The following is a 144,179-nucleotide window of genomic DNA, read 5'->3' as shown; positions in this document are numbered from 1 at the left end:
TGACTCACTTCCAGTTCCATGGTTTCATCTGCTGCCAAATCCACTCCCAGATATCTAAAGCACTTCACTTCCTCCAGTTTTTCTGCTTTCAAACTTACCTCCCAATTGACTTGTCCCTCAACCCTACTGTACCTAATAACCTTGCTCTTATTCACATTCACTCTCAGCTTTCTTCTTTCACACACTTTACCAAACTCAGTCACCAGCTTCTACAGTTTCTCACCCGAATCAGCCACCAGCGCTGTATCATCAGTGAACAACAACTGGCTCACTTCCCAAGCTCTCTCATCCACAACAGACTGCATACTTGCCTCTCTTTCCAAAACTCTTGCATTCACCTCCCTAACAACCCCATCCATAAACAAATTAAACAACCATGGAGACATCATGCACCCTGCCGCAAACCGACAATCACTGAGAAATGATCACTTTCTTCTCTTCCTATTCGTACACATGCCTTACATCCTCGATAAAACCTTTTCACTGCTTCTAACAACTTGCCTCCCACACCATATATTCTTAATACCTTCCACAGAGCATCTCTATCAACTCTATCATATGCCTTCTCCAGATCCATAAATGCTACATACAAATCCATTTGCTTTTCTAAGTATTTCTCACATACATTCTTCAAAGCAAACACCTGATCCACACATCCTCTACCACTTCTGAAACCACACTGCTTTTCCCCAATCTGATGCTCTGTACATGCCTTCACCCTTTCAATCAATACCCTCCCATATAATTTCCCAGGAATACTCAACAAACTTATACTTCTGTAATTTGAGCACTCACCTTTATCCCCTTTGCCTTTGTACAATGGCACTATGCAAGCATTCCACCAATCCTCAGACACCTTACCATGAGTCATACATACATTGAATAACCTTACCAACCAGTCAACAACAGTCACCCCCTTTCTTAATGAATTACACTGCAGTACCATCCAAACCCGCTGCCTTGCCGGCTTTCATCTCCCACAAAGCTTTTACTACCTCTTCCCTGTTTACCAAATCATTCTCCCTAACCCTCTCTGTTCGCACACCACCTCGACCAAAACACCCTATATCTGCCACTCTATCCTCAGACACATTCAACAAACCTTCAAATACTTACTCCATCTCCTCACGTCACCACTACTTGTTATCACCTCCCCATTTGCCCCTTCACTGATGTTCCCATTTATTCCCTTGTCTTATGCACTTTATTTACCTCCTTCCAAAACATCTTTTTATTCTCCCTAAAATTTAATAATATTCTCTCACCCTAACTCTCATTAGCCCTCTTTTTCACCTCTTGCACCTTTCTCTTGACCTCCTGCCTCTTTCTTTTATATATCTCCCAGTCATTTGCATTATTTCCCTGCAAAAATCGTCCAAATGCCTCTATCTTCTCTTTCACTAATAATCTTACTTCTTTATCCCACCACTCACTACCCTTTCTAATCTGCCCACCTCCCACACTTCTCATGCCACAAGCATCTATATATGTATATATGGATAGATAGATGTACATATGTATGATGCATGGGCATTTTCAGATTCTGTCTGCATGCAAGTATGCCATGAGTGAAAAGTCACTTTTAACAAGTTGTGTCATTGTCATTGTACAAAAAGGAATGAAGTCTCATTGAGAAACTTTTCACCCAAAAGGTGTCCATCATTTCCCTACTATTCATTGTAGCGCAGCCTTGATATTATAGAAACTCTAAAAAGTTATCCTGGTGTCATTTAGTCAAAATTGATTAATGATGTGAAAAGTGCATTTTTGTAGTGTATGTTTTATTTTTCATATAGAAATAGAAACATTTTTGCTTTGATTTTGTACCCTTTCTAATATTATTTGCATCTTAGATTGTTTTACTTTATTTGCACTTAATTAACATAGCTAACAATCTTTGTCTTTTAATTCTTTTCTTTTGATTTTTATTAGTTGTTTGGTGGTCGGCTATTTGGGATAGCAGGTCAGGTCGTCATGATCTGCTCTGTAGTGATGTCCACTTTCGGATCAGCCAATGGGTCCTGCTTTACAGCTGGAAGGTTTGTTTCCTAGTTTTCAATTCTCCTCTATGCCAGTGGGGAAATGCTATTGACAAATCTCTTCTTCTGGAAGTAGTTCACTTCCTGTTAATGAAGCTTTATGAATGACTGATGCCTACCATCTTGATTACAGGTGGAAGGTCATATATTGATAACACTTCTGAGACGTGATTAATCCTTTTTGTTTTGTATACTGTAGTTTTACTGTGAGTAATTGTTATGGAAAGCAGGAGGACATCTTATGATTATAGGTATGATCCTGTCAGTGCCTAGGGCAGCCAGTGGTTCCTTCTTCTTATATTTGAGGTTGTTTATTCAACTGAAAATTGATTGAGGCACCATACAAATACAGTAGCATGTGGAATGAAAAGATTATCTTTCTTTTGAGGATTTTTCAGTGTTTGTGGTTTGTATTGGTTGTAGAGATTTTTGCTGGAGAAATGTGGATCTCTCAGTTTTCATACCCAACATTTTTCTTTAGGTTTACATTGGTGTGGTCAATTTTTTCACGAAGAAATATGGATACTAAGCTACCAAGGTTTTGTACTGAATTTAATTATTCAGTGAGTAATATCATTACTTCAGAATTATATCATGTATTGTTTCCCTTCCATTACTTGGTAGTTGTCTCATACATTTTGGATAGAGATATCAACACACACCTTCACAGTACCTCAGGTTACAAAGCTGAAATCTGGAAGTAACTGTCTACCCTCCCTACAAGTTGGGACAGCTATGCCTACCACTGGTGGGTAGATGTGCCACTGACATATACTTTTTGGTCTTGGGGGACACAACCTGGACCCCCCAACCTCAGCCCCCTACTTTCCTACTCTACAGAGAGGGACAGATAACAACCAGAGGGTACTCATAATATCTGATTTTGTACTAAGATAACTTTGGTGACATTGAAAGATATGTTGATAGATAGATCACCCACCTAACTATCTTATCTTGGTAGATAGATACACAGTGACGCATATGTGCTATGTTTATTATGATAAAATGAATCATGATTTGTTATGCAGAAAAGTTTACTTTTACAAGTGTAATGTAAACATTTGTATAAATTGTTGTGTATTGTATTTTACAGTTTTTCAGTCACTGGGATTTATTGATCGCAATATCCAGATGTACTGAAAATTGTCAGAGCAATACATGTGACAAGCTGAGCTGGAAACTTACAGTGATATATGAGGCAGTACCATAGTACACTTAGAGCCAACATTAGATAGTACATAAGACTTGTTACATTCAGGGTTTAGTACACTCAGAGCTATCACTGGGTGTTACTGTACTTAAGAATACCGATTAGTGCTAACATTGAATGATACATTAGTATACTGTTTTGTCCGTTCATAACAATGACTTGAATGATGTTTGTTACAGTAGCCTAATGCAGTCAGAGCTAACATATAGTGATACATGGGACAGTAGCCTGGCCCATGTAGAGCCAACATGTGGGTGATACATGCAGACAATAGCCTGGATGGTCTAAGTCAATATCTAGGTGATACATGAGACAGTAGATGAGATGCTTAGAACACCCAGAGTTTAATAATTTGATACATGAGACAGTAGCTTGGATTAGAGAATAACCAAGTTCATATTAATCTAGAATGCTCAGAACTAACACTTAGATGATGCTGGAGACACTCAGAGGTAACATATAGATGATACATGAGACAGTAGCCTAGAATAGATAGCAACCTTATTCATATTAACCTAGGATGCTCAGAGCTAACATTTAGATGGTGCTCAAGACAGTAACATAGGATACTCAGAGGTAACGTTTGGGTGATACATGGGATGCTAACTCAGCATAGTCAGAGCTATCATATGGTGGATACATGAGATTGTGATACAGTACTTTATTGATTGAAACATCCAGTCACAAGCACTAGTATAATAATATACATCATGTGGATGTACTTTAAGTGAGAGTTTGTGATATTTGAGTGTGTCATCAGCTCTGTGTCTGTGTTTGTCATATTTTGTGAGTTAATTCCATAATTGAAATGATATGGTAATTTATCCTGACATCTTAGTTAAGTAGGTTGGGTTTTTACTTTTTTATTGTTTTTGTTGACTAGATTAACATTGACACTGTCCAGCCAGTAAAAGTGTAAACTTCATAGTCTGATAGGAATTACTGGTATAGTCACTGGATGAGTTATGAATGAAAGCACTGATCCATTGATATGAATTACTGTGTAGCATGGGTATTTGGATCATATTTTGGAATTAGCATCTGGATGGTATTTTGATTTGGTAGATGAAGGTGTACAGTTGACTAAAGCAAGTCCAATTAATATAAATGTAACATGAAACCAGGTTATAATTCAACCTGGGTTCTAGCTATATAAGGTTTGGTCTAATCCCATTGTCTGGTTCATATTGGTGGAATCAAAAACTAGTCTCATTATCAAATATGTAGTTTGAATCTTGTGTCTTGATATAGGTGGAGTCAGTTAATGGTATTTCTTTTTGAGACTTTTATTAACAAGTCACTTAGGTGATGAATTTAACAATTTTTGGTTGAGTGAATCTTAACAGGGAAAGAGTAGCTTTTTTGTTCTTCTATTCTTTCATTAACTGTTCTGTGATTTTTGTTTACATAACTTTTATTTGATTTCTCTTTCCACAGTCACAGCTTCTCTTTGCACCCATGTTTTACGGCAGCTGTGGTGCATTCCCCTGCTTGCTTGTTCTGTAGTAAACTGTAATTCCCAGCTTTCTTTCTCTGTGGTAACCATGGTATATTCCTAAACTTGCTTGTTCTATGTCAACCATATTATATTTTCCAGTTTGTTTGTTTTATGGCAGCCACAGTATCCTCTAATTTGCCTGTTCTGTGGCACCCCCTCATTATGTAATAATTTGTGAAGCTATGACCCTCTAAAAGAGATTATAGACATTAGTGATGAACACCCCTGTTTATTTGTGATGAAAATACTTCCCAAAATACCACATATCCCACTGTGTATGCCTGACAGGACATCTGGGGTACCTTACACCCAGCAGTGGAACAGTGTAAGCTAAGGGGCATGTAGCACGTAAAGAATTTCTCACGAGGTTGAGATGTATATTGTTGTATTTAGAAAATTATGGTCTAGTTAATTATGATAACAATATTTTGGAGGAAATTTTGAAGAACATTTGAGACTATCCCACATTGGATACTGGAACTGCTGCAGTGAAAGGGTAAAGAACAGTGTGATATGTTAAGTGTTGCATATCTGAATTCTCGGGATTCCCTTGGCAGCCAGTCATTCTTCATCCATAACTTAATATTACTTATCTTAGAAAATTGTAGAAGTGCAGAGAGAGCCATCCTTGTCCCAGCATCTTACTCCTTACCCTGCAAGTACTCGTTTGTCACTTTTATTTATATGTGAAGGTTTCGTAAGTTACTAGTGATAGATTTTCTTACTGCATATTGAAAAGTTCACAATGTTATTATTTATGTTGCAGAGGTAAAAATTGCAGAATGTGATATGAATTACCTGTTTTTTCTCCTTTGCAAACTGTCTGGTAAGCATATGAGATTTTTGTGAATATTCTATAGGAAAATTAGGGCTAGGACCTTCCAAACCTCTGTGTTTACTTACCCTTCACTATCTGCTCAACCACAGGTATGGCAACTTACTCATTTTGGGTTCACGTCAGCCAGTCAAGTGTTTAAGACAATTGACATCATTTACCGAATCCTTCCAGCAGCCCAACATCTCAGAATTGTTTAGGATCATGTGCTGACATGATGAATGCAACTAGACCATTCTTTTCCATCCCATGAATCAGTATCCCTTTTCTTTCTTTTTATCATGATTATTAAGCTCATTAAGTGGTTGGTTTACTTTGTGTACTTTGATCACTGTTTTAGAAAATAGTAATGTATGCAGAGGTTCCTTGCCAACTGTGGGGTTTATGTTCTTGGAAGACCCCATATTTGGTAGAAATGCAGTTGGTAAGATGTTAGCCATATGGGAAATAAGGGGTTGGAGAGTGACCCTTAAGAAACATATCTTAAGTCCTGTTATGAACACTATTGATTGTCTGTACAGAAGTTATAAAGAATGATGAACAAAATTGCATAGCAAAGAAAATATGATATAATGCTGTATGGAGCAATGGTAGTACTTGACCTCTCTACTCCTACATAGCAGCCAGCTAGCTGTGTTACACAAAAGGCTGTCTATTATTTCTATGTGATTCACACTATTGACTCACTAATGCTTAAATACCTCTAAACAGACTGTGCACTGTAACCATGTCCATGGCGATTAAATGAGGCCACTTTTTTTCTGTAAAGACATCTTTTTCCTTGCTGTACTTTTGTTAGAACAACTCACATCACTAGCTTTATGCTCAGAGGCTGTATCTGAGGGCATAAAGAAACAAATAGGTTAAAGTTATCATAAGTTTGTGATGCATTGAGATCACTTATGGTGTTTCTTTATTTCATAGTAAGATAGAACACCTCAGCCAGAGCACAGGTGACAATGCTTGGGTGATAAGGTTACCTCACTTGCACATCACTGTGTGCATCTTCATGCCTCCATTTTGCTGGATCCCACAAGGCTTGGCTAGAAGTAATCCCTGCCAATGCAGTGCTCATGTAGGAGAAAATACTGCTGATTCTCTTATCTCCATGACTTGGTCAGGAATGTAGTGTCCATTATTTTGAGTATGGATTCTCAAAACCATGGCTAGAAATGCAACACACTCATAGCATTCTCTGGACATAGACACACACACATCAAAATACTTTATTACCTGTTTTCCCTGCTGGTAGATGCACCGTGGAACCTCAATCAAAAGAGCCCTTTTAGCAAAGAATATCTATATATGGATTATGAAATTTATATTATTGGTTCAACTCGGGATTTATGCTACAGCACATGGTTTCAAAAAGATAGCCTCTACCATATGCCTCCTCAGAAATCTTTCATTGAAGGAAATCAAGAAATGATTTTTGTCTCTACCTATGACCTTCATTACATATTATCTTAATTTACACATCTACCCTGTGTGGCTCTGTGGACTCCTCTTTCAGGAGAAACAAATTCCATTGGGCCTCGGAACCACCATTGAAGATATTCTTTTAGTTCAATCTGATCTGGAAAGTTTACTCAAAACTCTCCTCCTTCATGTAGATATGATATCAGGATTACAGGACAGACTTGAGTGGAAAAGAAAGTAGTTTTTAGAAATTGAAATATCTTTTTTCTAGACACTGTTTCTAATATTCCTTTTCTTATTTTGTTACCATTTTATATCTTCCCAAACCATTTTTAGTCAAACTTTTCTGTGTACCAAGTGTGACCACTCTTAGGGTGACACCCTTGATCCATGAATTCTGAGCTTTTGGACAGTCAGAAGGATTGCCAATGATATCATCTCCACTGTGGTCTCTGATTTGCTGATTGCAAGCTAAAAACATATGAGCTGCCACTACCATAGTTGAGTGGATGGCAAAGATGGAAAAGGCCAGCCCTTTTCACTGGGAACATTGAAGGTTGGGAATATCATAGGGAATCTCTCATGTTCTTGGGACACTGCCCTGAAGAGAAAAGGTTTTTCAGTTTCAAACCAACATATCAGAAAATTATTACACTCTACATTTGTTCCATGGCAGTCAGTTAATCAAACACAGGAACATAATATTTTGAATTTAAAACAAATTAGGTTTGAACCTAGTGTTATTTAATCAAATCTTATTCATTACCACAGGTTCACTCTTGCTGTATCATGTCTCCTTTATTGGCATGAATTAGGTCTTCATCATGTCATATCATCTCATTCTTTGGCACTTTTGTCATGTTGTCAGGAGTTTTACCTCAAGTAAACGATGGTCAGTAATTGTGGTAGTCTTTCCAACTTTCTTGGCTGTTCCTCCCTTGAAGATGACCATCAGTAATTTCGAATTTATATGTGTATGTACATGAATCATGAAATATTTTGTATTTTATTCCCTTTTATTAAACACAGAAACCTTTCATTGGTATTTTTTTATTATTATAGTTTGCTTCATTTTTGTCTCTGCTTTTTTTACCCTGTGAAATGACTGAATAAGCTTTTCTTGTATACGGGTTTTCAATTATTGCTCAAGTGATGAGCCACCACAACTGCTGCATACCATGTACTGTTCACTGCATTACCACTATTCATTTTGATGCTTTTGTTTAATCTTCTGTGGGATGTTTGCCAGTCAGATGCTAAGACTCTTTCACTGTCTGGATATAAACATAATACTGTTTCTCATTTTGCCTTTGGGACTCACTCATTAGATTGGTGATTTACCTGGCACACTTAGGTCTTGGCTATTAGTCAGTGTGTATAATTGTTTTATTAAGATATGCTACTAAGCTCTATACCTGTCAAAGCTGAAACATTTCTGCATTTCTTTCAATGTCTTCAATTAACCTTCTTGTGCTAGACATTCGGCAATCGGGTGCTAGGATGGGCAGCATTCCTCATGCCTCTAGCTGTCACGCTGTCTACCTTCGGCGCTGCAAATGGAACAGCTTTTACATCTGGCAGGTATGCGTGTGGTGATGATGACAACCCCATCTTGATTATGCGTTTTTTTTTTATGTATAATGGTAGATCATACTTGATGTAATAACAAAGTGCCATTCGTTTCATCAGAAGTATATGTCAACATTGAAGTAGCTTCAATGAAGAGAAACTATGCATGCAGGAGCAATAGTAGTTGTTCAGTATAATACACAAGTGATTTTGTGTTTATGAAATGTGAGAATTCATTAAATCAAGCCAAAAATGTAGTAGTAAAGGAAGAAATGTAAATTCATTGCCCAAAGCATTAGCGTGTTATTACCAGAGTTCATTGTCTTAACAATTGGGATTATCAGGAATAGGTTCAGTATCTTCAAAGTTAAAACATTATTGCAAAAGTAGAGGTTATTGTCCTAATACATGGAAGAATTTTCTTAGATATACTTCTGCTGACTTTGGAAAATGGAAGTGTACACTGCTGCTGAATGTGGACAGTGGAAGTGTACACCATAATGTACTACTTCTAATGCTCACTGCAGTATTCTGCTGCACTGTCAGACTGTAGAAAGAGAAAGAATATGGAGGGATATACTGCTTCTGACAGTCTTTATAAGGAGTGCTGTTGAGATTCACTGGTTGAAGTTACTTCTGATTGACCTGTACTAGAATGTGTGAGAGGAAAAACCTTTGTTAACTACCTGAACACAGATAAGCAGGAGAGGAGACATATGTAGGTTTTTGATAGTACTGGGTATTGAAAGTAGCACTTGAGTGAATGGTGCTTGGTGGAAGAAGGTGCCACATGGAGAGTGGCTAATGTTAGTTGGTAAATTGCCGTTTTCAGAGTGGCTGATGTCTGGTGGGAGTGAATGCTACTCGAAGGGTAGTTAAAGTTGAGCAAGGTGTTTGAAATCGATTTGGAGCATGATAGTGAAACAAATCTTAGTTCGAGAAGAGCAATATTTTGATACATTTTGTATTTTCTCATTTGCTGATGTAGAATAGTTTAAGAAAATTGAAAAACATTAGATTTATATTTTTCACAATTACAATAGTAAAGTAATGATAAAATTTATGATTCATATGAGATGGAAAGATGAATTAATGGTTAGGGAAACCTACCTATGCCTCTGCTGCTTTTAGTGTGGGTAACATATTAAGTAATAATACAGATTAGTGTGATGGTGTTGTCCGCAGCATGAGTGTTTGTGCTAGAATAGTCATATAGACCCTAGTAGTTCATCACTTGATGGAGATGTCCAAAGCATGTGTCGGAGCTAGGTTTGTTGTGTTGATCCAAGTAGTTCATCATATGCACCATTTATAACATTTGCTCTGCATTTTTCTGTTATGTTTTAATATTCTTCAGCTTCTACTGTGTCTTTGCTTAGCTTTCTAAAATCAAACTGCTTATTGTGTTTCTAAGTTGCTCATTATCATGAGCATGTCATAGAATTAGTTTCATGCAGTAGCAGTCCTGTAAGTACCTATAACTGTTTTCATTTTTGTGTAAATGATGCTCCAATAAAATGATATTTGTGAAATATCCTATTTTCATGGTTTAGAATATAGAATAAGAGAGTATTTTCTTGAGTTCTTTCAATACTGCCAATTTTAAGTAGATATGTTTCACCATGACATTTATTTAATGCCATGACAGCATAATAAGGCAGTTATAGAGGTGCTGTTGAATTGATAACATCTTCCCTAATTATGTTGGTCACCTGTACACCAGTTCTTCAAGATGTGATGTTTTGTTTGGTGATACTTCAGACTTGCAACACTTTATAATCATGGTAAATTGTATCACCTTATGACACTGCTTCAACTTGACATATTAAAGAAAATGAAAATTTTCTTCCTCTGTGCTTTTAATGTCTTATTTATTCTGTAATGATTAAACATATCATATTTTGAGGTATTTTTGTACTTATGCATTTTTTGATAGTGTCACAGCAAAATTCCATTTTATTTGTTCACTGCCACCCCACTTTTTACTGCATCCACAGTGAGTGAGCATTTCAGTGTGTTTGAAAGGACTTTTAAAGATACTCATGGGAGTACATGAAGTAAAGCTGTCATTCTTGAGATTGAATTAGAGGTGCTTAGAAGACCAGAAATTTATGATTATAGCCATGTCTTCAAGTCTGGCTCGTGTTGTTATAATGAATTAGATGATCTGCTTTTGATAAATTATATGTCAGGATATTTTAACTTATGTATTTATAATGCACACTTCACTGATATCACTGTAAGAACTATTCATTTCATATTCCACATCTGACAAAATGTGTATGTATCCTACTTGCTAGCAGACAGCTTTTCCTAGTGTTCTCTATAGGGTTTGAAGATTTTTTTTCTGTGGTTTCAAGGAGAGTTATATTAAGAAAGGGATGTGCCACACTGCTAACATTGGACGGCTTTTTCAAAATGCCAAAGACAATTTTTCCTCCATTTGAAACAATTGCTGGATCAAATGAATCTGGGGGAAACAGAGACAAGCCTAGGACTCTCCTTTTTTCTCCCAGTGGTCCTTATTCCATTCTCATTCCACTCATCTTTACCTCTAATTCTCATGCTCTCATCACCATGTTTTATGCTAAGTCTATTAAGTGTCATCTGCATTACCTATAATGCAGCAACAGTTACTGAATCAGGTTATCCTGGGGGTGATGTAGGTAACCCTAGTACCACTTCCACTCCCTTCCAGTAACTCTTAGTCCACTTCATCCCACACCAGCATCATCTGAAGTCCTCGTCACCTTATTTCAGTACAGTACCTTTTTCAGTAGGTTTTCTTACATTATAGCAGAATGTGGTTCTTTGTGTGAGTCATAAGATAATTTTTTTCTAGTACAGTATAGTGCATTCATAAGGGTTAGATCAGGAAATTGTTTGGTCAGGAGTGTAAGCCCATTCATAACATGAGTTTCAGTGGTTTGATTTGTGAAGCATTTGACTTGACAGGTTTTCCAGAAACATAACCCAATTGTAAGTTGAGGCTGAGACCTTTGTGTAGTGATGAATAAGATGTATTTGATATAGAATATTTCACTGAATGACAGAATAGGAATTTTTCATGAAGATATTCAATATAACTCATTGTGGTTATTGGAGTAAAAGTGGTGTGATAACCCCCACTACCTTCCTCATCCTTCCATTAAACCTATCTTCTTAGCCAATCACCATGTGCACTTGCTTGAGTAATTTCCAATAAATGATAGCATAGGTAGAGGGAGGAACTATCAGATTTGACTATCCATACATCAGTCTTTGTCACAAAAGGGATTCCCTGATTAACACTTAATCATATCACAATGTAGCTTACAAGTAATTAATGCTTAATCATATCTCAGTGCAGTTTACGTGTATCAGCCAAGGACAGTGGAAAGGAATGATCAGACTCCAGTGTGGCTTACAGGATATTAGCTGTGGGACACTTGAATTCTAGTCTGGCTTTTTTGGCATCAGCCAGGGACATTGGGGAGCTGTCATATTCCATCATGGCTCACATACATCAGCTAAGAACACTGCAGAGGAGTAGTTAGATCCCAGCATGGCAAACATATATCAGCCAAGGTTGTTGTGTTGAGATATGCCAGGGTGTGGCTTCCACCTTTACATCGTGTTCACTTGCAGTCTTTTGCATGAATGGGTTAAATCTCACTTTCGCTTTTCAGAAATACATCTGTTGAAGGAGTCATATTGCTTGCCTTGGTACTATATTGAGTTATCCTCGGTGCTAGACATGCTGTTATCCAACTGCTGTGTTGAGGTGTATATTATGATATTGTGATACTATGTTGAGATATAGTATTATCTGTGAATAGTTTGTCAACCCTAGGGTTTTGTTGAGGTGCTGTTTCTCACACTCACAAAAGTTGTGGCCTTCAGCCAACAATGTTCAGAAATGTAAAATTATTAATGGAATGTGACTCAAATTTTGCTGTGTTGAGGTGCGTTAAGTGATCCTGATTAGGATTTAGCTCTGACCCTGTATTGTCTTAATGAAATAGGGCATGGCTTTAAGAATGATGTTTTGTTAATCAGGTTGTGACTTTCCCACTAGGACTCTGTTGAGATAGTGTTACTTCTTGGTGTTGTGTTAAGGTATAGTGTTTAGTAGGATGTGGCTATCATCTTTTTGCCTCATATCAAGAGTTTCATATACTTATAAGCTGTTTTTGAGAACCAGTTGCCCTATATCTGTAACAGCTTCCCTTCCTCAGGTACATGTAATATGAAACTTTAGACAGAGTAGTACTGTATGGTATGAGGTTAGTTAAAGTGCTAATATGTACTACTTTATTCATTGTTAACCCAAAAATAAAAAAGATAAAACAAAATATGCCATATACTGAGAGAAAAACTTTTCCAAAGTTGAGTGTTGGTTCCTTGCTGCACTTAATGGACCCGCAGTACACATTGCATGAAATCACTAAATGCACTAAAATAGAATCTCATGAACTTTCTGCATGCATCCATTTCCCCAAGGCTTGGATGTGAAGTATATAGCTGGGTGTTGCTTTCCAGTTTCTTTGTGGAGGCCAGCCACTTGAGAATTGACCATTGTGATACCTCTTTCTTCATTTTAACTGCTAAGCTTTGGAATTCTCTTCCTCCTTTTGTCTTTCCATCTTCTCAAAATCTCTCCACCTTTAAGACTCAGATTTACAAACACCTTTAGGTGAATGTTTACATTACATTGGTAACTCTCTCTCTCTCTCTCTCTCTCTCTCTCTCTCTCTCTCTCTCTCTCTCTCTCTCTCTCTCTCTCTCTCTCTCTCTCTCTCTCTCTCTCTCTCTCTCTCTCTCTCTCTCTCTCTCTCTCTCTCTCTCTCTCTCTCTCTCTCTCTCTCTCTCTCTCTCTCTCTCTCTCTCTCTCTCTCTCTCTCTCTCTCTCTCTCTCTCTCTCTCTCTCTCTCTCTCTCTCTCTCTCTCTCTCTCTCTCTCTCTCTCTCTCTCTCTCTCTCTCTCTCTCTCTCTCTCTCTCTCTCTCTCTCTCTCTCTCTCTCTCTCTCTCTCTCTCTCTCTCTCTCTCTCTCTCTCTCTCCTCTCTCTCTCTCTCTCTCTCTCTCTCTCTCTCTCTCTCTCTCTCTCTCTCTCTCTCTCTCTCTCTCTCTCTCTCTCTCTCTCTCTCTCTCTCTCTCTCTCTCTCTCTCTCTCTCTCTCTCTCTCTCTCTCTCTCTCTCTCTCTCTCTCTCTCTCTCTCTCTCTCTCTCTCTCTCTCTCTCTCTCTCTCTCTCTCTCTCTCTCTCTCTCTCTCTCTCTCTCTCTCTCTCTCTCTCTCTCTCTCTCTCTCTCTCTCTCTCTCTCTCTCTCTCTCTCTCTCTCTCTCTCTCTCTCTCTCTCTCTCTCTCTCTCTCTCTCTCTCTCTCTCTCTCTCCTGCATGAGTCAGGTAGTGTCAAGAACAGATGACAGAGCCTTAGAGGGAAAATTCCTAGCATGGCTCCTTGTTCTGTTCCTCTTTTTGGAAAATGATACAATAGAGGGTGTGTTGAAATTAATTGGAGAGAATGAGTGAGGAGAGCTTAACAAAGAATCCGGATATATATACATGTCAGAGGTGGAGGGGGCAAGGAAAAGTGAGAGACCAAATTGGAGTTGAAAGGATGAAGTAGAAAAGATTTTGAGCAATTGTAGCTTGAACATGCAGGACAGTGAGGAGGCATGCAAAAGATAGAGTGAATAGGAACGATGTGGTATACTGGGGTCAATGTGTTGTTAGTGGATTGAACCAGGGCATGTGAAATATCTGGGGTAAACAATGGAAAGGTTTGTGGGGCCTGGATGTGGATAGGGAGTTGTGGTTTCAGAGCATTACACATAATAGCTAGAAACTGAGTGTGAACAAATGTGGCTATCTTTTGTCTGTTTTCTGGCACTACCTTGCTGATGCAGGAGGTAGCAATGCTGTTTCCTGTGGGGTGGGGTGGCACCAGAAATGGATGAAGGCGAGCACATATGAATATGTACATGTGTTTATATGTATATGTATGTGCATGTATATGGTGAAAGCCTTGTGTAAGATGAGATGTGGTAAGATGGCTGGAGTGGATGGTATTGCTGTTGAATTTATTAAGAATGGGGGTGATTGTTTTTATTGATTGGGTTGATAAGGATTTTCATTGTATGTATGGATCATGGTGAAGGGCCTGAGGATTGGTAAAATTGGTAAAAATTGGTAAAATGCTTCTCTAGTTCCACTGTATAGAGGTAAGGGGGATAAATGTGAGTATTCAAGCTACAGAGTTATAAGTATGTTGAGTACACCTCATAACTTGTATGTGAGACTATTGATTGAGAGGTGAAGGTGAGTACAGAGCATCAGACTCGGGGGTAACAGTTTGTTTTCAGAAGTAGTGGAGGATGTGTGGATCAGGTGTTTCCTTTATAGAAAGTGTGTAGGAAATATTTAGAAAACCAGATGGATTTGTATGCCGCGTTTATTGATCTGGAGAAGGCATATGTGGCAGGGGTGTGTGATGTCACCATGGTTGTTAAGTTTGTTTGTGGATTGGGTGGCGAGGGAGGTAAATGTGATTGAGTTTGGAAGAGTGTGTAAAAGGAGGAAGTTGAGAGTAAACATGAATTAAATTTAGCAAGGTTATTAGGTTCAGCAGGGATTGAGGGACAGGTTATTTAGGGTGTGAGCTTGACTGGAGAAAATTGAAGGAAGTGAAGTGTTTTAGATGTCTAGGAGTGGACATGGCAACAAATGGAACCATGGAAGCGGAAGTGAGTCTTAGGGAAGGGAACGAAGGTTCTGGGAGCACTGAAGAATGTGTGGAAAGAGAGAATGTTATCTGGGAGGGCAAGAATGAGCATGTTTGAAGGAATATTAGTCCCAACAATATTGTATCAGTGCAATGCATGAGTTATTGATAAGGTTGTGGGTGTGGAGGGTGGATGTGTTGGAAACTAAATGTCTGAGGAGAATATGTTTTGTGAAGTGGTTATTGATTAAGTAATGAAAGGTAAGAGATATGTGTGGTAATAAAAAAAAGTGTGTTTGAGAGAGTACAAGGTGTGCTGAAATGGTGTAGTCATTTGGAGAGAATGAATGAGGAAAGGTTGACGAAGAGCATATATGTGTTAGAAGTGGAGGGAACAAGGAGAACAGGGGACCAAATTGAAGATGGAAGGATGGAGTGAAAAATATTTGAGCACTCAAGGCCTGTGAAAGGCGTGTACAGGATAGATTGAATTGGAACGTTGCGGTATACTGGGGTGATGTATAGTCAACTGACTGAACCAGGTCATGTGAAGCATCCGGGGGTAAACCATTGAAAGGTCTGTGGGGCCTAGACTTGAATAGAGAGCTGTGGTTTCAGTGCTTTGCACATGAAAGGAAGAGGATGAATTTGAGCAGATGAGGCCTATTTTCATCTATTCCTAGCACCACCTTGCTAATACAGGAAACAGAAGGAGTCATGCGGGGAGTGCTCATTCTCCTCGAAGGCTCAGATTGGGGTGTCTAAATGTGTGTGGATGTAACCAAGATGAGAAAAAAGGAGAGATAGGTAGTATGTTTGAGGAAAGGAACTTGGATGTTTTGGCTCTGAGTGAACTGAAACTCAAGGATAAAGGGGAAGAGTGGTTTGGGAATGTCTTGGGAGTAAAATCAGGGGTTGGTGAGAGGACAAGAGCAAAGGAAGGAGTGGCACTACTCCTGAAGCAGGAGTTATGGGAGTATGTGATAGAGTGTAAGAAAGTAAACTTTAGATTGATATGGGTGAAACTGAAAGTAGATGGAGAAAGATGGGTGATTATTGGTGCCTATACAACTGGTCATGAGAGGAAAGATCATGAGAGACAAGTGTTTTAGGAGCAGCTGAGTGAGTGTGTCAGCAGCTTTGATGCATGAGATTGGGTTATAGTGATGGGTGATTTGAATGCAAAGGTGAGTAATGTGGCAGTTGAGGGTATAACTGATGTGCATAGGTTGTTCAGTGTTGTAAAGGGAAATGGTGAAGAGCTTGTAGATTTTGTGTACTGAAAAAAGACTGGTGATTGGGAATACCTGGTTTAAAAAGAGAGATATACATAAGTATACTTATGTAAGTAGGAGAGATGGCCAGAGAGCCTTATTGGATTATGTGTTCATTAATAGGTGTGTGAAAGAGAGATTTATGGATGTTAATGTGCTGAGAGGGGCAACTGGAAGGATGTCTGATCATTATCTTGTGGAGGTGAAGGTGAAGATATGTAGAGATTTTCAGAAAAATAGAGAGAATGTTGGAGTGAAGAGAGTGGTGAGAGTAAGTGAGCTTGGGAAGGAGATTTGTGTGAGGAAGTACCAGGAGAGATTGAGTGCAGGATGAAAAAGATGAGAGCAAAGGACGTAAGGGGAGTGGGGGAGGAATGGGATGTATTTAGGGAACTAGTGATGGCTTGTGCAAAAGATGCCTGTGGCATGAGAAAGGTGGGATGTGGGCAGATTAGAAAGGGTAGTGAGTGGTGGGATGAAGAAGTAAGATTAATAGCGAAAGAGAAGAGAGAGGCATTTGTATGATTTTTGCAGGGGAAATAGTGCAAATGATTGGGAGATGTATAAAAGAAAGAGGCAAGAGCTCAAGAGAAAGGTGCAAGAGGTGAAAAGGAGGGCAAATGAGAGTTGCGGTGAGAGAGTATCATCAAATTTTAGGGAGAATATAAAGATGTTTTTGAAGGAGGTAAATAAAGTGCATAAGACAAGAGAACAAATGGGAACATCAGTGAAGGGGGCAAATGGGAGGTAATAACAAGTAGTAGTGAAGTGAGAGGGAGGTGGAGTGAGTATTTTGGAGGTTTGTTGAATGTTTTTGATGATAAAGTGGGAGATATATTGTGTTTTGGTTGAGGTGGTGTGCAAAGTGAGAGGGTCAGGGAGAATGATTTGGTAAACAGAGAAGAGGAAGTGAAAGCTTTGTGGGAGATGAAAGCTGGCAAGGTGATGGGTTTGGATGGTATTGCTAAGGAATTTATTAAAGAAGGGGATGACTGTGCTGTTGCCTGGTTGATGAGGATATTCACTATATGTATGGCTCATGGTGAAGTGCCTCAGGATTGGCAGAATGCATGCATAGTGCCATTGTGCAGAGGCAAAGGGGATAAAGGTGATTGTTCAAATTACAGAAGTACAAGTTTGTTGAGTATTCCTGGGCAATTACATGGAAGGGTATTGATTGAGAGGGTCAAGGCATGTACAGAGCATCAAATTAGGGAAGAGCACTCTGGTTTCAGAAGTGTTAGAGGATGTGTGGATCAGGTGTTTGCTTTGAAGAATGTATGTGAGAAATACTTAGGAAAGCAGATGGATTTGTTTGTAGCATTTATGGATCTGGAAAGGCATATGATAGGGTTGATAGAGATGCTTTGTGGAAGGTCTTAACAGTATAGGGTGTAGAATTTAAGCAGCTAGAAGTGATGAAAAGCTCTTATTGGGAATGTAAGGCATGTGTGCAAGTAGGAAGAGAGGAAAGTGATTGGTTCCCAGTGATTGTCAGTTTGTGGCAGGGGTGTGAGATGTCTCCGTGGTTGTTTAATTTGTTTATGGATGGGGTGATTAGGGAGGTGAATGCAAGAGTTTTGGAGAGAGGGGCAAGTATGCAGTCTGTTGAGGATGACAGGGCTTAGGAAGTGAGTCAGTTGTTGTTCGCTGATGACACAGCGCTGGGTGAGAAACTGCAGAAGTTGGTGACTGAGTTTTGTAAAGTTTGTGAAAGAAGAAAGTTGAGTGCAAATTTGAAGAAGAGCAAGGATATTAGGTTCAGCAGGTTTGAGGGACAAGTAAATTGGGAGGTAAGTTTGAATGGAGAAAAACTGGGGAAGTGAAGTGTTTTAGATATCTGGGAGTGGATTTGGCAGCGGATGGAACCATGGAAGTGGAAGTGAGTCAGAGGGTGTGTGTGTGTGTGTGTGTGTGTGTGTGTGTGTGTGTGTGTGTGTGTGTGTGTGTGTGTGTGTGGGGGGGGGGGGGGGGGGGTTCTGGGATCGTTGGAAAATGTGTGGAGGGCGAGAACGTTATCTCGGAAGGCAAAAATGGGTATGTTTGAAGGAATAGTGGTTCCAACAATGTTATATGGTTGTGAGGCATGGGTGATAGATAGGGTTGTGGGGAGGAGGGTGGATGTGTTGGAAATGAGAAGTTTGAGGACAATACGTGGTGTGAAGTGGTTTCATCGAGTAAGTAATGAAAAGGTAAGGGAGATGTGTGGTAATAAAATGAGTGTGGTTGAGAGATCAGAAGAGGGTGTATTGAAATGGTTTTATCACATGGAGAGAATGAGAGAGGAAAGATTGACAAAGAGGATATATGTGTTAGGGGTGGAGGGAACGAAGAGAAGTGGGAGACCAAATTGGAGGTGGAAGGATGGAGTGAAAAAGATTCTAAATGATCAGGGCCTGAACATGCAGGAGGGTGGAAGGCATGCAAGGAATAGAGTGAATTGGAATGATGCGGTATACCAGGGTCGACGTGCTGTCAGTGGATTGAACCAGAGCATGTGAAGCTTCTGGGGTAAAACATGGAAAATTCTGTGGGGCCTGGATGTGGAAAGGGAGCACATATACATACCTATACATCTCAACGTATACATATATATACACACAGACATATACATATATACACATGTACATAATTCATAATGTCTGCCTTTATTCATTCCCATTGCCACCCTGCCACACACGAAATAACAACCCCCTCCCCCCTCATGTGCGCGAGGGAGCGCTAGGAAGACAACAAAGGCCCCATTCGTTCACACTCAGTCTCTAGCTGTCATGTAATAATGCACCAAAACCACAGCTCCCTTTCCACATCCAGGTCCCACAGAACTTTCCATGGTTTACCCCAGACACTTCACATGCCCTGGTTCAATGCATTGACAGCACGTCAATGGATATGAGTGGATGGGCCATTTTCATGTTTCCTGGTGCTACCTTGCTGACATGGGTGAAAGCGATCAAGTATAATAACAAAATACTATAAGATATAAATAGATTTAGGGGAGAAAGAATACTGCCCACATATTCGTTGCTGTCGAAGAAGGTGACTAAAAGGGGTGCAGCAGGGGGCTGGAAATCCTTCCCTCCAGTTTTGCTTTAACAAAAGAAGGACAGAGAAGGGGGCCAAAAGAGGATATTTTCCTCTAAGGCTCAGCCATTTGTTTTTGATGCTATCCCAATAATGCAGGAAATAGTGAATATGTATGAAAAAAATATATTCATAATTTTTTCTCTCTCCCTTACGGACCATGGATTTCAACCTCTTGGAAATATTATTCATGGATGAGTTAATCCACAATTACAGCCTTAAAAGTTTGTCTCAAAAATTTGACAAATAATTGGGAATATATTATACATATACTTTTTCCACAAGGTTTAAGACAGAGCAAAGAGTTATATAGATGAAATTATACTGTATTACTTGCAGGAAATAACTTAGGTTGAATGTTTGTAGTTTCTCATGATTAATATTGATATGTTGATACACTTGCAAAAAAGGTGAAAATTCCTTTATGTACTCAAAAGACTTGGAATTTGAATAGATTACTTGTATGAGAGTAAGCCAAGCATAAATAGAAAATAAGGTCAAGAAGAAAATTTAGGTGTGCTATTCAGGCAATATAACACAATGTCAGCTAACATCTTTTGATTTTGTTTTCATTGCACTCTCCCCCATAACCAGTGATTAATGTTGATAGAACATTTATAAGTGTCTTTCTGTAGGTTGTGCTTTGTGGCAGCCCGAGAGGGTCACATGGTTGATGTTCTGTCCTATGTACATGCCAAGAAACTCACTCCTTCACCAGCTCTCCTGTTTAATGTAAGTATTGCTGACACACTTATGTAAGAATGGAGTTATATTGAACCTCTTAACAATGAAATAACTATATGAATCATGAAGTTCCTTGATAATGAAAAGGTCATATACTATACATTCTAAAAATCACTTTTGTCTTTAGATACAAGTGAGGATTCTGGATCTGATAGCATCAGTCCACTGTTCTTGAATCCAGTTTTGCTTAAAAACCAGTACAGGTACACCACCGATTTTCCGGCACCCATGGTTCCAAAGTGTTGCCGGATGAGCCATTTTGCCAGACTAACCATGGTCATGAAATGATAATTCATCAACACACCTCTAACCCACTAATTATACATCTCCCATATGTCTAAAGTATACCATGGACTGCTAGAAATTTAAATTAAATAAATATTAAATGTTTGAGCACCCTAAGATGGTAAGTCTGTCCTTAGATTGTTTGAATCCTGTGGGGCCTTCTTCGTCTTTGTTGTTATTGTTTTCGTAGGTGTGCATCACCAGAATGATGCAGTTTCGTCTGCATTATATTCCTGCTCAGGACTGAGGTGCATGTCAGCTACAAGTTGTACAACTTTGTCCACATACTCGGCTGCTCCTTTGTGGTTTGCAGACTGCTTTTCTCCACACACTTTAGTCAAAGAAATTCCATGACTCTTCTTGAATCTTTGAAGCCATCCTTCACTATAGTCATGCTCATGTTGTAATTTAAGTTCTTTATGGAACAACTTAACCTGGTCCATTATCATGCTACCTGAGAGTCCACTCCATCACTCCGACGCTGTCGAAACCATTCCATCATCACTCGATCGTGCTTAGTACTCTTACCCTCTTTCATAGTTTTTCTAATTGTCATTTGCTTCTTGGAATCGCTGGCTTCATAGAATTTCAATATTTTATCCCTTTGCTTCTTTGTATCATAAACAGTTGATGAACCAATACTGTAGATTTCACACAGCTTATGCACCGAAACATCACGGTCCATTTTTCTCAACAGTTCTACTTGGATCAATATGGACTGCTGTTTATGCTTGACACCACAACTGACACTCTCATATGTCTTAGAAGTCATAGCTAGGGTTAAATTTAAGCAAAATAAGCTAAGAATCTCACAGAATTGCGGTATCACCACCAACAAGTGCAGTGTGAAGAATGTGAATAAGCGTGCCGTACACACAACATAATCTGTGGCCACCCAGTAAACTACTCCAGTGGCCATGGTAATTTCAAGTTCCCTCACATAATTTTTTCTGGACTAAGGAGGTGCTGAACCATCAGTTGCCGGAAATTTGGTGGCGTACCTGTGCATCATCTTGGAAATGTGCGTTAGTCCATTTTATTCTTAAGGATTACCATTCCATCCCTTCTAATGATAATTTTACTGGTTTAACTTCTTGTATCTCCAGAGTGTGTGAATCTCTCAGTCCTTATATCATTAAGCATCTTGAATGATTAAGCATCTTGAATGTTACAGTCATTTCTTTGGTCACCAGTATGGTTTTTGCATGGTGGAATTCACTGGTGATATTCTTTCATATGTTAGTAATTTATGGCTATTCTCATGAGAGATTTTAGTGAATCCTATGTTTTAGCCCTTGATGTCTCTAAAACATTTGATAGAGAGTAGCAAAGGAGTCTAATCTCCAGGTTCCTCTCTTCTGACTTTCTTCTTTAACTCTTATCTAATACCCATCTTTTGCTCTAACCAGTCCTTTATTTCTGTTGTTTGAAATTTTCTTTTCTCTCCTGCTCAGCATGGGTATGCCACATGATCTTGGTCTGGCTCCTGCTCTTTTCTTTTTATCAACACTTCTCTTTCATTAAGAAATAATTTCATTTTATCAGAAATTGATGACTCAGCCCACATTTCTTTGTTTATTTTAAATCCCATTCTCTGACTCTTGATACGTTTTCACTTCTTGTCACTGCTCTTGTAAGTACAGATTTGGAGTTAATTTCCAGGTTGAGGAGATGTAATTTTAGTTGGGAAGATATAATTTTAGTTAAGTTGGATACCTATAAAACCTAGTTTCTATTTTTCTTACGGAAATTCCTTACAAATGTCCCGTTTTATTTAATGTCTCTGTGATTTAACTGCTAAACACAATTACCATGCTTGGTATTTCTGTGACATTGTTTCCTAGAAATTCCACATTGCACAAACAGCTGAGTCTGCTTCTAAAACATTGGGAGTTTTTCCTGAAGATTCCATTATCCTCAAGTGCTACTCTTGTTATAATAAGGAATGATTCACCCTTGTATAGAACACTCCTGTTATGACAAGGGTAGCTCCAAGTATGACAGAATTTAGTGGATCAGGTTTTTGTGGTGAAAATTACTCTGGAAAAGTATCTAGCTAAATCTGAGAAGCTGTATACAACTTTTATGGATCTGGAGAAAGCATTTGACATAGTTGAGTGGAATGCTTTATGGGATGTGTTAAGGATATATGGGGCAAGGGGACAACTGTTGGATAGATTAGAGCCTTCTATAGAGGAGCATATGTGCAAGAGTGGATGGAGAGGAAAATGAAAGTTTCAAAACATATGTGGGAGAGAGGCACGGCTGTGTGACATCACCATGATTTCTTGATGTATATGCATATGGAATGAGAACAGAGATGAAAGAAAAACTAGGGAAAGAGGGTGCAGAGATGTGGTATGGCAGTGAGGTATGGTGGCACTTGACATGCCTGTTTGCAAATGATACAATGTTTGCTGAGAGTGAGGAGGGGTTGCAGAAGGTTTTAAGTGTTTTTTGTGCAAGCATAGGCGATTGAAGGTAAATGCAAGTAAAAGTAAGGTTATAGTGTTTGGAAGGAGACAAGTAAAAGTACAGATTTTGCAAAGCCTTATAGAGTGAGATAAGAAAGTATACTAAATTGACACAATAGGGGGGGGGTGATTAAGATGGGTATAGATGAGAGAATTTAAATATTTTGGAGCTGTCTAAGGTAAGTTTGATGATATGGAAGGAAAGATAAGGGAGAGAACAGTACAAGGTAGAAGTTTCACTAGGTCCCGTAATAGAATAATGAAGGGTACAAGTGTAAGTTTGGAAGTGAAGGAAGGATTAAATGACAGCATAGTTCTCTCAACTCTGCCCTATGCAGCTGAAACATGGACATGAAATGAGACACAGAAGTTAAGAATCCAGGCTGTGGAAATGAGCTTTTTGAGAGGAGCTTGTGATATGACTAGATGGAATGAAGAAAGAAATGAGGGGGGTGTATGATAGATTTGGTAAGGAAGGAAATGCACAGGGAATGAATTGTGGAGAGGTAAAGTGGGTGAAACAATGCTTTGCAGTGGCTTGGGCATGTGGAAAGAATACAAGAAGGGGAGTTTACAAAGAGAGTGTTTGATTGTATGATGAAAGGGATTGGTGTGATAGGAAGATCACCTATGACATGGGGAAATAGTGGAAGAGGTAGAAAGAAGACAAGAAGGGGAGTTTACAAGGAGAGTATTTGATTGTATGATGAAAGGGATTGGTGTGATAGGAAGATCACCTATGACATGGGGAAATAGTGGAAGAGTACTGGAGGGAAAGAATTGGTGGAAGAATGCATGTAATAATGTGCTCATGGGACAGAGACAGGGGTAAGTGAATGCTCTTTTGCCAAGGCCACCCCCATTATGAGAGTTCCTGGAGGGAATGGGCGACAGAAGTTTAGTCTAAGGCAATCTAACCTCAAAACTTATATCGCTTTTGATATACTTTTGAAATTAATTTCTGCTCCCTAGAGCCGGCCTCTTTCCTTCCGATATTTGCTTTCCTTCAATGTTCTTACTGCTTTTTTTTATATCTGATCTGTGTTTAAGTATTTGATAATGTAGAATAAGTACTCTGTTCAAGCTTTCTTGTTGTTCTTAGTTCATATTTTAATACTTGCTTATTACATGTATGCTTATTGCACAGACCATCCCTACATGAACAGTACTGCTGTCTTTCTGACTGTACATCCTGTAGGTATGCATAAGATTATGTTCCTGAGGGGTTTCGTGTAGTTAATTCTCCTGTGATTCTCTTCCTGACATCTCCAAATACTTAGTTGTCATTTATTTATTTCATGTATGATTTGTTGGGAGCAGCCAGTTCCTTTTACCTGTTAAAGTAATATCATGGACAAAACTTAAGACTGTCAGCAGGAAGAAGTTATTGATTTCTTTCTCCAGAGGGATGCAAGAAGTATTGCTTTCTTTCCCTTGAGGGATTGCATTAATTCTTTTAGGTCACTGAATGCATTTTTTCACTGTAATCCTGTTTTACTCTTATATTTCCCTAAGACTTATGTAACCATCTTCATTCAGATAAATTTTTTTCTTTTCATGAATGTGATGTAAAGTAGTGCCATTGTTAGACTGTAAGAGAAACTTGGTAGATTTTATGAGCATTAGTGCTGACCCATAATATTTCAAGTACAGATATGTCATATCTAGCACTTCAAGATATACTTAAGCCATCACTTTTACATGGCAGGATGCACCATTTTTGTTGTGTCATACCAGTTACTCCCAATAATGATAATAAATCTTTTATATTCACAGGCAACCATTGCTCTGCTGATGGTTATCCCATCAGATATTGGTTCCTTAATTGATTTCTTCAGCTTCACAGCATGGATCTTCTATGGAGGTGCTATGGCAGCTCTGCTTGTCATGCGCCACACCATGAAAGAAGCCCCTCGTCCTTACAAGGTATGATAATTTTTATCACTTCGTAAACTGTATATTGTGTGGAAATAGAGAGTTTGCATGTTGACAAAAGATTGGAGATTCCTCTAGTAGGACAGTTGATATGATAGATGTGTACATGTAAATGTCTGAAATTGGCCACTCTTAATTTCCTTTACAAACAGTGCATTAATGGAACTTTACACTTATGATGGGCCATCTTTTAAACTTTCTCAACTATCATACAACTTTTGAATGTCTTTTTATTGTCCGCATTCAGTTCCATTGCATACTTCATTTCTTTCATCTATCACTCTGTTACTATAGAATTACCTCATTTTTTCTGCCTTGTCTCTGCTTATTTTCCTGTTATAAACTCTCACTCATCTTTCTTAGTCAATTTCAAAAAATCGTTTCAAGTAGAATTTGTAATCCTGTCTCCCCTTCCTATCGTGAGCAAATTAACAGAGGCTAACCCCTCTCTGTAAATCAGCTCAACCTTTTCAGGCAGTCATTTTTGTTGTTCATTGGATTTTCATTATCAACTCTTATTCAGTTTCTATTATGATTATTTTGTTTTTTATTAACCAGCTTTATTTGATGATTCTGTAATTTGCTTTTCCCTTTTATTTAAGATTATTTAGCTTATGTTTTTATTTTTTTATGTTATGCAAGTTCTATCCTGATTATCTCATTTTTGTTTGACCAGTTTTATGAATTGACTTTTTTTTAATCACTCTGTGGTTTATTCAGAAGATTCTTTGGTTTATTTTTCACTTTTTGGCGGCTCCTTATTCAGCACTTGTTGCTTCACCTGTGACTTGAATGTTGTGTAAGCTATATTTTCTTTTTAATCTATTGAACCAACCATGACTTCTGTGAAGTTCTCGGTGGAATCCTTGCCCGCTCGTTCCTTCAAAGTCTCAAAAAGACTTAGAGCCTTTGCCTGAGCTTCATTTCACTCTGAGCCAGAACATTCAGGTTCCTTTCCTCAAACTTACTACCTCTCTTCTTTTTTCTCATCTTGCTTACATTCACACACATTTAGACACCCCATTCTGAACCTTCGAGGAAGATGAGCACTCCCTGCTTGACTCCTTCTTCTGTTTCCCCTTTTAGAAAGTTAAGATACAAGGAGGGCAGGGTTTCTAGCCCCCCGGTCCTGTCCCCTTTAGTCACCTTCTATGACACGTGAGGAACGCGTACAAAGTATTCTTTCTCCCCTATCCCCTATCCCCATTTGGACGATTTTTGCAGGGAAATAATGCAAATGACTGGGAGATGTAGAAAAGGAAGACGCAAGAGGTCAAGAGAAAGGTGCAAGAGATGAAAAAGAGGGCAAATGAGAGTTGGGGTGAGAGAATATCATTAAATTTTAGGGAGAATAAAAAGATGTTTTGGAAGGAGGTAAATAAAGTGCATAAGACGGGGGAACAAATGGGAACATCAGTGAAGGGGGCTAATGGGGAGGTGATAACAAGTAGTGGTGATGTGAGAATGGAGTGAGTATTTTGAAGGTTTGTTGCATGTGTTTGATGACAGAGTGGCAGATATAGGGTGTTTTGGTCGAGGTGGTGTGCAAAGTGAGAGGGTTAGGGAGAATGATTTGGTAAACAGAGGAGAGGTAGTAAAAGCTTTGCGGAAGATGAAAGCTGGCAAGGCAGTGGGTTTGGATGGTATTGCAGTGGAATTTATTAAAAAAGGGATGACTGTGTTGTTGACTGGTTGGTAAGGTTATTCAATGTATGTATGACTCATGGCGAGGTGCCTGAGGATTGGCGGAATGCTTGCATAGTGCCATTGTACAAAGGCAAAGGGGATAAAGGTGAGTGCTCAAATTACAGAGGTATAAGTTTGTTGAGTATTCCTGGTAAATTATATGGGAGGGTATTGATTGAGAGGGTGAAGGCATGTACAGAGCATCAGATTGGGGAAGAGCAGTGTGGTTTCAGAAGTGGTAGAGGATGTGTGGATCAGGTGTTTGCTTTGAAGAATGTATGTGAGAAATACTTAGAAAAGCAAATGGATTTGTATGTAGCATGTATGGATCTGGAGAAGGCATATGATAGAGTTGATATAGATGCTCTGTGGAAGGTATTAAGACTATATGGTGTGGGAGGCAAGTTGTTAGAAGCAGTGAAAAGTTTTTATCGAGGATGTAAGGCATGTGTATGAGAAGGAAGAGAGGAAAGTGATTGGTTCTCAGTGAATGTCGGTTTGCGGTAAGGGTGCATGATGTCTCCATGGTTGTTTGATTTATTTATGGATGGGGTTGTAAGGGAGGTGAATGCAAGAGTTTTGGAAAGAGGGGCAAGTATGCAGTCTGTTGTGGATGAGAGAGCTTAGGAAGTGAGTCGGTTGTTGTTCGCTGATAATACAGCACTGGTGGCTGATTCGGGTGAGAAAATGCAGAAGCTGGTGACTGAGTTTGGTAAAGTGTGCGAAAGAAGAAAGCTGATTGTAAATGTAGATAAGAGCAAGGTTATTAGGTATAGTAGGGTTGAGGGACAAGTCAATTGGGAGGTAAGTTTGAATGGAGAAAAGCTGGTGGAAGTGAAGTGTTTTAGATATCTGGGAGTGGATTTGGCAGCTGTTGGAACCATGGAAGTGGAAGTGAGTCATAGGGTGGGGGAGGTGGTGAAAGTTCTTGGAGCATTGAAAAATGCGTGGAAGGCGAGAACGTTATCTCAGAAAGCAAAAATGGGTATGTTTGAAGGCATAGTGGTTCCAACAATGTTATATGGTTGCAAGGCATGGGCTATAGATAGAGTGGTGCAGAGGAGGGTGGATGTGCTGGAAATGAGATGTTTGAGGACAATATGTGGTGTGAGATGGTTTGATCAAGTAAGTAATGAAAGGGTAAGAGAGATGTGTGGTAATAAAAAGAGTGTGGTTGAGAGAGCAGAAGAGGGTGTTTTGAAATGGTTTGGTCACATGGAGAGAATGAGTGAGGAAAGATTGACCAAGAGGTGGTGGGAAAGAGGAGAAGTGGAAGACCAAATTGGAGGTGGAAAGATGGATTGAAAAAGATTTTGAGTGATCGGGGCCTGAACATGCAGGAGGGTGAAAGACGTGCAAGGAATAGTGTGAATTAGAACGATGTGGTATACTGGGGTCAACGTGCTGTCAATGGATTGAACCAGGGCATGTGAAGCATCATGGGTAAACAATGGAAAGTTTTGTGGGGCCTGGATATGGAAAGGGTGATGTGGTTTCGGTGCATTATACATGACAGCTAGAGACTGAGTGTGAACGAATGTGGCCTTTGTTTTCTTTTCCTAGTGCTACCTCGCACACATAAGGGGGAGGGGGTTGTCATTTCATGTGTGGTGGGGAGGTGACAGGAATGAATATGGGCAGACAGTATGAATTATGTACATGTGTATACATGTATATGTCTGTGTGTGTATAAATATGTATACATTGAGATGTATAGGTATGTATATGTGTGTGTGTGTGGACGTGTGTGTATATACATGTGTATGTGGGTGGGTTTGGCCATTCTTTTGTCTGTTTCTTTGCGCTGCCTCGCTAATGCGGGAGACAGCAACAAAGTTTAATGATAATGATAATAATGATGATATTTAGAAATTAATTCATATATTTTATCTTCAACAGGTACCCATTTTCATCCCAATAGTGGTCTTAATCATCTCAGTGTACCTCGTGGTTGGACCTATAATTGATTCTCCACAGATTGAATACCTTTATGCTTCCCTTTTCATCATCGCAGGACTAATCTTCTACTTCCCCTTCGTCTACATGAAGAAGAGTCTCCCTGGCATGGGTAATTATTCGCATTTGAAATTATTGTAACCTCTTTTGGATAGGGGTGGGAGCAGGGTCAGGAAAACGAGTAAAGGAGGGAGTGCTCATCCATCTCAAAGGCCGAGGCCAGGGTGTCTGAATGTGTCTGGATGTAACCAAGATGAAAAGAGTGGAGATATAGGTAGTATGTTTGAAGAAAGAAGCCTGCATGTTCTGCCTCTGAGTGAAACAAAGCTCAGGGTTAAAGGGGAAGAATGTTTTGGGAGTAAAGTCAGATGTTTGTGAGAGGACAAGAGCTAAGAAAGCAAGTAGTATTATTCCTGGAGCAGGAGTTGTGGGAGTTTGTGAAAGAGTACAACGAAGTAGATTTTAGACTGACATGTAAAAGTGAAAGTGGATAGCATGAGATGGGTGATTATTAGTGCTTAAGCATCTGGCTGTGAAGAAAGATCATTAGAGGCAAGTAGTTTGGGAGCATCTGAGTGAGTGTGTCAGCAGTGTGTGTCCGCAGATTCGATATGAGAAACTGGGTATTAGTGATGGGTGATTTGAATGCAAGGTAAGCAATGTGGCAGTTGAGGGAGGAATTAATTGGAAATGTCCTAGGAGTAAAGTCAGGGATTGATGAGAGGACAAGAGCTAAGGAAGCAGTAGCACTGCTCATGAAGCAGTTGTGGAAGTGTGTGAAAGTGTATGTAATAAAGTAAGTTCTAGATTGATGTGAGTAAAAATTAAAGTGGATGGCAAGAGATAGCTTATTACTCATGCTTATGTATCTGTCCATGAGAAGAGATATCTTGAGAGGCAAGTGTTTTTGGAGCAGCTGAATTAGTGTGTCCACAGTTTTGATGTAAGAGACCAGTTACAGATAGTCTCCGACTTACGATGGTTTGACTTATGACTTTTTGACTTTATGATGGTGTGATATTGAAATGAAATTGGAAGAAAACGTACCTAGAATTTTGAATTTTGATCTTTCCCAGCTTGCTGCTTAGCTGCAGCAAGCTGCAGCTTCCAGTCAGCCATGTGATCATGAGTGTAAACAACCATATTAAGCGTATTTTTGACTTATGTTCTACTCACGATGGGTTTACTGGAACATAACCTATCGTAAATTGGGGACCAGCTGTATCAGAGATGAGTTATTTGAAAGCAAAGGTCAGTAATGTGGCAATTGAGGTTACAGTTAGGGGGTATATGGTCAGTATTATGAATGAAATTAGTGAACGGCTTGTGGAGTTGTGTGCTGAAAAAGAACTGGTCATTAGGAATACGTGGTTTAACAAGAGGGATATGCACATATGTGAGTAGGAGAAATGAACAATGGGCATTATTGGATTACATATCAATTGATAGGCATGTAAAAGAGAAGCTTTTGAATGTAAATGTGCTGAGAGGGGCAGGTGGTGTGATGTTTGATCACTGTCTTGTGAAGGTGAGGGTGAAGATTTGTAAAGGTTTTCTGAAAAGAGGAAACAATGTTGGTGAAAAGAGAAGGGTAAGAGGAAGTGGGCTAGAAAAAGAGACTTCTGTTTAGAAGTATCTGGAGAGATTGAGCAAAGAATGTCAAAAGGTAAGAGTAGATAATGCAAGGGGGATGGGTGAGGAATGGGAGATATTCAGAGTAGAAGTGCTGGCATGTGCAAGAGATGCATGTGCCATGCGAAAGGTGGGAGACGGACAATATTAGAAAGGGTGATGAGTAGTGGGTTGAAGAAATAAAGTTGCTAGTGAAACAGAAAAAAGAGGCATGAGGGTGGTACTTACAGTTAAGGAGTGCAAGTGATTGGAAGATGAAAAGAGAAAGCAGCAAAGGTTGAATAAGAGGGCAAATGAGAGTTGGAGTGAGCAAGTATAAGTAAACTTTAGGGAGAATGAGGAAATGTTTTGGAAGGTTAATGCTGTGCAAAAAACTAGAGAATAGATAACATTGATGAAGGGGCCAACAGTGGAAGTGGTAACATGAAATGATGAAGTGAGGAGGAGGTACAGTGAGTATTTTGAAGGACCATTGAATATGTTTGATGATAGGGTTGCAGATATAGGATGTTTGGTTCAAGGTGGTATGTAAAGTGAGAGAGTCATGGAGAGTGGTTTGGTGAAGAGAGATGAAAGCTCCATATATGAAATATGGTAAGGCAGCTGGAGTGGATGGTATGAAAACTGAATTTGTTAAGAAAAGGGGGTTACTGCATTGTTGATTGATTGGTAATGATTTTCATTGTATGTATGGATCATGATTAGGTGCCTGAGGATAGGTGGAATGCATGTATAGTGCCATTATATAAAGGAAAGGGGGGGATAAAGGAAAAACGGGGAGACCACAGTGGAGATGGAATGATGAAATGGAAGAGATTTTGAGCGATTGAGGCATGAATATGCAGTAGGGTGTAAGGCATGCACATTATTGGGTGAATTGGAATGATGTTAAGATGCACTGTCACTGGACTGAACCATGGCACATGAAGCATCTGGTGTGGAAAGGTTTGTGGGGCCTGTGGTTGTGGATAAGGAGCTGCAGTTTTGGTCCATTAAACATAGCAGCTAGAGAAGTGATGTGAGCGGATGTGGTCTTTCTTCATTTGTCCCTGGCATTATCTCTAACATGGGATTGTTATCAAGTATGGAAAAATACAGAAGTGAGGGATCTCCAGCCCCCTTGCTCCCACCCCTCTTAATCAGCTTCTATGACATGCAGGAGGTACAAGGGTAGTATTCTTCCTTGTCCCAGGGATAAGAAAGATTATAATATATGAAATATTTGTCTCTGCAGGTCATGTGACGACTTTCTTCCAGCTGCTTCTCCAAGTCGTACCCACTGATGTTATGCCAGACGCTTAGAAGACGAAATCTATTGGTCACCTTATCATTCCATAAACCAATCATTACCAGCAACAACAGTAACATATATGACAAACTTGTTCTTGTAAACATCTCCAATGTGTGCACTGATGAGTACTTTTGATTATGGTTTGTTATTTACTGTTTGACATATGAGCCGATGGATTTACTTTACTACTCCAGTAGCTTCTACACCCATTAAAAATATTTTATCTTATCCCATTTAATTGTGAAAGTTTCATTGTTTTTAGCATGTTTTTAATTTCTTAAGCATATTATTTTGTATTGTCAAATATTGTCACATTACTATGCTTTTCTAATTACTTATCAGTAATGAGTTTCTAAGCCACCTCATACATGGTGCATTTAGTCACATTGTGAACTTCATGATTAATTTTCCTCACTGATTTTTTTTACTGTGGAAAAATAATATTGATAATAATACTTTTACATGAAGATAGGTCTATATTCTGCTATCATATAGGCTTACTGGATCATTAGGATAGCTTTACAGTTATTCAAATATTATAAGAATTGGTTGAATAGAAATAGGGATTTTCAGCATTGGAAAAAGTTAAGAAATCTCTATTTTTTCATTATTAGTAAATGGCCTAGAATTATAATTAAAAGATGAATTATGTGTATAAACTTGTATGTTACAATAAACATAAACAGCAGAAGCATAGTAGCTACTAAACTCTTTAACAGCATTGTAAAAGAATTAATTCAAATTTTTGCTCCCTCACAGGTTTACAAATGATTTGTTTACCTTCCATGATGCAGTAGTATTATATAATGAGTGTATAATGGCTGATTATTTTGGACATATTTGTGTATGACTAAATCAGTTGTCAGCAGTTGATTATTGTTTTGGAAAGAAAAAGGGGTATGTCTTATGTACAAAATGCATTATAGTGTTTTTATTTAATAATTAGTTCATATCATTTTTGATAGCCTTTTTATTAGCCTTTTGATCATGTATTAGTTTCAAATTGCACTTCTGGGTGAATATGTATATTTTCATGACAATTTTTTCTTTACCCCAGATTTCATAGATATGTGTTAAGTATTCTTTCATATATACAAAGTTGATGCCCTAAGTGATCTAGAATGACCAGTCCATTGTATGTTGTGGTGTGGGCATGTCGACTAAATTGTTATACTTGAATTAGATTTAATCCAAAAAGAAATAAGATGTTAACAAAACACATCTGTGCTCTTACTACTTATTCTTGTCTTTAAAATCTGCTTTGAGGAATTGCTACCAAACACATCAGTATTAATTAATCTTTGTTTTTAGAGTATCTTAAGAAATCAGTACTTCCAGAATAGTTTAGTGGACGTATCAAGATGTTAGCCCCTTTTCCAAGATGAAAGCTCAGGGACCAAAATGTCGATCTGCACATGCCACAAACTGAAAGTCTAAGTCTGTGATGAATGTTTGTTCACATACTGATATGTTCACACATGAGCTGTATTTTTGCAAACTCTTCTTGTCATTTAACCCTTGTGAAGTCCAAATCATAATTTCTGTTATAGTTAGATTATAGTGAAATGGGATGTGACTTAATGCTTTGGTCCCCAAATGGTTTAAAGCTAAGAAGTGTTATGTTTGTCACATACCTGGAATAATATATATATATATATATATATATATATATATATATATATATATATATATATATATATATTTTTTTTTTTTTTTTTTTTTTTTTTTTTTTTTGCCGCTGTCTGGGGATAGGGGAGAAAGAATACTTCCCACGTATTCCCTGCATGTTGTAGAAGGCGACTAAAAGGGAAGGGAGCGGGGGGCTGGAAATCCTCCCCTCTCATTTTTTTCTTAATTTTCCAAAAGAAGGAACAGAGAAGGGGGCCAAGTGAAGATATTCCCTCAAAGGCCCAGTCCTCTGTTCTTAACGCTACCTCGCTGATGCGGGAAATGGCGAAGGAATATACCACCAACATACACCATGTATCCCAGCCTCTTCAATGCCAAGGGGAGAATAAAAAGATGATATATAGCTCTTGCATCTTCATTCTTATACAACTAACAGTGGATTGCAGATGAGTCAGGGGCCATGGGTTACAGCAGGAATGTATGGGTTGCTAATGGTTGCCGGTTTGTGGGGTGTGGCACTTGGTGCATCATTTGAAATACATATTTAATCCTTACAACCTAATATTTATTCATACAAAATGTAGATGTCTGATATTGAATCCCCAGATTGATGAAATGCACTCTTACTCCCACTTTGAATGTTTTAATGTGCCTGATATACCTACTCAGTTTCTTGTTTGTGGGCAGTAATTATGTTACAGTTCATTAAAAAGGTACTGAGCTTTTATTAAAATAGACATTTTCTGTATTGGTTCATTTCTTTTATAGGCGTTACCATAATTTTAACTATTGACATTAGATTAATCATCATGGTATCATTCAATAGGAGGAAGATTCAGAATGTATCATCATGCTTGGAATGTGGGAATTGGCATGAATACTGTCAGTATAAAGAAAAATATTCTCTGGAAACTTTTCACACATTTTTATTCATGTTTATTTGAAAAGCCATAATAAATTATTTTTGCTATGCAAATGAAATTTTGTCTGATTTTCATTATAGCCTTATGGTTTCAAATTCAAGATTGCAATCATAGTACATAAATAGTGTAGCTGCACCTTTATTCTGAAATGGCAATGATATGAGGATTTCTCTGCATAGTATGGCTGATACCATGCTGTATCAGGTAAATAAGTCTGTCATGTTTTAGATGATCTGTGTATGATTGATCAGAAGAGGACCTTTTTAAGTATTTGTTATGTTTGAATTGACTGGAATTATACCATCATACTATCAGGTAAGGTAAGGTCTATGGGACCTGGATGTGGTTAGGGAGCTGTGATTTCAGTGCATTACACATGACAACTTGAAAATGTATGTGAGCTGATGTGGCCTTTCTTTGTAAGTTACTGGCACTACCTTGCTGATGAGGGAAAAGGCGATCAAGTATGAAAGAATAACGTTTCAAAGAATTATTTCTTTATAGTTGAGCTTTGGTGCTATTTCAGTATTAAGAAGAGAACTTTAAGAAAGAACATTCTATGGAAAAATTCCATAGATGGTTCCAATTTTGAAGTCAGTTCAGTTATGCAATCTATATGGCAGAGTATTACTGAAGTTTCTTCACAATATTCTGTTACTTTCTTTCATGTTAGCTGACAGCATACATGCTGGATTTATTTGCTCTATGATTTGATTATATAAGTCTAAGACCCTTTCATGAGGCTCCTACAACTTTTAAGGTGTTCAACGTCGAGTTGCTGGTAAGTGATGGACTTTTTTGGAGTGAGAAGTTCTTCAATGATATTGTACTCCTTTTGTCCACCAAAGGTGACTTTTCCTTGCCATGACTACTTGCAGATGGAATCTGGTACAAGCCTTTCCAGAGTAACTTACAAAGGCTTCACCACTAAAATCTTTAAACTCTGCAGTGGAGTTCCACAAAGAGCAGTCCTCTCTTCATTTCCTAAATACAGGTTGAGCATCCCAAATCCAAAAATCCATAATGCTCTAAAATACAAAACTTTTTTTGAGCAGTGACATGATGTTTCAAGTGGAAAATTCCACACCTGAACATTAATATCTCATTGTATTAATGGTATTTCATATTTCTTTACTGTCAAGTACTTATGTATGAATAAATGTAAGAAAATGACTGCTTATCAGTAGCATATAGATTCAGTGTTAGGAATGAAGGTGATGCCAAACAATCACAGACAGGTCACATGGGCGGCTGATGTTATGACACCTAAGCTTTCTGATAGTTCAGTGTTACACAAACTTTGTTTCATGCCAAAATTATTGAAAATATTGTATAAATTACCTTCATGCTATGTGTATAAAGTATATTTGAAATTTAAATGGATTTTGTGTTTAGACTTGGATCCCATCCCCAAGATATCTCATGTATATGCAAATATTCCAAAATCCAAAAAAATCCAAATAACAAAACACTTCTGGTCCCAAGCATTTCAGATAAGGGATGCTTGACCAGTACATCACATTTCATCATTTCGAGACTACATTGTGAAGGCCCTGTCATATGCAGATGATCTTAGAGTCACATTACTGCACCCTGACACTATACAAGCAGCAAAAAATAAGCAACACTACATCATACAAATGGAGCATTGGCTTACCCAGAACAGAATATCTACATCACACAAGAAGTCATCAGTCACCCTTTTTTTCCCCAGGTATAGTGATTAATTAGAATCGTCTGCCATTTCATTAACAAAGGTCATTTATTATTAGCTGCAGCAACCCCTGACAAAAATTAATCTATCCAGCACCCTCCTGTCACCTTGAATCGCTCCCATTCAACAATAATCCAACTATTCTGGGTATCATATAACACATATGACAATCACTCCCTGCATCACAAAAAAGCAATCATCAAACTAAATGCTCTCAGAGCACTTAACAGATTTAGATAAAAAGAAAATCTCTTCGCATTCTGTATAAGCATTTCATCTCCTCCACCCTAAACTATGCCTTGTCTACCTGGCCATCCACCCTGTTAATAATAAATACAACCAAACTTCAAGCTACACAAGACAGAGCACTCAGAACAATCACTAGCTGTCTAGAAGACAGAGCAGCCAGAACAATCACTAGTGGCCTAGAAGACAGCACTCAGAACAATCACTAGCTGCCTAGAAGACAGAGCACTCAGAACAATTACTAGCTGCCTAATGACCACAAGGACTCAATACCCACAAAATGAAACTAGGAATCTCCCAGTATCATCCTACCTCAACATGCTTGTATCTAAGTACTTTGCAATAGCACTAGACCAAGCTTTTCCAAACCACTCCATAACCAATAACCAATCCCCAAGTACCAGATATGAAGACCTACCCTCTGCCTCACATTTCAAAATCTTGTATTCACAGATTTCCCCTCCACCTACAAATCCAAAAAAGAAAACATGTATGTGCTGAAATAACTTGAAAAGCACAACACAACTGTCTTCCTAGACCAGTCATAAACACCACCTTGTAAGATACACACCCATCCCTGGACATGTACTTATTATTATTACTCTTCCAATGCTCCAATACTACAAACACCACTTCAGCATATTACAAGACCCTTCATGACCATGGTGCAAATACCACAGTGAAGAAACAGAACACTTACTAATCAACTGCTCTCCGCTATCCCTGCATAGGCACTCACAACATCACACTGTGACATTGATTCCCATCTGGTAGATGTGGCCTGCTTCCTGAGTGCTGCAGAAGCCCCAGAGAAGGGACTTCCAGGGCAGGAAAGTAAGGTAAAGTATACATACATACATATCTCCCTAGCAACAAATCTTTTCTTGCATCAAACACTGTTTTATTACCAGCTCTTATAATAAATTTTACGCAGTTTGGATGGTACTAGCTGTGTTATTCTGGTACATTTTGAAATGCTGGTATAATTTGAAGTGCTGTTGTCCACCCTTCATTATGTTTGTAGCATTTGATCACACCTAATATAACACTTAGGTATACAGATTTTCTTGTTTTTTTAGCCTCATGCATTAATTTATCACTATTGGATCACAAGCCATTCATGCTCATAAAATTCAGGAGTTGCCTGTGCAAGTGAAATGTTTAGAGCATCTTATTACGACTATATCAAGGACTGAGCTAAACAGAATTTGAGACACAACCATGCATTGACATTTAAATGGCACATTTTTTGAAAAGTGTATCTAACTCTATTTACCACTTAAAGAGGGAAGTTTTGTTGACAGAATGTGTTTTATGTAAGCAATCCCTCTATTATAAAAGTCCACATCAAGGCTGGACCTTAATTGAAATATGGAAAGGCTAACACAAGGAAAAAAAGAAGAGACAAATATTTATGAATTTTGGAAGGAGTGAAAAACCTGTCTTTTAAAAAGAGCCAGGTCATACTTATTGGGAAAGATGTGAGACACTTGAGAATTCCAAAGCACTGAGGTGTATGGAAAGAAACTGTTACTGGAACAACTCGCACTTGAGTTGCCAATGGCCACACAGTAATCTTATGACTCAGTAGCTTGATGAGTACTGCTTGGTCTACCTAGTAGTGGGGGCACAAAAGTAGCCAGCTCTCAGGAGCAATAACCAAAGTAATGCCTATAGAGAAGGGAAAGTGAACCATCATTTTTGCATAGGGTAAGTGGTCAAGGCTTGATGTTAGCTCGGGAAAGTAAGTCAGACTGCTTTCAACTCAACTCTCAAGTCAGGCTGCAAACCTAAAACCACCCTAGATGTAAGAGTAGCACTCCTATACAAGGATAGATTGATCCATTGTATGAATATAGCAACTGTTTTGAAGAAAAGTAAATTTGACATCTGAACAGGACCCCTAGGTTCTTAGAGGCAGATTAAGTTATTTCCATAATGTAGGTCTTCCAAGATAGAGTAGATGTTACCATAACAGCAAGTATGTTCATTGACTCAAGAGGTGGAATTACAGAACTGTTGAAGGAGAGAGGAAAGTGGTGAGAATTTTGGATAGAGAGAAGGACAGAAAATGGGTCTTGGAGGTAGTAAGCTTAGATTTCATCTACTCCACTGAGATATCCTGTTCAAGTCAGAGTTTATTGGGAAAGCTGTGTCAAGATGAGATGTAGACTGAGAGAGAGAAGAGGGAGCAAAATTGAAGGATGTGGATATATGCACTGTTAAGTCATCAGTGTATGAGTGCATTTGGTTATTTGTAAAAGAAAGAAAATTGTTGATAAAAAAGCAAAAAGAGTAGGAATCAAAACGGAAGTTTGAGGGACACAAATGTTGATAAAAAAAGGGGAGAGGCTGATCCATCAACAATCACAGAGATAGATTAGCCAGAGAGAAGGCTAGATATGAGGGAGGGAAGCCAAAAGATGGGAGTTTAGAAATGAGACCCTGATGCCACACCTTGACACCATGTGGGTGTATCAAGAGCAACCACATAGGATTCTCCAAAGTCTTTCAGGGATGATGACCAGACATTAGTAAGATAGGAAAGAATATCACCAGTGGATTTCCACTTACAGATGCCATACTGGTGATCAGAGAGAAGACTGTGATATTCAAGATATTTGAGGATATGGAAGTTGAGGGATCCAAAGATTTATGAACTGTAGATGTCAAAGCAACAGAACAATAGTTAGAGGGATTAGAAAGGTCACCCTTCTTAGGGATGGGATGTACCAACGCATGCTTCCAAGAAGAAGGAAAAGTTCTGGTTTTTAAACAGAAATGAAACAGACAAGAAAGCACAGGTGCAAGTTTAGAGACACTCTCTTTCAGTACATGGGGATGAATACCATCAAGGCCATAAGCCCTGCCTGTATCCAGAGAGAGAAGCACTTCTCAGACACTTCAATAGGAGATTAAGGGAAGGGGCATAGGATTAGTGAGAGGGACACAGGGGGAGGGAATGTTAGAGTCATCCAAGATAGAATCAGAGGAAGAATGAGAACCAAAGAGAGTTGCTTTGTCTATAGGAAAGACAGCTAAAGTACCATCAGAACAAAAAAGTGAAGGAAAGGTTGAGCAACAAAACTTTTTAATGATGCTTCTAGCTAAAGACCAGAAAAAACATATTATTGGATGAAGAGAAGTAATTGCATTTTCTTTGAATAAAGGAACATTTTGCCTCATAGACAACGTACTTGCAATGATTATGAAGTAATAAATACTGAATGGGAGTAAGGCATAGGAGAGTTTTTCCAAGCCCAATATGCCTGATCCCTTGCCTGAATGGCCTCAGAACAGGAGCAGTTGAACCAAGGATTGGAAGAAGAAATTTTCTTGAAAGAAGTGGGAGTAAATGCTTTCATTCGTAATCTCTGCTAAATTTTTGATGACAGAAGCATCTCCACATAAGATTCAGTATTTTACCTAAGGTATGGTCAGATGAGCCAATTAGGGGTGAGACTCTGTAGCTACAGCACAAAGGATTAAAGGTAAAATTCAGATCTAGAATATTAGGAGAAGAGTCACAGTGGTCAGAAATATGGGTGGAGAGAGTGATGATTTGATCTAGATCACTGAGAATGGAGAATATCAGAAAAATTCAACCAATCTCTATGGTGAAAGTTAGAGTCCTTTTTGGTAGAGGATCTAAGATTGCTCGTGAGAGGATAGTACGGATTCATGGCAGAAGTTTTGACTGTTAGGGAAAGATACAGATTTTGTAGAATTAGGAAAACAGTAGGCAAAGCAAAAGAAAGCTTGGAAGTTGGATGACAAACCTTGAATTAGATAACTTCAAAGTTTGTAGACTCATGGTCCCCAAGGAATGCAACAGGTGTGTTGATTTTGAAATATGCACAGACATCACTTTGAACCAGACGAAGAATGGCCCAACCACACATAGAGACACATATATAAACGCCTATACATGTGCATATACATACATATACTTGTCAACATGTTTGAGGACAATGTGTGGTGTGAGGTGGTTTGATCGAGTGAGTAACGTAAGGGTAAGAGAGATGTGTGGAAATAAAAAGAGCGTGGTTGAGAGAGCAGAAGAGGGTGTTTTGAAGTGGTTTGGGCACATGGAGAGAATGAGTGAGGAAAGATTGACCAAGAGGATATATGTGTCGGAGGTGGAGGGAACGAGGAGAAGAGGGAGACCAAATTGGAGGTGGAAAGATGGAGTGAAAAAGATTTTGTGTGATCGGGGCCTGAACATGCAGGAGGGTGAAAGGAGGGCAAGGAATAGAGTGAATTGGAGCGATGTGGTATACCGGGGTTGACGTGCTGTCAGTGGATTGAATCAAGGCATGTGAAGCGTCTGGGGTAAACCATGGAAAGCTGTGTAAGTATGTATATTTGCGTGTGTGGACGTATGTATATACATGTGTATGGGGGGGGTTGGACCATTTCTTTCGTCTGTTTCCTTGCGCTACCTCGCAAACGCGGGAGACCGACAAAGTATAATAAAAAAAAAAATATATATATATTATCCCTGGGGATAGGGGAGAAAGAATACTTCCCACGTATTCCCTGCGTGTCTTAGAAGGCGACTAAAAGGGGAGGGAGCGGGGGGCTGGAAATCCTCCCCCTCTTGTTTTTTTTGTTTTTTTTTCTTTCCAAAAGAAGGAACAGAGAAGGGGGTCAGGTGAGGATATTCCCTCAGAGGCCAAGTCCTCTGTTCTTAACGCTACCTTGCTAACGCGGGAAATGGCGAATAGTTCGAAAGAAAAGAAAAATATATATATTTCAGAAGTGGTAGAGGATGTGTGGATCAGGTGTTTGCTTTGAAGAATGTATGTGAGAAATACTTAGAAAAGCAAATGGATTTGTATGTAGCATTTATGGATCTGGAGAAGGCATATGATAGAGTTGATAGAGATGCTCTGTGGAAGGTATTAAGAATATATGGTGTGGGAGGCAAGTTGTTAGAAGCAGTGAAAAGTTTTTATCGAGGATGTAAGGCATGTGTACGTGTAGGAAGAGAGGAAAGTGATTGGTTCTCAGTGAATGTAGGTTTGCGGCAGGGGTGTGTGATGTCTCCATGGTTGTTTAATTTGTTTATGGATGGGGTTGTTAGGGAGGTGAATGCAAGAGTTTTGGAAAGAGGGGCAAGTATGAAGTCTGTTGGGGATGAGAGAGCTTGGGAAGTGAGTCAGTTGTTGTTCGCTGATGATACAGCGCTGGTGGCTGATTCATGTGAGAAACTGCAGAAGCTGGTGACTGAGTTTGGTAAAGTGTGTGAAAGAAGAAAGTTAAGAGTAAATGTGAATAAGAGCAAGGTTATTAGGTACAGTAGGGTTGAGGGTCAATTCAATTGGGAGGTGAGTTTGAATGGAGAAAAACTGGAGGAAGTGAAGTGTTTTAGATATCTGGCAGTGGATCTGGCAGCGGATGGAACCATGGAAGCGGAAGTGGATCATTGGGTGGGGGAGGGGGCGAAAATTCTGGGAGCCTTGAAGAATGTGTGGAAGTCGAGAACATTATCTCGGAAAGCAAAAATGGGTATGTTTGAAGGAATAGTGGTTCCAACAATGTTGTATGGTTGCGAGGCGTGGACTATGGATAGAGTTGTGCGCAGGAGGATGGATGTGCTGGAAATGAGATGTTTGAGGACAATGTGTGGTGTAAGGTGGTTTGATCGAGTAAGTAACGTAAGGGTAAGAGAGATGCGTGGAAATAAAAAGAGCGTGGTTGAGAGAGCAGAAGAGGGTGTTTTGAAATGGTTTTGTCACATGGAGAGAATGAGTGAGGAAAGATTGACCAAGAGGATATATGTGTCGGAGGTGGAGGGAACGAGGAGAAGAGGGAGACCAAATAGGAGGTGGAAAGATGGAGTGAAAAAGACTTTGTGTGATCGGGGCCTGAACCTGCAGGAGGGTGAAAGGAGGGCAAAGAATAGAGTGAATTGGAGCGATGTGGTATACCGGGGTTGACTTGCTGTCAGTGGATTGAATCAAGGCATGTGTATGGGGGTGGGTTGGGCCATTTCATTCGTCTGTTTCCTTGCGCTACCTCGCAAACGCGGGAGACAGCGACAAAGCAAAAAAAAAAAAAAATATATATATATATATATATCCCTGGGGATAGGGGAGAAAGAATACTTCCCACGTATTCCCTGCGTGTCGTAGAAGGCGACTAAAAGGGAAGGGAGCGGGGGGCTGGAAATCCTCCCCTCTCGTTTTTTTTTTTTTTTTTTTTTTTTTTTTTTTTCCAAAAGATGGAGCAGAGAAGGGGGCCAGGTGAGGGTATTCCCTCAAAGGCCCAGTCCTCTGTTCTTAACGCTACCTCGCTATCGCGGGAAATGGCGAATAGTATGAAAAAAAAAAAAAAAAAAAATATATATATATATATATATATATATATATATATATATATATATATATATATATATATATATATATATATATATTGAAGGATCGGGGCCTGAACATGCAGGAGGGTGAAAGGCGTGCAAGGAATAGAGTGAATTGGAACGATGTGGTATACCAGGGTCGACGTGCTGTCAATGGATTGAACCAGGGCATGTGAAGCGTCTGGGGTAAACCATGGAAAGTTCTGTGGGGCCTGAAAGGGAATGGAGAGAGATGGGTGATTATTGGTACCTATGCACTTGGTCATGAGAAGAAAGATCATGAGCGGTAAGTGTTTTGGGAGCACCTGAGTGAGTGTGTTAGCAGTTTTGATGCACAAAACCGGGTAATAGTGAAGGGTGATTTGAATGCAATTGGTGTACATAAGGTATTCAGTGTTGTAAATGGAAATGGTGAAGAGCTTGTGGATCTGTGTGCTGAAAAAGGACTGGAGAGGCGAAAGAATGAAAAAAAAAAATATATATAATCATTCCTTGGATAGAGAGAAAGTAGACTCCATGTATCCGTGTGTCGTAGACACTTAAAGAAGGCGGGTCTGCTTCCTCTCTGTTATTTTACTTTTTTTTTTTTTCTCTTGATTTCCAAGATTATGACGAAAGGCAGGAACTATCTCGAGTCCATGTCCCCTGATCTTAAGAAATACTATAATAATGAAATTTATAAAAATAAAAAAATAAATAATATATATATATATATATAATATATATTATATCCCTATAGGATTAAAATAATCTTATATATATCTGATCTAGAAGGGGACTAAAAGAGGAGGGTGGACTGGAAATCATCAGTGATTGATTTTTGTTAACCGGGTCAAAGGAAGGTCAAGGATTGGACCAAGGGTAATCCTGGGGTAAACCAGGAATTTCTGTGAGCCTGTAACGGGGAAATAGGATGGTGATTAATGAGACTAATGACACTTGTCATGAGGGACTGGATTGGGAATACCTGTTTAAAAAGGTTGATATAAATAAGTATACGTATGTGAGGAAGAGAGTTGGCCAGAGGGCTTACTGGATTATGTGTTAATTGATAAGTGTGTGAAAGAGAGACTTTTGGATGTCAATGTGACAAGAGGGGCAACTGGAGGGATGTCTGATCATTATCTTGTGGAGGCGAAGGTGAAGATATGTAGAGGTTTTCAGAAAAGAAGAATGAATGTTGGGGAGAATAGAGTAGTGAGAGTAAGTGAGCTTGGAAAGGAGAGAAATATAAGTCAGTTGATATACATAGAAGAGACGAAGCTAGGACGCCATTTGGTAAACGTGTTTGGACAATCACATGTTTACCAAATGGCGTCCTAGCTTCGTCTCTTCGATGTATATCAACTGACTTATATTTCTTTCGTGTCTCCCCTGATGATGTGATTATTACACGAAAGTGCACTTGGGAACTTATCGTGTTTCATTTTCCCCGTGGACTCATAGGAATATATATATATATATATATATATATATATATATATATATATATATATATATATATATATATATATTTCATACTATCCGCCATTTCCCGCAATAGCGAGGTAGTGCTAAGAACAGAGGACTGGGCCTTAGAGGGAATATCCTCACCTGACCCCCTTCTCTGTTCCTTCTTTTGGAAAATTAGAAAAAAAAAAAACGAGAGGGAAGGATTTCCAGCCCCCGGCTCCTTTCCCTTTTAGTCGCCTTCTACGACACGCAGGGAATACGTGGGAAGTATTTTTCTCCCCTATCCCCAGGGATGATATATATACATGGCAGATTTCATTGCTGAAATCTGTTTAACACAGCTGTTAACAGATGTGTAAGAACAATGATAATCTTTAGGAATGAGGCGGCTCAGACCATGGGTTGAATGGGAGATGGTGTGTTCATGAGCGTTGTCAGTGTGAACATCGCATTACCTTTTCACCGATTACCTTCCTGTTAATCTTTTGGGTAATGTACTTATTTACTGTACGCTCGAATTATCATGGAAACGATAATAAATATGCAAATATTTGATGCCTAGAACTTATCAATATCTGAAGCATTTTACCTATAATTACATATGTAGATAATTTATGCACAATTGATCTTTCTACAGGCGTACATCCATGGGCCCAATACATTAATTATGAAGTTAATATTTACCAGTTATTACTCCTCAGCAACTTTTGGTCACTAACTACCGTACTGGAAATAAGTTTGTAAAAGTTTAGTAGGTTATCCTAGTGGAAGCTAGTATGTACCTTATTATGGTGTATTGAACAAGTGTATACCTATCATAATGTACTGGTGTTCCTGAATACTACAGCATGAACTGTCATGACCATATTTTAGTTTAAACATTAATATCTAGTCATTCTTTTCTTGTAGATATGTATGAAATATTTGGGTACTTATACATTTTCGTTGCCTATATCTAGAGTTATCACGTAAAATTTTTACAAAATTTATGTTTAGAACATCGATTACATATGAAACAAAGGACAACTTGGAAGATAATGGTTCAGTCAGAGAGCAACTCTTGCTGCCGACCTTGATAGAGAAGGTGATGTTGATGGCTGCTGTCACCCAACCCCATCCACTTTATAAGAGTTTATCTTGTGTGTACGAGTTGTCTTATCTCGTGTTATGTCGCAGGAACCAGATCTAAGTTAGGTGATTATCTGTTTTCCTTGGTTCTTTATATAATTGGTTTTATCTTGCTGCTTACGTTGTCAGAGAAGGTGATATTGATGGCTGTCACCTACCCCATCCACTTGATAAAGAGTTTATCTTGTGTGGGCGAGTTGTCTTATCTCGTATTATCTCGCAGGAACCAGATCTAACTTAGGTGATTATCTGTTTTCCTTGGTTCTTTATAGCATTGGATTTATCAGTTCAATACGTACATGTAAAGTTATTGCATTCATGCTGAGAAGATTCAACTGTGGGGGCACCAAAGAAATATATATGATTCCGGAGAAGCGCTTCTCGGTAGGTTTAGACTGGTGCGCCATTAGTTAATTTCATCATTAATTTCATCTTTTAACTTCAAAAAAAAAGAAAGAGTTGGGAAAACATGAAAAAAATCATGGGGCTGACTTTCATGATGGTGATGAAGTAATTGTAAGAATCAGCAGGACCTCAAAAACCTCTCCCAAATTACCCAGTACTCGAGATTTATCTAGATATCAATATTGTCGTTGACATATAAATTACCCAGTGCCCGAGATTTATCTAGATATCAATATTGTAGTTGAAATATAAATCTGGTATGCTACCATTTGGCCAGCCTCTAAATATATAAACAAACAGACGACACACAGTAGCTGGTAGTGCCGCCACCCACCCTCCCCAATTGAAGCTTTGATTACTGTAAAATGATAATGTTTGATGCATAAGTAGGTGAAACCTTTTTTTTTTTATATAAAGCAAGAGCCTGTGAAATTTTCGTATAAGCAAGTGAGTTTTATAGTAGACATAGATTAATTTCACTGGGGCTTGTTGGTGGGGAATGCATATAGTGACTGCTGGAGGGTGGAGGGCTAGACTACCAGCCACTGTATGTCATCTGTCTTTATACATTTTGACAACTTGGTTATAATGTTAGTAATATAACACCGCAGCTCTTTTAGTTTCGAGAATTAACTCTTGTTTCGCTAAGCATGTTTCCTGTTCAGATAATACGGTTATGAGAGATACCTTCATGTCTTACGTATATCAAGGAAAATTTGGGAATAGTAAAAGTAGGTAAAACACTTGTAGATTTCCATTAAAACTTATCAAACCTCAACTAATCTTATCAAGTAGCTGAATTGAAAGGATATATATATATATATATATATATATATATATATATATATATATATATATATATATATATATATATATATATATATATATTGATGGCTTGCGGCGTTATGGCGGTACATTTTTATGGGACATGTTGCGTAATGTCGATGATAAAGGACGCACAAGATCACAAAATAGCACTATTAGAGTCCCTTCATATTGCAGATTTGATTTAGGTGTAGCACCTCCTACTCCCACAAATGTAAGGCCTTGCTAAGTGGGCAGCGCTTTGAATTAGAGGGGAAAATAATGGTAATAGCACTGTATAGATAGTGTAAAGTATATATATATATATATATATATATATATATATATATATATATATATATATATATATATATATATATCGTTACCACTTACAATAAAGTCTAGTAGAACATCATACCAGTTGTGCACTCACGGTGCCCGTACATTATTTTTTTGTTCTGCAGCTAGCTGACTTCAAGCCTTTTTTTTTTCTTTTCCATGAGCCGAGATAACTCTGTGAACTGAATTACCTAAACTTAAGTAAGGTACCAGTTTTATGAACCAATTTTTAGTGGAGGATGAACAGCATGGTTGACTGTGGAATGACTACAGCAACCAGAATTCGAACCTTTGTGCTTGACCCCTGGGCTGTTGTGAATGCAACACTAACCTTATACACCATGGAGGTCCATTTAGTGCTTTGTTCACATTCTATAGAGCTTTATTCAGTTTGTATGTATCTCTTTACAAATTTAATGATATATTTAAAGAAAACTTGATTGTTACATTGGCAAATTTCCATTCCTCTTGAACATTTTCAGTAGCAAGTGACTTACATAAAAAGCAGCCAATTGTTTAACATCTCATTTTTTCCATTCTTCAGTGTCCTGGGATAAAACTTGTCTGGACTTGCTGTTTTATTTACTCACTTTCCATTATCACTTATAGTATAGCATCATCTCTTATGTCAGTATGTTGCAAAATGTTTTACCTTTTTAGCAATTGAACTGCATTTAGGATATGAGTTGTAAAGTCATTTGTATATTCAGATGCAAAGAAATCATTTATAATATTTGCCATGGCTTCATAGTAGTGAATTGTCACTATTTTCTGAAATCAGTATTCCATCTGATTATGTAATGACTCTCTAAATACTATTATAAAACTTTTTAGGGTTTCTTCTGCTGTTTTCAGCAATGTGTACTTCATGCTGATGTTTGTTGTGATGTATAAGTTTCTTAGTATCTCTCTGTAAATTTATGCAGTTTCCTGAGTCATTTTGGTTTTTCTCTTTGAGTTTCTTATATATTGGTTAAATCATCTGTAAACACAGATGCAAAAAATCATTTAAGATATTTACCATAGCTTCATTGTATAGAATCGTCACCATTTTCTGTAATAGATGGCCCATTTGATTGTGTAATGAATCTTAGATGACTCCTACTTCTAACGTGACTATAAAACTCTTAAGGATTTCTCTTGCTGTTTTCAGCAGTGTCCACTTCATGCTGATGTTTGCTGTGATATATAATCTTCATAGTTTCTCTGTGCATATTTATGTGATTTACAATGTCATTTTGGTTATTTGCATCTTTGAATATCTTATATGATACTTTCTTAGACAATAAGCACTTGTTTAAGTCATTGCCTCTCGACTTTGGCCTCATTTTGGAACGAGTCCATTTTGTATGCTACTTTGGCACATATGTTCATTCCCTTCACTACTTTGATTAAAGTATTACTGAATCTTTTCAAACCTACTTCCGTATAATTTTCATGAGCAATATCCTATGTTTGCTTGTCAAGAGCAGTATGAAGACCACTGAAATTTGGAAGTCTAAAATCTGGCATTTTTTTGCAACTTTCATATTGACCAGCATTACAGGCTTTGTTGAAAGTTGCATCAAAAGTGATTTGCTGGTGTTCTCTGGTACCACACTTTTCTCCAACCTCTAAAGTATGAGTGAAATATGCATTTGTAGTTAGAACTAAATCTAATGTGTTCTCATTACAAGTAGGTTTTTCAACTAATTGTGTCAGGATACTGTCAAGCAAATTTAGGTGGAGCCCATTCCCTTTGCTATTGGAAGGGGATTCTCCCCACTTAGATACCAGAATGTTGATATCTTCCACTATGATTGTATCTTTTTTCTTTTCAACTTTCTGCTAATTGACCATAAAGTCTTTAATCTACCTCTGTTGTTTGTGCTGGGGACATATAAATTAATCCTGATGTTATTTTCCTGTGAAACTTATCTCTAATTTTAACAAAAATGGAGTTGATATTATCTCCATTTACAGAAATTTGTAACATGGGATTTTAAGATGCACCGTAACAAAGAGCAAATCACCACCACCCTTATTACTGTTAAACATATTGTACCCAGGACTTGAATATTAAGTGAGAATATCTATCTTTGACATCTAACCAAGATTCTGAAATGCCTGTCATATAATTTTCTTCCAAAGCAATTATTTTTAACCAAGTACTTGTTACAAATGATCCATACATTAATATGAAATATTCTGACATGACTAGATTTTTCATCAAAAGCACAATAGTACATGTGGGTGCAGCATTGAAAACATTGGGCCCCTCTATCTGAACTTCAGTTTTACCTGTCCTGTCTTGTTCCTTACCTCTACTTCGTAAGTGACCTCAAGATTCAAAATTCTGCATTTTCCCCATTCTGTCTCGTTTCCAACCTGCACTAGCTGACCTGTCCTATTATTGCCCCTTACTATCTAGTTCCCTGCCTCTACCTGTGAGGTGACCTCTACTTCATAGGAAGTGACTGCTAGCTCTCCTACTCTTCCATGTTCTTTACCCACCTGCACTTTATCTCTGACTTCTCGTTAATCTATCCTGCCATGTTCCCCATCAGCTGCAGTCCCTTTTTTGCTTTTCCCATTTATATTACTTTTAAAAAAGAGTATAATGCACCATAACCCTCATTTGATTCCATACTTCTATCATGTAGCTGTTTGATGACTGAGTACCTGCAACCCTCTCCACTGCCTCTACCAAAGCCAGCACATCTGCACTAGAAATGTGGACCCCATACCTAGCTACATAGCATTCTGCTCATAAAAGAATCCCAGTTTTTGATGAATGGCACCTTCGGAACAGTATTTATTCATGTGGCAATTTACCCCTATTTCCCAGGATAACCACTCACATACATATACAGGCATATACATATGCATATATACACATGTACTTATTCATATGTGCTCACCTTCATCCATTTCCTGATGCCACCCCACCCTACAGGAAACTGCACAAATGCATGGAGGAAAAGAAGAGATAACATATACATTTTCTTCTCTTCTCCCACATCCAATCACCACTCCCTGTGTCAGTGAGATAGTGCCAAGAAACAGACAAAGAAATGTTACATCCGCTCACATACACGCACAAAAAATCTCAGCTCTCTATCCACAGCCAAGCACTACGGACCTTTCCATGGTTTACCCCAGGTGTTTCACATGCCATGGGCCTGTCCATTGACAGCATGTTGACCCCAGTACACTGCATTGTTCCAATTCACTCTGTTCCATGCATGCCTTTCACCCTCCAGCATGTTCAGGCCCCAGTCTCTCAAAATCTTTTTCACTCCATCCTTCCATCTCCAATTTGGTCTCCTGGTTCATCCTGTTCCCTTCACTTCTGACATATCCTCTTTGTCAACCTTTCCTCACTCATTCTCTCCATATGTCCAAACCATTTCAACTCATCCACTTCTGGTCTCTCAACCACATTTTTTATGTCCACACACCTCTCTTACCCTTTCATTACTTATTCGATCAAACAACCTCACACCACATATGTCCTCAAACATTTCGTTTCCAACACATCAACCCTCATCCGCTCAAGCAGATCAGTATTATGGACACTGACTCTTTGAGCAATGAAAGTTGACCAAGGTGAGGCAAGAGTAGGTTTTCTAGCAGAAATGGATACAATTTTGCCAGCTCCTGGCTGACCTTGATATTACTGGTGCATCTGGTAGTTGTACCAACTTTTGGTTTGGCTCTTCGCTAAAAATTATCAATGAATCACATTGAATATAATAAAACTTCTTTAATATAAAACTTGATGATAATCCGTTATAAGTTTCATGTAGGTAAAATAAACATTAGAAAAAGTGCAGTGGCAACTTGCTTGACACTTGGGCCTTACTTCTGCACTTCATAATGCATTGTACTGAAACATCTACAAAACCTAGACATTAGACTGAACATTATTCTCTTGAAGTGATTTTGTAATTATTATATATATAACTTTGAAACTGTATGGTTAAAGTAATCTTTTAAACTAAAAGAAACATGAATTTGGAGAGTTGGAAAGGAAGACCTTGTTAAGCATTAAGGGGTTAAAAGGTGATTTGAAATCGGCTGTATTAATGGATACAGACTTATGTTACTATGTTCAACATTGTACTTAGAATGAGGAAAAGTACTGTTTCTTCAATTAGGGTATGTACTGTGGTTGAAAGTAGCACCATATGTACATTTAAGAATGAATTTGATTTATACATTCCTTCAGTAGCACCATATGTACATTTAAGAATGAATTTGATCTATACATTCCTTCAAGTCCATAACTGACATTATTTGCACCTCCTTTGTTATATGCAAAGCTTGTCTACTCATGCTATTCATATCTCTTCAAGTTTCTGATCTCCTCCAATATCATGAACAGCTTTGAAAGGACCAATGGTCCATTATTGCTCGAATTCCTTTGTTTGTTTTGCATTAATTTTTATCAAAAGCATATCCACTTTTTCTTTACCATTTCAGAAGGGATTAGCCATTCCCATTTCTTTTCACTATGATGCACTTCAGCCTTTCAGCTTGATTTATTTGGATGATATGTATACATATTGTTAAAACTTTCTCCCAGTCAGATATATGAAGAAGGCACTATGCTGAGGGGAGTTAAGCGTATCTGGTCAAGACTGTTTGGACGCTACTTATGGGTGACTAATACATTGAGCTGTGGAGGACTGCTAGCCATAGGAGATGGTATACAGCAACAAATAGATCATATGCGAGGCATCAGTACCACCCCAGGTCATGATTGGGGAAGAACTGGTAGACTTTTTCTTGTGGGGCTCAGCCAAGGTCCTCCGCATCATATATTTTACTTGTGGTTAGATAAGGTATGATACACATGGTTGTCTGTTTGTGTAGAACTATATGTTGTTTTTTTGAATGTGATTGCTCATTCCCACATTAGTGAGGAAGTGCTAGGAATGGACGAAGTAAGGCCACATCCGCTCACATCCATTTTTTGGCTGTCATGGGAAATATGCAGAAATGTTTTCATAATTTGTTGTCGCAATATATTCTTCATATGTCATGTTTAGAATTTTTATGTAATTTTGTGTATTCATTGTTTAATGGTAGGATAGAATTTTCCATTTCATTTTGAAAAATAGGACAAAAATGAAGATTTCATATTAGAGGAGTATATGATTGATTTCATATATTAAGAATATATTATTTGAATCTTCTTATTTAACTTTGAACGAGCAGTAAGATGCATAGTATTTTTCAATGCAAAACATCGAATTGTGATTTACTTTTTGATAATAAATCTGTATTTGTACAATGCAGTTTTGAAATAATAATTTTTGACATATAGAGATATCGTATTAAGGCATGATTTTTTTTATATATTGCTCCACGTTCCAAAGTGATAATTTCATTCCACACTACTTTACCTCTTTATATATGCTTGGTAAAACAATATTTTGATTTGCAGGTTTTACCAAAAAGAAGTGCAAAGGCAATTTTCAAAAAAATTATAGCTGATCAGCTTTTGGGAGCACCATTTTTTGCTTTCACATTCTTCATGGGAGCTGGACTGTTAGAGGGCAAGACAATGAACGGATCTTTGCAGGAGTTTAAGCTCAAGTTTCCTGTAGTTTACGCTGTAAGAAATTATTCAGTGCTTTTTTGTCTGTTATTCAATTTATTATAAGTAGTAATGATGCAAGGAAGTATGAAAGGTATCTTTGTTACTTTTTAAATGGAATTTTAGGAAAATCAAATTATTAGGTACAAAGTCTTATTCATGGGTATCCAAAGATGTTGTTTCTAAACTTGCCTGAAATGTGAAAATTAATTAAGAACCAATGCCATATGATGAGGGTGATTGTTGTCAAGAATTATAATGTTGGGGATATTGAGAAAAAGATGAGGTTGCATATGTTGAATGAAGAGGTGCAAGTTTAACTGAGTGAGCTAAGATATATACTGACATAACTACCCATGTGTGGCGAGGTGGCGATGGGAATGAATAAAGGCAGACAGTGTGAATTGTGTGCATGGGTATATATGTATGTGTCTGTGTGTGTATATATATGTGTACATTGAAATGTTTTTTTTTTTTGTTTTTTTTTCATACTATTCGCTATTTCCCGCGATAGCGAGGTAGCGTTAAGAACAGAGGACTGGGCCTTTGAGGGAATACCCTCACCTGGACCTCTCCTCTGTTCCTTCTTTTGGAAAAAAAAAAAAAAAACGAGAGGGGAGGATTTCCAGCCCCCCGCTCCCTTCCCTTTTAGTCACCTTCTACGACACGCAGGGAATACGTGGGAAGTATTCTTTCTCCCCTATCCCCAGGGGAAATGTATAGGTATGTATATTTGCGTGTGTGGACGTGTATGTATATACATGTGTATGGGGGTGGGTTGGGCCATTTCTTTCGTCTGTTTCCTTGCTCTACCTCGCAAACGCGGGAGACAGCGACAAAGCAAAATAAAAAAAAAAAAAGATTACCCAGTGATTCTGAATATATTGCCCTGCATAAAATGCACTTGTTAATATGGTGTTAAGAGACAGAAGAAGGTGCAGTATTAGATGTAACAATAGGTGTAGAAAGCTATTTTATAGATAACCACCAAGTTGGTCAGATGTTTATATGGCATTTTTGCACAAATCCAAAACTCCTCACTTAAGCTCTTATCATCATGGGATGCCCATAACACTAACCAATTGACAGTTTGAGTGCAATCTGTGGTATGGATGACTTTTGGCAGTTGATTGCGAGTGCCATAATGGCAGGGCCAGTTTGTAGGGAAATGGTGTAACGATTGGCATTCCTGACCATGACGCATTCACGGGCCACCCAGGGTTAAACGCATAGGTTCGAATCCTGGTTGCAGCAGTCTGTCCACAGTCAACTCAGCTGTTCATTCGCCCTTACGGGTTAGTCGATCAAATGGGTACCTGGCTTAGGCCAGGAAACCCTCCCCTCCTTGTATTTTAACTTTCCAAATGGGGAAACAGAAGAAGGAGTCACGTGGGGAGTGCGACATATTCCCATATTTTCATTAAAATCTGAAGAAGTTGAAAATCTGAGCAAAATATTATTTTTCTTGATTTTTTTGAAAAAATAGATTTTCCTGAAATGTTTAGCATAGATATTTTTACGTCTGCTAAGTAAGAATCTGCGGTCAAAACCTTACAATTCGTGTAATTAGTCGAGTAATTAGCATATTAGTATAATTATGATTAATGTTGAATATGTAATTAAGCGCTTAATTTTACGAAATGCAGTCTTTCGACTCGATATCCTTAATCACCATATAAGATACGACATTCCCAGATTTTCATTGAAATCTGAAGAAGTTGAAAATCTAAGCAAAATACTATCCAAGGCTATAGCCTTGGATTTTTCTTGATTTTTTTGAAAAAATAGATTTTCCTAAAAGTTTCGGCATAGATGTTTTCACGTGTGCTGAATAAGAATCTGTGGTCAAAACCTTAAAATTCGTGTAATTAGTCGAGTAATTAGCATATTAATATAATCATGATTAATATTAAGTATGTAATTAAGCACTTAATTTTATGAAATGCAGTATTTTGACACGGTATCCTTAATCACCATATAGAATTCCACATATTCCCCGATTTTCATTAAAATCTGAAGAAGTTGAAAATCTGAGCAAAATATTATCCAAGGCTATATTATATAGCCTTGGATTTTTCTTGATCTTTTGAAAAATAGATTTTCCTAAAATTTTTGGCATAGATGGTTTCACGTGAGCTGAATAAGAATCTGTGGTCGAAATGTTAAAATACTTGTAATTAGTCGAGTAATTTTTTTTAGCATATCAGTATAATTATAATTAATGTTAAGTATGTAATTAAACGCTTAATTTTAGGAAATGCACTATTTTGACACGGTATCCTCAATCACCGTATAGAATTCTACATATACCCAGATTTTCATTAAAATCTGAAGAAGTTGAAAATCTGAGCAAAATATTATCCAAGCCTTGGATTTTTCTTGATTTTTTTGAAAAAATAGATTTTCCTAAAAGTTTCGGCATAGATGTTTTCACGTGTGCTGAATAAGAATCTGTGGTCAAAACCTTAAAATTCGTGTAATTAGTCAGTAATTAGCATATTCATATAATCATGATAAATATTAAGTATGCAATTAAGCACTCAATTTTGTGAAATGCAGTATTTTGACATGGTATCCTTAATCACCATAAAGAATTCCACATATTCCCCGATTTTCATTAAAATCTGAAGAAGTTGAAAACCTGGGCAAAATATTATCCAATGCTATATGATTTTTTGAAAAAATAGATTTTCCTAAAATTTTCGGCATAGATGTTTTCACGTGTGCTGAGTAAGAATCTGTGGTCAAACCGTTAAAATTCTTGTAATTAGTCGAGTAATTTTTTTTAGCATAGATAATTATGATTAATGTTAAGTCTGTAATTAAGCGCTTAATTTTAGGAAATGCACTATTTTGACACAGTATCCTACAATCACCATATAGAATTCCATATATTCCTAGATTTTCATTAAAATCTGAACAAAATATTATCTAAGGCTATATAGCCTCGGATTTTTCTTGATTTTTTTGAAAAAATAAACTTTCCTAAAACTTTCAGCATAGATGTTTTTACGTGTGCTGAATAAGAATCTGTGGTCAAAACCATAGAATTCGTGTAATTAGTCGAGTAATTAAGATATTAGTATAAGTATAATTAATGTTAAGTATGTAATTAAGCGCTTAATTTTACGAAATGCAGTCTTTTGACTCGATATCCTTATTCACCTTATGAAATACGACATATTCCCAGATTTTCATTAAAATCTGAAGAAGTTGAAAATCTGAGCAAAATATTTTTCTTGATTTTTTTGAAAAAATAAGATTTTACTGAAATGTTTAGCATAGATATTTTTACGTCTGCTAAGTAAGAATCTGCGGTCAAAACCGTACAATTCGTGTAATTAGACGAGTAAGTAGCATAGTAGTATAATTATAATTAATGTTAAGTATGTAATTAAGCGCTTAATTATAGGAAATGCACTATTTTGACATGGTATCCTTACTCACCATATAGAATTCCACATATTCCCAGATTTTCATTAAAATCTGAAGAAGTTGAAAATCTGAGCAAAATATTATGGATTTTTCTTGATTTTTTTGAATAAATAGATTTTCCTAAAACTTTCAGCATAGATGTTTTTACGTGTGCTGAATAAAAATCTGTGGTCAAAACCATAAAATTCGTGTACTTAGTCGAGTAATTAGCATATTAGTATAATTATAATTAATGTTAAGTATGTAATTAAGCGCTTACTTTTACGAAATGCAGTCTTTTGACTCGATATCCTTAATCACCATATAGGTTACGACATATTCCCAGATTTTTATTAAAATCTGAAGAAGTTGAAAATCTGAGCAAAATATTATACTGGGATTTTTCTTGATTTTTTTGAAAAAATAGATTTTCCTAAAACTTTCTTCATAGATGTTTTTACGTGTGCTGAATAAGAATCTGTGGTCAAAACGGTAAAAGTCTTGTAATTAGTCGAATAATTTTTTTTAGCATGTTAGTATAATTATAATTAATGTTAAGTATGTAATTAAGCGCTTAATTTTAGGAAATGCACTATTTTGACACGGTATCCTATACACCACATAGAGTTCCACATATTCCCAGATTTTCATTAAAATCTGAAGTTGAAAATCGGAGCAAAATATCCAAGGCTATATATAGCCTTGGATTTTTCTTGATTTTTTGAAAAAATAGATTTTCCTAAAATTTTCGGCATAGATGTTTTCAAGTGTGCTGAATAAGAATCTGTGGTCAAAACCTTAAAATTCTTGTAATTAGAAGAGTAATTTTTTTTAGCATATTAGTATAATTATAATTAATGTTAAGACTGTAATTGAGCGCTTGATTTAAGGAAATGCACTATTTTGAACACGGTATCCTCAATCACCATATAGAATTCCATATATTCCGAGATTTTCATTAAAATCTGAAGAAGTTGAAAATCTGAGCAAAATATTATCTAAGGCCTTGGATTTTTCTTGATTTTTTGAAAAAATAGATTTTCCTAAAACTTTCAGCAAAGATGTTTTTACGTGTGCTGAATAAGAATCTATGGTCAAAACCATAAAATTCGTGTACTTAGTCGAGTAATTAGCATATTAGTATAATTATAATTAATGTTAAGTATGTAATTAAGCGCTTAATTTTACGAAATGCAGTCTTTTGACTCGATATCCTTAATCACCATATAGGTTACGACATATTCCCAGATTTTCATTAAAATCTGAAGTTGAAAATCTGAGCAAAATATTATCCTTGGATTTCTCTTGATTTTTTTGAAAAAATAGATTTCCCTAAAATTTTCAGCATAGATGTTTTCACGTGTGCTGAATAAGAATCTGTGGTCAAAACCTTAAAATTCGTGTAATTAGTCGAATAATTTTTTTTTAGCATATTAGTATAATTATGATTAATGTTAAATATGTAATTAAGCGCTTAATTTTAGGAAATGCACTATTTTGACACGGTATCCTCAATCACCATATAGAATTCCACATATTCCGAGATTTTCATTAAAATCTGAAGAAGTTGAAAATCTGAGCAAAATGTTATCTAAGGCCTTGGATTTTTCTTGATTTTTTTGAAAAAATAGATTTTCCTAAAATTTTCCGCATAGATGTTTTCACTTGTGCTGAATAAGAATCTGTGGCCAAAACGTTAAAATTCTTGTAATTAGTCGAGTAATTTTTTTAGCATATTAGTATAATTATAATGTTAAGTCTGTAATTAAGAGCTTAATTTTAGGAAATGCACTATTATGACACGGTATCCTCAATCACCATATAGAATTCCACATATTCCGAGATTTTCATTAAAATCTGAAGAAGTTGAAAATCTGAGCAAAATATTATCTAAGGCTATAGCCTTGAATTTTCTTGATTTTTTTGAAAAAATAGATTCTCCTAAAACTTTCAGCATAGATGTTTTTACGTGTGCTGAATAAGAATATGTGGTCAAAACCATAAAATTCGTGTACTTAGTTGCGTAATTAGCATATTAGTATAATTATGATTAATGTTAAGTATGTAATGAAGCGCTTAATTTTACGAAATGCAGTCTTTTGACTCGATATCCTTAATCACCATATAGATTACGACATATTCCCAGATTTTCATTAAAATCTGAAGAAGTTGAAAATCTGAGCAAAATATTGTCCAAAGCCTTGGATTTTTCTTGATTTTTTTTGAAGAAAGAGATTTCCCTAAAACTTTCAGCATAGATGTTTTCACGTGAGCTGAATAAGAATCTGTGGTCAAAACCTTAAAATTCGTGTAATTAGTCGAGTGATTTTTTTTTTTTAGCATATTAGTATATTTATAATTAATGTTAAGTATGTAATTAAGCGCTCTATTTTAGGAAATGCACTATTTTGACTCGATATCCTTAATCACCATATGAAATACGACATATTCCCAGATTTTCATTAAAATCTGAAGTTGAAAATCTGAGCAAAATATTATCCATGGCTATAATGGCTATAACCTTGTATTTTTCTTGATTTTTTGAAAAAATATATATTTTCCTAAAACTTTCAGCATAGATGTTTTCACGTGTGCTGAATAAGAATCTGTGGTCAAAACCTTAAAATTCGTGTAATTAGTCGAGTGATTTTGTTTTTGGCATATCAGTATAATTATAATTAATGTTAAGTATGTAATTAAGCGCATAATTTTAGGAAATGCACTATTTTGAAAAGGTATCCTCAATCACCATCTAGAATTCCACATATTCCCAGATTTTCATTAAAATCTGAAGAAGTTGAAAATCTTAGCAAAATATTTTTCTTGATTTTCTGAAAAAATAGATTTTCCTAAAACTTTTAGCAAAGATGTTTTTACGTGTGCTGAATAAGAATCTGTGGTCAAAACCATAAAATTCGTGTACTTAGTCGAGTAATTAGCATATTAGTATAATTATAATTAATGTTAAGTATGTAATTAAGCGCTTAATTTTACGAAATGCAGTCTTTTGACTCGATATCCTTAATCACCATATGAAATACGACATATTCCCAGATTTTCATTAGAATCTGAAGACGTTGAAAATCTGAGCAAAATATTATCTAAGCCTTGGATTTTTCTTGATTTGTTTGAAAAAATAGATTTTCGTAAAACTTTCAACATAGATGTTTTTACGTGTGCTGAATAAGAATATGTGGTCAAAACCATAAAATTCGTGTATTTAGTCGATTAATTAGCATAGTATAATTAGAATTAATGTTAAGTATGTAATTAAGCGCTTAATTTTACGAAATGCAGTCTTTTGACGCGATATCTTTGATCACCATATAAAATTTCACATATTCCCAGATTTTCATTAAAATCTGAAGTTGAAAATCTGAGCAAAATATTATTGGATTTTTCTTGATTTTTTTGAAAAAATGATTTCTTAAAAATTTTCGGTATAGATGTTTTCACGTGTGCTGAATAAGAATCTGTGGTCAAAACCTGAAAATTCGTGTAATTAGTCAAGTAATTTTTTTTTTTTAGCATATTTGTATAATTATAATTCATGTTAAGTATGTAATTAAGCGCTTAATTTTAGGAAATGCACTATTTTGACACGGTATCCTCAATCAATATATAGAATTCCACATATGCCGAGATTTTCATTAAAATCTGAAGAAGTTGAAAATCTGAGCAAAATATTATCTTAGGCTATAGCCTTGGATTTTTCTTGATTTTTTTGAAAAAATAGATTTTCCTAAAATTTTCAACGTAGATGTTTTCACGTGTGCTGAATAAGAATCTGTGGTCAAAACCTGAAAATTCTTGTAATCAGTCGATTAATTTTTTTTAGCATATAAGTATGATTATAATTAATGTTAAATATGTAATTAAGCGCTTAATTTTAGGAAATGCACTATTATGACACGGTATCCTCTATCACCATATAGAATTCCACATATTCCGAGATTGTCATAAAAATCTGAAGAAGTTGAAAATCTGAGCAAAATATTATCTTAGGCTATAGCCTTGGATTTTTCTTGGTTTTTTGAAAAAATAGATTTTCCTAAAACTTTTAGCAAAGATGTTTTTACGTGTGCTGAATAAGAATCTGTGGTCAAAACCATAAAATTCGTGTACTTAGTCGAGTAATTAGCATAGTATAATTATAATTAATGTTAAGTATGTAATTAAGCGCTTAATTTTACGAAGTGCAGTCTTTTGACTCGATATCCTTAATCACCATATGAAATACGACATATTCCCAGATTTTCATTAGAATCTGAAGACGTTGAAAATCTGAGCAAAATATTCTCTAAGCCTTGGATTTTTCTTGATTTTTTTGAAAAAATAGATTTTCGTAAAACTTTCAACATAGATGTTTTTACGTGTGCTGAATAAGAATCTGTGGTCAAAACCATAAAATTCGTGTACTTAGTCGATTAATTAGCATATTAGTATAATTAGAATTAATGTTAAGTATGTAATTAAGCGCTTAATTTTTACGAAATGCAGTCTTTTGACGCGATATCTTTGATCACCATATAAAATTCCACATATTCCCAGATTTTCATTAAAATCTGAAGAAGTTGAAAATCTGAGCAAAATATTATTGGATTTTTCTTGATTTTTTTTTGAAAAAATTGATTTTTTAAAAATTTTCGGTATAGATGTTTTCACGTGTGCTGAATAAGAATCTGTGGTCAAAACCTGAAAATTCGTGTAATTAGTCGAGTAATTATTTTTTTTTTAACATATTTGTATAATTATAATTCATGTTAAGTATGTAATTAAGCGCTTAATTTTAGGAAATGCACTATTTTGACACGGTATCCTCAATCAATATATAGAATTCCACATATGCCGAGATTTTCATTAAAATCTGAAGAAGTTGAAAATCTGAGCAAAATATTATCTTAGGCATTTTTCTTGATTTTTTTGAAAAAATAGATTTTCCTAAAATTTTCAACGTAGATGTTTTCACGTGTGCTGAATAAGAATCTGTGGTCAAAACCTGAAAATTCTTGTAATCAGTCGATTAATTTTTTTTAGCATATAAGTATAATTATAATTAATGTTAAATATGTAATTAAGCGCTTAATTTTAGGAAATGCACTATTATGACACGGTATCCTCTATCACCATATAGAATTCCACATATTCCGAGATTTTCATTAAAATCTGAAGAAGTTGAAAATCTGAGCAAAATATTATCCTTGGATTTTTCTTGATTTTTTTGAAAAAATAGATTTTCCTAAAACTTTCAGCATAGATGTTTTTACGTGTGCTGAATAAGAATCTGTGGTCAAAACCATAAAATTCGTGTACTTAGTCGAGTAATTAGCATATTAGTATAATTATAATTAATGTTAAGTATGTAATTAAGCGCTTAATTTTACGAAATGCAGTCTTTTGACTCGATATCCTTAATCACCATATAAATACGACATATTCCCAGATTTTCATTAAAATCTGAAGAAGTTGAAAATCTGAGCAAAATATTATCCAAGGCTATAGCCTTGGATTTTTCTTGATTTTTTTGAAAAAATAGATTTTCCTAAAATTTTCAGCATAGATGTTTTTACGTGTGCTGAATAAGAATCTGTGGTCAAAACCATAAAATTCGTGTACTTAGTCGAGTAATTTAGCATAGTATAATTATAATTAATGTTAAGTATGTAATTAAGCGCTTAATTTTACGAAATGCAGTCTTTTGACTCGATATCCTTAATCACCATATGAAATACGACATATTCCCAGATTTTCATTAAATTATGAAGAAGTTGAAAATCTGAGCAAAATATTCTCTATAGCCTTGGATTTTTCTTGATTTTTTTGAAAAATAGATTTTCGTAAAATTTTCAGCATAGATGTTTTTACGTGTGCTGAATAAGAATCTGTGGTCAAAACCATAAAATTCGTGTACTTAGTCGAGTAATTAGCATATTAGTATAATTATAATTAATGTTAAGTATGTAATTAAGCGGTTAATTTTACGAATTGCAGTCTTTTGACTCGATATTCTTAATCATATAAAATTCTGCATATTCCCAGATTTTCATTAAAATCTGAAGAAGTTGAAAATATGAGCAACATATTTTCATGATTTTTTTGAAAAAATAAATTTTCATAAAATTTACAGCATAGATGTGTTCACGTGTGCTGAATAAGAATCTGTGGTCAAAACCATAATATTCGTGTAATTAGTCGAGTGATTATTTTTTAGCATATTAGTATAATTATAATGTTAAGTATGTAATTAAGTGCTTAATTTTAGGAAATGTACTATTTTGACACGGTATCCTCAGTCACCATATAGAATTCCACATATTCCCAGATTTCCATTTAAATCTGAAGAGGTTGAAAATCTGAGCAAAATATTATCCTTGGATTTTTCTTGATTTTTTTGAAAAAATAGATTTTCCTAAAATTTTAGGCATAGATGTTTTCACGTGTGCTGAATAAGAATCTTTGGTCAAAACCATAAAATTCGTGTACTTAGTCGAGTAATTAGCATATTAGTATAATTATAGTTGATGTTAAATGTGTAATTAAGCGGTTACTTTTATGAAATGCAGTCTTTTGACTCGGTATCCTTAATCACCATATAAGATACGACATATTCCCAGATTTTCATTAAAATATGAAGAAGTTCAAAATCTGAGCAAAATATCCAAGGATTTTTCTTGATTTTTTTGAAAAAATAGATTTTCCTACAATTCTCAGCATAGATGTTGTCACGCATGCTGAATAAGAATCTTAGGTCAAAACGTTAAAATTCTTTTAATTAGTCGAGTAATTCTTTTAGCATATTAGTATAATTGTAGTTAATGTTAAGTATGTAATTAAGCGCTTGAATTTTGGAAATGCACTATTTTGACACGGTATCCTCAATTACTATATAGAATTCCATATATTCCCAGATTTTCATTAAAATCTGAAGAACTTGAAAATCTGAGCAAAATATTATCCAAGGCTATAGTCTTGGACCTTTCTTGATTTTTTGAAGAAATAGATTTTCCTAAAACTTTCAGCATAGATGTTTTTTGTGTGCTGAATAAGAATCTGTGGTCAAAACCATAAAATTTGTGTACTTAGTCGAGTAATTACCATATTAGTATAATTGTAATTAATGTTAAGTTTGTAATTAAGCGCTCAATTTTAAGAAATGGAGTCTTTTGATTAGATATCCTTAATCACCATATAAAATACGACATATTCCCAGATTTTCATTAAAATCTGAAGAAGTTGAAAATCTGAGCAAAATATTTTTCTTGATTTTTTTGAAAAATAGATTTTCGTAAAATTTTCAGCATAGATGTTTTCACGTGTGCTGAATAAGAATCTGTGGTCAAAACCATAAATTTCGTGTAATTAGGTGAGTTATTAGCATATTAGTATGTAATTAAGCACTTAATTTTACGAAATGCAGTCTTTTTTCTCGATATCCTTAATCACCATATAAAATACGACATATTCCTAGATTTTCATTAAATTCTGAAGATGTTGAAAATCTGAGCAACATATCCAATTGGATTTTTCGTGATTTTTTTGAAAAAATAGATTTTCGTAAAATTTTCAGCAATGATGTTTTCACGTGTGCTGAATAAGAATCTGTGGTCAAAACCATAAAATTCGTGTAATTAGTCGAGTAATTTTTTTAGCATATTAGTATAATTATAATTAATGTTAAGTATGTAATTAAGCGCTTAATTTTAGGAAATGCACTATTTTGACACGGTATCCTCAATCACCATATAGAATTCCACATATTCCCAGATTTTCATTAAAATCTGAAGAAGTTGAAAATCTGAGCAAAATATTATCTAAGCCTTGGATTTTTCTTGATTTTTTTGAAAAAATAGATTTTCCTAAAACTTTCAGCATAGATGTTTTCACGTGTGCTGAATAAGAATCTGTGGTCAAAACCATAAAATTCGTGTACTTAGTCGAGTAATTAGCATATTAGTATAATTATAATTAATGTTAAGTATGTAATTAAGCGCTTAATTTTACGAAATGCAGTCTTTTGACTCGATATCCTTAATCACCATATAAAATTCTACATATTCCCAGATTTTCATTAAAATCTGAAGAAGTTGAAAATCTGAGCAAAATAGCTTTGGATTTTTCTTGATTTTTTTGAAAAAATAGATTTTCCTAAAATTTTCAGCATAGATGTTTTCACGTGTGCTGAATAAGAATCTGTGGTCAAAACCTTAAAATTCTTGTAATTAGTCGAGTAATTTTTTTTAGCATAATAGTATAATTATAATTAATGTTAAGTATGTAATTAAGCGCTTAATTTTAGGAAATGCACTATTTTGACACGGTATCCTCAATCACCATATAGAATTCCACATATTCCCAGATTTTCATTAAAATCTGAAGAAGTTGAAAATCTGAGCAAAATATTATCTAGGCTATAGCCTTGGATTTTTCTTGATTTTTTGAAAAAATAGATTTTCCTAAAATTTTCGGCATAGAACTTTTCACGTGTGCTGAATAAGAATCTGTGGTCAAAACGTTAAAATTCTTGTAATTAGTCGAGTGATTTTTTTAGCTTATTAGTATAATTATAATTAATGTTAAGTTGTAATTAAGCGCTTAATTTTAGGAATTGCACTATTTTGAGACGGTATCCTCAATCACCATATAGAATTCCACATATTCCTAGATTTTCATTAAAATCTGAAGTTGAAAATCTGAGCAAAATATTATCCTTGGATTTTTTTTGATTTTTTTGAAAAAATAGATATTCCTAAAACTTTCAGCATAGATGTTTTTACGTGTGCTGAATAAGAATCTGTGGTCAAAACCATAAAATTCGTGTACTTAGTCGAGTCATTAGCATAGTATAATTATAATTAATGTTAAGTATGTAATTAAGCGCTTACTTTTATGAAATGCAGTCTTTTGACTCGATATCCTTAATCACCATATAAAATACGACATATTCCTAGATTTTCATTAAAATCTGAAGTTGAAAATCTGAGCAAAATATTATCCAAGCCTGGGATTTTTCTTGATTTTTTTTTTTTTAAATAGAATTTCCTAAAACTTTCAGCATAGATGTATGTTTTCACGTGTGCTGAATAAGAATCTGTGGTCAAAACGTTAAAATTCTTGTAATTAGTCGAGTAATTTTTTTTAGCATGGTATAATTATAGTTAATGTTAAGTATGTAATTATGCGCTTGATTTTAGGAAATGCACTATTTTGACACGGTATTCTCAATTACCAAATAGAATTCCATATATTCCCAGATTTTCATTAAGATCTGAAGAAGTTGAAAATCTGAGCTAAATATTATCCAAGGATTTTCCTTGGATTTTTCTTGATTTTTTGAAAAAATAGATTTTCCTAAAACATTCAGCATAGATGTTTTCACGTGTGCTGAATAAGTATTTGTGGTCAAAACGTTAAAATTTTTGAAATTAGTCGAGTAATTTTTTAGCATATTAGTATATAGTTAATGTTAAGTATGTAATTAAGCGCTTAATTTTATTAAATGCCCTATTTTGACACGGTATCCTTAATTGCCATATAGAATTCCACATATTCCCAGATTTTCATTAAAATCTGAGGAAGTTGAAAATCTGAACAAAATGTCATCCTAGGATTTTTCTTGATTTTTTTTTTAAAAATAGATTTTACTAAAATTTTCAGTATAGATGTTTTCACGTGTGCTGAATAAGAATCTGTGGTCAAAACGTTAAAATTCATGTAATTAGTCGAGTAATTTGTTTAGCATATTAGTATATAGTTAATGTCAAGTATGTAATTAAGCGCTTAATTTTAGTAAATGCACTATTTTGACACGGTATCCTTAATTACCATATAGAATTCCACATATTCCCAGATTTTCATTAAAATCTGAAGAAGTTGAAAATTTGAGCAAAATATTATCTTGATTTTTTTGAAAAAATAGATCTTCCTAAAATTTGCGGCATAGATGTTTTCACGTGTGCTGAATAAGAATCTGTGGTGAAAACGTTAACATTCTTGTAATTAATCGAGTAATTTTTCTTAGCATATTAGTATAATTATAATTAATGTTAAGTATGTAATTAAGCGCTTAATTTTAGGGAATACACTATTTTGACCCGGTATCCTCAATCACCATATAGAATTCCACCTATTCCCAGATATTCATTAAAATCTGAAGAAGTTGAAAATCTGAGCAAAATATTATCCAATTTGGATTTTTCTTGATTTTTTAAAAAAAATAGATATTCCTTAAAAATTCAGCATAGATGTTTTTACGTGTGCTGAATATGAATCTGTGATCAAAACCTTAAAATTCGTGTAATTAGTAGAGTAATTAGCATAATGTAATTATAATTAATATTAAATGTGTAATTAAGCGCTTAATTTAACGAAATGCAGTATTTTGACTCGATATCATGAATCACCATATAGAGTACGACATATTCCTAAATTTTGATTAAAATCTGAGGAAGTTGAAAATCTGAGCAAAATATTATTGGATTTTTCTTGATTTCTTTTGAAAAAATAGATTTTCCTAAAATATTCAACATAGATGTTTTTACGTTTGCTGAATAAGACTCTGTGATCAAAACCTTAAAATTCGTATAATTGATCTAATAATTTGCATATTATTATAATTAATTAATGTTAACTATGTGATTAAGCGCTTACTTTTATGAAATGCAGTGTTTTCACTCGATATCCTTAATCACCATGTAGAACATTTTCCCAGATTTTATTTAAAATCTGAAGAAGTTGAAAATCTGAGCAAAATATTATTCAAGGCTATAGCCCTGGATTTTCATGATTTTTTTGAAAAAATGGATTTTCTTAAAATGTTTAGCATAGATATTTTTACGTCTGCTGAGTAAAAATCTGTGGTCAAAACTCTAAAATTCGTGTAATTAGTCGAGTAATTAGCATATTAATGTAATCATGATTAATATTAAGTATGTAATCAAGCGCTTAATTTTTACGAAATGCAATATTTTGACACGGTATCCTTAATCACCATATTGAATTCCACATACTCCCAGATTTTCATTAAAGTCTGAAGAAGTTGAAAATCTGAGCAAAATATCCAAGGCTAAAGCCTTGGATATTTTCTTGATTTTTTTTTTTTTGAAAAAATAGATTTTACTAAAATTTTCAGCATAGATTTTTTACGTTTGCTGAATAAGAATGTGTGGTCAAAACCTTAAAATTCGTGTAATTAGTCGAGTGATTAGCATATTAACATTATAATTAATATTGAATATGTAATTAAGCGCTTAATTTAACGAAATGCAGTATTTTGATTAGATATCCTTAATCAGCATATAGAATACGACATACTCCCAGATTTTGATTAAAATCTGAAGAAGAAAATCTGAGCAAAATATTATCCGTCATGGGATTTTTCTTGATTTTTTTGAAGAAATAGATTTTCCTAAGATTTTCAGCATAGATGTTTTTACGTGTGCTGAATAAGAATCTGTGATCAAAATCTTAAAATTCGTGTAATTAGTCTAATTAGCATATTGATATAATTATGATTAATATTAAATATGTAATTAAGCGGTTAATTTAACGAAATGCAGTATTTTGTCTCGATATCATTAATCACCACATAGAGTACAACATATTCCCAGATTTTGATTAAAATCTGAAGTTGAAAATCTGAGCAAAATATTTTTCTTGATTTTTTTGAAAAAATTAGATTTTCCTAAAAATTTCAGAATAGATGTTTTTACGTGTGCTGAATAAGAATCTGTGATCAAAACCTTAAACTTCGTGTAATTAGTCTAGTAATTAGCATAGTAATGTAATTATAATTAATATTAAATATGTAATTAAGCGCTTAATTTAACGAAATGCAGTATTTTGACTCGATATCCTTAATTACCATATAGAATACGACAGATCTCCAGATTTTGATTAAAATATGAGGAAGTTGAAAATCTGAGCAAAATATCCTTGGATTTTTCTTGATTTTTTTTTTTTGAAAAAATAGATTTTCCTAAAATTTTAAGCATAGATGTTTTTACGTGTCCTGAATAAGAATCTGTGATCAAAACCTTAAAACTCGTGTAATTAGTCGTGCAATTAGCATCTTAATATAATTAAAATTAATATTAAATATGTAAATAAGCGTTTAATTTAACGAAATACAGTATTTTGACTCGATATCCTTAATCACCATATGGAATACGACATATTCCCAGATATTCCCAGATTTTGATTAAAATATGAGGAAGTTGTAAATCTGAGCCTTGGATTTTTCTTGATATTATTTGAAAAAATATTTTCTTAAAATTTTCAGCATAGATGTTTTTACGTGTGCCGAATAAGAATCTGTGGTCAAAACCTTAAAATTCGTGTAATTAGTCGAGTAATTAACATAGTATAATTATAATTAATGTTAAGTATGTAATTAAGCGCTTAATTTTATAAAATGCAGGGTATTGACACGGTATCCTTAATCACCATATAGAATTCCACATATTCCCAGATTTTCATTAGAATCTGAAGAAGTTGAAAATCTGAGCAAAATAATATCCAAGGCCTTGGATTTTTCTTGATTTTTTGAAAAAATAGATTTTCCTAAAATTTTCAGCATAGATGTTTTTATGTGTGTTGAATAAGAATCTGTGATCAAAACCTTAAAATTCGTGTAAATAGTCGAGTAATTAGCATATTAGTATAATTATAATTAATGTTATGTATGTAATTAAGCGCTTAATTTTACGAAATGCAGTCTTTTGACTCGATATTCGTAATCACTATATAGAATACGACATATTCCCAGATTTTCATTAAAATCTGAAGAAGTTGAAAATCTGAGCAAAATATTATTGAAGGCTAATTTGGATTTTTCTTTATTTTTTTGAAAAAATAGATTTTCCTGAAATGCTCAGCATAGATATTTTTACGTCCCCCTAGTAAGAGTCTGTGGTCAAACCTTAAAATTCGTGTAATTAGTCGAGTAATTAGCATATTAATATAGTCAGGAATATTAAGTATGTAATTAAGCGCTTAATTTTACGAAATGCAGTATTTTGACGCGGTATCCTTAATCACCATGTAGAATTCCACATACTCCCAGATTTTCATTAAAATCTGAAGAAGTTGAAAATCTGATCAAAACATTATCCTTGGATTTTTCTTGATTTTTTTGAAAAAATAGATTTTTATAAAACTTTCAGCATAGATGTTTTTACGTGTTCTGAATAAGAATCCGTGGTCAAAACCTTAAAATTCGTGTAATTAGTCGAGTAATTAGCATATTAATATAATAATTGATATTAAGTATGTAAGTAAGCGCTTAATTTTACCAAATGCAGTCCTTTGACACGATATCCTTAATCACCATATAGAATTCCACATATTCCCAGATTTTCATTAAAGTCTGAAGAAGTGGATTTTTCTTGATTTTTTTGAAAAAATAGATTTTCCTGAAATTTTCAGCATAGATATTTTTACGTCTCCTGAATAAGAATCTGTGGTGAAAACCTTAAAATTCATGTAATTAGTCGAGTGATTAGCATATTAATATAATCATAATTAATGTTAAGTGTGTAATTAGGCGCTTAATTTTACGAAATACAGTCTTTTGACACGATATCCTTAATCACCATGTAAAATTCCAAATATTCCCAGATTTTCATTAAAATCTGAAGTTGAAAATTTGGATTTTTCTTGATTTTTTTGAAAAAATAGGTTTTCTTAAAATTTTCAGCATAGATGTTTTTACGTGTGCTGAATAAGAATCTGTGATCAAATCCGTAAAATTCGTGTAATTAGTCGAGTAATTAGCATAATATAATTATAATTAATTTTAGATATGTAATTAAGCGCTTAATTTTACGAAATGCAGTATTTTGACTCAATATCCTTAATAACCATATACAATACGACATATTCCCAGATTTTCATTAAAATCTGAAGAAGTTGAAAATCTGAGCAAAATATTATCCAAGGCTTTATTTAGCCTTGGATTTTTCTTGATTTTTTTTGAAAAAATAGATTTTCCTGAAATTTTCAGCATAGATATTTTTACGTCTCGTGAATAAGAATCTGTGGTCAAAACCTTAAAATTCGTGTAATTAGTCGAGTATTTAGCATATTAATATAATCATGATTAATATTAAGTATGCAGTTAAGCGCTTAATTTTACGAAATGCAGTATTTTGACACGGTATCCTTAATCACCATATAGAATTCCTCACATTCCCAGATTTTCATTAAAATCTGAAGAAGTTGAAAATCTGAGGAAAATATTATCCAAGGCTTTATTTAGCCTTGGATTTTTCTTGATTTTTTTGAAAAAATAGATTTTCCTAAAATTTTCACTATAGATGTTTTTACGTGTGCTGAATAAGAGTCTGCTGTCAGAACCTTAAAATTCGTGTAATTAGTCGAGTAATTAGCATATTAATATAATTATAATTAATTTTAAATGTGATTAAGCGCTTAATTTTACGAAATGCAGTCTTTTGACTCGATATCCTTAATCACCATATAGAATACGACATATTCCCAGATTTTGATTAAAATCTGAGGAAGTTGAAAATCTTGATTTTTTTTTTTTTTGAAAAAATAGATTTTCCTGAAATGTTCAGCATAGATATTTTTATGACTCCTGAATAAGAATCTGTGGTCAAAATCTTAAAATTCGTGTAATTAGTCGTGTAATTAGCATATTGATATAATTATGATGAATATTAAGTATGTAATAAGCGCTTAATTTTACGATATGCAGTATTTTGACACGGTATCCTTAATCACCATATAGAATTCCACATATTCCCAGATTTTCATTAAAATCTGAAGTTGAAAATCTGAGCAAAATATTATTCAGGGATTTTTCTTGATTTTTTGAAAAAATAGATTTTCCTAAGATTTTCAGCAAAGATGTTTTTATGTGTGCTGAATAAGAATTTGTGTTCAAAACCTTAAAATTCGTGTAATTAGTCGAGTAATTAGCATATTGATATAATCATAATTAATATTAAGTATGTAAATAAGCGCTTAATTTTACGAAATGCAGTCTTTTGACTCGATATCCTTAATCACCATATAGAATACGACATATTCCCAGATTTTCATTAAAATCTGAAGAAGTTGAAAATCTGAGCAAAATGTTATACACGGCTATTATATTATAGCCTTGGATTTTTCTTGATTTTTTTGAAAAAATAAATTTTCCTAGAATTTTCAGCATAGATATTTTTACGTCTCCTGAATAAGAATCTGTGGTCAAAACCTTAAAATTCGTGTAATTAGTCAAGTGATTAGCCTATTAATATAATCATGTTTATTATTATGTAATTAAGCGCTGAATTTTACGAAATGCAGTATTTTGACACGGTATCCTTAATCACCATATAGAATTCCACTTATTCCCAGATTTTCATTATAATCTGAAGAAGTTTAAAATGCAGTATTTTGCTTCGATATCCTTAATCACCATATAGAATACGACATATTCCCAGATTTTCATTAAATTCTGAAGAAGTTGAAAATCTCAGCAAAATATTATACAATGCTATCATAGCCTTGGATTTTTCTTGATTTTATTGAAATAATAGATTTTCCTGAAAATTTCAGCATAGATGCTTTTACGTCTGTTGAATAAGAATCTCTTGTCAAAACCTTGAGTGAAAATGACAGGGAGATGTATAAGGGAAAGGGGCGGGAAGTCAAGAGGAAGGCGCAAGGGTTGAAAAAGAGGGTAAATGAGAGTGGGGGTGAGAATGATTACACTTTAGGGAGGATGAAAATGTTTCGGAAGGAAGTAAATAATGTGAGAAAGACAAGAGAACAAATGGGATCATCAGTGAAGGGGACAAGGGGGGAAGCAAGAGCAGGTAGTGATGGAGTGAGGAGGATATTGAGTGAATATTTTTAAGGACTGTTGAATGTGCTTGATGATAGAGTGGCAGATGTAGGCTGTTTTAGTCGGGATGGTGTGCAAAGAGAGAGAGTAAGGAAGAGTGGTTTGGTGAAGAGAGAAGAGGTGGTGAAAGCTTCGCAGAAGATGAAATCCAGCAAGGCAGTGGGTTTGGATGGTATTGCAGTTGAATTCATTAAGAAAGTGGATGACTGTGTTGCTGATTGGTTAGTAAGGGTATTCAGTAATGTGTGGATCGTGATGAAGTGCATGAGGATTGACTGAATGTATTTATAGTGCTATTGTACAAAGGCAAAGGGTGTAAAGGTGAGTGCTGAAACTACAGAGGCATAAGTTTGTTGAGTATTCCTGGAAAATTGTATGGGAGGGTATTGATTGAGAGAGTGAAGGTATGTACAGAGCATCATATTAGGGAGGAGGAGTGGAGTTTCAGAAGCGGTAGAGGATATGTGAATCAGGTGTTTCCTTTGAAGAATGTGTTTGAGAAATACTTAGAAAAACAGATGGATTTGTATGTAGCATTTATGGATATGGAAGCCACATGATAGGGTTGATAGAGATACTGTGTGGAAAGTCTTAAGAGTATAAGGTGTGAGAAGTAAGCTGCTAGAAGCAGAGAAGTTTTTGTCAAGAGTGTAAGGCATTTGTTCAAGTAGGAAGGGAGGAGAGTGATTGGTTCCCAGTGAAGGGTGGTCTGTGGCAGGAGTGTATGATGTCCCTGTTGTTAATTAATTTGTTTATGGATGGGGTGGATAGGGAGGTAAATGCAAGTTTTGGAGAGAGGGGTGAGTATGCAGCTGTTGGAGAAGAGAGAGCCTAGGAAGTGAGTAAGTTGTTCTTCACTGTTGATACAGCACAAGTGACTGATTCAAGTGAGAAACTGCAGAGTTTGGTGACTGAGTTTGGAAAAGTGTGTGAAAGGAGAAAGTTTAGAGTAAATGTGAATAAGAGCAAGGTTATTATGTTCAGCAATGTTGAGGAACAAGTTAGTTGGAATGTGAGATTGAATGGAGAAAAACTAGAGGAAGTGAAGTGTTTTAGATATCTGGGAGTGGACTTAGCAGTAAATGGAACCATGGAAGTGGAAGTAAGTCATAGGGTGGGGGAGGAAGCAAATTTTCTGGGAGCGACGAAGAATATGTGGAATGAGAGACTGTTATCTTGGAGAACAAAAGTGGATATGTTTGAAGGAATAGTAGTTCCTACAATATTATATGGTTGTAAGGCATGGGATATAGATAGAGTTGTACTGAGAAGGGTGGATGTGTTGGAAATGAAATGTTTGAGAATAATATGTGGTTTGATCAAGTAAGTAATGAAAGGACAAGAGAGATGTGTGGAAATAAAAAGAGTGAAGTTGAGCGGGCAAAAGAGGATGTGTTGAAATAGTTGAAATAGATATGACATATGGAGAGAATGAATGAGGAAAGGTTGATAAATAGGATATGTGTGTCAAAGGAAGAGGGAGCAAGGAGAAGCAGGAGACCAAATTGGACGTGTAAGGAAGGAGTGAAAAAGACTTTGAGCATTCGGGGTCTGAACATGCAGGAGTGTGAGAGGCGTGCAAGGAATATAGTGAATTGGAACGATGTGGTATACCGGGGTTGATCTGCTGTCAGTGGCCTGAACCAGAGCATGTGAAACATTTGGGCTAAACCATGGAAAAGTCTGTGGGGCCTGGATGTAGATAGGGAGCTGTGGTTTTGGTGCATTACGCATGACAGATAGAGATCGAGTATGAACAAATGTGGCTTTTTTTGTGTTTTCTTGGCACTACCTTGCTGTTGTAGGGGGTGGTGATGCTGGTGCCTTTGGGGCAGATTGGCACCGTAAATGGATAAAGGCAAGCATGAATATGTACATATGTATATACGTATGTATACTGTATGTCCGTGTATGTGTATGTATGTATATGTGTATATGTTGATATGTACGTGTATGTATATATGTGTGTATATGAGTGGGTGGGTCTTTCTTCATTTGTTTCCTGGCACTTCCTCACTGACGCCGGAAATGGCAATCAAGTACAGTAAATGCTTGATTTAACAGACTAATAAGGGGGAAGAGGTGTCCATTAATGATGAAAGTTCATTAAATCAAATGTAACATTATGGGCCATTTTTTTATTACAATATACAATTCACATGCTTTTTTTAACTCCTCTATCACTTGACGCTATTTTGAAGTGTAAGGATTGCTAAATTTTTTAATAAATGAAGTCGCTGTTCTCTGTATACAACCTGACCACACGATAGGAACCAAGACAGAGCGAGTATACCCCACTTTACCAAGAACAAGTGTGTTATGAAATGCACATGCTGTGGCAATTGGGATTTTTTTTTATTTTTCTTTATTTTTTCTGAGTTGATCATTCCTTCTCACACCACATATTGTACTTAAACATTTGATTTTTAACACATCCACCCTCTTCTTTACATTTTTGTGAAAGGCTCATGCTTCAGATCCATAAAGCGCGTATGAGACTACTACACCATCAAACATAACCATCTTTGCCCTGAAAAACAAGATGCTCAAGATGCAAAATTTAGATTATATGTATAGTGGTTGAAGAAAATATTGGTGATATTGATTTGATGGTCAGGACGTATTGCCTGATTTTTCAGCAAATATACTAGTATTCTTTTTGACATCTAAGAATTGAAGTGCTTCCACAGACTCTCAGTGGGTCTGCTTGGTTCATTTGCAAGGCAACAATATTGCAGGTTACATATTATTTGTGGTGATATCAACATATGTAGTACACTAGTCTGGAGAGGATGTAATAACAGTTTGTAATAAGATGCCCTTAAACAGTGATACTTTGGCTTTGGTCACCTTTTTTCATGTGAGGTCTTGTTTTAGATTTATTTGAAAATTTAATCAGATTATAAGTAGTTTTGTAATGATATTCAAAGAAATTCCTTGAATTTTTGTGAATTAGAAGAAGAACTAATTTACACATTTGTTTTCAGTTTGACTGGTTGATATGGCCTCCGACCCAGACAGTCAATTTCTTGTTTGTTCCTACACCATATAGAGTATTATACATAAATATAGTGACAGTTATATGGGATGTATTTCTCTCTTATATGAAACACAAGGTAGGTACAAAAGAATTTTTAGTATATTAACATATCCATTTATGGTAAGTTATTAGCTTTTGATAGCATCACTTCCTTCTATGTAGATTTACCGGGGAATGGAATCTAGTAGCTTGTATGTATCCCAATACAAAGCAGTGGATATTTTTTCATTTGCCTCTGTCCATTTATCTATCTGATCCATGAATTTCAATTACAGTGTATGTGTATGTGATATCCTTGTGTAATGTTAAATGGCTCAGTCTTGCACTACAGATACTGCATTCGAAGTTAGGGTCAAAAGTTAAGGTAACAAGGTCTTGTTCACTGTAATAATCCTGCTAGATGCTAATGTACACAGTATATTAAGACTAAGTCTGTACATATAGACCAAACTTGTACCATAGTTCGTCTGTAAATATTTGTACATTGGATTAAGGTTTAGGGGATTAAGGTCATAGGTCAAGCTCACCAGGTCGTGTGTTCTAAAATGCTCTCAGTTGCTTGTGTACATGAAATCTGATGACATAGCAAATGGATATACAAAGGAACTTAAACAGCAACAGACCACTGGATCCCTTCGAGGCTGTTTGTGATCATGGAAAATATCAGAAACTCAGATTAGTGGAGGAAAAATTGGAAGACATGCAGATAATTCAGAGAGGAAAACCTACAAATTGTCATTATGACTTAGGAGGTATAAATAATGTTGGTTATAGACTCGAAGTAATATATTCGTCGTCTGTTCTTAAACACATAGTACTGCTTTCAACCACTATAATTGGTTAATTAGTCCAAATGTTAGCAATGCTTTTAAAGAAAAATTACTTTGCCTTACTCAAGGTAAAATATTTGTCCACAAGTGTGTATCCATTACTTTGGGTGAAATCAGATGAAACATACTCTCAACTAGGCATTTGCACGTTTCCTCTACTAGTTTAAAATCTTAGTGATGCTTTCCCAAGCTACATTCATGTCGTTTTGGTTAACCATATTATCCCAGATTTGCCTGTCGAGAGCAATATGATCATTAGAATATGCAAGTTTAAAATTGAATTTTTCTTTGCGACCATCATGTTGACCAACATCACACAAAGTGTTAAATGTGACATAAAAAGCATTTTGTTGGTGATTAGTTTTAGCAGACTTTTCTCCAACTTCAACATTGTTAATGAGATCCTTGTAGTTAAAACTATATCTGATATATTCTCATTGCAATTAGGTTTCTCAGTTAATTGAAACAGGGTACTATCAAACAAATTCAGATAGAGTCCATGCCTGGAGCCACTGGAAAGGGAATTCCTCCACTTAGATGCTATTATGTTAAAATCTCCTATGATGGATACTTTTCATTACAACTTTCTGTAGGGACCTACTTTATGAATCTTATCTTTAATGTCTACAAAGATAAGTCAACAGTATCAGTAGCCACAACATTTTTCACTGCAGGATTAAAATGAGCTTTAACAAAATGAAGTATACCACCTTGTACTTTATTTCCCCTATCACTATTAAATAGAGTTTACCCCGGATTTGTGTATTCAGCATGGAAATCTCTACTGTTGATATCTAACCAGTATTTGGAAACAGCAATCACATCATAATTTCCTTCTAATGATGTTGTCTGTGAGTGAGATTTTATTGTACATACTCGAAGCAGTAACAGAATAGTTTTAGATGAGGTGGAGACCTATTCCAAAGAGCACTTAAGGAGAGGGTTGGGTCTGCTTTGCAAGGATATTGACCAAACTTGTATCTCAGATACTGTATACAAAGTGTTGCATTCAATTAAGTTTATAATTTTGAGGTTCACAAGGTCTTCAGTACTAAATGTTTGTAAGTGTTTATGTACACAATAGCTGAATGCAAGGTTGATAAATGTGGATGAAAATTTCTTCAATGGCTCCTACTTGAATATACATTTGAATAAGTTTTAGAGGTTAAGGTCAGAAGTCAAGTAAAGTAGATGACTTTCTGTGAAAAAGAAATATCCTATGTGAGAGAAACTATGCTTGTATGGAAACGATTTCATGTGTAAATAACCTATTAAAGTTTTATGAGAGAGTGAACTTAGTCCTTGACAAAAGGGGAGGCTAGGTTGACTGTCTGTACATGGACTGCCAGAAACCATTTGACATCGTACAGCATGGAAGGCTGATTAAGGAGCTGGATCATTTGGCATGAATGAGGAAGAAACTCCTATGACAGAAGATTATTTCAGTGGGAGGGAAGAAAGAATGCAAGTTAGAGGAGTATTTTCTCAGTGGGTTGAACTGACCAGTAGAATTCCATAGGGTTCAGTTCTGGGACCATTTCTTTGTGAATCCTACCTTAATATGTTTGCAGATGAAAACGGTCCTGAGGAAAGTGAAGAATGAGGAGCATTGCATCAGCTTACAAATGGATTTAAAGAGACTCCAAAGTTAGCTTGAAATGTGGTTGATAGAATTCAACTTGAGCAAATGTAAAGTAACAAGGATGGGACAAATTGAAAGACTGCCTCAGTATGATTGTTACCTAGTAGGAAATAAGCTTCAGGATTCTGTGTGTGAGGACTTGGAAGTTGACATTGTCCCTAGCCTGTTTTCAGAGTCCCATACTAGGAGGATAGTAAAAAAACAAACTGCTGGCAAATATCAGAAAAGTTTACACATGTATGGATAAGGAAATATGTAGCAAGCTATTCACATCCTACGTAAGACCAAAACTAGAGTATGCTTCTCTGATTTGGTCACTGTACCAAAAGTTCATAGAGAAGGTCCAGATGAAGACAGTAAAGATGGTACTAGAATTAAGAGAGCTAAATAACAGGGAAAACCTGGAAGGTTTGAATTACTCAGGAGAGAGAAGAGTGAGGGGTGGCCTGATCACAGCCTTTAAGTTTTTAAAATAGTATGACAACATGGGTATTGAACAGTTCTTCAAGAGTTGTAGGGATAGAGCAATGAGAGAATGTAACATGAAATTAGGTGAGGAACTTGTTAATAAGGATATAAAGAGATTCTTTTTATAGTGTAAGAATGGTGGATGAATGGAACAGAATGACTGAGGATGTGCTTAATGTAGGAAGTATATGTAAAAGTAAAAGGTTGTATGATAGCAGAAAGTGCTCAAGAGATGGGGACCCCGTAAGTGTAAGATTCCCTCCCAATACAGTACAAATGGGTCATTATGCAAATACTATTTAATGCTTTTGTGCATAGGATCTGATGACTTATATTGGAGTAAATTTTGGATGCCTTGTGTCATAGATTAAGGTTGCAAGGTGTACTTAAATGCCACTAAGGTTAACCAGATTTGTGCCATAGATACTACATACTTAGTTCATTTGAATATTGTTTTGGTGTACAGGGTCAGAGGTCAAGATCAAAAGTACATAATATTTGAAAACAGGATCAATGGTTACTGGCCAGGTGTATGTTACAGTATCATATTTTTAATGATTTACTTTTATAGGTCATGAGTCACATCCCTAAATCACATGGCCATGTGTAACAAAATGCCTCTAAAAGATTTCTGAAAATGATTTCTATGTTATTGGTGAATGAATATTGACCAAGCTTGTACCTCAGATAAAGTTCTACACCTTATTAAGCTTTTTTAAGTCAGGTGTTAAAGGTGAAAGTTGCAATCCCTATATCTTAAAATGCTGTTAAGAGCTGTTGTACTTATTTTCTAAAGACAGGTTAAATAGATCATGAGCATACCTGTACCAGAGGTACTAAATAGTTCTACATCTGATCATGCTTTAGGGATTTTGTTGAAGGATAAAGTCAACAGATTTTGTGAATTTAGATTTTTTTCCTCTAAATGCTTGTGTACATAATAGCAGCTTTATGAATTGGGATTTGTATGGTTACTTAGCTTTTACTACAATTAATACACCCATAGTTTTACATCTGCACAAGGTTTGAATAAATGGGGTTTAATGTCTGAGTCATGTGAACTAGATTGATACTCAAGCTTGTAAGCACAGTATTTTATGAAAAGATATTAACAAAACTTGTACCACAGTTACTACATGCAAATTTCTACATCTGATTGATTTTTGGAGGTCAAGAATCAAGGATCACACTCGTATATTCTTGAATGCTGCTAATTGCATCTGAACACAATATCTAAAGAATGGAGACTAACCAAACCTGGTCTGGCAATGGCCAGATCCCAAAGTTGCTGGATTAGAGATACAGCCTGCATCACAGTATTATGTCTACTGTGACTAATTTTGAAAGGATGAGGGTCAAAGGTCAGAATCACAAGTTTATATGTACAAAAATGCCTTGAAAAGGCATGTATCTATTCATACTCCAGCTTACAGGAACGTTTTATACATCTATCCATTTACATCTCATAAGCCCACTTCCTCTATGATGATTCCATTCTTGAAAATCTTTCCTTATTATCTCTTATACACGGAAGCCAATTTTCCCATTGGCTGCTATTATTTGATGAGAAAAGTTCCCAAGAATTTACAATGACACTTTTTATTTTTGTAAGGACTTCTTAATGGGAATCAAAAGTGTTGATTAATCTAATATATATCAGTTTGTGAGGATGAGAAATTTGAAAAATTAGTGACATCAAGTGATCTTAGTGAGATTTCATAAGGAGAAATAAGGGAGATTTGAGCAGGAATCACTGAATTTGTGGTCTCTTAAGAAATATGATACTGTAGGTAAAGAGCTAAAATATTTCCAAGAAAAAAGTCCTTAAAAGTTCTCCTCAACTGGTGTCAGTTGATAAGAGACCAAATTGCTGCCAGTGTCACAGAGGATATGTAGCAGTCTGGACAAGTTGTTACATAAGCCATGTGTAAAGGGAGAAATACTGGCCAATGCTTACCTTAATATCACCTTCACCACACAGACCAGTTTGTTAAAGGAACAATATGGGCCAGCGTTTACTTTTACCTCACCTTCAAGCTCACTTTCACCACATAGGCCAATGATAAAGTGAGCAATCCAGGCCAATGCTCACCTCAACATAATCTCACCCTCAGTCTCGTCACTTAGGCTAATGTGTAAAGGGAGCAATCCAGCCAGTTATCATCCTAACCTAACTTCACTCTCATCCTCAATCTCAACCTCATTTTCACCTGGAAGCCAATCAGGACACTCATTGCCAACCAGGAAGGTGGTCCTTGCTTGCTCATGCATGCTTGCCAGTGTGGTGTCTGCCAACCTGTAGGTGAGGTGGTGAGAATGAGAATAGTGCAAAAGTAAACTTGTGAAAAAAAAAAAAGGAAAATCATCTCAGTATCATCCCTTAGCAAGAGCTTTCAATTTCAAACATTTATCATCTGTTTTAGGGAACTGTTAAACACAACATCAGCACCCACCCCTTCTGTTCAGTAAGCAGTGGACAAAGTCACCATAAAGTATTGATCTAATTTTCTGTGTATTTTGTATTACAGTTGAGTGCCAGACATTTTTTTTAGTACTTTCAGTGGGTTAGACAAAATCTTGTTAAGTTTAATGCCTCCAAGACCCAGTTTATACCCTTCTCTGTATCAAAAACTCCTCACAACTCGTCTCTATTTTCACAGTTGTTTAATTCCACCTCTTGACTTGATTAACATACTTGGCATTACTGTAACATGCACTCTTTCTTAGAAGCCCCACATTACAGGAATAGCTAAGTCTGCCTCTAAGAAACTGAGTGTCTTGTTAAGATGTCAGAACTTCTCTTCAGAACAGTTGCTCCATTTCTACACAGGATTGATTCATCCTTGTATAGACTAATACTCTAACATTTGGAGTGGTTGTAGCTCTGCATCCTTACTTGACAGTGTTGAGTCGAAAGTGATCTGCCTCATAAACTGTCCCAGGCCAACTTTCAAACTTGACCCCCTTGCCCATTGCTGCAATGTTGGTTCACTTTCCCTCTTCTAAAGGAATTACTTTGATTTTTGCTCCCAAGAGCTGGCTGTTTGTGTGCCCACAGCTAGACCATGCAATATTTGGCAAGCTGCTGCATCCCATGATTATTGTGTGGCCATCAGCAACTCAAAAGGGTAGGCCATTATGACACCTACTTCTTTTACTGAACATCGAAGTTCTGGAATTCTCTACCCTTTCATGTCTTTCCCAATAACTATAACATAGTACATTTCAAAATACAGGCACTTTGTCAAAAATTCATAGATACTTTTCCATGTCTTTTCTTTTTCCATATCTTAAATCTCTATATTTCAATTACAGCCTGGATTTGATGTGGACTTTTGTCCATGACTGGGGCCTTCAACATAAAAAAATTTAAGAAGTAATATCCAGCCATTTTTGTATGCAAGGATAGTACAATGTCTGTTGATAAAAATGTTTTATAGCAGTGTAAATAAACACTTTTGGCTTATTGGTATTGTCAGAAACATTGATGCATAGCTTTCCTAATATTCAGTTTTTCGTAGGAAGTATTGATTTATTAATCATTCATTGATTCTAAGACCCCTGATCTTGTACAGCTTTTTTTTAATACTTGATTGCCATTACCTGAGTTGGCGAGGTAGTGCCAGTAACAGATGAAAAAAAATCACACCTTCTCACATTCAATCTTCATCTGTCAGGTGTAATGCATTGAAACAACAGCACTCTACCCACACCAGGCCCCACAGGCCTTTCCATGGTTTACCCTGGACATTTCACATGTCCTTGTTCAGTACACTGACAGTATGTCTACCCCAGCATACAACAACATCTCATTTCACTGTATCCCATGCATGCCTTTCACCCATCTGCATGTTCAAGCCTCAATTGCTCAAAATTTTTTTCACTCCATCCTTCCATCTCTAATTTGGTCTTCCTGTTCTCATTGTCCCCTCCACTTCTGCATCTGACATATATCCTCTTTGTTAACAATTCCCCTTTCATCTTGTCCATATGTCCAAACCACTTTAGCACACCCTCTTATACTTTATCAATTACACTCCTTTTATTTCCACACATATGTCTTACCCTTTCATCACTTACTCAGTCAAAGCACTTCACACCTGCATCAATCTAGAATTTATTTCCTTACACTTTATCATACACTCCCACAACTCCTGCTTCAGGAGTAGTGCTACTCCTTCCTTCGCTCTTATTCTCTTATCAACCCCTTACTTTACTCCCAAGACATTTCCAGACCATTCTCCCCCTTTACCCTTGGGCTTTGTTTCACTCGGAGCCAGAACATCCAGGTTTCTTTCCTTAAACATAATACCTGAGGTAGGAGAGAAAGAATTCTACCACCATATTCCCAGTGTGTTGCAGAAGGCAACTAAAGGGAGTGGGAGAGGGGGGGACTGGGAACCCTCCACTTCTTGAATTACATTTTTGAAAGACTAAAAAAAACAAGGAACCAGGCAGGGGGTGCTCATCGTTTTTGAAGGCTCAGACTGGGGTGCCTGAATTGTGGATGTAGCAAAGATAAAAAGAGAGGAGATAGGTATATTTGAGAAAAGAAATCTGGATGTTCTTGCTCTGAGTGAGACAAAGCTCAATGGTAAGAGGGAAGAATGGTTTCGAAAAACGTCTAAGGAGTAAAGTTGGGTTGGTGAGAGGACAAGAGCTAAGGTACGAGTAGCACCACTCCTGAAGCAGGAGTAGTGGGAGTGTTTAATGTTATGTATGGACGTAAATTCTAGACTGATGTGGGTGAAACTGAAAGTGGATGGAGAGAGATGGGAGATTATTGGTGCGTATGCACCTGGCCATGATAAGAAAGATCATGAGAGACAAGTGTTTTGGGAGCAGCTGAATGAGTGAGTCAGCAGATCTGATGTGCAAGACAGGTTATAAGAGATGGATAACTCAAATGCAAAGGTAAGTAATGCAGCAGTTGAAGGTTTAACTGGGATACATGGGATATTCAGTGTTATGAATGGAAACGGTAAAGACCTAGTGGAGTTGTGTGTTGAAAAAGGACTGGTGATTGGGAATACCTGGTTTAAGAAGAAGAGATGGTCAATGGGCATTATTAGATTACATATCAACTGATAGGCCTGTACAAGAAACACTTTTGGATGTAAATATGTTGATATGGGCAGCTGGTGGGATGTCTGATCATTGCCTTGTGGAAGTGAGGGTGAAGATTTGTCGAGGTTTTCGAAAAAAGGAAACAATATTGAGGAGAAAAAAGTGGTGAGAGTAGGTGAGCTTGGAAAAGAGACTTCTGTGAAAAAATACCAGGAGAGACTGAGTGTAGAATGACAAAGATGACAATAAATGAAGCAAGGGGAGTGGGTGAGGAATAGGAGGTATTAGGGAAAGCATAGATGGCATGTGCAAGAGATGGAAGTGGAATGCGAAAGGTGAGAGGTAGGTAGATTAAAAAGAGTAGGGTGGTGGGAGGGAGAAAAGAGAGGTCCTTGAACAGTACTTACAGGGAAGGAATGCAAATGATTGGGAGATGTATAAGAAAAAGCAGCAGGAGATCAGAAGAAATAGCAGGGTCTGGAATACAGGGCAAGTGAGAGTTGGGGTGATAGAGTATCAGTAAACTTTAGGGAGGATAAAAAGAAGTTTTAGAAAGAGGTAAATAATTTGTGAAAGATAAGAGAATAATGGAAACATTGGTGAAGGGGGCAAAAGGAGATGTGATAACAGGTAGTGATGAAGTGAGGAGGAGATGGAGTGAGTATTTTGAAGGATTATTGAATATTTGATGATAGAGTGAGAGAGTCATGGAGAGTGGTTTGGTGAAGAAAGAACAGGTGGTGAAAGCCTTGTGTAAAATGAAATACAGTAAGGCAGCTGGAGTGGATGCTATTGCAGTTGAATTTATTAAGAAAGGGTGTTATTGTGTTGTTAATTGGTTGGTAAGGATATTCAAAGTATGTATGGATCATGTTGAGGTGCATGAGGATTGGCAGAACGCATGTATAGTGCCATGGTATAAAGGCAAGGAAGATAAAAGTGTGAGTTCAAACTACAAAGGTACAAGTCTGTAGAGTATACCTGTTAAGTTGTATGGGAAGGTATTGATCGAGAGGGTGAAGGCATGTACAGGTCATAAGATTGGAGAGGAGCAGCGTGGTTTCAGAAGTGGTAGATGTGTGGATCAGGGGTTTGCTTGAAAGAATGTGTGTGAGAAATATTTCGAAAAATTCATGTATTTATTATCCCTGGGGATAGGGAAGAAAGAATATTTCCCACATATTCCCTGTGTGTCGTAAAAGGGGACTAAAAGGGGAGGGAGCAGGGGGCTGGAAATCCTCCTCCCCTCCGGTTTTCTTTTCCAAAAGAAGGAATAGAGAAGGGGGCCAAGTGAGGATTTTCCCTTGTAGGTTCAGTCCTCTGTTCTTAATGCTACCTCACTAATGCAGGAGATGGTGAATATGTATTAAAAAAACTTGTATCATACTTAGCATTAATGGATCTGGATAAGGCATATGACAGGGTCGTTAGAGATGCTTTGTCGTAGGTTTTAAGAATATATGGTGTAGGAGGTAAGCTGCTAGAAGTGAGAAGTTTTCATCAAGGGTGTAAGGCCTGTGTCTGAGTAGGAAGAGAGCACAGTACATAGTTCTAAGTGGGGGTTGGTCTACAGCAGGATAGTGTAATGTAACCATGGTTGTTCAATCTGTTTATGGATGGGATGGTGAGGAAGGTAAGTGCGAGATTCATGGTGAAAGGAGTGAGCATACAGTCTGTGAGGGATGCTAGGGCCTGGGAAGCATGTACGTTGTTTGCTGATGATACAGTACTGATGGTAGATACAGGTGAGAAACTGCAGAAGTTGGTGACTGTGTTTGGAATAGTGTGTGAAAGGAGAAAGTTGAGAGTGAATGTGAATGAAAGCAAGGTTATTAAATTTAGCAGGGTTGAAGGACATTTTTGTCGGGGTGTAAATTTGAATGGACAAAAATTGGAGGAAGTGAAGCATTCTAGATGTCTGGGAGTGGATATGACAGCAAATGGAACCATGAAAGTTGAAGTATGTCATAGGGTGGAGGAGGGATGAAGGTTCTGGGAAGGCTGAAGAATGTGTGGAAAGAGAGAACATTATCTGGAGAAGCAAAAATGGGTATGTCTGGAGGAACATTAGTCCCAACAATAATGTATGGATGTGAGGCATGGGCTATAGGTAGGGTTGTACAGAGGAGGGTGGATGTGTTGGAAATGGAATGTTTGAGGACAATATGTGGCATGAGGTGGTTTGATTAAGTAATGAAAGGGTAAGTGAGATGTGTGGTAATAAGAAGTGTGGTTGAGAGAGCAGAATAGGGTGTGTTGAAATGGTTTGGACATATGGAGAAAATGAATGAGTAAAAGTTGACAAAGGATATATGTGCTAGAGGTGGAAGGAACAATAGGCTGGAGACCAAATTGGAGGTGAAAGGATGGAGTGAAAAAGATTTTGAGTGATCAAGGCCTGACATACAAGAGGGTGAGAGGCGAGCAAGGAATAGAGTGAATTGGAATGTGGTATACCAGGGTCAATGTGCTGTTGATGGAATGACCCAGGGCATATGAACGTCCGAGGTAAACCATGGAAAGGTCTGTGGCTTCAGTGCATTACACATGACAGCTAGAGAAATTTGCACTGGTGAATGATTATGGTGTGGAGTGCGTGGTGTATACTAGCCTTGCCAAATGGCAAAATTTTAATGTAGTCTCTGTCTCTCTCTCTCTCTCTCTGTCTGTCTGTCTCTCTCTCTCTCTCTCTCTCTCTCTCTCTCTCTCTCTCTCTCTCTCTCTCATGTGTGTGTTTAGGTTTGTGTTTTCAAAGACTTGCCAAAAGTGAACCGTACAATGAATATACACGGTACCTTATATTTTATAAGGTTCTTAGTTGCTGTGAATCAAAAAAGGTATATCCCTATCCTAATGATTTGTAACTGGTCTACAGGATCAAGATCATGAGAAGAAGACTGAAGAATGAAATAAACAGCCATCAAAATGTTGAGTAGCCTAAGACAGAGCTTAGTCTCTTTTTTATGATAATGACTTTTTATTTCTGAAATATTACAGTATTCCTAGGAAGCATTTCATATGAAACTATAAAAAGTCAGTACTATAAGATAGCATGTAATGAATAATCATAATAAAATTTTGAATAGTACCAATCTCCATTTCATTGCATCTCAGCCTTAAGTATGTCATGCTTAGCTTCTAAGAGGTTGGTGTAGTGGATTATTATGTAGATGAGTTTTCTTTACTATTTCCTAAATGTACAGTGGAGGACACAGGAAATGATGCAGTTGTTTTAAGAATTTTTTTGGCTCTGTTACATGTTAGCAAAGCCACTGTACCTCTGTTTCTTCCAAAGATATGTTGTAAAAGATGTTTTAAAGAACTTTCATTTATTTTGAATGAAGATAGGGAAGCTTGCAGATAAGTGTGATTGTAGTAGATGGAGCTGAATGAAACTTGCACCACCTAGTCAAGTAATATGTGGGGACCAATGCTTAGTCTGTTTAAATGGGCTGTAAATCTCAGGAGAGAGAGTAGTTTTAGAATTATCTTTCAATATGACAAGACTGGAGTTCACTAGTTATGGAGACTGTTTCCATGGCCACCCCCTTGAGGGGGAACAGGTGACAAAGATATAGATAGTTAGATGGATATGCCAAGGTAAAGACTGCTCAGTGTTTAGTTTGGTTGTAGTTGTTGGATGGAAATGGTTGCAAGGTAACTGTGTATGTGTGTGTTGTTTTTACATGGAGGAGGGATGTTTTTAAGGATGTAAGTAAAGTGTTGTTCTCATGGGAAGAGGAGAAAGAATATTACCCACGTACCTCCTATGTGTCAGAAAAGGCAATTCGGAGGGTTGCAAATGGGAGGCTGGAATCCCCACAGTCCCCCATATTGTATTGAAGTGTTGGAGCTGTATTTTCATGTACTGTGTGAAGGTTAGCCAGTCTGCTTTCCTGTAGTTTGCAAAATCTTTTTAATGGTTGTGTGGATTGGTTAAGCTGGGTGGAGTATTATCAAGAAGGGTAGGTGGTCGAGTACAATTCATGTGCTGACGCAGTCTGTTTGTAAAGAGCTGGTGAGTTGGTTATATCTGGTGAGGTTGGCTGCTGGAGGTGGTGAGTTGAGAATCTGATTAGCTGGTTGTTTAAGTTGAAGATATTGAGAAGTTGCTGTTGGTCTGTGAGAAGTTCACCTTGGGGATCTTCGGTGTGAGCATTGAGTCAAGTACTGGGTGTGGACTTTACCTAAATGTGCTTGATAGTGCCCTAATCCAGTTATCTGAGAGACCTACATGAACAAGAATATTTTAGAGTTAGTTTTAACTACAAAAAAGGATGGTCAATAATACTGAAATTGGAGAAACCTTTCGTACAAGTGATCAGTGGCAAATTTCTTTTGAGTTCACCTTCATGATATGTAATGTTGGTCAGCATAACAGTTGCAAAAAATACCAGATTCTAGTCTTACAAATTTTTAATGTCTTCATTGCTCTTGACAGGCAAACCTGGGATTATTTGGCAAATGAAAACATGAACATAGCTTGGAAATGCTTCAATGAAAATTTCAAGCAGTAGAAGAAACATATGTGGAATGATGAAATAAAGATGTGCTTGTTGCTTTAGAAATTTGCTCATAAGAAATTTATGGAGTTTGTTAACACAGTAGAATAGATTATGTAATTTTCATAGAGGAACTAAGAGATTTATACATTGAAGTGTATATTACATATATTGCTGAAAGTAGCAAAAGAACCCCTAAGAAGCTCTATTGTTATATTAGAAGTAAGGGCATCATTATCCAGTTAATTGTTGTATTAATTACATAAAACAGTGACAGTTAAACAAAGGCAAGTTTCATTTAAAATGGTTTTTTGCATGTGTTTCATGATTGAAGACATAGATCATGTCCCAAATCCAGTTTCTTCAATAAGAGAAGGTAATGTTCTGCATCATACTGACATAAGAGGTGAAGACACTATCAGCAGTAAGTGAAATATTTGTAAATATAACAGTGGGCCCTGATAAGTCTTACATTAGGACAATGAAAGACTAATAAATCACTTGCTGCAGAAAAAGTTCTAGGGGAATGGAAGATTGCCAATATAACACTGATACTCAAAAAAAGGCAGTAAGTCACTGCCTGGAAATTAAAATTCAATTAACTTTATATCTGTAGTTAGAAAACTTATGGAAACCATCATTTGTGACAGGCTTGTAAACCATCAGGAGAACTACCACTTGCTAAAGATTCTTAGCATGGTTTTCAGCGAAATCACCCAAGTCTGACAAATCCGCATAATAGCCGTTATGATATAATCAACATGCATGATGAAAGGAAAGCAGTTGATGTTACCTACCTAGAGTTTCAAAAAGCATTCGACAAGGTTTCACTTCAAAGTTTATTAGCAATGGTTTAGTTAAACGGTATTGATGGGTTTGTACTTCAGTGGACAGGAAATTGATTGACTGTCCATAAACAGAGAGGTATGATTAATGGGCAAGCCTCAGATTTGTTAGACATAGCAAGGGATGTGCCACAGCAACCAGTCTTTAGACCAGTTCTTTCTCATTTATATTAATGATAATAAGGGACTGCATTGTACATTATCAGAATTCGCAAAAAAGTCTTAAGCTGGAAAATAAAGCCACAAGTGAACCTGAACATCTAAAGCTTAAAACTGACATGACAAACTGAGGGAGTATGCTCAAAGATGGCAAATTGATATTGATGTGAGTTTCATACATTTTAATGTGGGTTTAATTTGTTACTTATCAGTAGTAAAAACAAAAAGACAAACTACAGTATGAATTCTGTTAACTGCAAAAGGTAAATGAGGAAAATTACTTGGACTTAATGATTTTTGGTGACCTAAAGCTAGATAAGCAGTGCATCGAAGCAGTAAATAGAACAAATTATTCTTGGATTCATAGATAGGGAAATTATCCTTACTCTTATATTTCATTGAATATTGTGTTCAGATGGAAAAAGTACAGCATCAAGCTATCATGATTATTGTTGGACTGAAAAAGAAATCCAGTGATAGCTGACTCAATGACTTAAGTCTATTTAGCTTAGAAAAGAGGGGGTTAAAAGATGATCGAATATATCTTGATAATCTTGATCTAACAGGCTCTTTGACTTCATTCGTTTGATTTCACTCATAGTAATGGTTACATACTTGTGGGCGAATGTCTTCTTTAAATGAGGTGAAGTACTTTTTCTCCATCAGGATTATTAACATATGTAATGCTTTACTAATTAGAGTGCGTGAAAACAGTACTATAGATACATTCAAGAATAGACGATGAGTATTTTGCTTTAAGTTCATGCCTAACATTATTTGTGCCTCCTTAGTCACTTTGACATTTTGTCGTTTTTTCTCTGTAAAGTATCTGTATGTCTTTTGACTCTTAACACACCAATTTGTAAGTTTCTGTTACCTTCCTCTAAGACGAGCAGCGTCAAAGGGACCCATATGGTCTGCTGCTGTTCCAGTTCCTTTGTATACTGAAATCTTCATGGAGATAGGTGGTGGGTATGTTGCAGTTGGGGAGTATATCTAGAGGAGAATATGGAAGTGGGAGGTATGTGAGTATTGATTATGTTGTAGTTAGCTCTGCAAATTTTTAGCCTCTGGGTTGTGTTCCACTGGTGTTGTCTTTGTCTGTGAGTTGTTTTGTAGTGTCATTGATGTTGGAGAATGGTATAATTTGATGAATGAGTGTTGTGAGTCTTCCTTATCCTTGTTATCTGTCTACACTTTGATTGTGTAGTCAAGATAAGGTGGTAGGGTGGATCTGGGTATGAGTCTGGTTTCTTGGATAAGGGGTTTGTGAATATTGTATTCTCCAAGTTGGTTGAGTATTTCCCAGTGTTTCCATCAGATGCCATTGGCACTGCATTGTTTATGTTTGTCACTGAAGTTCTGAGGAGCAGTAAGGTTTGTTTGTGAAGAGTGAGTTTGTTTTATGCTGTTGTTTGTACTGGAGGGGAAGGGGTTGTGTAAGGGTTCTGGAATTTGCTGTCTGATTTGTTGTTGCATTTCAATATTCTGAGTAGTCTTTAATGGATAACAGTGATATGCAGTGGAGGTAATACCACTGAGTGCAGTTGGAGCATCTGATGGAGTATTGGTTTTTGATGATGAGCATTTGGTACCATGGTCTAGGGTTGGGGTTAATGTCACTGGTTTGCATTAGTAGTTGGGAGATGATGAGCAGGCTATCATCTCTCAGCAGTGAAAAAATTGTATGAATGTGTAAGGTGTTGGGTTATGACCCATGGTCCAACACAGCAGTTAGGGACAGCTCAAGGCTCCACTCCACCAGGGCATGAGGAACAAAGCTCCTCAACAACCCCACCTACTTGTACCCGAGGAACAAGCCTCCTCACCTCCTTCACCAATACCTGAGGAACAAGGCTCCTTGCCTCCTCCTCCACCAATACCCGAGGAACAAGGCTCCTCACCTCCCCACCCGTACCTGAGGAACAAGGCTCCTTGCTTCCCCCAACAATACCCGAGGAACAAGGCTCCTTGCTTTCCCCACGAATACCCGAGGAACAAGGCTCCTTACCTCCCCCATCAATACTTGAGGAACAAGGCTCCTTGCCTCCCCTACCAATACCTGAGGGACAAGGCTCCTCACCTTCCCCACCAATACTTGAGGAACAAGGCTCCTCGCCTTCCCCACCAACACCTGAGGAACAAGGCTTCTTGCTTCCTCCACCAATACCTGAGGAACAAGGCTCCTTGCCTCCCCCACCAATACCTGAGGAACAAGGCTCCTCACCTCCCCCACTAGTCACTAGTACCTGCAGAACAAGGTTCCTTGCTTACCCCATGGCTGTTTAGTTTGTTTATGGATGAGGTGGTGGGGGAGGTAAATGGCAAGTCTGTAGGGGGTGAGAAGGCCTGCGAAGCGACTCAATAATTGTTTGCTGATATTACAGCACTGGTGGTAATTTTGAGTGAAAAACTGCTGACATTAGTGACTGAGTTTAGGAGAGTGTGTTAAAGGAAGAAGGTGAGAGTAAATGTGAATAAAAGCAAGATTAGTAGGTTTAGCAGGACGGAGAAACAGGTTGGTTGGGGTGTGATTTTGAATAAAGAAAATTTGGAGGGAGTACGTGTCTTAGATACCTGGGAGTGGACTGGGAGTGAATGGAACCATGGAAGCAAAAGCGAGTTTTAAGGTTGTCAAGGGAGCAAAGGCTTTTGATGCACTGAGTAATGAATGGAAAGAGAAGTCATTATCTGGGATGGCAAAAATGGGTATATTTGAAGTTATAGTAGTTTCAGCAATGGTGTATGGATGTGAGGCATGTGCTAAAGATCAGGATGTGAGGAGGATATATATGTGTTGCATATTAAAGGTATGAGAACAATATGTGGTGTTAGGCAGTTTTATTCAGTAAGTGATAAGATAGTAAAAGAGAGATGTGGTAATAAAAAGAGTGTGAAAGAGGTGGAGAAGGTATGCTGAAATGGTTTGGACATATGGAGAGAATAAGCGAGGAGAGGTTGACAAAGAGAATATATGTATCTGAAGTGGAGGGGAACGAGAACAAATTGGTGATGACAGGATGGAGTGAGAAATATTTTGAGTGACCTGTGCCTGAATATGCAGGAGGATGAAAGGTGCGCACGGAATTTAGAGAATTGGGATGATGTGATATACAGGAGACGTCTTGCTGTGAACGACCTGGACAAATGGGAAGCCTGAATTGGGCTGTGTATCTTGGACTGCCAGAAGATATTTGACAATTTACTGCATGGAATGCTCATTAACAAGCTGGGTCATCAGGTAGGAATAAGGCCGAAACTCCTGTAATGGAAAGATTTTCTCAGTGGGAGGGAACAAAGGATTCATGTCAAAGGAACCTATTTCACAATGGGTTGAGCTGACTAATGGAGTGCCACAGGGTTATGTTGTTCTAGGATCATTACCTCTCTTGATTAATATTAATGACATGCATGAAGGTATGGAACCCTACCTGAATATAACTACAGATGATGCATAGGTCATGAGGGAAGTGAAAAGCAAGGAGGAATGCATCAGCTTACAGGGGGACCTAAACAAACTCCAAGGTTGGTCTTAAACATTGTTGATGAAATTTGGCTGAACAAATGTAAGTTAACAAGGATAGGACAAAGTGGATGACAAAAAGGATGGGACAAAGTGAAAGACAAACTCGCTGGCATCTATCAGAATATCTTTCGAGTATGTGAATAAGGAAATATATAGCAAAGACCAAAAATTGAATATGCTTATGTTTTGTCACCACTGTGCCTAAAGAAGCACAAAGTGCTCAAAAGGTTCAGAGGACGGCAAAGAAGATTGTGTGAGAATTAGGATAGGTGAATTACAGGGAAAGGCTGGAGACTTCAAATGTACCCACCTTTAAAGAGAAGACTGAGGGGTGACCTGAGCACAACCTTTGGGATTTTAAAAGATATCGATGATGTAGACAGTGAACAGTTCGAGAGATGCAGAGATAGAGCAGTCAGAGGATATAGCATGAGATTAATTGAGAGATGTTAAAATGGATGTATATAAATATTTTGATAGTATAAGAATTGTAGATGACTAAGGATATGGTTGATGCTGACACCATGCATAGATTTATGAAGTATGATAGATAATGTTCAAGTGAGGGTCCCCACAAATGTAAAACTCCCCGTACAGAAGAAAGAAGTTACTGTAAATATACTGTGCTATATGAACAAGGAAAGGAAACTGCTTCCTGGGTAGAAATGTCAACACCATGTTATATTTAGCACGAATCACAGCTTAACCATTACGGTACCACTATAAACTTTCGTTTGAGACTTCTATCACTCCCTTCTTGGTTGCTTCATATTCTTTTGTTATGCCCTTTCGTTTCATAAGAATAGTAGTTTGTAATTTATTACTTAACTATTTAAGATATACAGTGGTGTTTAGGAAATCAATTTGGTGAAAACACCAAGGCAAAATTTTTTCTCTTAAATTGGTTACGAATCTTTAATGTATCAAACGTCTTACCAATTCATCTGAACAAAATTTAGGCAACTTGGGTGGCATACACTTTGTTGCTCTGGTACATTCAGTTGACTGACATATTTAAGTTTCCTATGTCTTCGTGTGTGACAAAGTGCTTATGGTTTACTAAGTACACCCTCAGCAGTTGAGAAGCAGGAAGTCGTCCCTCAACACTCGCTACCCTTTCAGCTTCCTAGATTCCATGTACCGCAACTTGAGGTACTGCAAGACCTCGGTAGCACTCACCTTCATAGGCTTCGTGATGGCTTTAGACTTTCTCAGCCATAATAAGATCCACCTTGATATTAAGTTGTTTTATGAATAGTTAACTACTTACATTTATGTCTTTCCAGTTCAGTAATATCTCATCTGTGTACATTCAGCTGAATGGCTGCCTAGGTTAAATAAACCATTTTTGTTATATGTGTATTTAATCCATTTTGAGGAGTATGTCACACAAAATCTTTTTCACTCCATCTTTCCACCTCCAATTTGGTCTCCCTCTTCTCCTCGTTCCCTCCACCTCCGACACATATATCCTCTTGGTCAATCTTTCCTCACTCATTCTCTCCATGTGCCCAAACCATTTCAAAACACCCTCTTCTGCTCTCTCAACCACGCTCTTTTTATTTCCACACATCTCTCTTACCCTTACGTTACTTACTCGATCAAACCACCTCACACCACACATTGTCCTCAAACATCTCATATCCAGCACCTCCATCCTCCTGCGCACAACTCTATCCATAGCCCACGCCTCGCAACCATACAACATTGTTGGAACCACTATTCCTTCAAACATACCCATTTTTGCTTTCCGAGATAATGTTCTCGACTTCCACACATTTTTCAAGGCTCCCAAAATTTTCGCCCCCCTCCCCCACCCTATGATCCACTTCCGCTTCCATGGTTCCATCCGCTGACAGATCCACTCCCAGATATCTAAAACACTTCACTTCCTCCAGTTTTTCTCCATTCAAACTTACCTCCCAATTGACTTTATATATATATATATATATATATATATATATATATATATATATATATATATATATATATATATATATATATATGTGTGTGTGTGTGTTTGTGTAAAGTGCATTTGAATGCGTACCTTCATAGAACATACAAACCTTCAACTCTGGACCCCTGTGCCACAGGCGGGAATGCTACCAATAGGCCTGGCTAATGGGAAATAACTATTCGAATACTATGTACTCGAATACCCTTCGTCTCACGTTGTTGAGCAACGGGGTCTACACCGGTTATTTCCCAAAAGGCGCACATAGCCAACAGATAGCATTTTACCGAACCCTAACTGTACAACGCGGAAGTATATGAATACAAATGAAGTGCATACGAACGTGCACCTTCATAGAACATACAAACCTCCAGCAGCCAGGATTGAACCCGGGACCCTATTATCCATTCCCATAGTCTAGTGGTAGCATTCCCGCCTGTGGCACAGGGGTCCCGGGTTCGATCCTGGCTGTTAGAGGTTTGTTTGATATAAATATTCATTTTCATATTTAGCATACTTTGTCGCTGTCTCCCGCGTTAGCGAGGAAGCGTAAGGAAACAGACGAAAGAATGGCCCAACCCACCCACATACACATGTATATACATAAACGCCCACACACGCACATATACATACTTATACATTTCAGCGTATACATACATATACATATATACACATGCACATATTCATACATGCTACCTTCATCCATTCTCGCCGCCACCCCGTCACACATGAAATGACACCCCCTTCCCACCGCGCGTGCGCAAAGTAGCACTAGGAAAGGACAGCAAAGGCCACATACATCCGCACTCAGACTCTAGCTGTCATGTGTATTGCACCGAAACCACAGCTCCTTTTTCACATCCAGGCCCCATAAAACTTTCTATGGTTGACCCCAGTCGCTTCACATGCCCTGGTTCATCCATTGACAGCACGTCGACCCCGTTATACCACGTCATTCCAATTCATTCTATTCCTTGCACGCCTTTCACTCTCCTGTATGTTCAGGCCCCAATCGCTCAACAACAATACTATAAATGATATCTTAATTAGGGACTCACCAGAAAATTCTCCTGGGTGCATCTATAAAGTGCCATGTAGAAATTGTGATAAGTTTTATGTTTGGCAGACTGGTAAGGATCTTTCTATTAGACTTAAGCAACATAAATAGAGTGGAAGAATGGGACAAGAATAAAGTGTCTTGTTTAATCACGTTTAAAGCTATGATCATTGTATTGACTGGAGTAATGGCATCTCGGTTATTAACTGTACCACGAGATGTATCATTGAATCTTCTATTACTGAATACACAAAGAATTATAATCTTACTATTAATGATGGTCTATACAAATTGGATAGCTTTATTGTTGATAAAATTTGTAAACAATTCACCTTGTCCACATAATAAGTTTATGGTACGCTCGTTGTCTTTCTTGGACAATAGCATGTTTACCAAATAGCGTCCTAGGTACGTCTTTTCGTTTATATCAACTGACTGTTATATTTCTCTCTTGTGTCTCCCCTAATGATGTGATTATTACACGAAAGTGCACTTGGGAACTTATCGTGTTTCATTTTCCCCGTGGACTCATAAGAAGGAACAAAGAAGGGGACCAGGTGAGGATATTCCCTCAAAGGCCCAGTCCTCTGTTCTCAACGCTACCTTGCTAACGTGGGAAGTGGCGAATAGTATGAAATATATATATATATATATATATATATATATATATATATATATATATATATATATATATATATATATATATATATATATGGAAGTAAGGGGAGTGGGGGAGGAATGGGATGTATTTAGGGAATCAGTGATGGATTGCGCAAAAGATGCTTGTGGCATGAGAAGAGTGGGAGGTGGGTTGATTAGAAAGGGTAGTGAGTGGTGGGATGAAGAAGTAAGAGTATTAGTGAAAGAGAAGAGAGAGGCATTTGGACGATTTTTGCAGGGAAAAAATGCAATTGAGTGGGAGATGTATAAAAGAAAGAGACAGGAGGTCAAGAGAAAGGTGCAAGAGGTGAAAAAAGGGCAAATGAGAGTTGGGGTGAGAGAGTATCATTAAATTTTAGGGAGAATAAAAAGATGTTCTGGAAGGAGGTAAATAAAGTGCGTAAGACAAGGGAGCAAATGGGAACTTCAGTGAAGGGCGCAAATGAGGAGGTGATAACAAGTAGTGGTGATGTGAGAAGGAGATGGAGTGAGTATTTTGAAGGTTTGTTGAATGTGTTTGATGATAGAGTGGCAGATAGAGGGTGTTTTGGTCGAGGTGGTGTGCAAAGTGAGAGGGTTAGGGAAAAAGATTTGGTAAACAGAGAAGAGGTAGTGAAAGCTTTGCGGAAGATGAAAGCCGGCAAGGCAGCAGGTTTGGATGGTATTGCAGTGGAATTTATTAAAAAAGGGGGTGACTGTATTGTTGACTGGTTGGTAAGGTTATTTAATGTATGTATGACTCATGGTGAGGTGCCTGAGGATTGGCGGAATGCGTGCATAGTGCCATTGTACAAAGGCAAAGGGGATAAGAGTGAGTGCTCAAATTACAGAGGTATAAGTTTGTTGAGTATTCCTGGTAAATTATATGGGAGGGTATTGATTGAGAGGGTGAAGGCATGTACAGAGCATCAGATTGGGGAAGAGCAGTGTGGTTTCAGAAGTGGTAGAGGATGTGTGGATCAGGTGTTTGCTTTGAAGAATGTATGTGAGAAATACTTAGAAAAGCAAATGGATTTGTATGTAGCATTTATGGATCTGGAGAAGGCATATGATAGAGTTGATAGAGATGCTCTGTGGAAGGTATTAAGAATATATGGTGTGGGAGGAAAGTTGTTAGAAGCAGTGAAAAGTTTTTATCGAGGATGTAAGGCATGTGTACGTGTAGGAAGAGAGGAAAGTGATTGGTTCTCAGTGAATGTAGGTTTGCGGCAGGGGTGTGTGATGTCTCCATGGTTGTTTAATTTGTTTATGGATGGGGTTGTTAGGGAGGTAAATGCAAGAGTTTTGGAAAGAGGGGCAAGTATGAAATCTGTTGGGATGAGAGAGCTTGGGAAGTGAGTCAGTTGTTGTTCGCTGATGATACAGCGCTGGTGGCTGATTCATGTGAGAAACTGCAGAAGCTGGTGACTGAGTTTGGTAAAGTGTGTGGAAGAAGAAAGTTAAGAGTAAATGTGAATAAGAGCAAGGTTATTAGGTACAGTAGGGTTGAGGGTCAAGTCAATTGGGAGGTGAGTTTGAATGGAGAAAAACTGGAGGAAGTGAAGTGTTTTAGATATCTGGGAGTGGATCTGGCAGCGGATGGAACCATGGAAGCGGAAGTGGATCATAGTGTGGGGGGGGGGGGCGAAAATTCTGGGGGCCTTGAAGAATGTGTGGAAGTCGAGAACATTATCTCGGAAAGCAAAAATGGGTATGTTTGAAGGAATAGTGGTTCCAACAATGTTGTATGGTTGCGAGGCGTGGGCTATGGATAGAGTTGTGCGCAGGAGGATGGATGTGCTGGAAATGAGATGTTTGAGGACAATGTGTGGTGTGAGGTGGTTTGATCGAGTGAGTAACGTAAGGGTAAGAGAGATGTGTGGAAATAAAAAGAGCGTGGTTGAGAGAGCAGAAGAGGGTGTTTTGAAGTGGTTTGGGCACATGGAGAGAATGAGTGAGGAAAGATTGACCAAGAGGATATATGTGTCGGAGGTGGAGGGAACGAGGAGAAGAGGGAGACCAAATTGGAGGTGGAAAGATGGAGTGAAAAAAATTTTGTGTGATCGGGGCCTGAACATGCAGGAGGGTGAAAGGAGGGCAAGGAATAGAGTGAATTGGAGCGATGTGGTATACCGGGGTTGACGTGCTGTCAGTGGATTGAATCAAGGCATGTGAAGCGTCTGGGGTAAACCATGGAAAGCTGTGTAGGTATGTATATTTGCGTGTGTGGACGTATGTATATACATGTGTATGGGGCGGGGTTGGGCCATTTCTTTCGTCTGTTTCCTTGCGCTACCTCGCAAACGCGGGAGACAGCGACAAAGTATAATAAAAATATATATATATATATATATATATATATATATATATATATATATATATATATATATATATATATATATATATATATATGTGTGTGTGTGTGTGTGTGTGTGATCTAAGACCTTCCTTTATTATGCAGATTATATTTTAACTACACGTTTGTTCAGAGTAAGGATTACAGTACAGTATATTTATGAAATTATCTTATTTGTAATAATGTATTTTGTAAGTTGACATATATGTGTATTCAAACAAAATGGATATGAAAGGATAAGTCTTTGGGGGCATTTCAGTGAAAAAGCATAAGAGAAGAATGTAATATCTACGGTATAAAGATTTAAAGTAATAAAATATTGTAATAAAAAAAGTCGAACAATTAGATTATCACTATTTTTACATACTAGATCACTTTCCCGTGTCAGCGAGGTACGCCAGGAACAGACGAAGAAAGGCCGCATTCGCACACTTCCAGTATCGAACTGTCATGTGTAATGCACAAAACCACAGCTCCCAACTACAACCAGGTCCCATACACTTTTCCCTAGTTTATCCTGAATGCTTCACATACTCTAGTTCAGTCCACTGACAGCACGTTGACTCCTTTATACCACATCGTTCCAGTTCTTTCTATCCCGTGCATGCCTTTCACCCCTCTACATGTTCAGGCTCCAGTCGCTCAAAATCTTATTCATTCCATCCTTTCATCTCCAATTTGGTCTCCCCGTTTTCCTTTTTCCCTCTGCTTCTGACAGATGTATCCTCTTAGTCAATCTTTCTTCACCCCTTTTCTCAACACAACTAAAGCATTTCAGCACACCCTCTTCAGCTCTTTCAACTACATTCTTTTTATTACCACGCCTCTAATACCGCATATTGTCCTCGGGCATTTTATTTCTATCACGCCAACCCTCCTCCGCACAGTCTGATCTATGACTCATGCCTCGCGTCCATATGATGATGCTGGGACTACTATACTTTCAAACATACACATTTTTGCACTCCCAGGGAACGATCTCTCTTTTCACAGTCTTCAGTGCTCCCAGAAACGTCGCCCTTCGCTCTCCCTGTGACTCACTTCAGCTTCCATGGTTTTCCACTCGCTATCATGTCGACACCCAGATATCTAAAGCATTTCACTTACTCCAACTTTCCTATATTCAAATTCACACCCCAACTAACTTGATTCTCTACTTTGCTAAACCTAATAGCCATGCATTTATTCACATTTACTCTCACAGTACTTTCAAACACTCTTCGAAACTCAATCGTCAAATTCTGCAGTTTCACACTCGACCCTGCTACCAGAGGTTTGTTATCAGCAAACAGCAACTGACTTCCTAGGCCCTCTCATCTCTTACAGACTCAATACTCGTCTCTCTCTCCAAGACTCTTGCATTTATCTCCCTCACCATTCCACCCATAAACAAATTAAACAGCCATGGTGACATCACATATCGCTGCTGCAGACTGACCTTCATTGGGAACACACGCCTTACACCTTTGATAAAAACTTCTCTGCCTCTAGCAGCTTACCTCCCACACCATGTATTTTTAAGACCTTCCACAAGGTATCTCCATCAATGCTAAGATAAAATCCATGAATACCACATACAAATCTGTCTGTTTTTCTAAGTATTTCTCACACATTCCTCAAAGCAAATATTTGATCCCCACATCCTTTACCACTTCTAAAATCACGATTTTCCTCCCTAATCTGATGATCTGTACATGCCTTCACTCCGGCACTTACCACCCTCCCATACAACTAACAAGGTATGTTCAACAAACTTATTCCTCTGTAGTTTGAGCACTCACCTTTATCCCTTTTGTCTTTATACACTGGCACTATACATGCATTCTACCAGTCCTCAGGCACTTCACTATGATCCATACATTGAAAATTCTAACTAACCAATCAACAATACGGTCTTTTTTTAAATAAATTCAACAGCAATACCATCCACTCCCGCCACTTTGCAACATTCCATCCTTTGCAAAGTAATTTGAAACAGTGAGGAATTCTCATCAAGAGTAATGCGTTTGGTAGAAAGCAGGGTCAATGGTTTCAGGTGAAGGTGGGTCTGCGGTAGTGGTTTGTGATGTTACCATGGTTGTTTAATGTGTTTCTAGATGGGCGGGTGAGTGAGGTGAATACACTGGTCGTGGCGAGAGGGGCAGGTATGCTGTTTGTTGTGGGTGGGAGTGGTCCTGGGAATAGTCAGTTGTTTGCTGATTACACGGCCTTAGTGGCAGAAGCTGGGATATCAATTATCCATCATGACAAATGTAGAAAACAAGATGGCATGGAAACAAGCAGGTTAGAGCTGAGACATACATCAACGTTTCGACCGTTCAACGGTCTTCCTCAGGAGATACTGATTCCAGCGCTTGGCGGGACCATATTTCCCAGCAAGTGATGGTCACCTGGTCGGACGCCTTGGCGTGTCGCTCTCTGATTGGGTCGCTTGTCCTACTGCCTCCATCCATTCACAGCGATCTCCGCTGCCTGACATGACCAGCATATGAACCCAGACCTTGTGTTAACGTTGTCTGGTAGCGATGTAAGCCGCCTCTAATGCCTTTATTTGTTTGCTTAGGCTCTCGAGCAGTATTCTCACCTCGTCCCACTTCAGTAGGTGTCCATGTTCGTCCACATGCATTACAAGAGCATTGAATGTCCTATGGTTTCTTTAGTCAGCCTTATGATGATCGATCCTTTTCTTTGTTCCTTTCCCTTTCTCTCCACGATATGCACGTTCACAACTACTACTTGTACGTAACGCTTTCCTGTGCTGTGTCGTATGTCTGGTTTATATCTTACTATTTCACAATATTCATTCCAAACAACGTGGTTATATTTATGCCGGCTTGTTGTAGGTCTTGTCAATAATATGAGCTTGCTTGGAATTGGGAACGACTAAAAACTTTTTCGTTCTGGTCTATACACTTGCTTCTCAATTTTTCCTTCGTCTCCTTTATTTTCAACGCTTTGTCCTCAAGTTCGATTAGCAAGCCTTTAGGGTATCCTGGCTTCATGAAAGCGTTAGTGATGTATTCCTTTTCCTCTTCTAGGAACTCGTCGCTGCAAATCCGCGTAACTCTCAGGAAAAACCCAACCACCACTCCGGATCCTGTCCTATCGCTACGTGCAGAGAGAGAAATTTTGAGATATGTCTTAGCTCTAACCCGCTTGTTTCCATATCATCCTGTTTCCTAAAGCTGGCGTATGAGTATGAGGTGTGTAAAATGCGAAAGATGAAAGATGTGAAGAAAAGCAAGGTTATTAGCTTCAACAGTAGAGACAGACAAGTTGGTTTGGGTGTGAGTTCGAATGGAGAAAACTTCGAGGAAGCGAAGTGTTTTAGATACCTGGCTTGGACATGGCAGCATATGGAACTACGGGAGTTGGAGTCGTAGAATGGGGAAAGGGACTAAGCCATGGAAACCTTGAAAAATGTATGGAAAAACAAATTAGTATCTAGAAAGGCGAAGATGATCATTTTTGAAAGTATAGTAGTATCGACACTGTTATATGGAAGCGAAGCATGGGATGTATATGAGAATTTCCGGAAGAGAGTGAATGTGTTGGAAGTGAAATTGTTGAAATATGAGATGTGACGAGTGTTGATCGAGCAAGAAAAGTTAGTGATAGCGAGGTACTGTAATGAGAGGAGTGTGGTTGATAGACATGCAGAGCTTGTAGGTTTGCTAAAATCGTCTGGAATCATGCAGGGTATGATTGAGAAGCTGACAAAGAGGATATATGTGTCAGACCAAGTGGATGGGGGGGAGACCGAATTGGAGACGGAAGGTAGAGGGTGTTCTGGGCCTGAACATGCAGGAAAGCAGTACTGGCCGGCCCTTTCTTTGCTCTCAGAGCGTTATGTGGCTGACTTCAGAAGCAGGAAATGCTGTCCTAAACACTGGAAATAAATAAATAAAAAAAAAAAGAATCCAGGTGTATGCCCCTCTCCCATACCTAGAGATCATGATTTGAAAGGTGGAGGGGCTCCCCCCCCCCAAAAAAAAAAGCTCGCAAAATGCTCCCAAAAGGCTAGGGCCAATCATAGGAGGGTGTAAAGCGTGTACATGCACGGGATAGAATGCATTGGTGTGATGTGGTATGCAAGAGGCGACGTCCTATCAATGGACTGAACTGGTGTATATTTTTCTTTTTTTTATACGATTCGCCATTTCCCGCATTTGCGAGGTAGCGTTAAGAACAGAGGACTGGGCCTTAGAGGGAAAATCCTCACCTGGCCCCCTTCTCTGTTCCTTCTTTTGGAAAATTAAAAAAAAAACGAGAGGGGAGGATTTCCAGCCACCCGCTCCCTCCCCTTTTAGTCGCCTTCTACGACACGCAGGGAATACGTGGGAAGTATTCTTTCTCCCCTATCCCCAGGGATATATATATATATATATATATATATATATATATATATATATATATATATATATATATATATGTTCTGGAAGGAGGTAAATAGGGTGCGTAAGACAAGGGAGCAAATGGGAACTTCAGTAAAGGGCGTAAATGGGGAGGTGATAACAAGTAGTGGTGATGTGAGAAGGAGATGGAATGAGTATTTTGAAGGTTTGTTGAATGTGTCTGATGACAGAGTGGCAGATATAGGGTGTTTGGGTCGAGGTGGTGTGCAAAGTGACAGGGTTAGGGAAAATGATTTGGTAAACAGAGAAGAGGTAGTAAAAGCTTTGCGGAAGATGAAAGCCGGCAAGGCAGCAGGTTTGGATGGTATTGCAGTGGAATTTATTAAAAAAGGGGGTGACTGTATTGTTGACTGGTTGGTAAGGTTATTTAATGTATGTATGACTCATGGTGAGGTGCCTGAGGATTGGCGGAATGCTTGCATAGTGCCATTGTACAAAGGCAAAGGGGATAAGAGTGAGTGCTCAAATTACAGAGGTATAAGTTTGTTGAGTATTCCTGGTAAATTATATGGGAGGGTATTGATTGAGAGGGTGAAGGCATGTACAGAGCATCAGATTGGGGAAGAGCAGTGTGGTTTCAGAAGTGGTAGAGGATGTGTGGATCAGGTGTTTGCTTTGAAGAATGTATGTGAGAAATACTTAGAAAAGCAAATGGATTTGTATGTAGCATTTATGGATCTGGAGAAGGCATATGATAGAGTTGATAGAGATGCTCTGTGGAAGGTATTAAGAATATATGGTGTGGGAGGCAAGTTGTTAGAAGCAGTGAAAAGTTTTTATCGAGGATGTAAGGCATGTGTACGTGTAGGAAGAGAGGAAAGTGATTGGTTCTCAGTGAATGTAGGTTTGCGGCAGGGGTGTGTGATGTCTCCATGGTTGTTTAATTTGTTTATGGATGGGGTTGTTAGGTAGGTAAATGCAAGAGTTTTGGAAAGAGGGGCAAGTATGAAGTCTGTTGGGGATGAGAGAGCTTGGGAAGTGAGTCAGTTGTTGTTCGCTGATGATACAGCGCTGGTGGCGGATTCATGTGAGAAACTGCAGAAGCTGGTGACGGAGTTTGGTAAAGTGTGTGGAAGAAGAAAGTTAAGAGTAAATGTCAATAAGAGCAAGGTTATTAGGTACAGTACGGTTGAGGGTCAAGTCAATTGGGAGGTGAGTTTGAATGGTGAGAGGCTGGAGGAAGTGAAGTGTTTTAGATATCTGGGAGTGGATCTGTCAGCGGATGGAACCATGGAAGCGGAAGTGGATCATAGGGTGGGGGAGGGGGCGAAAATTTTGGGAGCCTTGAAAAATGTGTGGAAGTCGAGAACATTATCCCGGAAAGCAAAAATGGGTATGTTTGAAGGAATAGTAGTTCCAACAATGTTGTATGGTTGCGAGGCGTGGGCTATGGATAGAGTTGTGCGCAGGAGGATGGATGTGCTGGAAATGAGATGTTTGAGGACAATGTGTGGTGTGAGGTGGTTTGATCGAGTAAGTAACGTAAGGGTAAGAGAGATGTGTGGAAATAAAAAGAGCGTGGTTGAGAGAGCAGAAGAGGGTGTTTTGAAATGGTTTGGGCACATGGAGAGAATGAGTGAGGAAAGATTGACCAAGAGGATATATGTGTCGGAGGTGAAGGGAACGAGGAGAAGAGGGAGACCAAATTGGAGGTGGAAAGATGGAGTGAAAAGGATTTTGTGTGATCGGGGCCTGAACATGCAGGAGGGTGAAAGGAGGGCAAGGAATAGAGTGAATTGGAGCGATGTGGTATACAGGGGTTGACGTGCTGTCAGTGGATTAAATCAAGGCATGTGAAGCGTCTGGGGTAAACCATGGAAAGCTGTGTAGGTATGTATATTTGCGTGTGTGGACGTGTGTATGTACATGTGTATGGGGGGGGTTGGGCCATTTCTTTCGTCTGTTTCCTTGCGCTACCTCGCAAACGCGGGAGACAGCGACAAAGTATAAAAAAAAAAAAAAAAAAAAAAAAAAAAAAAAAATATATATATATATATATATATTATCCCTGGGGATAGGGGATTAAGAATGCTTCCCACGTATTCCCTGCGTGTCGTAGAAGGCGACTAAAAGGGGAGGGAGCGGGGGGCTGGAAATCCTCCCCTCTCGGTTTTTTTTTTTTTTTTTCCAAAAGAAGGAACAGAGAATTGGGCCAGGTGAGGGTATTCCCTCAAAGGCCCAGTCCTCTGTTCTAAACGCTACCTCGCTAATGCAGGAAATGGCGAATAGTTTGAAAGAAAAAAAAGATATATATATATATATATATATATATATATATATATATATATATATATATATATATATATATATACACACACACACACACACACACACACACACACACACACACACACACATATGGGATGTATTTAGGGAAACAGTGATGACTTGCGCAAAAGATGCAGGAGATCAAGAGAATGGTGCGAGAGGTGAAAAAGAAGGCAAATGAGAGTTGGGGTGAGACAGTTTCATCAGATTTAAGGGAGAATAAAAAAAAAAAAAGATGTTTTGGAAGGAGGTAAATAAAGTGTGTATGATAAGAGAACAAATGAGAGCATCGGTGAAAGGGGTTAATGGGGAGGTAATAACAAGAAGTGGTGAAGTGAGGAGAAGGAGTGAGTATTTTGAAGGTTTGTTGAATGTGGTTAATGATAGATTGGCAGATATAGGGTGTTTTGCTCGAGGTGATGTGCGAAATGAGAGGGTCAAGGAGAATGGTTTGGTAAACAGAGAAGAGTTAGTGAAAGCTTTGCGGAAGAAGAAAGCCGGCAAGGCTGCGGGTTTGGATGGTATTGCAGTGGAATTTATTAAAAAAGAAAGGGGGGGGGGGGGTGGACTGTGTTGTTCGCTGGCTGGTAAGGATATTCCTTGTATCTATGGTTCATAGGGAAGTGCCTGAGGATTGGCGGAATGCATGCATAGTGCCATTGTACAAAGGCAAAGGGAATAAAGGTGTGTTCAAATTACAGAGGTATAAGTTTGTTGAGTATTCCTGGGAAATTATATGGAAGGGTATTGATTGAGAGGGTGAAGGTATTTACAGAGCATCAGATTGGGGAAGAGGAGTGTGGTGTCAGAAGTGGTAGAGGATGTGTGGATCAGGTGTTTGCTTTGAAGAATGTATGTGAGAAATAGAAAAATAGATGGATTTGTATGTAGCATTTATGGATCTGGAGAAGGCATATGATAGAGTTGATAAAGATGCTCTGTGGAAGGTATTAAGAGTATATGGTGTGGGAGGCAAGTTGTTAGAAGCAGTGAAAAGTTTTTATCGAGGATGTAAGGCATGTGTACGTGTAGGAAGAGAGGAAAGTGATTTGTTCCCCGTGAATGTCGGTTTGCGGCTGGGGTACGTGATGTCTCTATAGTTGTTTAATTTGTTTATGGATGGGGTTCATAGGGAGGTGAATGCAAGAGTTTTGGAGAGAGGATCAAGTATGCAGTCTGTTGTGTCAGTTGTTGTTCGCTGATGATACAGCGCTGGTGGCTGATTCGACTGAGAAACTGCAGAAGTTGGTGACTGAGTTTGGTGAAGTGTGTGAAAGAAGAAAGTTGAGAGTAAATGTGAAGAGCAACGTTATTAGGTACAGTAGGGTTGAGGGTCAAGTGAATTGAGATGTAAGTTTGAATGGAGAAAAACAGAAGGAAGTGAAGTGCTTTAGATATCTGGAAGGTGACTTAACAGCGGATGGAACCATGGAAGCGGAAGTGAGTCACAGGGTGGGGGAGGGGGCGAAGGTCCTGGGAGCGTTAATGAATGTGTGGAAGGCGAGAACGATATCTCGGAGAGCAAAAATGGGTATGTTTGAGGGAATAGTGGTTCCAACAATGTTATATGGTTGCGAGGCATGGGCTATAGAGAAGGTTGTGCGGAGGAGGGTGGATTTGTTGGAAATCAAATGTTTGAGGACAGTGTGTGGTGTGAGGTGGTTTGATCGAGTACGTAATAAAAGGGTAAGAGAGATGTGTGGTAATAAAAAGAGTGTGGTTGAGAGCAGAAGAGGGTGTATTGAAATGGTTTGGTCACATGGAGAGAATGATGAGGAAAGAGAGTGAGGAAAGATTGACAAAGAGGGTGTATGCGTCCGAGATAGAGGGAACGAGGAGAAGTGGGAGACCAAATTGGAGATGGAAGGATGGAGTGAAAAGGGAACGAGGAGAAGTGGGAGACCAAATTGGAGATGGAAGGATGGAGTGAAAAGGGCGTCCTAGCTTCGTCTCTTCGATGTATATCAACTGACTGTTATATTTCTCTTGTATCTCCCCTGATGATGTGATTATTACACGAAAGTGCACTTGGGAACTTTTCGTGTTTCATTTTCCCCGTGGACTCATAGGAATAACTTGATCACGCGCAAAATTGTGATCCTTTCCAATATATATATATATATATATATATATATATATATATATATATATATATATATATATATATATATATATATATATATATATATATATATATATATATATATATATATATATATATATATATATATATATATATATATATATATATATATATATATATAAAACTACTGGTGTTACCGGTTCCGCCCGCATGAGGTTTCACAGCAGGTGAAGTTACCATTGGTGATGCTGTATTATTGGAGAATAGTCTCTTCAAAAAATAACATCACTCCAAACGAGCCTATGCTTCCTTGATACTGATGATAACACAGCCTTGGGCTGTAGGAACATTTAGAAAGACATTCTGCAGAACACCAATTAAGTTCCTTAGAAGCAGGTCATGGGGTAATGATGTATAAGATAATATTGTTACTTCTTTCAGTTTTTAATATCCCGCCATATTGGGTTTGGGGTCTCGATACGTGACGTCACAGGCGAAACGTAGAACCGCCATTGCTCTAGCGACTCGCACCAAACAAAGAGTCGTATTCGTTATTTCGTCAATAATTTCTCACCGTTCTTCAATATCTTTCTCGAGGTAAGTTGAGCAAGCATAAAGTCACCGGCATTTTTCACTAAAGGAGGCGACAGGAAAAGATGTGGAGCAGGTATCCCTTGCGGAGAGGCACTAGATAACGGCGGAATGATACTTCGGGGGGGGAGAAGGAAAACAAAACAACACAGACAAATGACAGGTTGGGCATTGGCTTGGCGATCATGGATAATATGTGGACTACTTACGATGACTTTATGATTAAACATACAATCCATGTAAAGAAATATTGTGTGTTTATCCAAAGAAGCGGCAGGAGGTGTCCTGAGATTGGGGAACAACAGTGTCGTCAATTTTTTGGAACAAACATGAGTAAAGTTCCAACTAAGAGCAGAGGTCTACAATAGATTATGTCTTAGCATCTTTCATTGTTTGTCATCATTCAGTGTATATTTGTTGCAATTTGAATAAATTTCCTCACCACCAGAAGAGGAAGTCATCCTGAGAAGGAAAGTGTTCATAGATACAATAGAACCGAGTCCAAAAACATATTACTATTATGCATAACTTTCCTGAGTTTACCTACATTCCTTCACAATCTGCCCAATTAAAGAGTTTGTTAATGAATGGCTTCGGTATTAATTTTTTTTAAATGTACCATTTTAGGGGCACTACTGAAATAAAGCACTAGACTGGGCAAATGCGAACGAAACAAGGGGAGCATGAATTGTTGCCTTTTTGTGTAAGAATGAAATAAGGGTTGTGATTAAGTAAAATGAGATGAATGTAAGAAACAAGTATAAGTGAACAGAAGCTATGAAAACTTATTTGAAACTCAAGTAAGAACTAAGGTTTGATGTTCAGCAACCTTCTCAAATATATCGCACACTTGTCATGTTCCTTTTTTCCCAATTGGTTGCAAGTAGTTTTAGGAATTTAACCCATTCAGTAAGAAGAAAAAGAATCCTAGAAGTTGAAAGCAGATGACAGCAATTTTACATTTTTCAATAACAAACAAAATCATATATTCAAGTTACTGGGAATATTTATGTAATATAAAAATATAATATCCAAAATTGTTTACTCATCCCACATCATTGTAGCCCCAGACTGTCATCATATGCATCATTGAATGTAATGCTTCATTTATTCCCATCTAAATCTCTTTAACTAAGCATTTGGGGTTCATTAAATTCCTTTCTTCCAAATCCATTTATCATTGTCTGGCACTTAAACTGGTCTCTGGTATTTTACCTGGTAATATTTCAGTTTTGGGGCACGACTGAAATAACATACTAACATAACTATAGAAATACCAGTGAACTCCTTGTACCTAGTAGAAGTTATCTATTATGGGTAACATGCTTTAGAGCATTACATTTTATACCGTAATTATTGACAGTGATAGTGTGTGGGCTTTGATATGAGGAAATATCAGGTGAAAATAGGAGGAACACTTCCGTAAATCAGCAAAATTGATGAAAACTTCACACAACTTACCCATGCTACCTGTTATGATATTTGCGATGTTAACTGAAGAATGCAAGTGTTGTCATTTGTAATTAGCCGTTAGAAAGTTTGTTAAGTGTATTTCTTGCTTGCTAAGTATGTATGCTTACTTGTTTTAGAAAAACAGATGGAATTTTTTTGTAGCATTTATGGATCTAGAGAAGGCATATGATAGAGTTGATAGAGATGCTTTGTGGAAGGTATTAAAAGAGTATATGGTGTGGGAGGTTAGTTGCTAGAAGCAGTGAAAAGTTTTTATCGAGGATGTAAGGCACGTGTACGAGTAGGAAGATAGGTAAGTGATTGGTTCCTAGTGAATATTGGTTTGCAGAAGGGGTATGTGATGTCTCCATGGTTGTTTAATTTGTTTATGGATGGGGTTGTTAGGGTGGTGAATGCAAGAGTTTTGGAGAGAGGGGTATGCAGACTGTTGTGGATGAGAGGGCTTGGGAAGAGAGTCAGTTGTTGTTCGCTGATAATACAGCACTGGTTTCTGATTCAGGTGAGAAACTGCAGAAGCTGGTAACTGAGTTTAGTGAAGTGTGTGAAAGAAGAAAGCTGAGAGTAAATGTGAATAAGAGCAAGGTTATTAGGCTCAGTAGGGTTGAGGGACAAGTTAATTGGTTTGTAAGTTTGAATGGAGAAAAACTTGAGGAAGTGAAGTGTTTTAGATATCTGGGAGTGGATTTAGCAGTGGATGGAACCATGGAAGCAGAAGTGACTCATTGGGTGGGGAGGGGGCAAAGGTTCTGGTAGCATTGAAAAATGTATGGAAGGTGAGAACATTATCTTGTAGAGCAAAAATGGGTATGTTTGAAGGAATAGTGGTTCACCAATGTTATATGGTTGCAAGACGTGGGCTGTAGATAGGGTGGTGTGGAGGAGGGTGGATGTGTTCGAAATGAAATGTTGGAGGACAATATGTGGTGTGAGGTGGTTTGATCGAGTAAGTAATGAAAGGGTAAGAGAGGTGTGGTAATAAAAAGAGTGTGGTTGAGAGAGCAGAATAGGGTGTATTGAAATGGTTTGGTAACATGGAAAGAATGAGTGTGGAAAGATTGACCAAGAGGATACATGTGTCAGAGGTGAAGGGAACATGAAGTGGCAGACTAAACTGGGGGTGGAAGGATGGAGTGAAAAAGATTTTGAGCGATTGGGGCCTGAACACATAGGAGGGTGAAAGGCATTCAAGGAATAGACTGAATTGGAATGATGTGGTATACTGAGGTCGACATGCTGTCAGTGGGTTGAACCAGGGCATGTGAAGTGTCTGGGGTAAACCCTGGAAGGTTTTGTGGGGCTTGGATGTAGAAGGGGAGCTGTGGTTTCGGTGCATTACATATGACAGCTAGAGACTGAGTATGAACGAATGTACGCTTTTTTGTCTTAGCGCTGCCTTGCAAGCACGCAGGGGGAGGGGATGCCATTTCATATGTGGCGGGATGGCACCAGGAATGGATGAAGGCAGCGAGTATGGATATGTACATGTGTATATATGTGTATGTATATGTATGTATACGTTGAAATGTATAGGTGTGTGTATGTGCATGTGTGGACATTTATGTATATACATGGGTATGTGGGTGGGTTGGGCCATTCTTTTGTCTGTTTCCTTGCGCTACCTCGCTAACGCGGGAGACAGCGACTAAATATAATAGATATGAATAATATAAATATCAGAAGGAATGTTACAACACAGAATGGACCAAGCAGTGAAGGGGAAATCCAAAGAATTAAACTTTTAGGTGCCTGTTACCCCAAATGTAGTTCATCAGTTGATACTGGTAAGGTTAAAAGCAAACGCTATGTTAGGAAAAATAAAGAGAATATTCATATATGGATAGGAAGGGTCAACACTTTCTATACGTTCTTAACTGATCAAGTAAGGTCTGGGCTGTTACCTGAGTGCCCTCTGTCTCCACAGGGCTTCCTTCACTATTCTCACCTGTTCATGTTCCAAGATGTGACTCTGTTAACATTTATTGATGTCTATGTAAAACTTTCTTCTGTGAACTGCTACAATTTGCTTCTGAAGATGCGTTGAAATAAATGAAAGCACTTAAATTTTTCTCCTTTGATTTTACCTTTGTGGTTTACAGGTTCATATATATAGTTTTTTTTTATATTATGCATAATTGCTGTTTCCCTCGTCAACGAGGTAGTGCTGGGAAACAGACGAAGAACGGCCCATCCACTCATATACACATGTATACATAAACGCCCATAAACGTACACATACATATATGTACATACACACACACGGACATATACATATATACACATGAACATATTCATACTTGCCTTCATCCATTCCTGTCACTACCCCGTCCCACAGGAAACAGCATCGCTACCCCACACTTTAGTGGGGTGGCATTGGTAAAACAGACAAAAAAGATCACATTCGTTCACACTCAGTCTCTAGCTGTCATGTGTAATGCACCGAAACCACAGCTCCTTAATCCACATCCTGGCCCCACAGACCTTTCCATGGTTTACCCCACACACTTCACATGCCCATGTCCATTGACAGCACATCCACCCTGTTATACCACATTGTTCCAATTCACTCTGTTCCTTGCATGCCCCTCACCCTCCTGTATGTTCAGATCCTGATTGTTCAAAATCTTTTTACTCCATCATTCCACCTCCAGTTTGGTCTCCCACTTCTCTTTGTTCCCTCCACCTCTGACAAATATATCATCTCTGTCAATCTTTCTTCACTCATTTTCTCCATATGTCCAAACCATTTCAACACACCCTCTTCTGCTTTCTCAACCACAGTCTTTTTATTTCCACACATTTCTCTAACCCTTTCATTACTTACTTGATCGAACCACCTCACACGACATATTGTCCTCAGACGTTTCATTTCCAACACATCCACCCTCCTCTATACCATATAACATTGTTGGAACCACTATTCCTTCAAACATACCCATTTTTCTTCTCCTAGCTAATGTTTTCTCTTTCCACACACTCTTCATTGCTTCCAGAACCTTTGCCCTCTCCCCCAACCTGTGACTCGCCTCCACTTCCATGGTTCCATCTACTATTAAGTCCACTCCCAGATATCTAAACACTTCACTTCCTCCAATTTTTCTCCTTTCAAACTTACATCCCAATTAACTTGTTTCTCAACCCTACTGAACCTAATAACCTTGCTCTTATTCACATTTAATCTCAACTTTGTCCTTTCACACACTTCTCCAAACTCAGTTACCAACTTCTCACTTGAATCAGCCATCAGAGCTGTATCATCAGCGAACAACAACTGACTCATTTCCCAGGCCCTCTTATCCCCTGAGAGAAGATCAGTGGTGAAAGCTGAGAGATGGTGCTCAAGGGAAGGTTACATCTGAGACCATGAATTTTACAGAATTGAATAAGGAAACTTTAGCATAAGTGATTTCCCATCCCTAAAATTTTGGAGCTTTGTTTCCATGTACCATGTGAAGCCTTGCCAGTCTACTTTCTTGTAGTTTGTGCAGTCATTTTGATGGCTGTGGGTTTGTTGGCTTAGGCATAGAGTTATGAGAATGGGTATGTGGTCAGAGGAGAATTCATATAGTGTGTTCTACATGGACCTTGTGTGCAGTTCTGGTGTGTATAAGCTAATGTTTACCCATATTTGTTGCTGAAGGTGGTGGATTAGGAGTCTAGTTGTGTGGTTGCTTAGGTTGAGGATGTTTAAGTTTATACACATTTCTACAAATACTGCTATAACAGACCATAGGACCCTTTATGTCCACAATGTGACTGCTGCTGTGAAGACTCCAAATACTCACTGCCAGAGCCTTGCCCTCTCTTTCTATAGACACATTCACAGCAGCACCATACTTTATGACCTGAACCTCACCTGGTGGACATTGCCACCAGCCTGAGTGCCAAAGGAGCTTTATAAACATAGAAGGGACCTTTTGGGCAGGAAGTAAGTAGTAAACATATTACAGCCTGGGATTGAGAAGGTTAGTGATAACAGCACAGTGACTGAGCTTTGTACTGTTTATCATATATCCCACTTTGGTGAAGACTACTGTTTTGGGCTTCATTTCTCATACAACACTTGACAGCACATATTACATGCACCCTTTCACTCTCCTCTCCAGTTTTTTCTCCTAAAAAAGAGAGTACAACAGTATTCAGACTCACCAGGGCCAAATCAGAATGGCATTACTGGTCGAGGGTGCTAGTTGGTTTCCAGGGCTCTTCTGACCAACATTAAGCAACTAAGACCTATGTCACTCCTCTTGACACAACTCCCAGATCTGGCTCTTTCTTTATTTATTTGTACAACATTCATGGTCTCAGATGTAACTTTCCCTTGAGCACCATCTCTCAGCTTTTCCCATTGATCTTCTCTCTGAAGCCAAACTGCAAAATGGTACTGCTCTTGTGCCCTACCAGATCTCTAATTTTTTACTATCATTTCTGCTCTGAGAGTAGTGTTTGCATCTACCATAATACAAAAATTCCCATTGTTCACCAACATATCTTGAGTCTCCTAATTTTGATGTCATCTGGCTTAGAATTTCTTTATCCTCCATAACTTTAAATGTTATATATATCCCACCCCCCTTATCCTCTACATATGTACAGACCATTTCATTTCTTGCAATGAAGTGTTGCTTTCTTCACTTCCATACACTGACTTCCTCAGTGCCTATTCCATATGAATCAGCTTGGCTCTACCTAGGATTATCTTAGCATAGCTGAGGCCTTTTCTGTTTCTCTCCTGAATGATCTGAAACATATAACCAGAGACCCAAAATGTGTTCCTGACCATCATAACCACTCTCCCGACACACTCAATATCTCTTTTACTGCTGAACTGTCACTATACCTTTAGCAAGACTGTATAGGCTGTATCATTGTGAGTACAGTCTCAGTCTCATCGAAGAACCTCTCATTCCAAAGAAATCAGCGTTTCCCTGTTAATGGAAGTGGTGCCACCTTCGGCTGCAGGGGCCCAAGTATAGATGTCCTGGGTATCACCAGGATTTTTTCTTAGAATGACATCCTAGGTATCACTAGAATTCTTTCTCAGAAAGAGATACTGGAGTGATTATAGACGAGTTAAAAGACTTGATCAATCTATTGGTAACTCTCCAACTGATAAAACTGCTTTTTTTTGGCACCTTATTTTCCTCTAACTTTGGATGATTCAAATTTTAATCCTCCTCTCCCTTCTGCCTCTGAGCTTATGCCATCACCTATGTACTCCTTGCACATGGTCTTTTAGACAGTCTCCCTGATTGTGGTCAACAAGGTATATGGCTCAGAAGACATACTTCCTTGTGTTCCAATGGAGTGTGCCTCTGAGCTAGCACCAGTCCTTACTCACCTATTTCTCCTTTGTCAAGACATTCCCTTCTGCTTGGAAGCATGTCTTGGTACAGCCCATCACTAAGAAAGGAAACCACTCTAACCCCTCCACCTGTCTGCCTGTGGCTTTCTCTTCTGCTGTTTCCAGAGTCTTTGAAATTCTCATAAACTCTCATTTTCTCAAACCCTTAGAATCCCATTCCTTTCTTTCAGATCACCAGTATGGATTTTGCAGTACTAGTTGGACTGATGATCTCTCCTATGTGACTCACCTCTGGTCCTCTCCTCTCAGGGATTTTGATGAAACTTTTGTCCTAGCCTTCGACATCACCAAAGCATTTAACTTGTTATGGCATATGTCTTTACTTTCTAAACTCCATGCCCTTGGTTTGCTTCTGTCTCTTCTCTATTACAGTTTCCTCTCAGGCTGTTCCATCTCATTAGCTATTGATTGTGTGGCTTTCCCCTCCTTTTGTGTCAACAATTATGTTACAAGGTTCTGTCTTATCACCTGCTCTCTTTCTTCTTTCAATAAATGATCTCTTCTATTTCTAACCTTACTCACTCTTATGCTGATGATTCCACTTTACATGCATCAATTCACTTTTCCTCCCTTCCTCCCCTTTATATACATTCCCCCACTCTTACTTATTATATTTCCTCTCAGTTCTGTCTTTAGTAGTGTTAAAATGCAATTTCTTCCTTTATCTCTTTCTCAGTCATTTGTTTCCCTCTGTTCAGTTTCAAACACCCCAGTTGAACCATGTGATAATGTAAACATGTTGGACATAACTATCTCCTCCACTGTTGTCTTGGAAACAGTGTATAATTAACACCACAGTCCAGTTTCAAATAGCTGGGTGTGTTTTATAGGCACCATTATTATTTTTCTTGTGAGCAGCTGTTTCACATCTATAGACATTTTAACACCTAAGCATGGAATACTGCTTTCATATCTAATGGGGGATTCACCATTCGACTCTATATTGATTAGAGTAGAATCAAAAGCCTTCGTTTTCATTATTACCCCTGGCATCATCTCTCTTCAGTCTTCCCTTTTCCATACACTGTGATGTTGCTGCTCTATGTCCATTCTCTAAGTATTATGTTGGTCACTGTTCTCATGAACTGTCTGCATATGTCACCATCCCCACAGTTTGGACCTGCGTTGTGTGTTTGGCTACTGGTTCCCACAACTTGTGTGTGAAGACTGGCCACTTGAGAATTGGCTGTTATGATACCTCCTTTTTTTTCCTTAAACAGCTAAGCTGTGGAAGTCTCATCCTTCTTTTGTCTTTTCCTCCTCATGTAACCTTGCTTCCTTTAAGAAGGTCTACAAACACTTGTGGAGGCCTGATTAATTTCTTTCTTTCTCATTTACGTTTTCTTTCACTCCAAGATGGCCCGATTGGGGCATCTTATTTTTCTGTGCTGTATTAGTCCTTATAAAAGATAAGATTCAGGACACTCTTGGTCACTTACTACAGACCACATACTTATTTGCGTGATGGTAAGACACCTCCAGAAAGTGAGATGTCAGTTACTAGCTGTGTATGAAAGATGTTCAAGGTCCATTGAAGATTTAAGTTGAATCATATCATATGTAAATGTCATATGTCAGTGACTCATGTATACAGTGATTATTGTGTGATTTGATTATATTGTAACCCTCGTTTTGTAGACACTTAAGAAAAATATGAGGAAGCAGGAGGCTAATGAAACCATAAAGAAGCAAGACACAAACAGTTTGGTCTTGTTATGCAAAAAACTGAATCACAGTATTGAATTATTTAACGAAATTCCCCATCCTAATTGATCCTTAAACAGTGAACAGTTTAGGCTACAATGATAGCTAACCATCACTGGGTTTGCTAACCCACATGTAACTTCACAGTGAAATCCAGCAATTATATTATTTTTTTATTTTGCTTTGTCGCTGTCTCCTGCGTTTGTGAGGTAGCGCAAGGAAACAGACGAAAGAAATGGCCCAACCCACCCCCATGCACAATGTATACACACACACATGTCCACACACACAAATATACATACCTATACATCTCAATGTACACATATATATACATACACAGACACATACATATATACCCATGCACACAATTCACAGTCTGCCCCCATTCACTCCCATCGCCACCTCGCCACACATGGAATACCTTCCCCCTCCCCCCTCATGTGTGCGAGGTAGCACTAGGAAAAGACAACAAAGGCCCCATTCGTTCACACTCAGTCTCTAGCTGTCATGCAATAATGCCCGAAACCACAGCTCCCTTTCCACATCCAGGCCCCACACAACTTTCCATGGTTTACCCCAGACGCTTCACATTCCCTGATTCAATCCACTGACAGCACGTCAACCCTGGTATACCACATCGATCCAATTCACTCTATTCCTTGCCCTCCTTTCACCCTCCTGCATGTTCAGGCCCCAATCACACAAAATCTTTTTCACTCCATCTTTCCACCTCCAATTTGGTCTCCCACTTCTCCTCGTTCCCTCCACCTCCGACACATATATCCTCTTGGTCAATCTTTCCTCACTCATTCTCTCCATGTGCCCAAACCATTTCAAAACACCCTCTTCTGCTCTCTCAACCACGCTCTTTTTATTTCCACACATCTCTCTTACCCTTACATTACTTACTCGATCAAACCACCTCACACCACACATTGTCCTCAAACATCTCATTTCCAGCACATCCACCCTCCTGCGCACAACTCTATCCATAGCCCACGCCTCGCAACCATACAACATTGTTGGAACCACTATTCCTTCAAACATACCCATTTTTGCTTTCCGAGATAATGTTCTCGACTTCCACACATTCTTCAAGGCTCCCAGAATTTTCGCCCCCTCCCCCACCCTATGATTCACTTCCGCTTCCATGGTTCCATCCGCTGCCAGATCCACTCCCAGATATCTAAAACACTTTACTTCCTCCAGTTTTTCTCCATTCAAACTTACCTCCCAATTGACTTGACCCTAAACTCTACTGTACCTAATAACCTTGCTCTTATTCACATTTACTCTTAACTTTCTTCTTTCACACACTTTACCAAACTCAGTTACCAGCTTCTGCAGTTTCTCACATGAATCAGCCACCAGCGCTGTATCATCAGCAAACAACAACTGACTCACTTCCCAAGCTCTCTCATCCACAACAGACTTCATATTTGCCCCTCTTTCCAAAACTCTTGCATTCACCTCCCTAACAACCCCATCCATAAACAGATTAATGTTAGAGCTAATTACTGTACTGTAGGTAAGGCTTGCATCTCTGAGAAAGACACTAGAAATGAAAGAAATCTGCAAGCATCATTGTGTGCTCTGAACAGATTGCCAAATTCATTGTGCAGCATTCTCAACAAAAAATGTGAATCTGGTTGTGTTCTGTCATGGTCAACAAGGATGAGTAGTTCACACTAACAGCTTGGGTTATAACATGAATGCAAGACTAGATACCTTACTGTTAGGGCATCTAGTTTGGCATTCATGATGTAACCTAAGCAGTTAGTGTGGACTACTTACCCTTGCAGACTGTGACAGAACACAACCAAATTCACACTTTTTGTTGAGAATGCTGTATAATGATTTTGGCAATGCAATGAGTGCACACAGTAATGCTTGCAGTATTTCCATAATCATAATACATTATGGTTTTACAGCCCACAGCAAAACAGTACCTATATTGTATACTTATTTGGGGTGCAGGACTTTGGACTAGCTTTTATTAGTGGTTAGTGAACATTGAGGTCACAAGTTGACCCTGGCTAAAGGAAAAACTCCATGACTGCACGATTCGTTTTAAAGGACTGACTGGCTGGCCTATAAATGACTGTTGTAAGGGGATTCTAACATTTTTATGATGGCTGGCTTCTTATGTCAGAATCCAATGCTTTGGCATAATAGAACTGTAAGTATCTGTCTTTCAAGTTTTGTTGAGTTAAGAAGATATACTGTGTTTGGGGAAATTGTACAAAAGCTGAGATTATCATATTTCCAGACAGGAATATGGAAGTTGCAGAGGTGACTAACAGTGACTTGGGACCCGGTCCAGTAGTTGTTGGCACTGATGGGGAACTCCAGTATGATCTCAGTCAACAGACTGGTTCATTCTTGACCAACACACACATTGTACCACAAGGTGAGCATTATACATTGTCTTTTGGGTTATTGAAAGAAAAGCTTTATAAAGTTAAGTTTATAATCAGATATTCCTTTTGATAAAAGTGATTTGTCATTATGTACTGGTTTTCATTAGCATCAGATCAAGCCTCCAGTCATAAGCTCAGCCTTCTTACTGTACTCTTAACCATAGAGCAAGAGGCATCACACATACAAATGCATGATGAATTTTGGTTTCTCTGCTGTATTTTTTTATGTGATGAATTGGAATATCAACAGATGGAAGTGGGACAATGCTAAGTTTACCTTTTCAACTTGTACAACTCCATGATCCTGGTGGAGAGGCTGGAGTTGGGCGAACTGCTGTGTCTTCAGGAACATCAGGGCTTAGTGGGCACATTATTGTGAAAAACAACCCTGATGGTTCTCGAACATTTCTCTTGGATCCATCTGAAGTTGGGGTAAGTATTACATGTGTCATTCCACATTTGTAATTCCCAGTTTGTACCATATGGGGTGTGAGTTTTACACTTGAACATTCTCCTCAATCATATTTTTATTTTTTTTCTATTTTTTTTACACTTTTTGCTGTTTCCTGCATCAGCAAGGTAGTGCCACGAACAGATGAAGATAAGCCACACTCGCTCACATCCATTCTGTAACTGTTTTGTGCAGTGCGCTGAAAACACAACCCACTATATGCAAGCAGGCCCCACAGGCCTTTCTGTGGTTTCCCTTAGCTATTTCACATTCCCTGGTTGTGTCCATTCATTGCACGTTTCCCCCTGTGTACCACATAATTCCAATTGAGTTTACCATGTGCATGCCTCAGAAATATATGTTCTTGCTTTCCTTCCATTAACACTTTAGTCTTCTCTTTCTCCTTTTCCTCTCTCTTCTGACACATACACACTCTTTGTCAACTTTTCCTCTCATTCTCTCAATATGTCAAAACCATTTCAACACACTATCTTTAGCTTTCTTGACCACATTCTTATTACCACACCTCTCTCTTACCTTTTTATTACCTACTTGATCAAACTATCTAGCACTACATAGTTTCCTCAAACATATCATTTCCGATACATCCACCCTCCTGTTCACATTCTCATCTATAGCCTATGAATTGCATTCATACATTGTCATTGATTTGGACTACTATACCTTTGACCTCCCTACATTGACCTGTTTCCTCACATTCCTCAATGCACCCAGAACCTTCACCCCTTCACCCACCCTATGGCTCACTTACTCTTCCGTGGTTCCTTTCACTGCCATGTCCACTTTAAGGGATCTAAAATACTTCACTTCTTCCAAATTTCCTCCATTCAAACTCACACCACATCTAACCTATCCCTTTTGTCCTACTAAACCTAGTAATGTGCTTTTATTCATGTTAACTCTCAACTTCCTCCTTTTACATGCTTTCCCATACTCAGTTAAAAACTTCTGCAGTTTCCTACTTGAATCTGCCACCTGTGCTGTGTCATATACAAACAACAACTGGCTTACCTCACTTCTCTGTCTTACAGCTTAAGTTTTTGTATGCTGTCTGCTTTAACCATGTTTTTTGTCATTTTATATCTATTCAACCATTCTTGTACTATAAAAGTATTATTTCACATTTTTCTTAACAAGCTTTTCACATGATTTCACATTCAATCCTCTGTTTGTTCCATCCCAACATCTCTCAAAGAATTGTTCCCTGTCCATGTTATCAGTCTGTTTTAAAAACTTGAAGGCTGTGATCAGGTCACCCCTCACTCTTCTATCTTCCAAGGAGGGCAAATCTAAGGTCTCTAGCCTTGTCATGATACTCAGCTCTCTTAATTTTGGCACCATGTTTGTTTTCCTCTAGACTTTCTTTATTTGCTCTTTATGCTTCTTTATGTGCATAGACCGAACTTGAGTAGCACATTCTGGTTTTGGCCTTATGTACGATGTGAATAGCTTGCTGAATATTTCCTTATCCAATAACATGAATGCAGTTCTAGTAGTTGCAGACAGATAGTTGATCTCCTTAAGATGTCCTGATGAGATGGTAGTTTGGCAACAGGTTAGGGATAATGTTGACTCCTATACCTTTCTCATACTCAGATCCCTGCAGCTTATATTCTGTCAGATGATGGTAATATGAAGGCCTTCTTCATTGTAACCCATCCTCATTACTTTACATTCACTTTATGTTGAATTTCATCTACCATGTATCAGACCAACTTTGGAGTCTGTCAGGATTCCCTTGTAGTTGATACAGTCCTCCTTTGTTTTTACTTGCTGATAGATCTTTACATCATCTGCAGACATATTCAGGTAGAAGCCAATAATTTCTGGCATGTTGTTTACACAGATCAAGAGGAGTGGTGGTCACAGAAGAAAATCTCACAGCACCACACTGGTGACCTCAACCCATTTTGGGAAGGTTGCTCTGAGATGCTCCAGTAAGATAATCTTTCCATTGAAGGAGTCTTCCTCTTATTCCTTCATAGAGATCCAGCTTCTCAATGAGCCTTCTTTGTGGGATAGTGTCAAATGGCTTCTGGCAGTTGAGATACAAACATTCCACCCAGCCATCTGTTTTGTTATTCTCTCTCAGAACTCCAAAAGGTTTGTTACACTTGACCCCATTCCCTAAACCTGTTTCATATCTCACAAAATAATTTTTCTCAGTAGAAAGTCATCCACTTGCTTTCTGATTATGTATTCCAGAACCTCACACCCCACACTCTTCAGTGAAACTGGCTTTCAGTGTAGCACCTGTTTCTGATCTCATTTTGCACAGACAGGTATTACATCTGCCCACTTCCATTCCCTTGGAACTTTGCCTCACTCCAGAGACATCTCAAACAGTATTTTAAGTGGTTTATTGAGCATATCTGCTTCCATCTTCAGTACATATTGTGAAATTTTATCAGGTCTATGTCTCTTGTATTTGTCAAGAATTTTTAGCTTTATTTTGATATTTCTTTATATCATTGATTTCTAAAAGTTGTAGCTATGCCATATCACTGTTGTTGGGGCTATATTGTCTTCCACTGTGAAAATGCTTTTGACTGTACATCATCCCCAACAATTCTCCCCGCTGAATATTTCAGCTTAATTACATGGAGGAGGGTGATAGGCATGCAAGGAATAGAGTGAATTAGAACAATGTGGTATACTGGGGTTGACGTGCTGTCAGTGGATTGAACCAGGGCATGTGAAGTGTCTGGGGTAAACCATGGAAAGTTTTGTGGGGCCTAGATGTGTAAAGGGAGCTGTGGTTTCGGTGCATTATACATGACAGCTAGAGACGAATCTAAATGAACGTGGCCTTTGTTGTCTTTTCCTAGTGCGACCTTGCGCGCATGCGGGGTAGGGGGTTGTCATTTCATGTGCGGCGGGGTGGCGATGGGAATGAATAAAGGCAGCAAGCATGAATTATGTACATGTGTACGTATATATGTACATGTCTTTGTATGTATATATATGTATACGTTGAAATGTATGGGTATGTATATATATGTGTGTGAACGTGTATGTATATACATGATTTTGTGGGTGGGTTGGGCCATTCTTTCATCTGTTTCCTTGCGTTACCTAGCTAACGCAGGAGACTGCGATTAAGTATAATGAATTAAATGAATATATGAATATTCTTCATATCATTGATTTCTAAAAGCTGTTGCCATGTCATATCACTGTTATTGGGGCTATATTGTCTTCCACTGTGAAAAGGCTTTTGACTGTAGATCATCCCTTAGAGTTCTCCCCTCTGAGTATTTCAGCTTAATTACATGCAGGAGGGTGAAAAGCATGCAAGGAATAGAGTGAATTAGAACGATGTGGTATACTGGGGTTGACATGCAGTCAATGGATTGAACCAGGGCATGTGAAGCATCTGGGGTAAACCATGGAAAGTTTTGTGGGGTCTGGATGTGGAAAGGGAGATGTGGTTTTGGTGCATTATACATGACAGCTAGAGATTGAGTGTGAACAAATGTGGCCTTTGTTATCTTTTCCTAGTGCTACCTTACGTGCATGCAGGGGAGGGGGTTGTCATTTCGTGTGTGGCGGGGTGGCAATGGGAATGAAAAAAGGCAGCAAGTATGAATTATATACATGTGTATATATGTATATGTCTTTGTATGTATATATATGTATACGTTGAAATGTATAGGTATGTATATGTGCGTGTGTGGACTTGTATGTATATACATGTGTATGTGGGTGGGTTGGGCCATTCTTTTGTCTGTTTCCTTGCGCTACCTTGCTAACGCAGGAGACAGCGACAAAGCATAATAAATAATGAATAGATATATATATGGAAGAGTTTTGGTGAGAGGGGCAAGTATACAGGCTGTTGTGGATGAGAGGGCTTGGGAAGTGAGTCAGTTGATGTTCGCTGATGATACAGTGCTCGTGGCTGATTTGGGTGAGATACTGCAGAAGCTGGTGACTGAGTTTGGTAAAGTGTGTGAAAGAAGAAAGCTGAGAGTAAATGTGAATAAGAGCTAGGGTATTAGGTACAGTAGTGTTGAGGGTCAAGTCAATTGGGAGGTAAGTTTGAATGGAGAACACGGGAGGAAGTGAAGTGTTGTAGATATCTGGGAGTGGATTTGGCAGCAGATGGAACCATGGAAGTAGAAGTGAGTCACAGGGTGGGGGAGGGGGCGAAAGTTCTGCGAGTGTTGAAAAATGTGTGGAAGGCGAGAACATTATCTTGGAAAGCAAAAATGGGTAAGTTTGAAGGAATAGTGGTTCCAACAATGTTATATGTTTGTGAGGCGTGGGCTATAGATAGGGTTGTGCGGAGGAGGGTGGATGTGTGTAAAATGAGATGTTTGAGGACAGTATGTGGTGTGAGGCGGTTTGATTAAAGAATGAAAGGGTAAAAGAGATGTGTGGTAATAAAAAGAGTGTGGTTGAGAAAGCAGAAGAGGGTGTATTGAAATGGTTTGGTCATATGGAGAGAATGAGTGAGGAAAGATTGACAAAGAGGATATTTGTGTCAGAGTTGGAGGGAACAAGGAGAAGCGTGAGACCAAATTGGAGGTGGAAGGACGAAGTGAAAAAGATTTTGAGCTATCAGGGACTGAACATGCAGGAGGATGAAAGGCATGCAAGGAATAGAGTGAATTGTAACGATGTGGTATACTGGGGTGGACGTGCTGTCAATGGATTAAACCAGGGCATGTGAAGCGTCTGGGGTAAACCATGGAAAGTTTTGTGGAGCCTGGATGTGGAAAGGGAGCTGTGGTTTCGGTGCATTATACATGACAGCTAGAGATGAGTATGAATGACGTGGCCTTTGTTGTCTTTTCATAGTGCTACCTTGCGCACATGTGAGGGGAGGGGGTTGTCATTCATGTGAATCATGCGGGGTAAACCACAGAAAGATCTGTGAGGCCTGTTTATGATTTGGGAACTTTGGTTTTGATGCATTACACATGACAGCTAAAGAATGGATGTGAGCAGATGCAAGTTTTCTTCACATGTTTCTGGTGCTACCTCGCTTATGTGGGGAACAGCAGTCAGGTTTGAAAGAAAATAATAGTGATAATAACTTTACTGTAGTGCAGGTGATTTAAAGGCATTCCATGGGACACCCTTCTGCTGCAATTGTTTTTGAAGTCTGTGTTACCAAGTTGTACATCATTTATTGACAGCTTTTATTCATACTTAGGGTGTTAGAAACATGCATAACACTCATGTAATATGCATATATACATATATAAACAGGTGCTTGTGGTGCTCCAGGACTTTGGCTGTACAGAATGAGCAGAAAAACCACAGGAGTTACATTAATAGTCACAGATAGTAGGAAGAACTACAAGCGTGGGCACCAGATATTGGGGGTAGTAGCCTTAGTAGAAACAGATACATTACCATGTTGAAATGTGTGTGATATGTAATTCAGCAATTCTCAAAGAGGGCCATTTGGCACCCAAAGGGGCCACATGAAACATCAGGGCCTTCAGAGGGCCACAGTACCTGTTGAGGCTCCTTAGGCTTTGACTGCCATACATATCATTTCTTTCTTGATATTGTAAATATCAAAAGATGTTTTCTCTGAGGTGTCGATTTAGGTGGGCTAAACCGTCATTATTGTGAATTGTAAAGATATTTCACATATTGCAAATAGTATAAGGGTTATTAAGAAATATTTGGGATTTCTACAAGTATGAGAAAGCAATTCTAAAAGTTCTGGTGAGGATAATTGTGGCATTAGTGGTTCTTGCTAACAGCACACCCTGCTACCATCTCTAAACCTTAAACCATATGAAGTTAATATTTGAGAGCTTTTACCAGAATAAGGTATGCTTTGGATGGCAGAGAATTGAGAGAGCAATTGAAAAGTTTCTCGAATATAAAGATATATGAAAATGTATATGTTTTGCTAATTTACAATGCTTGACAGGATTTGGCATTTTTTTTTGAGGGGGTGGGATGAGGGAAAGGGGAAAGTTAGATGAGGTTTAAAAATGGGTTAAAAGCAAAGGAAGACAATATTATCTGACCTTTATTCAACATTATTCCCTAAGCTCTCAGTGGGTGGGGAGGATGGAGGAGAAGGCCGCATGATACCACTCCATGACCTGTCAGAAGTGGCAGTTGGACCTGCTTTGATGGATCTTCAAGAGAGGTAAGCAGTTCAGGATATTTTTCAGGTGTAATAAAAGTTTTGACCCCCATATGATTGGTAATTTCTAAGTAGTCTTGTTATTATACGTAATTCCTGATCATTTCTCATACTGTCTGAAGTCCTTACTCATCATAGAATTCACAAATAAGATTAATAGCTTCTTATTAATAACATGTATCATATTAACTTGCTATAAGTGGAAACATAAGAAAGAATACAATTACAGTACAACAAAACTGATTTTTTTTTTTTTTTTTTATACTTTGTCGCTGTCTCCCGCGTTTGCGAGGTAGCGCAAGGAAACAGACGAAAGAAATGGCCCAACGCCCCCCCATACACATGTATATACATACGTCCACACACGCAAATATACATACCTACACAGCTTTCCATGGTTTACCCCAGACGCTTCACATGCCTTGATTCAATCCACTGACAGCACGTCAACCCCGGTATACCACATCGCTCCAATTCACTCTATTCCTTGCCCTCCTTTCACCCTCCTGCATGTTCAGGCCCCGATCACACAAAATCTTTTTCACTCCATCTTTCCACCTCCAATTTGGTCTCCCTCTTCTCCTCGTTCCCTCCACCTCCGACACATATATTCTCTTGGTCAATCTTTCCTCACTCATTCTCTCCATGTGCCCAAACCATTTCAAAACACCCTCTTCTGCTCTCTCAACCACGCTCTTTTTATTTCCACACATCTCTCTTACCCTTACGTTACTTACTCGATCAAACCACCTCACACCACACATTGTCCTCAAACATCTCATTTCCAGCACATCCATCCTCCTGCGCACAACTCTATCCATAGCCCACGCCTCGCAACCATACAACATTGTTGGAACCACTATTCCTTCAAACATACCCATTTTTGCTTTCCGAGATAATGTTCTCGACTTCCACACATTCTTCAAGGCTCCCAGAATTTTCGCCCCCTCCCCCACCCTATGATCCACTTCCGCTTCCATGGTTCCATCCGCTGCCAGATCCACTCCCAGATATCTAAAACACTTCACTTCCTCCAGTTTTTCTCCATTCAAACTCACCTCCCAATTGACTTGACCCTCAACCCTACTGTACCTAATAACCTTGCTCTTATTCACATTTACTCTTAACTTTCTTCTTCCACACACTTTACCAAACTCAGTCACCAGCTTCTGCAGTTTCTCACATGAATCAGCCACCAGCGCTGTATCATCAGCGAACAACAACTGACTCACTTCCCAAGCTCTCTCATCCCCAACAGACTTCATACTTGCCCCTCTTTCCAAAACTCTTGCATTTACCTCCCTAACAACCCCATCCATAAACAAATTAAACAACCATGGAGACATCACACACCCCTGCCGCAAACCTACATTCACTGAGAACCAATCATTTTCCTCTCTTCCTACATACACATGCCTTACATCCTCGATAAAAACTTTTCACTGCTTCTAACAACTTGCCTCCCACACCATATATTCTAACTTTCTAAAATGGGAAACAGAACAAAGCTGATATAAGGTAAATGTCCTTGGAGTTAGGTTGCCAAGTGTTAGTTGGATTAAGTTACGTGATGACGATGAGATGATGATATAGCTGCATCTGCTGTATACTTTGCGTAAGGTTTCCAGGTATTAGTTGATTGATATTAGAAGGTGATGATAGAGTTGATGATATGGCTACATCTGATACTATTGATGTTAAAAAGTAGTGATTCTTTTGTAAGAGATGGCTGTGTTTTTTTTTTTTTAGTAGTATTTATTAATTTTATTATACTTTGCTGCTGTCTCCCATGTTAGCGAGGAAGCGCAAGGAAATAGACGAAAGAATGGCCCAACCTACCCACATACGCATGTATATACTTACACATCCACACATTCACATATACATACCTATACATTACAACGTATACATATATATACATACACAGACATATACATATGTACATAATTCATACTTGCTGCCTTTATTCATTCCCGTCGCCACCCTGCCACACATGAAATGACAACCCCCCTCCCCCCACATGTGCGTGAAGTAGCGCTAGGAAAAGACAACAAAGGCCACATTCGTTCACACTCAGTCTCTAGCAGTCATGTGTAATGCACCGAAACCACAGCTCCCTTTCCACATCCAGTCCCCACAAAACTTTCCATGGTTTACCCCGAATGCTTCACATTCCCTGGTTCAATCCATTGACAGCACGTCGACCCCAGTATACCACATCATTCCAATTCACTCTGTTCCTTGCACGCCTTTCACCCTCCTGCATGTACAGGCCCCGATCGCTCAAAATCTTTTTCACTCCATCTTTCCACCTCCAATTTGGTCTCTCACTTCTCCTCGTACCCTCCACCTCTGACACATATATCTTCTTTGTCAATCTTTCCTCACTCATTCTCTCCATGTGACCAAACCATCTTAAAACACTCTCTTCTGCTCTCTCAACCACACTCTTTTAATTACCGCACATTTCTTTTACCCTTTCATTACTTACTCAGTCAAACCACCTCACACCACAAATTGTCCTCAAACATCTCATTTCCAGCACATCCACCCTCTTCACACCTCTATCTATAGCCCATGCCTGGCAACCATATAACATTGATGGAACCGCTATTCCTTCAAACATACCCATTTTTGCTTATCGAGATTATGTTCTCGCCTTCCACACATTTTTCAATGCTCCCAGAACTTTCGCCCCCTCCACTACCCTGTGGCTCACTTCTGCTTCCATGGTTCCATCTGCTGCCAAATCCACTCCCAGATATCTAAAACACTTCTCTTCCTCCAGTTTTTCTCCATTCAAACTTACCTCCCAGTTGATTTGTCCTTCAACCCTACTGTACCTAATAACCTTGCTCTTATTCACATTTACTCTCAACTTTCTTCTTTCACACTTTTTACCAAACTCAGTCACCAGCTTCTGCAGTTTCTCACCCGAATCAGCCACAAGCACTGTATCATCAGCGAACGACAACTGACTCACTTCCCAAGCCCTCTCATCCACACCAGACTTCATACTTGCCCCTCTTTCCAAAACTCTTGCATTCACCTCCCTAACCACCCCATCCATAAACTAATTAAACAACCATGGAGACATTACGCACCCCTGCCGCAAACTGACATTCACTGAGAACCAGTCACTTTCCTCTCTTCCTACTCGTACACATGCCTTACATCCTCATTAAAAACTTTTCACTGCTTCTAACAACTTGCCTCCCACACCATATATTCTTAATACCTTCCACAGAGCATCTCTATCAAATCTCTCATATGCCTTCTCCTGATCCATAAATGCTACATTCAAATCTATTTGCTTTTCTAAGTATTTCTCACATACATTCTTCAAAGGAAAGACCTGATCCACACTTCCTTTACCACTTTTGAAACTACACTGCTCTTCCCCAATCTGATGCTCTGTACATGCCTTCACCCACTCAATCAGTACCCTTCCATATACTTTCACAGGAATACTCAAGAAACTTATACCTCTGTGATTTGAACACTCACCCTAATCCCCTTTGCCTTTGTACAATGGCACTGTGCATGCATTCCGCCAGTACTCAGGCACCTCACCATGAGCCATACATACATTGAATATCCTTACCAACCAGTCAACAACACAGTCACCCCCTTTTTTTAATAAAATCCACTGCAATGTCATCCAAACCTGCTGCCTTGCCAGATTTCATCTTCCGCAAAGCTTTCACTGCCTCTTCTCTGTTTACCAAATCATTCTCCCGAACCCTCTCACTTTGCACACCACCTCGCCCAAAATACCCTATATCTGCCACTCTATCATCTAACACATTCACCAGACCTTCAAAATACTCAATCCATCTCCTTAAATCACCACCATTTGTTATTACCTCCCCATTAACCCCCGTCACCGATGTTCCCATTTGTTCTCTTGTCTTACGCACTTTATTTACCTCCTTCCAAAGCATCTTTTTATTCTCCCAAAAATTTAATGATACTCACCCCAACTCTTATTTACCCTCTTTTTCACCTCTTGCACCTTTCTCTTGACCTCCTGCCTCTTTCTTTTATACATCTCCCAGTCATTTGCACTATTTCCTGGCAAAAATTGTTCAAATGCCCCTCTCTTCTCTTTCACTAACAATCTTACTTCTTCATCCCACCACTCACTACCCTTTCTAATCTGCCCACCTCCCATGCTTCTCATGCCACAAGCATCTTTTGCGCACACCATCACTGCTTCCCTAAATACATCCCATTCCTCCCCCACTCCCCTCACCTCCTTTGCTTTCAACTTTTTCCATTCTGCACTCAGTCTCTCCTTGTACTTCCTCACACAAGTCTCCTTCCCAAGCTCACTTACTCTCACCTCTCTCTTCACCCCTACATTCTCTCTTCTTTTCTGAGAACCTCTACAAATCTTCACTTTCACCTCCACAAGATAATGATCAGACATCCCTCCAGTTGCACCTCTCAGCACATTAATATCCAGAAGTCTCTCTTTCATGTGCCTATCAATTAACACCTAATCCAATAATGCTTTCTGGCCATCTCTCCTACTTACATACATATACTTATGTATATCTCTCTTTTTAAACCAGGTATTCCCAATCACCATTCCTTTTTCAGCAAACAAATCTACAAGCTCTTCACCATTTTCATTTACAACACTGAACACCCCATGTACACCAATTATTCCCTCAACTGCCACATTACTCACCTTTGCATTCAAATCACCTATCACTATAACCCGGTCTCGTGCATCAAAACCACTAACACACTCACTCAGGAGACCAAATAGGAGGTGGAAGGATGGAGTGAAAAAGATTTTGAGTGTTTGGGGTCTGAACATGCAGGTGCTTAAGATGCGTGCAAGGAACGATGTGGTGTCAATGGACTGAACCAAGGCATGTGAAACGTCTGGGGTTAACCATGGAAAGGTTTGTGGGTCCTGGATTGGGATAGGGAGTTGTGGTTCAGTGTATTACACATGACAAATAGAGACTGAGTGTGAACGAATGTGGCCTGTTTTGTCAGTTTTCTTAGTGCTACCTTTGTGACGCATGGGGTGGCGATGCTGTTTCCTGTTGGGTGGGATGGCACCAGGAATGGATGAAGGTAGGTGAGTATGAATATGTTTATATTCATTGTATTTATTATACTTAGTCGCTGTCTCCCGTGTTAATGAGGTTGCACAAGGAAACAGATGAAAGAATTGCCCAACCCATCCACATACACATGTATATACATAAACACCCACACACACACATATACATGCCTATACATTTCATCGTATACATACATATGCATACATAGACATACACATATATAAACACTGCCTTCATCCATTCCCATGTATATGGCTAGTATGTATATGTATGTTTTTCTTTTTCTTTCAAACTATTCGCCATTTCCCGCATTAGCGAGGTAGCGTTAAGAACAGAGGACTGGGCCTCTGAGGGAATATCTTCACCTGGCCCCCTTCTCTGTTCCTTCTTTTTGTAAAAAAAAAAAAAAACCAAGAGGGGAAGATTTCCAGCCCCCCCGCTCCCTCCCCTTTTAGTCGCCTTATGTGTATGTGGTGTCATGTATATGTGTATATGGGTATGGATGTGTATATTAGTGGATGGGTCTTAATTTGTCTGTTTCCTGGTGCTACCTCGCTGATAAGGGAAACAGATAGGGAGCTGTGGTTTTGGTACATTACACATGACAGCTAGAGATTGAGTGTGAACAAATGTGGCCTTTTTTGTCTGTGTTCGTGGTGCTACCTCGCTGAAGCAGGGGATGGCAATGCTGTTTTCCTGTGGGGCTGGGTAGCGACAGGAATTAATGAAGGCAAACAGGTATGAATATGTACATGTGTATGTATGCAATGTCTGCATGTGTATGTATTTATATGTGTATATGAGTGGATGGGCCATTCTTCGTCTGTTTCCTGGCGTGACCTCGCTGACATGGGAAACGGCAATTATTTATATTAAATCAATAAGTGAATGAATAATATATATTATGCAAGAGTTGAAAAAGGGCAAATGAGAGTTGGGGTGAGAGAGTACCATTATATTTTAGGGAGAATAATAAGATGTTTTGGAAGGAGGTAAGTAACATATGTAAGACGAGAACAAATGGGAACATCAGTGAAGGGAGCAAATAGGGAAGTGATAACATGAAGTGATGGATTAAGGAGGAGATGGATTGAGTATTTTGAAGGTTTGTTGAATGTATTTGATGATAGAGTGGCAGATATAAGGTGCTTTGGTCGGGGGGGGTGTTCAAAGTGAGAGGGCCAGGGAGAATGGTTTGGTGAAGAGAGAAGAGGTAGTGAAAGCTTTGCAGAAGAAGAAATCCAGCAAGGCAGTGGGTTTGGATGGTATTGCAGTGGTTGGTGAGGATATTCAGTGTATGTGTAGACCATGGTGAAGTGCCAGAGGATTGGCAGAATGCATGCATACTGCCATTGTACAAAGGCAAAAGGGACAAAGGTGAGTGTTCAATTTACATAGGCATAAGTTTGTTGAGTATTTCTGGAAAATTATATGGGAGGGTATTGATTGAAAGGGTGAAGGCAAGTACAGAGCATCAGACTGGGGAAGATCAGTGTGGTTCCTGAAGTGGTAGAGGATGTTTGGATGTTCCTACACGTACACATCAGGGGAGACACAAGAGAGAAATATAAGTCAGTTGATATACATCGAAGAGACGAAGCTAGGATGCCATTTGATAAACATGTGATTGTCCAAAACATACAACGAGCATTCACAAACTTATCATTTTACAAATTTTATCAACAATAAAGTTATCTAATTTGTATAGACCATCACTGATATTAAGATTATAATTCTTTGTGCATTTAATAATAGAAGATTGAATGATATTTCTCATGGTAATAGAGTTAGTTAATAACTGAGATGGCATTACTCCAGTCAATACAATGATCATAGTTTTTAACGTGATTAAACAAGGCATTTGATTCTTGTCCCGTTCTTATACTATATTTATGTTGCTTAAGTCCAACAGAAAGATCCTTACCAGTCTGACCAACATGAAATTTATCACAATTTCCACAAGGCACTTTATAGATGCATCCAAGAGAATTTTCTGGTGATAGGTGAGAAAGAATACTTCCCACGCATTCCTCATGTGTCGTAGAAGGCGACTAAAGGGTACGGGAGTGGGGGCTGGAAACCCTCCCCTCCTTGTATTTTAACTTTCTAAAAGGGGAAACAGAAGAAGGAGTCATGTGGGGAGTGCTCATCCTCCTCAAAGGCTCAGATTGGGGTGTCTAAATGTGTGTGGATGTAACAAAGATGAGAAAAAAGGAGAGATAGATAGTATGTTTGAGGAAAGGAACCTGGATGTTTTGGCTCTGAGTGAAACGAAGCTCAAGGGTAAAGGTGAAGAGTGGTTTGGGAATGTCTTGGGGTTAGTGAGAGGACAAGAGCAAGGGAAGGAGTAGCACTACTCCTAAAACAGGAGTGGTGGGAGTATGTGATAGAGTGTAAGAAAGTAAACTCTAGATTGATATGGGTAAATCTGAAAGTGGATGTAGAGATATGGGTAATTATTGGTGCATATGCACCTGGGCATGAGAAGAAAGATAATGAGAGGCAAGTGTTTTGGGAGCAGCTGAGTGAGTGTGTTAGTAGTTTTGATGCACGAGACTGGGTTATAGTGATGGGTGATTTAAATGCAAAGGTGAGTAATGTGGCAGTTGAGGGAATAATTGGTGTACATGGGGTGTTCAGTGTTGTAAATGGAAATGGTGAAGAGCTTTTAGATTTGTGTGCTGAAGAAGGAGTGGTGATTGGGAATTCCTGGTTTAAAAAGAGAGATATACATAAGTATACGTATGTAAGTAGGAGAGATGGCCAAAGAGTGTTATTGGATTACGTGTTAATTGATAGGCGCACGAAAGAGAGACTTTTGGATGTTAATGTGCTGAGAGGTGCAACTGGAGGGATGTCTGATCATTATCTTGTGGAGGCGAAGGTGAAGATTTGTAGAGGTTTTCAGAAAAGAAGAGAGAATGTTGGGGTGAAAAGAGTGGTGAGAGCATGTGAGCTAGGGAAGGAGACTTGTGTGAGGAAGTACCAGGAGAGACTGAGTACAGAATGGAAAAAGGTGAGAACAAAGGAGGTGAGGGGAGTGGGGGAGGAATGGGATGTATTTAGGGAAGCAGTGATGGCTTGCACAAAAGATGCTTGTGGCATGAGAAGTGTGGGAGGTGGGCAGATTAGAAAGGGTAGTGATTGGTGGGATGAAGAAGTAAGATTATTAGTGAAAGAGAAGAGAGAGGCATTTGGACGATTTTTGCAGGAAAATAATGCAAATGAGTGGGAGATGTATAAAAGAAGGAGGCAGGAGGTCAAGAGAAAGGTGCAAGAGGTGAAAAAGAGGGCAAATGAGGGTTGGGGCGAGAGAGTATCATTAGATTTTAGGGAGAATAAAAAGATGTTCTAGAAGGAGGTAAATACAGTGCATAAGACAAGGAAACAAATGGGAACTTCAGGGAAGGAGACTAATGGGGAGGTGATAACAAGTAGTGGTGATGTGAGAAGGAGATAGAGTGTGTATTTTGAAGGTTTTTTGAATGTGTTTGATGATAGAGTGGCAGATATAGGGTGTTTTGGTCGAGGTGGTGTGCAAAGTGAGAGGGTTAGGGAGAATGATTTGGTAAACAGAGAATAGGTAGTAAAAGCTTTGCTGAAGATGAAAGTCAGCAAGGCAGTGGGTATGGATGGTATTGCAGTGAAATTTATCAAAAAATGGGGTGACTGTATTGTTGACTGGTTGGTAAGGTTATTTAATATATGTATGACTCATGGTGAGGTGCCTGAGGATTGGCAGAATGCGTGCATAGTGCCATTGTACAAAGGCAAAGGGTATAAAAGTGAGTACTCAAATTACAGAGGTATAAGTTTGTTGAGTATTCCTGGTAAATTATATGGGAGGGTATTGACTGAGAGGGTGAAGGCATGTACAGAGCATCAGATTGGGGAAGAGCAGTGTGGTTTCAGAAGTGGTAGAGGATGTGTGGATCAGGTGTTTGCTTTGAAGAATGTATGTTAGAAATACTTAGAAAAGCAAATGGATTTGTATGTAGCATTTATGGATCTGGAGAAGGCATATGATAGAGTTGATAGAGATGCTCTGTGGAAGGTATTAAGAATATACGGTGTGAGAGGCAAGTCATTAGAAGCAGTGAAAAGTTTTTATTGAGGATGTAAGGCATGTGTACGTGTAGGAAGAGAGGAAAGTGATTGGTTCTCAGTGAATGTGGGTTTACGGCAGGGGTGTGTGATGTCTTCATGGTTGTTTAATTTGCTTATGGATGGGGTTGTTAGGGAGGTGAATGCAAGAGTTTTGGAAAGAGGGGCAAGTATGCAGTCTGTTATGGATGAGAGAGCTTGGGAAGTGAGTCAGTTGTTGTTCGCTGATGATACAGTGCTGGTGGCTGATTTGTGTGAGAAACTGCAGAAGCTGGTGACTGAATTTGGTAAAGTGTGTGAAAGGAGAAAGCTGAGAGTAAATGTGAATAAGAGCAGGGTTATTAGGTACAGTAAGTTTGAGGGTCAAGTCAATTGGGAGGTAAGTTTGAATGGAGAAAAACTGGAGGAAGTGAAGTGTTTTAGATATCTAGGAGTGGATTTGGCAGTAGATGGAACCATGGAAGCAAAAGTGAATCATAAGGTAGGGGAGGGGGCGAAAGTTCTGGGAGTGTTGAAGAATGTGTGGAAGTCGAGAACATTATCTTGGAAAGCAAAAATGGGTATGTTTGAAGGAATGGTGGTTCCAACAATGTTATATGGTTGCGAGGCATGGGCTATGGATAGAGCTGTGTGGAGGAGGGTGGATGTGCTGGAAATGAGATGTTTGAGGACAATATGTGGTGTGAGATGGTTTGATTGAGTAAGTAATGTAAGGGTAAGAGAGACGTGTGGTAATAAAAAGAGTGTGGTTGAGAGAGCAGAAGAGGGTGTTTTGAAATGGTTTGGTCACATGGAGAGAATGAGTGAGGAAAGATTGACCAAGAGGATATATGTGTCAGAGGTGGAGGGAATAAGGAGAAGTGGAAGTCCAAAGTGGAGGTGGAAAGATGGAGTGAAAAAGATTTTGAGTTATCGGGGCCTTAACATGCAGGAGGGTGAAAGGCATGCAAGGAATAGTGAATTGGAACGATGTGGTATATCGGGGTCAACGTGCTGTCAATGGATTGAACCAGGCATGTGAAGCGTCTGGGGTAATCCATGGAAAGTTCTGTGGGGCCTGGTTGTGGAAAGGGAGCTGTGGTTTCGGTGCATTATTACATGACATCTAGAGAATGAGTGTGAACGAATGTGGCTTTTGTCTTTTCCTAGTGCTACCTCTTGCACATAAGGGGGGAGGGGGTTGTTATTTCATGTGTGGCAGGTTGGCGATGTGAATGAATAAAGGCAGACTATGAATTATGTACATGTGTATATATGTTTATGTCTGTGTGTGTGTATATACATATGTATACGTTGAGATGTATAGGTATGTATATGTGTGTGTGTGTGGACGTGTATGTTTATACATGTTTATGTGGGTGGAGTGGGCGATTCTTTCATCTGTTTCCTTGCGCTACCTCACTAACACGGGAGACAGCGACAAAGCAAAATATATATATTATATGATATCCTGATTAAGATATTCTTTATAGTATTATTGTTGCTAAAGGCAACATTTACATTAAAGGATTTAAGCAACATGGGAAGTAAAGTGAAATTATTATTAAAAGGGAGAACTAAAAGATTGCATGATCCATAGGCAAGGAAACAAGTTTAAGTTTAGCATATACAGAAAACCCACCAATGTATGCTCATATATCCATTATTACTCATCTCAACATGACAAGAGTTAAATTATCATCATTTCAATCTATGTTCCTTAGGGCATTACGTATTTGCAGTCCAGAGTTTATTTATGATGAGTTTCAGAAGATGTATTCTATTGGATCTAAGTTAAAGTACCCTAGATCTTTCATTGATATATCCCTTAAGGTAGCAAAGAAATCATTTTATAGAGTTGAGCCATTGACACCAAGAATCTTTTAGTTCTCCCTCTTAATAATATTATCACTTTACTTCCCATGTTGCTTAGATCCTTTAATGTAAATTGCCTTTAGCAACAATAATACTAAAAAGAATATCTTAATCAGGAATTCACCAGAAAATTCTCTTGGATGCATCTATGAAGTGCCTTGTGGAAATTGTGATAAATTTTATGTTGGTCAGACTGGTAAGGATCTTTCTGTTAGACTTAAGCAACATAAATATGGTATAAGAACGGGACAAGAATCAAATGCCTTGTTTAATCACTGTAAAAACTATGATCATTGTATTGACTGGAGTAATGCCATCTCAGTTATTACCTCTCACTCTATTACCAAGAGAAATATTGAATCTTCTATTATCAAATTCACAAAGAATTATAATCTTATTATTAGTGATGGTCTATACAAATTAGATAACTATATTGTTGATAAAATTTGTAAAATGATAAGTTTATGAATGCTCGTTGTATGTTTTGGACAATCACATGTTTACCAAATGGCATCCTAGCTTCGTCTCTTCGATGTATATCAACTGACTTATATTTCTCTCTTGTGTCTCCCCTGATGATGTGATTATTACATGAAAGTGCACTTTGGAACTTATCATGTTTCATTTTCCCCGTGGACTCATAGGAATATATGTATATATGTGTATATGAGAGGATGGGTCATTCTTCGTCTGTTTCCTGGCGCTATCTCGCCAATGAGGAAAAGAGCATTTAAGTATAATAATAAAGAATATATATTTACAGTTAGTCCCTGATGTGATAAGCATCAGATCAATTGTATCCCTGAATGAGGGAATGAGGTTGTAGGAGAAGAATAGACATGGGACTCCATCCCAGCCAAGATGACTTCAGCGATGTGGCAGCACAGCTGGAGGCATCCCAGCCACTGAAGCATTCCAAGTCTCAAGGAATGACACTTTAAAAACTAAATAAGGAAGATTTGAGTCTCCCCCAAAGTTCTAGATTTAGCTGTCAAGATGGAGAGAGGGTATACATATCCATTTGGAAAGTTGTTATTCCAAGATGAGGAGGGAATGAATATGCATCATTGCAAGTGAAAGATGAAAGCTTGTGAAAAGCTTTGTGCCTTAATTTAGTCATAATATGAACAGTTTGGTCATACATTTTGATGATTTTTCATAATCATAACTTATTCATCCTGATTATACCATAGAAGTGGGTTCCTGCAGCTGGATGAAGGCATGGTAACAGTGAATCAAGCTGGAGGTGACAGTAGCCAAGGTGGAGTGATTCTGGCTAGTGCTGGGGATTACCTTACACAAAAAGATGGAACTATCCCGCAGTTTGCTTCTCTTAACATTGTTGATGGTCAGGTGAGTTGGTATTATGTTAGTTCCCCTTCTGATAGCACAAGTGATGTGTAACATCTCATAATTTTCATTTTTTTTTGGACATATACACTATATCTCACAATACTGCAGTGTGCTCCATACAGATATTTTTCAAAAGGAGCAGCAGTGGTGAATATGTATGCACTCCATTTCTCTTCACCTTCTTCCTTTATTTCTTTTAATTTGCCAACCACTTCTTTATTAGAGTCTGTGTTTCTTCCTCATATCCCTATTCCAGCTTTTATCACCTGTAATTATAGATTCATTTTATAACAGCCTGCTACTTCTCCTAAGTATCTTTCATCCACAGAGAGTACCACAGACTGTACTGATATCATAGATGGGAACCTCTAGTACTGTCCATTCTGTAGAAGTATTTTCTTATAGTTAATTAGGAATGCAGTGTAGTAATTAAGATAGTAATGGTTACAGCGAGAGAGACTCCTGGCTGAAGCCAAAGGATAACAATCACTTTAGGTGGCTGTGACCAAAATGTAAAATTTCAGGGTAAGTGGCAGAGTGGAAATTCTTAGGGTTCATTGAAACACAAGTAAAAGCTGTGTATTATAATTGCAGTACAAAACCTGTGTACACACACAAACACTGAAGTGAAAAAAGAAACACAACCACAATGACTCCCTACATTAGAGGAGGCAACAGATCCTCCAACAGAGAGATAACACATGCTGTTTAACCCTAGCCATGTGCTGCAGTCTAGAACAACAATATGCTATGAAGCTGTATGATAAGGAATCACACTATCACAGAATAATTGGCATAGGTCATGAAGTTCTCCTTTAGATTTTCTTTCCAATCGTATGGATTTAATTTTTTCATGTTATATGAAAAATGCATTTATCCTTTTAGTTTCAGAAATATTCACATAACAGTAAATAAGAAAGTATTTCATCCAATACTAGTGCTCTTTTTTATATTGAAGGCTCCAGTCTGGAAAAAGTCCTCATCAAGGCAAGGCCTTAATTGAAATGTAGAAAGAATTATGAAAAGGAAAAAGAAGAGACACGGAAGAGTATTTCCAAATTATGGAGGAAGTGAGAAACCTGTCGTTTGAAATGTGTCAGATCACATTTCATGGGAAAGACATGAGAAGGTACTGACTTCCAAAGCTTTAAGGTATAGGGAAAGAAATGGTTATCAAAATGGCCCACCCTTGAGTTGCTGAAAGCCACACAGTAATCATGTGATACACCTGCTTGACTATCACATGTTCTAGCTAGTGTTGGGGTCACACGAGCAGCCAGCTCTTGGGAGCAAAATCCGAAGTAATACCTATAAAAGAGGGAAAGTGAACCATCATTTCAGCATAGGGCAAGCTGTTCAAGTTCTGAAGTTAGCTTAGGAGAGTTTATGGTATTAGTTGAACTGCTTTTGACTCAACTCTGTCAAGTAAGGATGCAGAGCTAGAACCATCTCAGATGTGAGAGCAGTACTCTATACAAAGATGAAATAATCCTTTGTATAAATGGAGCAACTGCTTAGAAGAAAAGAAATTTCAACATCTAAACAGGACTCCCAGTTTCTTAGAGGCATATTTAGCTTTATCTATAATGTGGGGTTTCTAAGAAAGTGTATATGTTACAGTAATACTTAGTATATTCATTGAGCCAAGAGGTGGAATTATAGAACCATTAAAGGAGAGAAGAGAGTTGTGAAGATTTTTGAAAAAGAGATGGGCAAAAACTGGGTCTTGGAAGCATTAGAATTAACTAGATTTCATCTTCCCCTTTGAGATATCTGTCCATGTATGAGTTTATTGAGGAAGTTATGTCGAGATGAGATGCAGATTGCGTTAGAGAAGAGGGAGCAGAATTGAAGGATGTGGATGAATGCAGTGTTGAGTTAGCATATGAGTGCACTCTGTTATTTGTGGAAAAGAGGAAATCATTTATAAAAAGGAAGGAATGTGTAGGATGACAGGACAGAACCTTAAGGGACTCTGCTGTTGATGGAGAAAGGTGAGGGGGCTGATCCATCAACAACCACAGTGATAGATTTGCCAGAGAAGAAGCTAGATATGAAGAGCAAAGTGAGGGAGGGAAGCCAGAAGAGGGGAGTATAGAGATGAGACCCAGATGCCACACCATGTCAAAAGCTTTCAATATGTCAAAAGCATCTACAGAAGACTCCAAAATCTTTTAGGGATGATGACAAGACAATAGTAAGATAGGAAAGAATATCACCAGTGGATCTAGCTTTACAGAGGCCACACTGGTGATCACAGAGAAAATTGTGAGAACCAAGGTGTTTATGGGATTTAAGGAAGAATTCAGAAGTTTTGGATATGGTTGATGTCAAAGCAACAGGACAATAGGTAGAAAGATCATAAAGGTTACCCTTCTTAGGGGTGAGATGTATCAATGCATGCTTCCAAGAAGAAGGAAAAGTTTTGGTTTTAAGCAGACATGGACCTGATGAGCAAGCACAGGTGCAAGTTTAGAGGCACACTCTTTCAGAACACAGAGATGGATGCCTTCAGGACCATAAGTCTTACTTGTGTCCTGAGAGAGAAGTGCTTTTCAGACAGTCAAAAAGAAATTATGGGGAGGGGCATAGGATTAGCAAGAGGAGCATCAGGGGTTGAAATAATGTTAAGAGTCATCCATGGTGGAGTTAGAGAAGTGGGAACTAAAGAGAGTTGCATTGTTAGTGGGAGGCAGCTATAGTGCCATCAGAATGGAAAAGTGAAGGAAAGTTAGAGTGACAGAAGTTGTTAGTGATGCCCTTAGCTGTAGACCAGAAAGACTTATCAGCGGATGATGAGGAGAGACTGTTGCACTTCCTTAAAATAAAGGAATGCTGTGCCTCATTGATACATACTTGCAATGATCAAGGGCAGTGATAAAAGCTGAATGGGAGTCAAGGGAAGGAGAGTTTTTCAGAGCTTGATATACCTGATCACTTGCCTGAATGGCCTAAGAACAAGAACGGTTAAACCATGGATTGCCAGAAAAGGTCATCTTGGAGGGAGAGGGGATAAAAGCCTCCATTTCCACAAGAAAAGCCTCTGTTATGTGTTTGACAGAGACAGGTGCATCATCACATTAAAGACATCAATTCACCCAAGGAAAGTTAGAAAAGAATTTATGTAAATTATTCTAGTCAGCATTGTTGAGGTATCAATATTTATACTTAGAAGATGAGAGTGTGATCAAGTAAACCAATTGGGGCAAGACTGTGTAGTTTTACCAGGATAGATTAGAGGTGAAAAACAGATCCAAAATATTGGGAGAGTGGTCAGTTGGTCAGGAATATTGGTAGGATGGGAGATGATTTGCACTAGATCATTGAAAATGGAGAACATGTGGGCCTCAGTCCCTCCACCATCCATATGGGAGGAATTCAGTCATTCCCTGTGGTGAATGTTGAAATCCCTTGGGTAAAGGATCTCAGCTTATGGGTGAAAGGATGCCACAGTCTTATAGCAGGAGTTTTGGTAGTCAGAGAGAGATATGAATATTTAGGTTTATGAAATTTGTAGAATTAAGAGAGCAATAGGAAGAACAGAGGAAAATTGTGGTAGTTGGGAGACAGCCCTTGAGCCACGTTAACATCAGAGTTTGGGGACTAAAGGCCAGTAAGGTGTGAAACAGATGTGTCGATGTTACAGTAAACACAAACACTACCTTTGAGCCAGAATTGTGAGTGGGTATTATAGTTGGATATAAAAAGAGGCTAGTGAGAACATCATTAGACAATTCAGGCTCACAGAGAAGTCCTATGCAGATGGTGTACACTAGAAGAGAGGTTGCTAGAATGACCACGAATGTTGGTATAGTGAATAGAAAAAGAGGAAGGTCTAAAAGAATGAGAAAGGTCTTAGGAGAGGCTGATACTACCACTGTCTGAGCCCTTCCTATCATTGACAGTACAGTCAGGTGTCTTGGCACCCTGTTATGCTAGGGACTTGGGGCCATAGATTTGCTGGACTCAATCATGATTGTACGTAAAACATTTAAACAGATGGGAGGTGGCAAGATGACTTATGTGATGAACATAAGCCAGGTATGAGTAGGTGTATGGTGCTTTTAAGAAATGGCAAGACTAGCCCAGTAGCCCCAATTTGATGAGGCAGAAAGTAAGACCAGCAATCTTAACATGTAGAGTGCAAGATGGTTCTGGGCACCACTTATGCCCCTATGATTAATGTTTAATGTTTGGAAGTCTAATAGGGGTGTCAGCATAACTCTGAAGAGTGTGGGAGAAAGGCGTGAATATTAAGTGCGTCGCTGCAAAGCATGTTTATTCTGTATTTTATCTATACCAAAAACTGATTACTTTTTATTATTGTGTATTATTATCATATATGATAAATCCTGCTGTGATGAATGTGATTCGTTAACTTTTTTTCATGACAGCAAAATCATAAAAGTTTTTAAATAACTATCTTCACCAGTCAGATGTAATACAGGTTGTACCTCTCTAATCCAGCAGTCTGTGGTCTGGTAACTCCCGTGTTTTGGCACATTTTGAATCTGTTGCCATTAGTTTGTGGATCTGCCACCAGGGTGGTGCTGTTAGCAGTGCTAAGGTGCCAAAATCTGTATCAACTGCAGCTGAGCTAATTAACAATCCTGTTAATTTCTTATATTCATTTTTTTGCTGAAAATAAAAGCCAAAAAAGTTTAAAATTTTGGAAAACTTTGAAGTAGACAGTGCACTTATAAAGTGGTTTAAGCTCCAGGTGATGAAGGCGTAAGCATTTCTGGGGAGATGCTTATGGAGCACGCCAGTTTTTCATAAAGAACTTAAGCTAGACAGTGACTGTGAATATTTGTAAGTTTAAGTAGAGACATAGAATTTCAGTACATAGTGTGTGCAGTGAAAAGCATGGTGCTGACATGGAAGCTTGTAGTGTAAGGTCATATTAAAAGAATCGATAAAAACTCAAATTCTCTATTAAACAACCAGCAGCAATATGTACAGGACGATAGGGAGCATACAAACCAACTGTCTGGCTGGGACTGATGCAGCGCTGGCTGGCTGCCTTGAGGATAACAACTAAAGAACAATAGTAGCAGGAGTTGACCAAAGCCAACAACCAACCTATAGTCATTTGTTACATTAACTACTTGTCACAAAGCTGCGCAAAAGTTTGTAGATGAATTTGCACAACTAGTGGCAGCGGAAAACTTAGCCCCAGAACAAGTGTATAAGGTTGATAAATCTGCCCTGTATTGGCTTCATATGCCATGGAAAACCCTTGCTCAAGATATTGAGGAGTATCCATCTGGGGGTACTTCTGATATTTTCTGATGTAATAATAAAAACCTTGTTTGGAAGCGTCATATGCCATGAAAAACCCTTGAGTGTGAACGAATGTGGCCTTTGTTGTCTTTTCCTAGCACTACCTTGCGCACTTGAGGGGGGAAGGGGTTGTTATTTCATGTGTGGCAGGGTGGCGATGGGAATGAATAAAGGCAGACAGTATGAATTATGCACATGTGTATATATGTATATGTCTGTGTGTGTATATATATGTGTACATTGAGATGTATAGGTATGTATATTTGCATGTGTGGACGTGTATGTATATACATGTGTATGGGGGTGGGTTGGGCCATTTTCTTTCGTCTGTTTCCTTGCGCTACTTCGCAAACGCGGGAGACAGCGACAAAGCAAAATGATAAAAAATAATAATAATAATAATATATATATATATATTTTTTTTTTTTTTTTTATACTTTGTCGCTGTCTCCCGCGTTTGCGAGGTAGCGCAAGGAAACAGACGAAAGAAATGGCCCAACCCCCCCCCATACACATGTATATACATACGTCCACACACGCAAATATACATACCTACACAGCTTTCCATGGTTTACCCCAGACGCTTCACACGCCTTGATTCAATCCACTGACAGCACGTCAACCCCGGTATACCACATCGGTCCAATTCACTCTATTCCTTGCCCTCCTTTCACCCTCCTGCATGTTCAGGCCCCGATCACACAAAATCTTTTTCACTCCATCTTTCCACCTCCAATTTGGTCTCCCTCTTCTCCTCATTCCCTCCACCTCCGACACATATATCCTCTTGGTCAATCTTTCCTCGCTCATTCTCTCCATGTGCCCAAACCATTTCAAAACACCCTCTTCTGCTCTCTCAACCACGCTCTTTTTATTTCCACACATCTCTCTTACCCTTACGTTACTTACTCGATCAAACCACCTCACACCACACATTGTCCTCAAACATCTCATTTCCAGCACATCCATCCTCCTGCGCACAACTCTATCCATAGCCCACGCCTCGCAACCTTACAACATTGTTGGAACCACTATTCCTTCAAACATACCCATTTTTGCTTTCCGAGATAATATTCTCGACTTCCACACATTCTTCAAGGCTCCCAAAATTTTCGCCCCCTCCCCCACCCTATGATCCACTTCCGCTTCCATGGTTCCATCCGCTGCCAGATCCACTCCCAGATATCTAAAACACTTCACTTCCTCCAGTTTTTCTCCATTCAAACTCACCTCCCAATTGACTTGACCCTCAACCCTACTGTACCTAATAACCTTGCTCTTATTCACATTTACTCTTAACTTTCTTCTTCCACACACTTTACCAAACTCAGTCACCAGCTTCTGCAGTTTCTCACATGAATCAGCCACCAGCGCTGTATCATCAGCGAACAACAACTGACTCACTTCCCAAGCTCTCTCATCCCCAACAGACTTCATACTTGCCCCTCTTTCCAAAACTCTTGCATTTACCTCCCTAACAACCCCATCCATAAACAAATTAAACAACGATGGAGACATCACACACCCCTGCCGCAAACCTACATTCACTAAGAACCAATCACTTTCCTCTCTTCCTACACGTACACATGCCTTACATCCTCGATAAAAACTTTTCACTGCTTCTAACAACTTGCCTCCCACACCATATATTCTTAATACCTTCCACAGAGCATCTCTATCAACTCTATCATATGCCTTCTCCAGATCCATAAATGCTACATACAAATCCATTTGCTTTTCTAAGTATTTCTCACATACATTCTTCAAAGCAAACACCTGATCCACACATCCTCTACCACTTCTGAAACCACACTGCTCTTCCCCAATCTGAAGCTCTGTACATGCCTTCACCCTCTCAATCAATACCCTCCCATATAATTTACCAGGAATACTCAACAAACTTATACCTCTGTAATTTGAGCACTCACTCTTATCCCCTTTGCCTTTGTACAATGGCACTATGCACGCATTCCGCCAATCCTCAGGCACCTCACCATGAGTCATACATACATTAAATAACCT

General features: G+C 38.0%; 3 protein-coding genes across 24 annotated transcripts in view; all 3 read left to right on the top strand.

Annotated features, from left to right (window-relative positions):
- sbm (L-type amino acid transporter sobremesa) overlaps positions 1–34,249 on the top strand; it is a 207,370-nt gene extending 173,121 nt beyond the window's left edge. For 6 of the 10 annotated variants that reach the window (XM_071667114.1, XM_071667116.1, XM_071667110.1 and 3 more), the window contains 5 exons: positions 1,933–2,039; positions 20,269–20,365; positions 24,913–25,062; positions 28,657–28,825; positions 31,580–34,249. In XM_071667114.1, the coding sequence (XP_071523215.1) occupies positions 1,933–2,039; positions 20,269–20,365; positions 24,913–25,062; positions 28,657–28,825; positions 31,580–31,647 (591 nt within the window). In that variant the 3' untranslated portion in view covers positions 31,648–34,249. Of the gene's footprint in view, positions 1–1,932; positions 2,040–8,478; positions 8,583–20,268; positions 20,366–24,912; positions 25,063–28,656; positions 28,826–31,579 lie in introns of all 10 variants that reach the window. The other 4 variants (XM_071667115.1, XM_071667117.1, XM_071667112.1 and 1 more) reach the window with 1 other exon arrangement.
- Positions 34,250–35,642: 1,393 nt separating this feature from the next.
- On the top strand, positions 35,643–87,303 carry LOC139751561 (mpv17-like protein 2). 13 transcript variants are annotated; one of them, XM_071667121.1, is made up of 5 exons: positions 35,643–35,902; positions 51,205–51,463; positions 52,069–52,239; positions 74,476–74,604; positions 86,977–87,303. In XM_071667121.1, the coding sequence occupies exons 1-5, from the start codon at positions 35,829–35,831 to the stop codon at positions 87,001–87,003; spliced, it is 660 nt and encodes a 219-aa protein (XP_071523222.1). In that variant the 5' UTR covers positions 35,643–35,828; the 3' UTR covers positions 87,004–87,303. The 13 variants fall into 13 exon arrangements, with proteins under 13 accessions (XP_071523222.1, XP_071523221.1, XP_071523226.1 ...); XM_071667120.1 differs by lacking the exon at positions 86,977–87,303 and adding an exon at positions 85,411–85,623; XM_071667125.1 differs by lacking the exons at positions 35,643–35,902; positions 86,977–87,303 and adding exons at positions 45,005–45,155; positions 85,411–85,623.
- Positions 87,304–106,825: 19,522 nt separating this feature from the next.
- The window catches only part of LOC139751558 (uncharacterized), a 346,101-nt gene continuing 308,747 nt past the window's right edge, over positions 106,826–144,179 (top strand). The window contains exons 1-5 of the mRNA XM_071667109.1: positions 106,826–106,936; positions 117,739–117,879; positions 118,140–118,321; positions 124,382–124,482; positions 136,715–136,874. Coding sequence (XP_071523210.1) covers positions 117,747–117,879; positions 118,140–118,321; positions 124,382–124,482; positions 136,715–136,874 — 576 coding nt within the window. The 5' untranslated portion in view covers positions 106,826–106,936; positions 117,739–117,746. The remainder of the gene's footprint in view (positions 106,937–117,738; positions 117,880–118,139; positions 118,322–124,381; positions 124,483–136,714; positions 136,875–144,179) is intronic.

The sequence above is a fragment of the Panulirus ornatus genome, chromosome 11 (assembly GCF_036320965.1).
Source record: "Panulirus ornatus isolate Po-2019 chromosome 11, ASM3632096v1, whole genome shotgun sequence".
Classification (NCBI taxonomy): Eukaryota; Metazoa; Arthropoda; class Malacostraca; order Decapoda; family Palinuridae; genus Panulirus; species Panulirus ornatus.
The sequence above is the reverse complement of the archived record's forward strand: the minus strand, read 5'-3'. Positions and strand labels throughout refer to the sequence as shown.

What these genes read in the sequence shown, in the direction of transcription:
- LOC139751561 (XM_071667120.1), top strand. Translation starts at nt 35,829, where the DNA reads ATGGAGCATTGGCTTACCCAGAACAGAATATCTACATCACACAAGAAG. An exon ending in GTCACCCTTTTTTTCCCCAG is followed by an intron (nt 35,903 to 51,204) that starts GTATAGTGATTA and finishes ACTTTCTCCCAG; the next exon opens with TCAGATATATGAAGAAGGCA. An exon ending in TTTACTTGTGGTTAGATAAG is followed by an intron (nt 51,464 to 52,068) that starts GTATGATACACA and finishes TTTGATTTGCAG; the next exon opens with GTTTTACCAAAAAGAAGTGC.